The sequence below is a fragment of the Grampus griseus genome (assembly GCF_964374135.1).
Source record: "Grampus griseus genome assembly, chromosome: 8".
Lineage (NCBI taxonomy): Eukaryota > Metazoa > Chordata > Mammalia > Artiodactyla > Delphinidae > Grampus > Grampus griseus.
In genome coordinates, this window is record NC_139002.1 from 98,448,630 (window position 1) to 98,588,080 (window position 139,451).

General features: G+C 53.5%; 6 protein-coding genes across 9 annotated transcripts in view; 2 read left to right on the forward strand and 4 right to left on the reverse strand.

The window, feature by feature from the left end:
- Window positions 1-6,632: 6,632 nt before the first annotated feature.
- On the reverse strand, window positions 6,633-30,968 carry TNKS1BP1 (tankyrase 1 binding protein 1). Of its 3 annotated transcripts, none has more exons than XM_082659749.1 (12): window positions 30,882-30,968; window positions 27,643-27,750; window positions 25,939-26,572; window positions 24,382-24,451; window positions 19,029-20,375; window positions 14,870-16,992; window positions 9,317-9,683; window positions 8,952-9,102; window positions 8,713-8,840; window positions 7,859-8,016; window positions 7,551-7,623; window positions 6,633-7,065 (listed from the first exon to the last, which is right to left on the reverse strand). In XM_082659749.1, exons 2-11 carry the CDS (start codon window positions 27,734-27,736, stop codon window positions 7,563-7,565), a joined length of 5,133 nt encoding a protein of 1,710 aa, XP_082515875.1. In that variant the 5' UTR covers window positions 27,737-27,750; window positions 30,882-30,968; the 3' UTR covers window positions 6,633-7,065; window positions 7,551-7,562. The 3 variants fall into 3 exon arrangements, with proteins under 3 accessions (XP_082515875.1, XP_082515876.1, XP_082515877.1); XM_082659750.1 differs by lacking the exon at window positions 30,882-30,968 and adding an exon at window positions 28,070-28,160; XM_082659751.1 differs by lacking the exons at window positions 6,633-7,065; window positions 7,551-7,623 and adding an exon at window positions 8,134-8,224 and having other exon boundaries at window positions 7,863-8,016.
- A 1,046-nt stretch (window positions 30,969-32,014) lies between these two features.
- Window positions 32,015-41,472, reverse strand: SSRP1 (structure specific recognition protein 1). The gene is made up of 17 exons (XM_082660406.1): window positions 41,367-41,472; window positions 40,769-40,869; window positions 40,140-40,325; window positions 39,182-39,287; window positions 38,706-38,896; window positions 38,370-38,600; window positions 38,124-38,227; window positions 37,912-38,040; window positions 37,451-37,672; window positions 36,629-36,701; window positions 36,079-36,217; window positions 35,916-35,961; window positions 34,339-34,468; window positions 33,731-33,901; window positions 33,488-33,576; window positions 32,757-32,943; window positions 32,015-32,512 (listed from the first exon to the last, which is right to left on the reverse strand). Exons 2-17 carry the CDS (start codon window positions 40,820-40,822, stop codon window positions 32,441-32,443), a joined length of 2,130 nt encoding a protein of 709 aa, XP_082516532.1. The 5' UTR covers window positions 40,823-40,869; window positions 41,367-41,472; the 3' UTR covers window positions 32,015-32,440.
- A 1,929-nt stretch (window positions 41,473-43,401) lies between these two features.
- On the forward strand, window positions 43,402-69,709 carry P2RX3 (purinergic receptor P2X 3; the record flags this gene model as incomplete). The annotated part of the gene is made up of 12 exons (XM_082660822.1): window positions 43,402-43,520; window positions 50,105-50,240; window positions 50,680-50,751; window positions 50,921-50,984; window positions 51,694-51,787; window positions 52,007-52,084; window positions 52,686-52,827; window positions 53,381-53,517; window positions 68,124-68,217; window positions 68,489-68,554; window positions 69,123-69,200; window positions 69,596-69,709. 12 exons carry the CDS (start codon window positions 43,402-43,404, stop codon window positions 69,707-69,709), a joined length of 1,194 nt encoding a protein of 397 aa, XP_082516948.1.
- A 6,376-nt stretch (window positions 69,710-76,085) lies between these two features.
- Window positions 76,086-79,492, reverse strand: LOC309825597 (proteoglycan 3-like; the record flags this gene model as incomplete). The annotated part of the gene is made up of 5 exons (XM_082659252.1): window positions 76,086-76,144; window positions 76,943-77,057; window positions 77,873-78,001; window positions 78,689-79,002; window positions 79,432-79,492. The coding sequence occupies 5 exons, from the start codon at window positions 79,490-79,492 to the stop codon at window positions 76,086-76,088; spliced, it is 678 nt and encodes a 225-aa protein (XP_082515378.1).
- A 16,760-nt stretch (window positions 79,493-96,252) lies between these two features.
- Window positions 96,253-113,910, reverse strand: SLC43A3 (solute carrier family 43 member 3). Of its 2 annotated transcripts, XM_082660585.1 has the most exons (13): window positions 113,826-113,910; window positions 112,830-113,196; window positions 112,326-112,446; window positions 109,544-109,590; window positions 106,645-106,721; window positions 106,327-106,419; window positions 105,367-105,506; window positions 104,123-104,217; window positions 102,933-103,109; window positions 102,588-102,707; window positions 98,729-98,915; window positions 98,006-98,129; window positions 96,253-97,389 (listed from the first exon to the last, which is right to left on the reverse strand). In XM_082660585.1, the coding sequence occupies exons 2-13, from the start codon at window positions 113,011-113,013 to the stop codon at window positions 97,288-97,290; spliced, it is 1,467 nt and encodes a 488-aa protein (XP_082516711.1). In that variant the 5' UTR covers window positions 113,014-113,196; window positions 113,826-113,910; the 3' UTR covers window positions 96,253-97,287. The 2 variants fall into 2 exon arrangements, with proteins under 2 accessions (XP_082516711.1, XP_082516712.1); XM_082660586.1 differs by lacking the exon at window positions 113,826-113,910 and having other exon boundaries at window positions 112,830-113,303.
- A 22,335-nt stretch (window positions 113,911-136,245) lies between these two features.
- Window positions 136,246-139,451, forward strand: part of RTN4RL2 (reticulon 4 receptor like 2) — a gene marked incomplete at both ends in the record, with an annotated part of 13,934 nt that continues 10,728 nt past the window's right edge. Inside the window, one exon of the mRNA XM_082661264.1 lies at window positions 136,246-136,276. Within this exon, the coding sequence (XP_082517390.1) occupies window positions 136,246-136,276 (31 nt within the window). The remainder of the gene's footprint in view (window positions 136,277-139,451) is intronic.

Below are 139,451 nucleotides of genomic sequence, written 5' to 3' on the forward strand. Positions count from 1 at the left end.
GAGGTCATGTGGATGGGCCCTAATCCAATATGATTGGTGTCTTTATAAAGAAGAGGAGATTACAACACAGACACACACAGAGGGAAGCCCATGTGAAGACACAGGGAGGTGGCTGCTGCCTTCAACCCAAGGAGAGAGACCTCCGAGGACACCAGCCCTGCCAGCACCTTGGACTTCCAGCTTCCAGAAGAGTGAAAAAATAAGTTCCTGTTGTTTAAGCTGCCCAGCCTGTGGTATTTTGTTACAGCAGCCAGAGCAGACTAAGACAGCTCCTATCCAAATTGCTCTGCACTGTCTCACACTGTACATGTCACCATTATTATCTCTATGACACCATATTTTGGTTTGTCTCCTGTAGTTGTCTTCCTTGCCAGACTTTTTGACCCTGAGATGATGGCTGTACCTGACTCATCTCCACTTCCCCAGCATGAGTAACAGATGGTTCGATAAAATGTCTGTTGGATTGCATCGCATGGAGGAGTTTGCTGAGTGTCTCAGCATAGCCCCGGGCGGGGTCCCGGGCCCTTAGACGCCACGGCTTCCCCTTCCGTGCCTGTGCCCTGCTACCTGCACAAACACTAACAAAGGCTTTAAGGTCGGAAGAATTAGCATTGCCTTAGAGATTGTATTCTAATCCAAAGCCCCAGGGAGGGCAATGCTTAACCCAAAGATATGGGCTGCTTGTGATGAAAATGCTGGCTTCCAGGGGCTGAAAACTAGCAGACTTGGGGGCAGGGAGGGCCTTTCCCATCTTCCCAGCACCCCAAAGCTTCAGTCAATGGCTCCTTCTCATGCTGGGTGAAACCAACCCCGATCTGTCTGTGGATCTGAGAAAGTGTATGTGTGTGTGTGTGTGTGTGTGTGTGTGTGTGTGTGTGTGTGTGTGGTGGGAAGGGGGGTGGGGGGTGGTTATGTGTGTATCTTGGGGTGGAAAAGACCCCGAACTCACCTGTGTGGTGAAGAAAGGATAGAAGCTTCTGGAGCCCCGGAGAGAGCACAGCGTTTGAAGTTCAGACAGACCTGGGGTTTGAAGTCTAGCTCCTGTGCTGCCAGCAGATTCAATGAGCCAAGCACTTAGATAAGAGGGCCCAGCATAGCTCCTGGCCTTTGGTGGGCGCCCTTCATCCCAGATGTTAACCTTCTCCTGATGTCTGTCTTGCCCCGGGGCTGAGCCCGGAGCACAGAAAGCATCCTGATTGGGGCCAGGCCGGCAGGGGTTAACAAGAGAAAGGCAGGTTGCTTCTGGAAAACAAAGGGCTCTGGTCAATAGATGTGCGGCAGCAGCCATTCATCAGTGAGGGCAAAGTCTCCACGGGGAGCTGCCAGCCAGCTTCTCTGAAACATCTAGAACAGAGCAATCCGGGAAAGCCAGGCTGAGGCTTGAAAGGCCCCAAGGTATGTCTGTCCTGTGGTCAGTATCCTGGGAACACAGGGCTCCTCTCTCTCCGCCCCCCGGAAACCCTCGGGATCAGACTCGAATCACACATTGTAAGAGCTGGAAGGGACCCCGGGCATCCACCAGCTCCCTTCTTAACCTGGGGTCCATGTTAAGAATTCAGCCATCTGTGAACCTGGAGTGAGGGGATAAATGTTCGCTAAGCGTTCAGCAATGCTAACGGAAATTGAGTGTTTCTTTCTATTATGAACACAGGCACCAAGCCCCAGCAGAATTAGGAGGACCTAAGACTTTGTCACTAAGAATAATGACAAGTATCTTCATAGCTCATTACAGTCATGGCAGAATTCTCAAAACATTATTCATATGACTACCTCAAAATTGTAGTAGGGACCAGACCTACCACTAGATCGTTTAATGCATTAATAAATAAATGTATGTATTACTACGGCACAAATTCATTTTTCAATATTTTGATAACTGTTTGTTGATATAATTAGCTTCCTTTGTCATCCTATGTCTTTAACTTTACCAGACCACCTAAAGTGTCCAGTGGCACAAAAAAGGTTCAAAACACCCACTCTTGTTTAATGCCCACTGTAGATGGGGAAACCAAGGCCCAGAGCAAGCAATGCTTTTCATGGATGGATAGATGAAGGAAGGATGGTTAGTTGGATGGATGGATGTGAAAATGAGAAAACAGCATAGTAATAACAATAATAACCCTTGTTGATTTCCTACCCTGAGCCAAGCACTGTTTAAGTAATTTAATCCTCTGAGGAAGATAATGTTACTCTCCCAATGAACAGTTAAGAAAACTGAGGCTTAGAGACGTGAAGTGACTTACCCAAGGCCACACAGCTAGTAAATGGAAGAACTATGATCCAAACCCCTGAGCCTGTACTCTGACCGCCCTTCCCTACGACTGCTCTTCACCAGTCCAGTTAAGCATGGTTTAGGACTGAGCTCTGGCGTCACAGACCAAGGTTTGAATTCCAACTCTGTCACTTGCCCGCTGTGTGACTCTGGGCGACTTAATTCACTCCCACGAATCGCAGTTTTCTCACCCACAACATGAAGAGAACAGAAGTATCTCTACCACCAGGTGGTACGCGGACTAACAAGGCATGAAAGACACAGCACAGCGCCTGGCACGTCGTAAATGCTCGAAAACTACGTTTTAATCGATGAAACCAAAGCACAGACTCAGTTAAATTGGTCATATGTGCTTACATGCTAAGATCTCCAGAAAATAAAAACTGTCTAGGCTAGAACCCAGACCCCAGCTCCTGGTTAAGACCAACAGGTCAGGAATTAACAAGCGCCCACTGGAATTTTGCTTTCATTTTAGGAAGTGAGGGGGAAACGTTTGAGATTGGAAACAAATATATCAAAACACCAGAGTTAGTACTTCCTTCCAAAGAGTGCAGTATGGAAAGTGGGGAAGGAGTAACTTCACAGTGGAGAAATCTGACAAACACTGCCTTGGCCAGATGATCAAGGTTAAAATTAAGAGTAATAAGTCGTTTGGATATCAGCTACCTTTGATATGGTCTCATGAGAATGCTTTACTTCCACCTCCCAAAAACCTATAATCACTGTCTAATCAGGAGAAAAACATCAGAGAAACTCAAATTAAAGGACATTCTACAAGTACTCCTGAAAACTGTCAGGGTCATCAAAAATAAGGCAAGTCGGGCTTCCCTGATGGCGCAGTGGTTGAGAGTCCGTCTGCCGATGCGGGGGACACGGGTTCGTGCCCCGGTCCGGGAAGATCCCACATGCCGTGGAGTGGCTGGGCCCGTGAGCCATGGCCACTGAGCCTGCGCGTCCGGAGCCTGTGCTCCGCAACGGGAGAGACCACAACGGTGAGGGACCCGCAAAAAAAAAAAAAAATAAGGCAAGTCTCAGAAACTGTCACAGCCAAACGGAGCCTAAAGAAACATGACAACTACATGTAATGTGGGATCCTGGAACAGAAAAGGGCTATTAGGTAAAAACTAAGGAATGTGAATAAAGTCTGGACTTTAACAAAAATGTATCAATACCATTTCGTTTGTTGTAACCGAAGTACCATACCAATGTAAGATATTAACATTAAGGAAAACTGGGTGTGGGTTGAGAGGAACTCTCTGTACTATTTTCGCAATTTTTAACCTAAGTCTATTCTAAAATAGAAAGTAAACTTTTTAAAAAATGGTATATCTGGGTGGTGAAGTTACAAGCAATTTCTTTTCTTAATTGTACTTCTCTGTATTTTCTAAGTGGTCTTCAATGAATATGCTTTGCTTTTGTCATCAGAAAAAAAATTCAACAAGCTTTGTCTTTAAAAAAATGAATGAATGGGTGTTCGGCCCTTTGGAGACAGAGTGCTATATAAATGAAAGTATAATTAGAGTTGCTCCTTGGGCAGCGATTAAAACCTACTTGATCATTCTGCACCCAGGAGGCTCCAGCCACGAGGGCCTGGCACTCTCCCCAGGGTAGAGCCGTGTGCCTCTGGAACCTGCCAGCATGTGTCTGTGACGGGCTGTCTCTGGCAGGGGAGGGGCGGGGAGTCAGGGCAGTGGCTCAGTGGCCAAAGGCTTATCCCAGGTGAACCTACACTTCAGGCTCAGAGAGACCCCAGAGGCAAATCGTCCCCGAGAAAATCCCGTCCACCAGCTTCCAGGCCAAGTGTCAGCCTCCTCTGAGTCTAGGAGTCAAGAGATCCAAAAAAGGTCCTCTGTTCCCGCCATATAAACAAACAAAGGAAAGAACTAGCCAGGACCACTTGCTCTGTCCCAGGTATGTTCATTTGCCACCATTTAGACCTCAAAACAGTTCTGTAGAGGAGATCCTCTATTTTATACTTCTTTTAAAGCTGAGGGTCAGAAGCCACAGATAAACTCTGACCCGCTCACCCCTCCACCAGAACCGCCTGTCTCTAGCCCTCTCGGGGATGGGCTGTGCCCATCCATGGCAGACGGCTGGACCACATTTGGGGTACAGGATGCTGGAGGAAGGACAACGGGCGGGAACAGTGGGTAGAAGACTTCCCACAACACCCACCACTACCACCCAAATAGCAAAAGGCTTCCGTGGGCAACGGCCAGCTCGTTCACAGGCTTAACCCCAACCCAAACACCAATTCCAGCCTTGGATTGCAGGGAATGTGGGACTGCCCCGTGGACTCCACTCCCGTTCAGTTCCCAAAAGCTTCCTCTGTTATCTGGCATCAAATTCCCACGTGGACAGGCTCTGGGTGAGGGCCTCGGAAGCAAGGAATCAGGGAGGGACCGTGCTGAGACGTTTCTAATCATGACAGGATTGGGACCAGAGCCTCTGAGAGTTATCACAAAAATCCCGGGAAGGGACAGTTCAGCTTTCTGACGTGTAGGAAAGGGGTTGATTCGTTTATAAACACATGGACTTGGTGTCTTTAAAGTGGTACCCTCGAGGGCTGTACACTTATTCTAGAGTTCATTCAACTCTTCAGAAATCGCCTTCAGAGCCACCTTGGACCAAAAGTGATCAGCCCGCTTGACCGCCCAAAGAATTCCCCAATACAGACATCCAAGTGACTTTCAACCATTTCCAAAATCCAAAGCCATGTTCCAAAGACCAAGACCTGCCCCTCTGAGGCCACTCCCAAGAACCCCAGGCACAGTCTGAGAAATGACTACATGCTAAGAAGATCACCCTTTCCTAGTTGTTGTCAAACACTTTACAGGCGGTTCAAAGCTCATGTATGTTGCCCTCTTCTCTCCCTGACTCCCAGCAAGGCCCCCGAACCGGTCCTCAGACAGAGGGAGAGTGTGCTGTCCCCACCCACCAGACCTGGCTCTGGCCTTCTCTGGAAGCAGGGCCCCATCTCTTCCCCCTCCCAGCAGAGCCCGGGCACTGGGACCAGCCCAGGCTCCATTTTCCCCACTAATGAGTCTTAAGTGTTTGGCTTGGCCTGCTGCCTGTCCTACCCCTATGGGTAGGAGGGCGGTGCAGTGGGAAAGGAACCGGATGAAGCTTATGCCAGCTCGGCTCCGCTGGCTCCCAGGAGGGCCGGTGCAGGGGCTGTGTGGCACAGACCCACCCAGGGGCACAGCCAGGCACCCACTTGAGGGCCTCTGTCTTTCCCCTCCACTTCAGGGGGCCTCCCAAAATGCAGGTTCCTAGGCACACCGTCTAGATTGGAATCCGGGGGTGGGCCTAGGGATGTGCATTTCTAGTAAGCACCCCCAGGAGATCGTGATGCTGGGTGAAGGCTAACAACCGCTGCTCTAGTCAATGATGGGAATTCCAGCCTCATCTGAACATTTTTCTAAAGAGTCCACAGCTTTGGTCAAATTTTCAAATTAGGTCAATAGCCCCCATACTCCCTAAAAAAAAAAAAAAAACCCCAAAGGCTAAGAAGCTCTGGTGAATGGGATGATTTCTAAATTCAGCTATAGCTACAATTTAAGTGACTCTGTTTGGCCCCCATTAAGGTGAGTCCACAGGAGGCTCTCCTTTCCCCAAACCTCAGGGAAAGATGATGCCAGCCCTGAAAGAGGCTGGCCAGTCTGGGGAACCCAGGATGACAGAGGACTAGGCTGAGGGCCAAGAGGATGCCAGTGGTCAGGGGTTTAGGTGAGAAAGGCCAGAGCTCGTGGGACATTCTAGACCACATGGGTTCAAAGGACCCTTGGGGATCACAGAAACCAACACAACGCCCCCCCACCCCCTCTGTAAGAAGGGTGAATTTTTACCAATATCTGGTCCTCTCTCTCTCTCTCTCTCTCTCTCTCCGGCCACACATCTAAACTACATTTCTGTTTCCCTTGCAGTTAGCAGGGAGCATGAGTTGAATTTCGGACAGTGGACTATGGGTCTCCCATAGGATTCTGCCCTCTCTCCACTGGATGCTGCAGAGACTCCAGGGCCCCTGCAGATGGCTGAGCCACAACAGGGAAGGAGCCTGGGTTCTGAATGACTGTGAGGTGCAGAGTGTCCCTACCACTAATCCACCCCAGAAGGGGCCTTGAATGGAAGATAAACCTTTGTGTGTTAAGCTACGGAGATTTGGAGGTTGTGTGAATCGGCAATCAGCCTACCGTAACCAATACACCCTCCTCAGTGGGTGCCCAGCGAGTGCCAGGGAAGTGACGGGTTCAAGGTCAGAGCAAGCTCCTGGTCGGCCAGGGCTAGAACCAGCATCTCCCCAGGTACAGCCTCGGAGAAGGGATGAGGCGCCACGACCACACACCACAAGCTGGGCAGCACCAATTCCCAAAAAACTTTATTGTTTCAAGTGGCAAAATGGTATCAGTTTCTGTGGGGCACCTGGCATGGCGGAGGGAGACCGGGGGTGGGGCTGGGATCCGCCTGTTACAAAAATCAAAGGCTTTTATAAAAAATGCTATAAACCGGTATCAAAAGAAAACCCACGGGAGGCTGGAGGAGGAAGCAGAGAGGGAGGCGGGAAGACAGCGAAGGAGGGAGGGACCTAAACCTTCGACCGCTAACAACTGGTTGGGAGGGAGGTGTGAGGGGAGTTGGGATGGTGATACAAAGTGCATAACTGTGCCTCCCCAGACGGCCCCCGGAGGTGGAGGGGGCAGAGGCTGCAGCCTGGGGCGTGGGGGGCTCAGCAGTCTCCTTGCCGGGGACCCCACAGGGACAGGCACTGCCTGAGACTGCCAGATGGGAAGGACCTGCAGCAGGAGGAAAGAGAAGAGGTCAGGCAGAGACGTGGGAGTAGAGGAGGCGCTTCGGCCTCTCTCCCTCCGCTTTCCCCCACCCCGTCCACTGCGCACCCGCCTCCCCACACTGCAGCCTGGCTCCCCCAGCGGAGCCCGGCGCGATGGAGACCCTGCTGGGCACCTGGAGCCTAGTGAAGGCACCCCAGGGTCCCAGATTGGAAGGGCGGGCGGACCACGCTCAGGCCACCTACAGGGCACGGGGGACCCTCCTTGAACCCAAGAAGGAAGGTGGGGATGGACGTCCCCAAGCCAAGGGACCCGCCAGGTCTCTGGAACTTGGCCTCAGCTGCCTGCTTCCAGCCTCGCAGAGAAAGAGGGATGGAGAGCTCAGGTCTAGAAGAGGGTCCGGGGCCTCCTGAGTCCTCCAGGGCAGGCCCTCCTCAGCCCTGAACTCACTCCCAACCCCAGACAGGCCCAAGCCCAGCTCCTGCCCTCACCTCAGTGACTTCTCAGACCTTCTTCTTCTTCAACTTCAGGGCTTGCAGCCAGTTGGGCGATGACCCTTCTGACCTTGAAGGCAGAGGGCGAAGGTCAGAGGGAGTGGCAGGGACAGAAAGGCCGCTCCCACCGGGAGAGGTGACCTCGGGCCTGGTTAGAGACCAGCACTCGGGCACCGACTCAACAGAGCAGACTGGCCTCACGCCAACCGTCTCAAGGCCTCAGTTCTCCTCTCTTGTAAAGCAGGGTCTTCCTGGGAAGGCCAACGCAGTGAGGCCAGTGAATGCCCGGCGCTTAGGTCACCTACCCTGAGGATTTCTCTGGCTTGGGAGGTAACGCGAGGGGCTTCCCCAGCCCCGGGACCTTGCAGGACTTGGAGCGATGGATCACGGGCTCCTTCTGACTCGACTTGCCCTCTGTCGGTTCCCCCTCATCAGCCGAGCGGTTCCGGGAGCGCAGCTTGGCCTGAGAGACAAGCCAGGCGCAGACGGACGTCAGAGGCGCAGGAAGGAGCCGCCACAGGAGGCTAGGCCTTCTCCCCAGAGTACGCCGTCCCCAGAGGCAGGCTCAGACCCCCTTTACCTTTCACCCCAGTGGATGCGAAGTCGCTTAGAGATGAGCTTCCCCCGAGAGCTGAGCCATGCCTGGTACACAGCAGGCCCTCAGAGAGACACTGCTGAAATGAATCCAGACTAACTGGGCTGGACGAAGCCAGCCGTGACTTCCCGTCCCTGTGCCTCGGCTCCTCCCATTCCCTCTGTCTCCAACGTCTCCCCGCCTCACACCCTGCACGGCCACCTCCTCTGTGCACCTCGAAGCTACAGTCATCACATGAGGCCTTCCCCAATCTACCCTCCCACCCTGCACCCACTGTGTCTCCCTCTCTCTGAGCAGGCCCGCCTCTTACCTCTACCCCCGCAGTGACCCCTAAACTTCCCCCTTCACCAGGGCTAATGACGGCATGGCTCATGTCCCCCACTACCCCGGGAAGTTGTGGGACACAAACACGCCTTGTTCTTCCTTCCATCCCACTTAGCGCCCAGCACAGGGAGAGCAGAGTGAGAGGAGGAACACGAGGAAGGGGATAGGGAATGAGTAGATGGATGGAGGGAAGGCAGGCTGGATGCAAGGTGGTCAGATGGCCCCGTTATCAGATGGTACCTTCAGGGCTGATGGGCTCAGGCCGGGAAAGAGGTTGACTTTCAGCCCCTTGGTCACCCGTGTCCGGCGGTTCTGAGGCTCCTCCGCCACCTCCTCGTCTGAAGACGGTACCCGCGAAGCCCGCGGCTCTGCAAGGGCCCAGAGAAGGGCTCAGCACAGGCGGCAACCCCAGACCTCCCTGCCCCTGCACCACCCTCAGACATGGACACGGATGTCATCACACGACACCCCGGCCCCACCTGTAGAGTCCTGGAACAGCCTTGCGTCCGACTCTGCCACCTTCGACAGGCCCAGCGTCCCCCCAGGCCGGATGGCCGGGGCCCGGTGCCCACGCTTGCGCCCCAGGTTGGCACGGCTCCGATACATGGCACTGTCAAGGATCTCGGTGTCCTGCTTGGGACAAGGGCAACACCACTGCCATCCTCTTCGTGGTCCTGCCCCAGCCCAGGGGAGCCCCTAACAGCCTCGGGCTGGAGCTTCTCGCTTTCTGCCTCCCGGACTGAGACTGCTCGGGGCCCACACAGATGAGGGAGGCCCAAGGGACGAGCACCCCCCATACCCCCAACAACATCCCACCCACTGCCCTGGGCTCCCCTCCACTGACCTCGATGAAGGAGAAATCCTGACTGGTGGAGCTGGCGGGAGGGCCCTGGGGGGGCCACTGGGGGGTCGGCATCCGGTCCTGCTTGCTCTGCCCGGTCCCTGCAGGGCCCCAGGTGCCGTCCACCTCTTCTGTCTGTCTGGCTTCACCATCAGGCTGGGGCCTCCAGGAGGGCAGATGGTCCCAGCCAGGCTCCAGGGGCTCCCCTTGGTCAGCGCCTGCTGTGGCCCCTTCCTCCTCTGCCAGCTCCCTGAGGCCCGAGGCTGCCGACTCCCTCCGGGCCGCTGCCCTGGAGCAGCTGGCAGCCGGCGTCTCCTCCGGCGGGCCCTGGGAGCCGGAGGGCGGGGAGCGCGCCAGGCATCCGCCAGGGCTGCAGAGGACCAGAGGCCAAGGTCACGTGGGACTGCATCTCCCTCCCCGAAGGGCGCTTTCCCCAACCTCTCACTCTCCCTCTTGTCCACGCTTCTCCCGACAGGGGCCTCGTACAACACAGCACAGAGGGCAGGACCTGGGCCAGCCGGGCGGGTTCAAATCCCAGGTCCACCACTTTCTGAGACTTTGGATGAGTGCCTTCACCTATAACGCCTCGGGGTCTCCTAACTACAGAATCACTGGCGGACCGCAGTGAGACTCTCAAGCCCCCAGCACGGTGCAGAGCACGCGGTGTGTGCCCTATAAGTAAGTTACTATTACCACGACCGTCGCTGTTGTTGATGCTGTCAGTTGTGTCCCTCCCAAGGGCACCAGTTTAGGTGGTCACTCTCCTCGGGATAAGCCAGGCAGCGGTCCATCTGCCCATCCTGCCTCTTCGGTCCCCACCCTCCAGGTCGGCCGTCCCCGCGCCCCAGTCTCACTGAGCGCCCGGCCCTCACAGATGGCTATGTATCCAACTGTGTATCTGGACAAGATGTTCCAGCCTGGAAGGCTCTCCCACTGCCTCTGCTCACTCCCCGTGCACTTCAATTCCTCTTCTGAGCCGGCTGGCTCCCCTCCCCCAGCCAGCGGCTCCCCTCCCCCAGCCAGCGCTCTCCCCAGCCCTGCAAGCCCTGGGTTCTACCTGGCCCAGCCCCTGCCTCAGAGTCCGTGGTTCTTTGTCCGCACTGCCCAACTGTGAGCAACTCAAGGGCAAAGACAGGCCCCCTGCCACCTTTGTGCTCCCAGCCCTTGGCCCAGGGCCTGGCCAGGAGCGGGACTGAGCAAACATTTGCCGAGGGAACGAGAGGCTGGGTCACCTTGCACCTCGACATGGCATCTGTGTCTTCTGCCCGCCGCTCCCTCAAAGCATGACAAGAACACACCAGGCACAGCACACCACACTCTCACTAGCTCACGTTCCTCACACGAGGAGCCTGTGTTGCCCAGTTGCCCCCCTGAAACACACAGATACACCTGCACACTCTCATGGTCCATCTCCTGCAGGGAAGCGTGCACTATTCATCGGTCACTCCTTCCACACACACCTCGTACCCACCACACCACAAGCACAGCAGAGCCACACCCGACACACACACACCGTGCACACAGCCATGGGAGAGGCGGGCAGGACAGTACCCCGAAGCCAGGCCACGAGTCCCAGATTGGAGGGGAAGTGTGTGAGGCAGGTGAGTCAGTACCAGGCCAGAAGGGATAGGGCGGGAGAGAGCGTGTATCAGTCTGTCCTTCCACAAGCTGCTGACAGATGGAAATTAAAGCAGTCTCGGGAGGGAGGGAGGCGGAGGTAGCGGCAGAAGTGCAGCAAGGCAGCGGAGTCAGGAGCAGCCCTGGAGGGGGGCCAAAGCCAGCTTGCCCCCCTGCTTGAGATCAGGGAGGCCAGGGAGGGAGGGGGCAGTGGCAGCACCCCACCCAGCCTGAGGAGGCCCTGCCCAAAGCCTCTTCCGGGGTGAGGCAGGGAGGAGGCTGAGGGCAGGCCCCGAGAGCTAAGGGGACGAGGATGGGTGGATGGGAAGAGCCACCTCCAGAGCGAGCCCTGGCCCAGAGCCACGTGGGCAGAGGGCAGCGGAGGAGCTCGGTGGGCTCTGGGGGTGACCATGGGGTGGGGGAGGGAAGCATTCATCCCTGCTGACTTGTCTAAACCCCACTCACCCGTCACCCCATCCCGGGAGAAGCTTTCCTTCTCCTTGTGGGAGCACCCAGAACACCTATAACCTGAGCTGCTCCCCGGCAGGGAAGCAGGTCAGGAACCTGTCCTGAGCGCTGCCCACTCCAGCACACATATGGACTGCACCCCTTGCCTGTGGCCTCGGCCAAGTTACTTATCCACTCTGGGCCTCAGTTTCTTCATCTGTAAAATGGGGATAATATAAGTACCTATACTTCGCTGGGTCTGTTGGCAGAAATACGCACCAAGCACACAGTTAGCCCTTGAGGAATTTTTAGGATGATCGTCCTCGTGCTCAACACAGCTTCCCGGCCTGAGGACGTGTCTCATACCACGTCTGCCCCTCGCCCTCCTGGTCTTAGAGGCCCCTGAGGCCCGGGACTCTATCCAAGCCCAGCCCACAGCCACTCCAGGTGTAAACACGGGGATCGGCATGGAGCAGATGCACAAAAAATCAGTTTCCTCGTGTTCGAGGCTTCAAGACCGAAAAGGAGAGAGTGAGGACTGAAGCTGGAATGACGTGTCTGAAGGGGCAGCAGCTGACCTTGACCCCAGGGAGACAGGAAGAGCACCCCGAGAGATGGTTACAGGGCTGGGGCCCAAGGGAACGGGAAGGAGCCCACATTCACAAGCTGTGGGGCCTTGAGAAAGTCACACTGCCTCTCTGGGCCTGATTCACCACCCACGGAACGAAGGAGCTGGCCTCAGTATCTCTGAGGGTCCTCTCACATTCTGTGAAGACCCCCCACCCCCGCCAATGGCTGGAAGGCTTCTGCCTCGCTGCGGCCTGGGGGCAGGGGCAGGAGATGACCAGGAGGCCAGAGAGAGGAGAGGGCAGTGCAACAGCTCTCAGGAGACCCAGGAGCGCCACTCCCACCAGGACAAGGTGACCTAGACACAGAGGGGAGGGGCCTGAGCTCTCCCCAACGCCGCTCTTGTCCCAGTTATATGGACAGTGGTACAGCCAATGATCACCAGCAGGGGAACCTTTGTCCCACACAGGATGATGACCAAAATGTCTTCCAAGCCCTCACTTTTGGGACAGTTCCTCACGTCCATCCACACTTGCAAAACAGATACAAATACTGGTGGTGAGCATTCGGTCAGTGACGACCACGTGCCAGGCAGGTTTCTATCACTTCCTGTGTACGAACTCCTAGCCCAACTCCAGAAAGAGACATTGCTGACTCAGTGACCTTAGGTGGGTCACACCACTCCCCGACCTGCTAACTGGAGATGATAAAATCCCTTTCCCGCTTCACAGGGTAAGTGTGAAGATCAATGCTGTGGGTGTCCGGGGTCGATTACTCCCAATTACAGACAAGACACAGGAGGCCTGAGCAGAGACGGGACTTGCCCAAGGTCACAGGGGTGATGGCAGAATCAGGACCCAAACCTGGCACACCGGCCCAAAGCCAGCCGGCTCTGAACTGTCCTCGAGGACTTCTCGTTACCAGGAGAACCTCCAAAATTTCCTCTAAAGAGCAACTTTCCAGAGGGTAGAATTTCCCTAAGTCAGATGCTCAGAACACCAGCCCCTTGGATATTAGTCAAATAAGCTTGAGAAACACCACATTAGAGAAAGATATACAGGTTTCCTTACTCCTGTGCTTTCAGTGCTAATATCCATACTCCCTAAGTCTCCTGTACGCCCACTGAGTACACAGTGGCGTTTTCCACTGTGCGTTTTCCCAAGCGTTTTCTAGGTGTGATGGAGACCGGAGCTCAGAGAGCTGAACACTGAGGACTCCCAGCTTCTCTGCCGATCCCCTTCCCCTTCCCCAACCCAGTCCCCCAGCCAGCCTCTCCCTCCATCCTAAACAAGGGGAGATATTCTGGCTTTCCCCCTCCCAAGGCCCACCCCAGACTTCGGGGAAAGGTGGAGGGCTGTGGGTCCCACTGCGTGGTAGTGTAAGAGCCTTGAACGCAGTAAAGACGCAGAAGTCAGAAAGAGACATTGCTGACTCGGTGACCTAAAGCGGGTCACACCGCTCTGCGACCTGCTAACCGGAGATGATAAAATCCCTTTCCCGCTTCGGGAAGAGGAATCCGGGGCAACCGCGGGGAGCCTACACTCTCCTCCCCCCAGGAATGTTACAGCTCAGAGAGGTCCAGCAACTTGTGCAGGATCCCAGGAGCCTGTGGACTCCTAGTCTGGGACACTCAAGCCCTTCCTGCAGGCCTCACCTCTGCCCACACTCCGTCTCCCCCTCAGCAGCCTGAGCCCCCAGAATACGCCCCGGGGGCACGGTCCTGGCCCCAGGCTCTGTCCACCTTCCCCTCTCCCTTCTCCTCAACCCCAAACGCCTCTCCTGACCCCTCCAACACCCCACCGATTCCCTCTAGACACTTGCTGGTCCCTCCTGCCCCCCTCCCACTACCATCAGCCCCTTCCACTTCTAACACAGATCCCATCCAACACCCCCTTCCTTCTTCCCTTCACGCCAGGAGAGAAGCTCCAGGGTTGGAAAAGGTCGAACCTGCTACTCAGTTAAGAGAATTAACCCCAACCTCAGTGGATGGAAACGTTAGGGAAATGGAAACAATGCCTTTTTAGCACCCTCACCAGGTGCAACATCACCTCAGTTGGTTTTAGAACAGAAAAATCTCAGGGACAGACTGTGGTTGGCTCGGAAAACTATCGGTTTGGTTTTTTTTTGGAAAGTTCTTTATCAGAAACTCTGTGCATGGAGGCCAAGGTCATGGGGCCAGGAGCCAGGTCCCAATGCCCTTCAGGTTTTTGTTGTTTTCTTTTTAAACCAGGATTTATTCTCTGTTGTTGTTTTTATTTTATTTACTTATTTATTCATTGGCCGTGCCACGAGGCTTGTAGGATCTTAGTTCCCTGACCAGGGATTGAACCCGGGCCCGCAGCAGTGAAAGTGCAGAGTCCTAACCACTGGACCGCCAGGGATTCCTGCCTTTTAGGTTCTTAAACTGATGCTCTTCTGGGCCTTAAGACAAGGCAGGCAAGAAACACAGGGATCCTACCCATTGCAAGAAGCAAGGAGTGCCACTGCCCGCTCCACCCTGACCTGGAGTGCTCAGGCCAAGACGACACGGAGTCCTCCTCCCCCAAGCCTATGAAAGCATCCGTGTTCCCTGGTCCTGGAGAACCTGCGGCTTCAGGACCGAGAGGCCTGGGGAACAGCCACCAGAAACTAACCAAAGACAGGACGTATCTTCCAGCATACTCACAATCACCAAGGAAGCCTAAAGCACGAGTTGCAAAAGTCACACCTCAACCATCACATTCATCGTTCAAAAAAGGAACTCACCTGTGTGTGTGTCAGAGTTCAGTTTAAAAAATAAAGTAAAAATTCACAGTCCAAACCATCTCAATTTTCCAAACACTAGAAGTTCTTGGGGGAAAGCGGTTTCTATCCCCCTTAGAAAGGGTGCACTTTTCAGACAGCCATCACACCTTCCCTCCCCACCCTGGGATGGCGCTCCCTTACCTGGCTCCAAAGCCGGGGGATTCCCCTGCCTCTGATCCAGGTTCCTTGGGGCAGATGGCCACGGAAGGCAGGGGATCGTCTCCGCCCTGGGTCTCTGGCCCACTTGTCTTGCCAACTCCCAGCTCCCTGGCCTCCGAGGGGTCTCTGGCCTCCAGGCCAGGGGACAAGACGCCGTCGTTCCTCAGGCCTGGTTCAGGAGACTGGCTGACCTCCCCTACCCCATGCTCCCTGGCTTCACTCAGGGCCCCCAAGAGCTCCACATTCCGGAGCCCCAAGTCCTGGGTCCAGTCCGTCTGCCCCACTCCACATCCCCGCGGCCCCCGGGAACTCTCAGACTCCAGGTCGCAGGGCATCTCCAAATTCCTCAGGCCCAGATTGTCGCCCCAGTCCACTTGGCCCGCCCCGAGCTCCCTGTTTCTCAGCCCTGGGTCAGGTGTCCAGTCTGCCTGACCCACTCCACGCTCCCTTGATTTCAGGAACTCTCCTGCCTCCACACCTGACCAGTCGGTCTGCCCCACGCCACTCTCTCTGGCCTGGCTATGGTCTCCTACCTCCCCCACTGCCGCCAAATCTCTGCCCCTCAACCCGACCTCAGCAGTCCAGTCCTTCTCCCCGACTCCGATCCCCCTGGGCTCCACAGACCCTCCAGTCTCCAGACGGCCGGCCAGCTCCACGTCTCTCAAGCCCAGGTTGTCTGCCCAGCCCACCTGCCCCATAGCACCCTCCCTGGCTTCACTCAAGCCCCCAGAACGCACACAGCTGGACACTTCCAAGTTCCTAAGGCCCAGCTGGTCTCTCCAGTCCATGGTCCCGGCCAAGGTCTCCCCGGGAGCCACAAAGTGGCCGCCTCCTATCTTGCCAGAAGGGCTCAGGCCAGCGCCGCTCGCTCTGTCGTTGCCAATGATGCCAAACTGACGGCTCCTCTCGGCCGCCTCCACGCAGAAGTCGCCGCTCCAGTCCCGCTGCCCTGGGCTGAAGGCCGCCTCTGGCTGGGGGACCATGCTGAGGCTGAAGTCACCGGCCCAGCCTCGCTGCCCCACCTCCCTGTCTTCCCGGTCGGCATCACTGGGGCTCTGGCCCCCTGCCTGCTGTCTGCCCTGCAGCCCTCCGACCTCCTGGCTGGCACTACCGCCTTGCCAGCTGCTCTGGTCTCTCTGTCCCAGTGCCCCATCCTGTGATTGGGGGCTGCTGGGGCTGAACAAGCCCCCAGACTCAGCCTCTTCAGGCCAGCTTCCATCCCTGCTGGCCTCGCCCAGGCTCTCTCTGCCACTCAGAATCTTCTTCTCAAACTCCTCGTCCTGTTGTTGGGCTTCCTCGGGGCTGAACCCGGCACTCAGGGCTCTCATTCCGAAGCCTCTGTCCTGGGAGCCGAGGGCCGTGGAGCTGCCACCGCGGCTGTAGTCTCTCATCCAGGCGCTCTTCCCGAAATCCTGGTCCGGCTGCTCTGCGCCCCGGCTGCTGTAGGTGCTCAGTGAAGAACTGCTCTTCCCAAACTCCTGGTCCGGCTCACCTGCGTCCTGGCTGCCGTACCTGCCAAGCTGGTCCTTCTTCCCCAGTTCCTGGCTCTGCTCATCTTCATGCCGGCTGGCAGAAGCACCCAGAGAATCCCTCTTCCCAAATTCCCAGTCCTGAAAGCTTGCATCCTGACTGCAGTAAGTACCCAGAGAATCTCTCTTCCCAAATTCCTGGCCCTGGATTTCGACACCCTGGCTGGAGTAAGAGCCCTGGGAATCCCTCTCTCTGAACTCCCAGTCGCGAACATCTACCTCTTGGCCCTGCGGAGTGCCAGGCTGGGCTGCCTTTCCAATCACCTGGTCCTGGGCCGTGAGCCCCCCCGGGGCCGACACTCCACTCCCATCTTGGCTGCCGACCTCCATCCCCTCCTGGCCGATGCCACACCTGCTGGCCCACTCCCTGGAGCTCCCCTCCCCCACTCCGTGCCCGCACTTGTTGGTCCAGTCCCTCTCTCCAAGGCCTGGGCCCCCTCTAGGGCTCGCACTCCTAAGGCCATAGTCCTGAGAAGTGTCTTGGGACCAGCTGCAAGGACTAAAACTTCTGGGATGTGCGTCTGCTACAATCCCAAATTCACTCTGCAGATCTTTCTGGGCCCAGCCAAGGAGTCCCTGGGCATCAGGAAAAAGAGAGAAACAAAGAAACTATGCTTAGAGTCAATCAGGGCGAGAATCAGTCCAGAATGAGAGAGTCAGCACCGCCTAGTGCCCAAGAGCCCCACTTTGGCTACAGAAAGCCTGGGTTTGGATCCCAGCTGTGTGACCTTGGACAAACCACTTAACCACTCTGGGCCTCAGGGTCCTCATCCCTAAATGAGGTAATTCCTACTGTGGGGTGGTACAAGAGGATTAGACAAAATCATTTAAGCCAAGCACTCAGCACAGCGCCTGGCGCACCACGGACACTCAATCGATGATCCCATGGTCGTGTTTACAGCCCTTGGGCAACACTTGGCAAACCGCCAGGAGAGAGGCTGCCTGGCAGAATGGTCTTCACATGGGTATGGGGCTATACTTTCAGCAAGGAGAGATCAAGAACTCTTTAAGCCCCTCTATGATCTCCTTGCCAAGGCAAAATCCCAACACCCTTCTAGCCCTCGTGAGTTCCCAGCCACTTCCTCCCTAAGGAAAGCACCCTCCTGCCTAGGCCTCCCCGGGAAGACCTCTCAGTCCTCGCCCGCCTGCCCGCCTGCCCGCCTGCCCGCCTGGGAGGCAGAAGGGACAGCCTCCTCCTGCACCGGGGAAAAGACCCAGCCGGCTCCGGCACCCCGCCCCACCCCACACTCCCTGACTCACTCCTGCGGGTGGGGGAGCCCTGGGCTCAGGGCTGCGAAGCCAGCCAGCCTCATCCCGCAGCGCTGCGTTGGCCAGCAGCCTCTCCAAGACAGACAGGCTGGGCTCCCTGTCCCCAGGTCGGGCCATGGCCCCTGCCTCCTGCCCCCTGCCCGTCCCGGGCTACTGGGCGCGGCGGGTGCCAGGACAGGGCTGGGCCGCTCCCCTCGCCCAGACCTGTCCGATGGCTCCGGCTCTGGCTCTCGCTGGCCCTGGCCCCGCTCCCTCCAGAGCAGCTGCAGCTCCGGCAGCCCCGCCCAGAAGCCAGTTGAGTCACCCACATCCTGGGACAGACACACCTACTTCAGGAGCCAGCCTGGTCTTAACTCCTTCCTGCTGGTCCTCCTCCCCCCACCTCTGCCCCCAGAGGCCCCCAGGCTCCTCCCTCCTTCCAGCCCCACCCCTACCAGCCCAGGTTGGGCTTGAAAAATACATTTCAAAAGCCACTTGGACCCCAGCCCTGAGATTCTGGGGCAGCCTGGTAGGAGAAAGGGCACTGGCCCTGGAACTGGCGCTCTGGCCCTGGCCCAGCCACCAACTTGCTGGGTAACCTTTGCACAAGGCTCTGCCTCCTCTGGGCCTCAGCTGCCTGTCTACAGAGGCAAGTCTGAGCTTAATAGTAATAACGTTCATAAAAGGCAACACTCACCAAGCACCCGTGATGAGCCAGGCACTGTTCTTAGTACTTTACAGATACTGTAACCGTCACACTACAAGGTAGAGCTCATCACTGTTCTCCCCATTTTACAGATGCAGAAACCAAGGCACAGGTAGAAAAGTCACTTGCTCAAGGTCACACGTGGGCAAAGAGCAGGGCCAGGACACGAACCCAGGCAGTCTGCGTCCAGAGCTCACAGCTCTAACTGGCTGTGCTGGTGCCCTTCATAATGCCACCCGTCATAACGTACTGAACACTCAGTGTTTGCCAAGCATCGCACCCAGCGCTTTCCACGTCTATCTTACCCACAATACAAGCCTAAGAGGCAAACGTCATCACTGTGAAAGGACTCTGAAGCTTAGAGGTTGGGGTATGTTCCCAAGACCCGTCAGCCGGTGGATGCTGGAGTCAGATAAGGACTCACACTAAAGCCTAAGCCTGGTCTTAACTCCTTCCTGCTGGTCCTCCTCCCCCCACCTCTGCCCACACCCTCTGCTCTGCCAGCTCTGCCTGGCGGTACAGCTCCGAGGGGCACGTCCTAGGTGCCCTTGATCATGGCTGGATCCCAAGCTCTGATCACATAAAATCCACGTTGAAAGAACAAAACCCTCCGAAGGCCTGGCTTCCATCCAAGCCCCGCCCCGTGCCCTGTCCTCACCTCAGAGCAAGCACTTGGGGTCTGTGTGTCCTTCAGCTCAGATCCAGCTCCCCGCCGTGCACCTCCAGCACTGGGTGATGGCGAAGCCAGGAGGTCATCCAGCCAGTGGGAGCTGCTCTCGGGACCTGCAGGCTCGGGGGACGCCCTTCGCGGGTCTTGAACCTCTGTCCTGGGTTTGGTGGTCTCGGCCTGGGCAAGGGTCATGGCCTCCTCCTTGGCAGGCAGTGCCTGCCCGGGGTCGGGGATGGCGGCAAAGAGGACACAGGGCTGGTCAGGGGGTGCTGGCTGCCGCTGCCCCAGGACCGGCTCCAGGATGGGCAGGGCGGCCTCCCTGGTGGGCAGAGGAAGCAGGGATCCCTGTCCAGGCAGGGGCTCCTGCTCCTCGTACCTCTCCTCTGCCTGCAGCAAGGCTGGTCCAGGCTGGTCCCCCGCTGTTGGCAGGGGCTCGAGGGGGAGAGCTGCGGGCTGAGGATGGTTCTCCCCATCGCCCTTTTGGGTTGGGGAGGTGCCCAGATCATCCGCCTGCATCCAGGAACCAGGCCTTCCTGGGCCCTCTGGAGCTGGCGGGGCCCCTCGCGCCTGCTGGGACACTCCTTCCTCCCTGCTGGATGCAGCCCAGTCTCCAGCCTCTGCAGCCTCCGCGGCCTCAGGGGCTTCAGTGATGGGGGAGGGGGGTGGGGAGTCCAGCCGCCACACCCCCAGACCCGAAGGCCGCGTGGGGAAGGTCCATTCAAAGGACTGTGACAAGCTCCAGCTGGACTGTGTCCCACTTCCAAAGGGATGATCCAGGGCCGACTGGCTGCCCTGGGTTTGGGGCAGGGCAGCCAGCGAGCCCCCCAGCTTCTCCTGGTCTTGGCCGGGCGGCTGGAGCACACCTTCAGAAAATCGGCGCTGAGCCAGGCTGACGGGACGGAGGTCCTCACCCCCTATGGCCGCCATGTCCCCTGATGGCAACGTCCAAGGGAGGTCTAGCAACTCACCCCCGTCCGTTAGGGGCTGGGGCAAGGCAGCTGGGGACTGCTCCGGGCTGCGGCGCCCCGAGAGCTCCTGGAGGGGAGGGCTGCCAGGTCTGGAGGCCTCCAGGGCTCCCAGAGAGGGGAGCCCCGGAGTAGTGGGGTGGCAGGAGTCCTCATCAGGAGGGGCCGCAGATGGGGATGCCAGGGTCTTGGGGAGGCAGGGAGAAGCTCCGGAAGCTGCAGGGCTCTGGGCTTCTGGAAGCTGTGAGTGGCGGGGAGAGCTCTCATCGGGTGAGGAAGGACGTGGAGACTCAGGGGCTGAGCCCGAGGCTTCAACGGGGAGGCCTGGGCTGGTGGAGCCTGGACTGGAGGGGACCCAGGCCTTGGAAACCTGCAAGAGAAAGGTCCAGAGCCATCACTCACCACTCCGCTGGGTGGGGGGGCCCCTGCCAACCCCGCAGAGACCTCAGGTCAGCGGCTGCCTCACATGCTCACACTCCACAGAGGAAACCCGGGCGCAGAGGGGCAGCCACCCAAGACGGCCGCAAGAGGCTCCGAGATGACTTCGAGTGTCTTAAACTTCTCAGGGTCCACAGACCCCTCCTTTTGGCCCTCTCCCCACAAAATGCACGTCGCCTTATTCACACGGTATCACTCACGCCACTTCAGGTGGTTCAAACCCTCCCCCGCACACCCACCCACCCACCCAGAGCTCACCTAAGGATCTTCTAAAGGGTCCAGGGTTCCTGGGTCAAGAACACTGGCTTTACAAAGGGAAAAGGAGGACTGGGACTCCGGCTGTCTGGGGGTGGGGGAGGTCCGGCCTCAGAGCAGGACTCCAGGCCCCATGCAGCTCCAGACCAGCTCCCGGGAGCAGCTCCTACCTCCCAGGGGTGGCGTGGAGCTCTCCACCCGGCTCTGTGCATCACAGTACCGACTCAAGGAGGCAGGCAGGCCGGCCTCAGCGTTCAGGTGAAAGGCCCAGGGGACGGGAAAGCACCTGGCCCAGAGCTACCCCTGCCCCGGCCCTTGTAAGCTGTACGCCCTCCCGCACAGAAGTCACTCCGAGCCTCAGCTTCTCCATCTGTACCCTGGGGCTGGTGGCAACAATGTCCATCTCACAGTTAGGTGAGGATTAAGTAAGATTTGCGCACATGGCCTTTCAGGATAGGACTTAGAGAAAGAATGGATACTGTGGGACACTGGGGCCACCAAACACCTGGCACTCCTTTACCCCTCCACTCAGCCTGGCCCCAGACGAGTCTTGCCCTACCTGAGCTCTGCCCACCCCCAGAGATCACGATTCCCCTGCCGCCCTCTCGCCAATGGGGCTGTTGCTGCCCCATCATCACCTACCGGGTCTGGGCAGGGGGAGGCATCCTGCTTCCTTCTCAAGGCCAACTTCCATTCCCTCCACCCTGTCCCCTCTACAGATCTCTGGTTAATTTAAAGCTCATGCCCTTAAACTACACCATCCAGAACCCCTCCTGTTAGAGGCCCCTACAGACCCCTTCTTCCCTCAGAAGCAGAGCTCCTGGACCACTGCCACCCTCCCCAGCGCTACCCCTGTTATAACGCATAGTGATTCCAACAGTCACACCGTCAACCCATCCAGCATCCTGGCTCCAGTCCTTGCCCGCCTCTCTCCTATTCCTTTGTGACCCACCTGTCCCCAGGATCCTACCCTAGACCTTGTCCTTACCTGTAACGACTGCTCCTCCATAACCTCGTTTTCAGGTGTCCTGCTCACCCACTCCCACCCCCATCTGTCCACCTCCCTCTTTCCATCCCCCACCCGGCTTAATCCCTCAGCCCCTCTGAGAAGCACAGCGACTAACCCTCCTTGCTTCTGCCCGGCAGACTCCCTCCCTTCTCTCTTTATCGCCACTGATGTCATTTCTTTACACAGCTCCCTCCCTCACCCTACTGCTTAACCTGTTTAAATACACAGCTCTCCCCACCTCAAGGCTGCACCCAGACAGCCATTCTGGACGTGGCTGGAGAAAAGCGCGCAACCAGGACGGCTGGGCCCCTTGCGGCTCACCCCCCTGCCCTCAGAGGGCCCCCCTGCGGCCCAGCAATCCCACTACACACACACCCCACCCCCCAGGCAACGCTTTCCCATCTGGTCTCCTCAAAAGTCCACAGCTCCTCCCGGGCTCTCTCAGCTGACAGCCTTGCCCCCCTTCCCTGAGAACGCAGAGGCCACGGGCGGAGGACACCCACACCAGCACCCGCAGCCCCGCCGCCCGCACAGGAGCCCAAGCCCTCTGCTCCCTGCCGCGGCCATGAACTGTCCTTGCTCAGAGCTAAGGCCAACTCCTCCTCTCTCTGTCCTGCACCACTGATTTTTCCTACTCTACTGGATCATTTCCATCAGCACACAAACTGCTCTCGTTTCTTCTGGCTTAAAAAAAAAAACGACAACACAGTGCTGTTGACTCCTTCTCTCCCTCTGGCTACCACCCCTTTTTCTTAAACACAGGGCTCTCCATTCAGTATCCATCCCCACAGCTGCTCTCGCCCATCCTCTGCTGAACCCCCTCCAACTGGGCTTCTCTCCTCACCCGCCGTCCCACCGCTCTGGCCAAGGTCACCCATGACGCCCTGCAGCTAACTCCCATTTCTCAGTGCTCATCTTCCTTGCCCCATGGGTAGCATCTGACCACTAATCCGCCCTCCTCCAGTCACCCCCCAGCCCCCCGAGTCCTGCAAGCTACTAGCTTCACGTGGCTTCCGGAGCACTCCACGCTGCCTGGATTTTCTACCCCACCGCTGCTCCTTCCAGCTTCTCCCGCGCTCCTCCGCTAGGCCTCACCCACTCCCTTGGTGATCTCAGCTGTCTTTACTACCATCTCTACACTGACGAGGCCCTGCAGCTCCAGACTCAAATATCCCACGGCCCCCTCGACGTTTCCACCTGCATGTCTACAAGGCATCTCCCACTCAACAAATCCAAAAGCAAGCCCCTCTGATCTCCCCCTATCCTGCTTCACCCTAAGAAGTCCCCTCTTCCGTAAACAGTAACCTTCTGATCGCTCACATCAGAAGCCCTGGAGTCATCCTTGATTCTGCTCTCTCCTCACATCAATCTATCTGCAAGTCCCGTCCACGCCACCTTCAGATCCTAGACAGAGGCCACCACTGCTCGCCATCTCCACCACGGGCTATACCTCCAGAGTCCATGACACCATCATTTCTCACCTGGGTTATCCCAACAGCCCCCTAACTAGTCCCTGCTGCTGCCCTGGGCTCCCTGCAACCAAGAGGGCAGGGTGACTCTTTACAACTAAAACAGCAGAGGTCACTCCTCTCCTCCAGCCCCTCAATGGCATAATACCCTCACGCAAGCAAAGGTCCTCCTAGGGTCCTGCAAGGCTATCACCTCTGGGTCCTCCCTATGGCCCAACTCCTCCTCTCTCACTGCGATCCAGACATCCAGGCTTCCTTGCCAGGAAGGTACCAAATCCTTCATACTTGCACTTCCCTCTGCCAAAAATGCTGTTCCCCAACATCCACATAGCTCACTCCATCCCCCTCTTCGTAGCAAGGCCTCCCCCTGTTACCCTCACCCCAGAACCCTTCCAGGTGTCCCCAGCACCTGTCTGACACACTACACATCTGCTGGTTCGCAGGGATGTCTGTGTTGGCATCTGCCTCCCCGCATTGGAAGGTGAGCTCCCTGAGAGCAGGGGCGGTCTTTGTTTTGTTCTCTGCTGTTTCCCCAGTACCCAGGTCACAGTAGTTGCTCAATAAATACTTTTGGACAGACAAATGAATGGAGTCAGGTCTCCCTCATGGGGCAGATAGGACAGCCTCTGGCTAGCAAGGGCTCTATGAGTAAGAAGGACCATCCTTTACATCACTTACTCAGAAATTCAGGCTGTTCTGCCCTCTGAGCACACTGTCGGGAGAGGGGATGTAACAGGAAACCCCCAAGAAAGGACTCTTCCTCTCTTCTGAACCCTGAGAAGGCAATCCGGCCAGGGAGAGCCGTGGACTCAGACCCTTCAGATCCTGCCTCAGCTCCTGGGTAAGTTACTTAACCTTTCAAGCCCGGGTGTCCTCACCTCTCATATGGGACCAAAGGGGCCTGCTAGCTAGAGTTACCACAAGGATTAAGTCAGTCAACATTCCTGGGATGTGCCCAGCACACAGTAGATAATCAAGGACAGTTGTTCTGGACACTGTAAGAGCCTCAGGGCCTGAGCCACACTTAGCCAGGGTGGCCTGGAAGTTGAGAAACCTGAGTCCCGGGGCCAGCCCTTGGGCCAGTCACCTCCTCCACGGCCTCCGCTTCCCCATCTAAACTACAAGGAGGCGAAAGAGATGATCTTAGATGACTCTTCCAGCTCTAAAATACCACGGTTCTGATTGGTAACTGGAGGATAACTCACGTCAGTAGGTGGCTCAGAGCTGGCCAGCTGAGCCAGGTCCCCATTGAAGGCCAGGTCCGAAAGGGGGTTCCTGTGAGGGAGAAAGAGGGGAAATGGAGGCCTAGAATGGAAGAGCCTGTCACAGGGTAGACAAGGGAGAGCTGATCAAGGGTCTGCCTAAGTGACTGCACAGCATCCAATGTTAACTGCCTCCCACCTCCCACAGGCATTTCCTACTGGGGGACAGAGACGCTATGCAGTTTCCACAAAGTGCCCCAGAGACAGTGCCTGTTCCCCACCTGCACACCAAGGGTTAAGTTCCGTCAACTCCTTTGGGAAGAGGATGCAGCTTGCCCAGACCCCTCCATGGCTCCCAAAAAGATACCCGCCCCCCTTCCCTTAAGGGGTTAATGTTCTCCTGCCACCAGGGAGAATGCAGCTGGTCCTGCTGCCTTGCCAATACTTCTTGAGGAATTGCAGGGGGAGGGAAAGAGGGAAGAGGATTTTCCAAGGTTGAAGTTGTTCATTTTAAGCCTGGCTTGGAGCAAAGGAGGGGAAGATGAAGGGTGGAACCCAGCCAGGACAGGGTGTGACCTCCTGGGAGCCCAGGCCTGGGACAAAAGAGTTGATAGGAGGCCCTGCCTTCCAGGCACTTGAAGGTGAGAGAGGGGAAAGGCTGGAGGGCAGGGCAGCACAGGGTAGGGCAAGAATCTTACCTTCCAGCTCAGCTCAGACAACAGCGGCCCTGCCCTCCACAGCAGCAGGAGTGGGAAGGGGCCTGTGGGCCCAGCAGAGCTGCGAGGGGCCCAGCTGCCAAGTGCCTCAAGCAGCTCTCCCTGCCCTGAGGATGGCCTCCATGCAGCTGACAGCCCTCAGCCTCTTCCAGTGCCCAGGGGCACCTCCTGGTCAGCCTTCTTTTATATACTGGCACCAACTCTAGGCAAGTATACCATACGCAACAGTCTCCAACCTAGCTGTACTTCCTGTGCGTTGACACTAGCTGGCCTGGCATCAAGGTGTGTTCATGTCTTTCCTCTCCCATCAAACTCCTCCTCACAGCCAGACTGTGCCCTCCTCAAACTGACACACTCACACACACACACACACACACACACACAGCACCTGGCACACGGCTGCACCCACAGCACGAGCTAGCAGTTAAAGTTAAAAGCACACACTGGAAGAAAACAGACCCGAATTCAAACCCCAGCTCTGTCTCTCTCACTTGCTAAGGGACCAGGGGAAGTCACTTTTGAGCCTCAGTTTCCTCATCTCTAAAATGGGTCTAATATTCCCTTCACTAAACAGCATGGCTGTGGATTAAGTGAGGCAAAGATTGGCTCTCAGTAAAAAAAAAACCTGAAAATAAACTTCCATATAGTACATTTGAACTCTACTAAAAACATATACCAACTCTGTATAAAGAACTATCATTGTAAAAAGAACATAGTAGCACTGCCTGCTGGGGGAATGTTTTGTGACTCAGACCTAACCTATAAGCGAAGATCACAATCGCAGATGCAACTACCACTTTGTCCTCCAGGCTGCAACCAAACATACAGCCTCCCACCCCCTCACCTCTCCTCGGGGGTCTTGCTGGGCTCTTCAGGGCACTCTGTGGGAGACTCTGCCGGCCCCTCCTGGGCCCATTCCCTGGAGAGGGTCCCACCATCCTCATCCCTGGGACCTGCGGCCACACCATAGGTCCTGGGGCCATATCTTGAGCTCCCATCATGGTTGAAGGTGAGGCGGGAGCCCCAGAGGCGGTCAGGGCTGGCCGGGACCTCCTTCCTCGGCTGCTCCATCTTGGCCAGGATCGCTTCCACTGTGGTGGCTGCAAAGCGCTCCGAGGCTGGGCGGAAGGGGGCGGGCGCCTTCCGCACACCCATCGGGGCGGCACATCGAGCTGGAGGTGTCAAGGGGGATACCTCTTCTTTCCCACGTTCCTCTTTCACAGTCTCTCGGGTGGCTTCTCCTCCAGTAGGGGCCTCAGCCATAGGCCTGGGTGCAAACGGAAGGGGACGCTTGCTGCCACCATAGGGCTGGGGTCCCGCCAGCATGTTCATCTTCCGGGCAGAAGGCAGCTCGGCCAGAGGACCCCGGGGAGGCCGAGGTCCAATAGGCACCAGCAGGCTGGGCTTGGCAGGCAGGGCTGGCTTGGCGGCCAGGGCTCGGGGTTTGGGCTTGACAGGGGGTTTGGCCCGAGCGTCACCTACCAAAAGGAAAGGGTTGGTTGGGGGGATGTCAGAAGAACAGCAATCAGAACTTCATCTCCCACCGTACAAACTCAAAATGTTCACATCCTTCTAGGTACAAGTCAAATGTCACCTCTTCCATGAAGTCTTCCTTGATTTTCCATACACGTGCCAGAAACATCTCCCATCTCCAAATTCCCAAAATGTCTAGTCAGTCCCCCTTATAAGCTAAAGCTATTTAAGGGTCCAGCTGGCAGCTATTTCTCCCTGTACCCACTTTGCACCTAGTACACGTTCTTAACAAATGAATGAATAAATGAGCAACTGAGCTAATAAATGAGTACCTGCCTACCCACATCAGTTAGTCAGCCCACCATCTCCCCAAGGTAGTCCTTTCCTCTTACATGATACTCTGCAATACTACCATCCACAGTAAACCTGTTATCCCAGCTCAGCGTCCCTACTCTGCCACCCTGCTGCCCCCTCCCCCAGTGCACACTCAGGCCACCTCCCCACTGTCATCTGGTGTGTGATCAGGAATGCAAACTTACTATTGACCTAAGCCAAACAGAAGTAAACCTGGTACAGGCGGGGCGGGGGGGGGGGGGACCAGAAACCTACCTTCTACATAAGGCATTTCAATACCAAATAAAAGACCTTGAATTACTCATGGCCACAGCCCTTTTAATAGAATCCTTCATCGCCCACTCATTTGGCTCAGGGCAAGAAAGGCGTCTAGACAGGGAGCCAGGAGGCCTGGGTTCAAATCCAGAGGTGCATGCCATTTCCCCCCTAGGCCTCAGTTTCCTCCTCTGTCAAACATGTGGTTTGATCCACACCATCTCAAAGGTTAGTCTGCTCTCCTCTGCTGGAGAGCTGTGATCTCAAACAGTTCTGAAGGGTCCCAATGGAAGCTAAGAACCTTTCAGACTCATCCTGCCCGTCCTGAGTACTCCTCCCTCCCTCCCTCTCACTGCACAGAGTCATCGTTCGCCCAACCGCTCCAAGACAGGATGGGGGTTCAAGCCTCCGCCCCTCCCACCCTCCTCCCAGCCACCCCGCTGCTCCACCCTGCACCCATAGGTACCTGGTTCAGAGCCAGCAGATACCAGCTCCTCCTCTGGCTCCCGGGGCGGTAGGGAAGCCATGGCTGTGCCTTCCCTGAGAGTGGATACTTCCATCACATGCGGCGGACCTGCGTGAGAAGTGGGAAGCAGAGGGGTGCAAGCTGGGGTGGCTGAAGACCCAGGAAAAGAAAGTAAAAGGGTTGGGCGCTGGCAGCAGGCTCGGTGGCGAGGGACGTCTCCAACTTCTGGCAGAGGCAGAGTGCGGGACAGGAAGAGGGAACTTCAGGAGGGGGGCTGGGGGAGGTCAAGGGAGGTCCCCAGCCGCCACGCCCTCCACACTTCCCAGATCACTCTCCAACTCTTGTCTCCTAACCCTAAAGTCCTGGAGCTTCAGGGAGCCGCGCACTGCTGCATCCTGTGGCCAGCTCTCCGTGGCACCCCACTTACCTCTCCCAAGGTAACCCCCGGGGTCCGGTGGCCCCACTCGAGGTATCTACTCAGGGGCAGAGTAAGAGGTCCGCAAAGTCTGAAGTCTCTCTGTGAATCACCTCATGGGAGACGGGAAAAACCCGCTCCTCCCCAACCTGGGGCTCCGCCCACTGCCTGCCTGCCTGCTTCCCCCTTCCTGCTCCCCCTCCTTCTCTCCCTCCCTCCTGCAGCTGGGAGTGGTTCCCTCTCCCCCCACGTCCCCCCTCCTCCTTCCACATCCCTGCCCCACTCCCGCCTCCTTCAGAGCTGTCTCATCCAAACACGGAAAAATAAGGAATAAAAAGTAAACATCTGGAATACATTTTTTTCTTTAATTTCTCAATCGCTTTGGCTTCAGCTTGGAATTTGATGAGGTAAAGTCAGGGCCTAGTCCTGTTGCCATAGCAATGGCCTCCCACTGGATTTCCAGAGCCTCGCCAAGAGGAAGGAGGAGCCGGCCCAGGCCAGGGCTGGGAGAATGGGACAGGGCTTGAGAACACCCGGGGGGCGGGGTGGCTTGGGGGAAAACTCCCTAGGGTTCCCTTTCTTGGACAGTTACAGTGGGACAGCCACAGCCCAGGAATGTATGTGGGCATCACTCACCAGCCTAGACTTGACCTGAGGGGTTTTGAGCGGGGCTGAAGTAGAAATTTTAAACCTAATGACACAACCCTACGGTGGAAGCCGAACGGGTGCCCCTCCTCTAAGCTTGTAACAGCAGCTTCAGATCTGCTACACCAAATGGATTCGAATGCTGGGTGGACCTACCGCTTTCTAGCTCTGTGACCTTAGGCACATGGCTGATTTCTCTAAGCCTCAGTTTCCCTATGTGAAAAACACAGTTACTGAGACTGTTAAGAGGCCTACATGAGGGACTTCCCTGGCAGTCCAGTGGTTAAGACTCTGCGCTTTCACTGCACACGGCAGGGGGCACAGGTTCAAGCCCTGGTCAGGGAACTAAGATCCCACATGCCATGCAGTGCAGCAAAAAAAAAAAAAAAAAAAGAGAGAGAGAGAGGCTTACATGAGAGGATGCACACAACTGCTGAGCACAATGCCTAGCACGTAATAAGCGTCCAGTAAATGTTGGCCATTATTAGCATGACTCCATTTAGTGTCACCGACGAGCTAACACATTGGTGGCCACCTCCTCCTTTCCCCAAAGCACAGGTTTCCGTTGTTCCTGACCATCCCTTCTCTCCTGCAGGCCCCAGTCTTGTCACCTGCTCTTCAGACACTTCACCACCTCCTCAGTTCCCATCCTGGCTCCTGAAGCACCATCCCACCCTCAAGACCCCCACCCAGGTTGACAGAGCCCTGCCCCCCTTGTTCCAAAGGAAGAGGGGTATTTCCTATCACCTAGTGTGCCCACAGTCAGTGAGGACGACCCAACCTTCTCCAACCTGCAAGGGGCACTGCCTTCCTCAAAGTCACCCACTCCGGCTGGTCTGGCAAGACAGCACCAAATCCGAAGGGACCTCAGGTGCCCAACCTTTGCAAAACCCACCCACCTCTCACTTTTACCCTGCCCCATCTTGTTTCAAAGATGGGAGGGGATATGAAGGAGGTAGAGAGATACCCATGATTGTCAATCCCTCGGTCAGCCAGCTACCACACAGGATGCTCCCTGTGGGTGGGTGGGTGAGTAACTGTGCACAGCCGGTCCAAGTGTGCGTGGAGGAGGGGCACATGATGGGAAAAAAATAAAATTAAAAAAAACAAGACTGTTTCCTTGTCCCTGAACATTATTACCAGGGACATGCTGTGGGTGGTTAGAAATGGAGAGGAACTGGTCCAGAACCGAAAAACCCTTCAGCTGGGGGCCTGGTGGACACCTCAGCAGTGTGAGGAGCTGCAGCAAAGAAGCTGCAGCTCGCCTTTCCCAAGAGGAGGGGGTCGCAGCAGTTCAGGGGCCCCAGCCAGGAAAGCCAGGTGACCAAGGCCAGAGCCGAAAGCTGTAAAGTCTCAGAGGCTCTGAGCATTCCCAATCCGCAAGAGTCAGGAGACTAGCTGACCCCTGGGAGCACAGGCCGCCAGAAGGGCAGGGGAGAAGCCAGGCAGCTCCAGCCCCGGGAGCTGAGGCCCAGAGAAGCATCGCCGCAGGCGGGGTCGGCCCTATGGACCTGGGATCTCCGGCCGGATCTGGGGCCAGAGAGGTCGGAAGGGACAGCCTGTAAACTGCTGGAGGAGGGAGGGCCAACGGGAAGACGGAACAGCCCGGGGCGAGGGGCCGTCTGGAGGGGCCCAGTGGGGAGCTCTGGACACAGAGGGACGGCAGCAGCCTGAGAGAACAGGGTAGAAGAGGCGGAGGAGGGGGCGGCGGCGGCAGAAGCAGAGAACCTGTGCGCGGGATGTGGAGCAGCCGGCGAACAGACGAGGGACTGGGGACAAGGACCGGGTGGGGGCGGACTGGGGCGCTTGGGGGCGTGCCGAGGGAGCCGGGGGAGGGGGCTAGCGCAGGCCCGGGGGTAGGGAAAGGCGGGGGTCCCTCCAGCAGCTCCGCCCGCCCCCGGCTCCTCCTCAAGCCCTCGCCCCCTCCCCCCTTTCTTCTGGCTCGGTCAGCACGAGCTCCAGACCGTGCACCCACCGCCCCCGCGCACACGCGGCAGCTCCCCTGTGTCCCCCGCCTACCCCGCGCCCCCGGCCCCTGCAAACTTTCCTGGTGACCCCCCCCTCCAATCTCAACCGAGGTCCCGACTGAAAAGCGCCCACTCCTTCCATGCCTCTCCCCGGCCCCCAATGCCGGACCCCGCCCCCTCCTTCGCCCTCCCGCCCGCCCCCGCACACTCACGCGCTCCCCCAGGATCCGGCTCCGCTCTGCTCGGGCTCGGCAGCCCGATGCCAGTCTCCGCCGCCGCTACCGCCGCCGCCGCCACCACCGCGGGACCAAGCCAGTACGAGCTGTGGCAGGGCCCCGCCCCTAGCTCCGCCCAGGTCCACGCCCCCAAAGCGCCTCATGAATATCCATGAACCGGTGAAAACCGGGAGTGGATAGACCGTGCGGAATCCGCCGGGTCTTACGCGAACAGGCGCAGCCCAGGTACTCAATTATTAATGAGACTTGCAAATGAGGGGCCGGCCACAGGCTCAGACCCCGGCGAAACTGACGCAACTTAGCTGCTGAAGAGCGGTTGGGCAAAATGGCCACCGAGACGACTGCCTAGAGAGGAGACTGCCTTAGGACGGCCCAATTCTCAGGCCCAGCCGCCTGTACTGATTGCAGCACCAGAGTCACGGCTAGAGAAAAGGTAACCATTGGCCAACTAGAGAGGCTTCCTGTGCAAACACCTAAGGGCCTACGCAACGTGGCCACTCCACGTGTATAAATTCAGGTTTAGAGCCACCGCGGGGATGACTGGAAGCTCTATTTTCCTCGCTAATCCTCATTTATCTCCTGTTACGCTCCCTTCCCATATATAAACTCCCCCCAACCTAAAAATGCGGCACACTCATTTCCTCCCATAAGAAAAGCTTCACACATACTCCACACCTTTCCTGCATCTCCATCAGACTTACACCCCCCACCACACACACACCCACCCCACTCATCCTCCCCAATTCCCCTGGCTCAGGTTTCCATTACCCCTGCTACAGGGAAGCTGGTCAATCCCGATTCCATTATCTAAAGACTTGGAAAACCCTTGACTCATAGGTGATTAAGGATGGAGCCGGAGCTGCCCCCTCAGCTTGGCTAATGGAGTGCAACTATGAGAGACACTTCCTAATCAGATCAGCTCTCATTTCTAGACTCTCAGGTGGCCCATCCCAGCAGAACAGAGTGAAAAACGATGCTTGTCCAGTCGGGAACAGAACAGGATGTACCTGGAGACTTGCTTCCCAGATGAAGGGTCAGAAGAGTGCAGTAAACACAAAAGTGGCAGCAATACAACAGGGCTAGAGAGAAGGCATAAGGACATGGTTTCCAAAGTCAGTTCCCTTTATTAAATGTTGATTTTTCACAGACCAGAAATACAAAATAAAAGTAGAAATAGGCCCCGGTTAGGAGCTACAGACCTGACCTCACATGACCCCTGCTTGCAGCAACTTGACCAGGACAAGCAGCAGCTATATCCCAAAGGTAGGGAAAGCAAGACAAGGCTTTGGATCCTGCACTGCCCTGCCTCCCACCCAATCTCTCCCCTAATTATAAGGAGCCATCCTTGTGACGCAGCAGAGTAAGACACCTCCCCTGCTGCCCCAGGGAAGTGCATACGAGCAGGAGAGCTTGTTCAGATGGCATGGAATCCAAGGACTACATTTCACACGAGGAGAAACTGGTACCAAAACACGGGGCGCGGAGACTGGGGGTGTGACAGGGTAAAGCCCAAGAAGAGAGAATTTTCCTCCTCTCTACTCATCAGATCCTGACGCCGAGTCTTCGGAGCTGGGGGGAGTACTGGCTAGTTCCTCTTCTTCAGAGTCCTGAAAACCAAAGGTCTCTTAAAGGGAAAGGTGTCGAGTCCAGGTGTGCCCCCAGCCTTTTCAGTGAAGAGCCCCCAGTTCCCAAGCCCATCCCTAGACTCCAGCACTAGCCTTCAGAACCACAGAATTCCACCTCTCATTTCTCTCAAGGGCCAACCACAACCCTTGGTCCAGAAACACCTGCCCCACCAACTCAGACGCCCCTCACCCTCCCAGGCTCCAGAGCCCCCGACTCCTGCTGCACCTCACTCCGCCTCCTCTTCTTTTTGCTCTTATTCTCTCCTGAAGAGCTCTCATCGCTAGACACAAACTCTTTGCTCTTGAAGCTCTCACTCAGCTGCCTTGACGAAGACTTGGATGACGAGCCCCTAGAGGGTGTTGATTTCTTCTCCATCTTTACCTTTACTTTCTTCTTCTTCTTTGACTTATCCCTAGATTAGCAAGAGGGGAAAGGGGCTGGGCCCTCAAGTTCCCACCCATGGTCAAGGCCAAATCTCTCCTGGCTTTAACAGGGCCTTTCCCAATCCCAGCCACACTGCCCAGCTCACTCTGAATGTGCACAGCCAGCCACCTCAGCCCCAAGTGCCCCAAGGGAGCACGTCATAAATGAATAACCGGAAGAACCAAGAGCTACAGCCTGAAGCAGCCCTATATGCAAAAAGTACTTAAAACCTCTTACTTTCTCTTGAAAAATCCATGTGAATTATGCTCCATAATAACGAGTATTTTTCATTTCCCCATACCTTCAAATCAAACTGACCCTCTTAGGAAAATGAGCCATATTTATCCCAGTGACTTGGGCAATTCTCTAGCACATTACCCATACTTGGGCAACTGCCTACCCAGCTCTGAGGAGCACTGCCCACCACAGTCAGAAGCGTATCTATTATCTTTAACACCCCGATCCTCAACCTGGAATTGCAAACATACCTGCCAAGAAAGCGGTTACGGGGCCATTTTGTTCCCAAGACTCACCTTTTGGAAGACTCACCCCGGCCCCCTTCATATTCTTTCATGGCTTTTTCATATTCCCTCCTGGCATCCTCAGCCTTGCGATCCCACTCCTGTCTCACACACACACACACAGACACACACACACACACACAGACACACACACACACACAGGAAAAACACAGGGAAAAATGAGGCCTCTTCCCTGACATAGGCTAAACCAATACAACAAAGTCCCACCAACCCCTCATGTCTGCTGCTACATACCTCTTTCTTCTCTTTGGACATTCCCTTCCAGATCTCGCCCGCCTTCTTGGAAAGATCCGTGATACTGATGCCAGGATGGTCTGACTTGATCTTCTCTCGGCTGGCGTTGAGCCACAGCATGTAGGCAGACATGGGCCTTTTGGGGGCGTTAGGGTCTTTGCCTTTCTTTACCTACGTAAGAACCCAAATGCCTTCGGCCGTCTATTTCCACAAACCGCCCCGCCCCGTTTTCCCAAAGAACTTATCTGGACAATTTCTTAGGGGGATAAAATGGAGAGAAGACTAAGTAGCGTCAGGCCAGACTGAGAGCTCCCCAAGGGCAAAGACAATGTCTTCCTCCCCTCTGCACCCCAGGGTCAAGCTCACTAGGGGCCCCTTTCCTTGGGCTCCTGGCACAGAAGAAGCCTGCCCCCAATTCAAAGCTCCCAGAAGCTGATTATCTCAAGGGCCAGAGTGAAAAATTTCCAAGATATTCATTCCTCAAGGCCATCATCACTGACTATAAAAATCAGCCCCGGAGGACCGGTCAGCAGGCCCTACTGGTGGAGGACAGGAGAAGGTAAAGAGAACAGCTTCCCCAGCGCCCTCCCACTTAGCAGAGTCTCTACCTCCACGGGCTTCTTGCGACTCTTGCGATCCTTGGCCATCTTGGCCTTTTTAAGCTGCTTCCGTTTCTTCTCTTCCCGGTCACTGTCACCCTCATTACTGGAGGAGCTGGCAGAGGCGTTGCTGTCAAACCTGTCAAGGAGAGTGGGGCTTAGACTCGGGGAGAGAGGACAGCACCCTGCAAGCTCAGGACAGGAAGAAAATGAGCCCAAAGATACCTGCCCAGAAAGGAGAGAGGGAGGAGGACCACGGCCTCCCCCCACCAGGCCCCAACCCTGCCTCCTCCCCTGTGCTGAGGTGGCTTCAACCACATCCTCTCCAGACCCAGCCATGGCAATGGGTTACTTGCTAAATCAATCAGCGAGAAACAAATGAACCAATGCGCTCCAGGGGCTCTCCTTGGTCATGCCCTACCTAACCCAGGTCCTACACCGTCCCCACATTCCTGGGGACAAAACCACTGTCTGGCCTTGCCCAGAACATGCCCCAAGTCCATTTCACCGCTTCCTTTGATCTAATCGTTTTAATCTGCCCTGTAGTCTTTTCCGATGAAGAGATAATTAGTTACTATATAAAAAGCGGGGAAAACCAACTTCAGTCCAACCCAGTGTAACCCAGTACCTGTTGCACCTGGAGCTCCTCAGAAGGTGGAGCTGCTTTACACCTCAACGGTGCTGAGCCGTTTTCAAGGCATTTTCACAAGCATTTGCTCACTGACCTCATAAATATGTGGCAAGCACAACTAGTGAACTCCAGCAGATTTTTTTTTTTTCTTTTTGCCACCCAACATTCATTCCCAATTCTTCTGAATTAAGAGAGTTCCAATTTCCTGCTGGGAACCACCTTGCCCCATTCAGGAAGGGCCTACCCCAACCACAGGCTCTAAGGGCAGGTAAATGGCTTAGTTCTGGCCCATCAGAGCACATCCTAGTAACTCAGACTCAGGAAGGGGCAGTAACCACATTGTTTACCACTGCTCTGAGCAAACTGGCATTTCTGGGTGTTAAACCAGTAGGATTAAGCCTGTCCAAAGCTTCTCAGGATCATTTAACACCGCATGGGGCAAACCTATCTAAAAATAAGGAAATCAGAAGAAATAAAAAGATTCCCCACAGCTTATAAGCAGCTGGGTCCAAGTGCCTGAAGCCAATTCTATCACCAGACTCTCCAGTTACACGAGCTTGTAAAATTCCCTCCTACGCTAAAGTCAGTCTGAGTCTTTTCTGACATCAGCGATCAAGAGTCTCGATGGATACGGCACGGGGAGAACACTGCCATCTCACAGGTGGGGACACCACGATGCAACGCCTGACCCAGTGATTCCCAGCTGGGAAGCTGGCACGCACTGATCCTTACTCCCATTCTCTCTCCACTGTCATTTTCTGGCTCCACAATGTGCCTTGTACTTACAAAGCATCTTGACAACCTCCAAGACACTTCCACGTATCACTTCACGGGAGGTCACTTTTCCACCCTCGGTCCGTAGGTAACGCTGACACGTGGGAATGTCCAGAAATATTCTGGTCCCCTAAGTTTACAGGCCGCCACCTCACCCCCACGAGGGGGACCCAAAACTCACTCCTCTGCCACATCCTCCTCCTCTTCACCTGGGTTGAATGACTCATCTGAAAAAGAGCACAGGATACATCAACTCTGCCCCCATGGAAATCCCAGACGCCCAGCCCCCGCCCCACGGAAGAGCCGCCCCGCCCCCATGCACAGCACTGCCAAGGGGAGCCCACCGGTTTCTTCTCCTGAGTCATCACTGCTGTCGTTGGCATTCTCCTCCCGGATCTTGCCCTCCTCCTTCATCCGCTCCAAGTAGGCATCGTGCTGGTCTTCGTCGGAGTCGGCGTATTCATCATAGCTGGGGTTCATGCCCTAGTCAGGGCAGAGGTGAGAGTGAGGGCCAAACCACCCCGGTGCCTGTAGACTCAAAAAAGCGCTCCCCATGCCTGTGAGTAGATCAGAGCAGCGCCCAGAAGACCCTGGGGCTGGATTGTCCACACGCAGCCAACGTGCAGGGCCTTTGCCCCAGACTTCCTGCTGGCGGGGTTAGTCCAAGCCCCTCCCCCTCCCAGCCCCACTGGGGGCTCCTGAGGGGCTGCAGAGACTGCTCTAAGGTCATGCTGAGGAAACCTGCACCAGGAGGGGGAAGGGGTCACACGCACCTCTTTTTTCTATAAGAGTAAGAAGAGAAAAGAGAGTGAAAAAGAAGCCAGACGAACCCCTGCCCCTTCGCCCCGCAGAAAGAACAGGAGAGAGGCTCATCCTTTCCACACACACAGGTACCTCTTTCAATCCTCGGTTTTTGATGTTGAGTTTTTTTGCATTGACAAAATCAAACAGTTTTCCATACTCCTCCCTGTGAGGAGAGATGCACCACATTACTAGACAGGCAGGGCCAGCACAGGGGTGGACCCCATGCTGTCCTGACACCCATGGGCCAGGACAGACCGTGGGGCTTGGAGCTCTTGACCGCACTATTCCAACCCAACAGCTCAGAGACTCCCGGAAGACGGCAGGAAGAAAGAGTCAGGCACTAGCCTTGAAGGAAACCTACATGGTCTCAAGAGTTCTGGGAAATAAAAGGTGGGGAGGGAGGTGCACCTATTTACCAATATGCACAGAGCAAGGGGAGGATGCAGGTGGAGGGGACGTGTTCATCTTTTTACTGGTCTGTATCTCATACTTCTCAGGGTTGTTATGAGGATTAAATGTGAAGATGTTTGTAAAACGTTTAGCCCACGGCGAGCACTCAATAAACATTAGCTGCGTGTTCTCGGGCACAAAGCTCATTCCAGGAAAGAGGGAGATAGCATTTCCCTCACGGGGGCAGTGGAGGAGAAGGGCTAATACCAAACACATAGAGCTTTCGTAATACGGAGAACGACTTTTTTCTTAATTACAGAAAGAAAGCAATGGAGAGGCTGCCAAGGCCTGAGCACTCCAAGGAGGACCAAATTCCAGGAAGCAAAAGAAAAGTCCTGCTCGAGGCTTGGGGAGTCAGGGAAGAGTCCCAACCCTGGAGAGTACCCCAGGCCATGCCAGCCTTCCCGGTCGAGGCTGGGTCAGGACCAGGATGCCCAGGAAGTGACTGACAGAGACTCTCACCTCTCAATGCTACTGAAGGTATACTGAGTGCCCTGCTTGGTCTCAATTTCAAAGTCAAAGGAACGAGTGGTGGTGGTACCACGGGCAAAGTTGACAAAGGAGATCTCATCGAAGCGGATGTGCACAGGTGGCTTGTGGACGTAGATGAAGCCCCGCTCCAGTGGGTACAGCAGCCCCGAGCTGGCCTTGTAGGAGCAGGTGATGCACTGGGCCCCCGAGTGCCTGGTGGCAGGTGCAGGGAGCTCAGTCAGTGCCGCCTCAGTAGCAGGAGACGCACTGTGTGCTCAGGCCCTCAAGTGAGTAAACCTCACTACGCTGCTATGATGGGGGCAACTGACGCCATCAAGCCACAACCCAACCAGGCCTCCAACCAGCTGCATTCCCATCCCAGGACAGCTTTACCACGGAGACACGGCACAGCCCATCCCCAGCAGGCCACGGGCCCAGGCCTGTACTCTCACCCTTGGAAGTTGCCTGGGACTGTGATCTTGCGGTTCACCAGGGCTTTCATGACCCGGCTGACCATCTCATAGAGGGACCCTGACATGTTCTTGGTGAGCCGCCCCTCAAAGCGCTTCTCCACCTCTTCCCTGCAAACAGGAAGACGTGGTCACGAGCACTGCTGCCTTCTGCTGGCACACCTGCCTCCTGCCTGGGCCAGGGACACACTCACTCGTTCATGTTGAGAGTCAAGGAGATGTCCTCGTCCTTCGAGAAGAGGAGGATGAGGAAGTGGTAGCGGGTTTGGCCCTGCTTGATGGGGGGATCCAGGCTGATCTGGGAAGGAAGAGCCGACCAAGTTCAGCACCAGTCAGTGCTCCACAGGAACGTGCTGGTGAACTAAACACTGGTGAGATACGTCTACTAAAGACACGGGCAAAACCCAGGGCAATGCACCCCCAGCGGCTTCTGCTTTTACCACAAAAAACATCTGGCGCTGGTCCTTGTGGGGCAGCAGAAAGAGACGCAGCACTGTGGTGTAGGGGATCTTGTAGTCAAAGGTCTTGCCGTGCAGGTGCAGAAAGGTGGGGTAGATACGGATGTCGTAACGGCCTCGGGGAGTCAGACACTGCAGCTCCCGGAAGATGCAGATGGCGTCTCCAGTGGCCTGGATCACATCCGCCTTCGACAGCACGTTCTGGGCAAAGGCCTGCAAAAGCACACACTGGTAATCAAGCAGCAGAGACCCCACCCCTGGGCTGTCTGGGGCCTGCTCCACACCACCTGCTCCCAAGGCAACCGGGGAAGGCCTCACCTCAACGGGGTCCACGCCATCCTCCTGGGTGGGAGGCACATAGAAGCGCACCTCCATGAGAGAGACCTCTGCATCGTCATTCTGGTGGAATTCCAGGGTCACCTCATTCTTGCCTGTGGTGCACTGGGACACGTTGCTAAGAGGTATCTCGAAGACCGGCTGGTCGCCAATGTCGAAGGAAAGCAGCTGCCCTGGGGGAAAAGGCGTATCGAGCCACAAGCTCTCCCCTTGGCTCTGCATAAACTATGTCCCGCCAGACTATAGGTTCCCTAAGGACAGGGCACTGAGGCTATTTTGTTAATACTGTACCCCAGGGACTAGGCACAGTGCACCGCTGGTCCTCGATTCAAGTACATGATAAATTACAAACTGACAGGAAATCAGAAACAGTGGCAGTAAGAGAGTAGAACAAGCTAAAGGCTGAAACCCTTCATCCTTCCTTCTCCCCCCAGACCTCAATCTTCCGCAAGACTCACCACCAAACTTCACTGTTCCCCAGTTCCAACCCTTCACACAGAGGTCCTTCTCCATGAGCTCCAGGCGATAGTGAGTTTTGAAGAAATCAGAGAGTTTCTCAAACTCCTGTGAGTAGAAGGGAGAGAACAAGTCCAGTAAACCCCAGTGGCCTTAACACAAACTTGAACATTCTGGGATTATCTATTTCTGAGAAACTGTCCAATATACCTTTTATCAGAAATCCACACTGACTTAAAGTCTCAGCTATAAAGCTATTTAAAAGGCTTTTGAGGGCTTCCCTGGTCGCGCAGTGGTTGAGAGTCTGCCTGCCGATGCAGGGGACGTGGGTTCATGTCCCGGTCCGGGAAGATTCCACATGCTGCGGAGCGGCTGGGCCCGTGAGCCATGGCCGCTGAGCCTGCGCGTCCGGAGCCTGTGCTCCGCAACGGGGAGAGGCCGCAACAGTGAGAGGCCCGCGTACCGCAAAAAAAAAAAAAAAAAAAGGCTTTTGGAAAAGGTTGTTTCTGGAGACCGGCTCTCAGGCTGGGGGAGGAGTAAATGACTGACATTCCTGGCTATGCACCTCACAATGGTTTTCTGACTTTGTACAGGTATTGCTTTAGTGAAAGTGGAAACGAAGATGAAATGAAGTCTTTAACTCAAGCAGTTCAAAATGAAAAAACAAAACCCAAACTAAAGCATCAGGTAAGACCCTGAACCTGGAGAGAGGCCATAGGCAGAAACCACCAAAAAATCAAAACAGCAGAAACACTTCCGGAGTCAAGGCACAAAGAAACTCCCAAGACTGACACCCAAAGCTGAACACTGATTGCTTAATAGCTTCAATGGTCCTGCACTAAGGAGCCCAAACTAGCATTTACATGGTTATCAGAAAAAGGAGCCCCACTTCTCTCTAGAAGGTTAAAAATCAAGAAGACGGCACAGTAAAAAGGGGGCTATGGCAACAGGACACCTCACCGACTCCCGGAAGCCGTCGTACTTGTAGACATGTCCGTTCTTCGTGAGCAGTTTAAGTCCGTGGCCCAGAGCTACTCGGCGCCAGATACCTTCCGTCAACTCCCCAGCCTGGATGTTGTCCACTTTGCCGGTCTTACTATTCTTGAAGATGATGCCCTGGCGGCTCAACCTCAGCCGACCATCATTCTGTTGGAAAAACAGGTCCAAATGCACGGGAACAGCACACAATGCAGACCAGGGTCAGTCCCACCCAGCACCCCTTCTGGGCTGGCCAGATAGCAACGCAGGAACAACAGCTGAAGGGGTGAGGGCCAACAGGAGACAAGCAGCCAGAAAATGTGGATTCTAATCCTGGCCCTGATCCAGAACCCTTGCAGGTCCTCAGTTTCGGATTCAGGGCTGAGCAGCAGGTGTGGTCCCTTCAGATTCTAACATTGTATAATTTTTATACTCTCTCAGGATTGCTTCTTGTTGAGGAAACACCAAGTACATATCATACTCTGACTCCTTTTCCAAAGTCGCTACATTGATGATACTGCTACCTCATCAAGACAAGCTCTTGTTAGTAAACAAAACGTCTACTCCACCTCCCTCCCTCCACCTGTATTAAAAACCCAAACCCTTCTTACCATGGAGCCTTTCACCTCCTGATACACGTCGTTGAACTCCAGTGTTTCTGCCATGCTGACCTGCCGCTGTTAAGTGTGCAGATACACGGCAGACTGGGAATCTGAATTCGAGAGAGGGAGATAAATAAGTACAAAGGACAACACCTCATTCTGCCTACGGATGGAGCCAAGTGGCAACCCTTGCTGTGCCTGGGATGTCTCAAGATCTCCTCAGCCTGGGAACCTACAGGCCGGCTCTGCCGAACTCCAGGGGCCAGGCCCAGCCCGGGCTGAAAAACCAGGCCTGCCTGAAGTAGCGCTTACATCCCAACCAGACACCCACTCTGGGCACTCCACCGGGCGCCATGGCAACAAGCAGCGGAGCCCCAGGACCTGCCCGGGAGGCAGCACCTCGCCCGCGCCCCAACCCAGCTCAGAGTGCAGGGTTTCCCTCCCAGAGCCCCCGCCGCGACGCGGTCCCGGACCCACAGTTCTCCCCTCCCCCTAAAATGGATTCGCCCGCCGCCCGCGGATTCCAACGCGGAATGGTCCATCACGCGCATCCCGCGGGGGAGCAGGGCCCGCGCCCTCCTGGGGAACGGGGACGGCGACCACCCACCTTCTCAAGCTGTCGCCTCGCGACGGCCCGGGTACGGGCAGTGGGCGCGCTGGGGGACGCGGAGCGGGGGTGGGGACGCGGGGGATGGGGGGGACGCTGGGGAGGCTTTTCCCGCGTGCGCGGCCCAGCGTCCCGCCACCGGAAGCCCGGCGCAGACCATAGAGCAGACGAGCTGGCTAGAGAGATGCGAGCCCGGCCCGCCTTAGCGGCGGTCACATAGAGCGTCGTCGGCGCTGGAGGACCTGAGGGAAGAGGGGTGCGCTAAAGTCTCACCCGCTTGGCATCCGACTAGAAAGTGGGAGCGCGTTGGGCTCTTTAAAAATTACAGACACTTCAGGGGATGACTAGGTTTTAAAGAGAGATTGTGTAGTTGTATTTTATCAGACTTTACACAAATGCGTGTGTACGTGTTGGAATGATGTGTGTCCTCTCTCTCCTGCACAATAGTGGTTTCGTGGAGTAGAAAGGAGTCTGTGGGACCAAAAGGAAAATATTTCATGAGTTGTGGAGAGAAATGACCCCTCCCACTGCCTTCTCTGAGAATGCGGGTGTTGGTGTGTCTGTGACTGTACTGCCCTCCCCTGTCACATGGGATTGGATCCTTTTTGAAATGAGTTCACTGCATCCAAAAACTTCACATCAGTAACTGCAAGTTGTGAGTCGCCTGGAAGGGGCTGGCCAGCGGCAGTATCAAGTTAGAGTGTTGGTGTCAGATTCACCATGGAGCCGGAACTGATCTGAAATCACATCAGCCTGGGATTGCAGAAACCAGGCCCCGCCTTATATAGTGCTAGGGTGCGACTTGCAAAATCAGAGGAGGCCAGACCTGGAAGACATGTTTGGGTTCATCTGCTCCAACCTCCTTTTGCAGATGGGAAAGCTGAGGCCCTAAGAGGAGCGGCCCAGGGTCTCAGTTGGCAACAAGGCTGAAGACTAAGAATCCAGATCTACTTACCCCAGTCTAGTTCTCCTCTGTCGTCCTCACCGTGACCCTACATTCAGAATGACTGATAATATGTGTCGTGTATGAAGACATCAGGACAGAATATTTGAACTCAAGATTTCTCTGACAATCTGACCTACTGTTACACCAGCTTGCTAACTCGATCCTGGGACAAGAGACAACGGGAATGCCCTGTTGCTCCCTGAACTCATAACTTTAACCTCTGGGTAATGGCTGTTACCGCACTATCTAGCAACATAAATTCAACAAGATTCAATAAATATGTATTGAGCTCTGATGCAGTGATAAGATTTGAGGAAACTAATAAACAAGATGGAAACAGCACCAGCCTTCCAGGACCATGTAATCTAACAAATGATTCAGATAAGTAAACTGACAGTAAAACAAAACGCCCAGAAAAACCCAGTATGATAACGCTGTGTTAGACGTAGAGTTTCAGCCACTGCCAACATGAGTAGGAAATGGGAACTGTAGGACTCTTTAATCACCCCTTCCCAGGAGACCAAGAGACCCCCTCCCCATGACCCATGCTATTAGTGGCAACTCGAGAAAGGAGAGGATGGCTGTAGAATCGAGCAGCGTTAGGAAGACCCTCAGGAATGCAGGCTGTTAGGTGGCTGGGGGGTGGGATATTGCAAGGGGCTTTCAGGAGAGCATGAAGCAGCTGGTGAGCCAGGCTGAAGATGCAGCATAAGAGAATGGAACAGAAACGGTACACGGAGTGCAGATAAAACATGAGTCCCAGAGGGCCCTAGCCAGATGCATCCTGGGCAATCAGGAGCCTGGGATTGGAGACCCCACCCCTGCCATGACATCACAGGGGAGTGGGGTGGAGACGAACAAAAAGGGGGTCCCCCACCCTGGCCCTGGACTCTTGGCAGCCCAGAGTGTCAAGAGCAGAGGAAGGCTGAGCCCTGGGCTAGGGTTGCCCGACTTAAAGGAACAGGCTCCCCATTCCTCAAGACCCTCTAAGCTGCCCCCTCCAGGCCTCCATCTCTTGTCTCCCCATCCCTGTGACCTCTCCTCCTTGAGGCCACCATCGGGTCTCTTCTGAGGGGTCACTGTCTCAGCATGAACTGCATCTCAGATTTCTTCACCTACGAGACCACCAAGTCGGTGGTTGTGAAGAGCTGGACCATCGGGATCATCAACCGAGCCGTTCAGCTGCTGATCATCTCCTACTTCGTGGGGTGAGTCTGTGGCCCTCAGGTCCAAGAAGGAGGACTTCCCGGCCTCCGGTCCTCCCCGTCCTGCCCCTGGTGTTGCTGCCCAGCTGCCTGAGCTTCTCCCCGCTCGGGGCCCACCGTCTCTTCCATGGGGCCACATCCCAGAAACTGGCTTCTGCTGCCGCCATCGGGGATCTTGTCCCCAGATGCGTGCATTTTCCCAGTAAATCCTCCGGTGTTGGGCAGCGGCCTCTATGCACACACACCAAGGAGGGGAGCCCTTGCCCCTGCACCACCCTCCACCAGGAGAGGTCCCAAGTGACCAGCTCCCCTCCCCTCTCTCGTCTCCCCCCCCGCCCCAAGCAAGCCAGAGGACAGACAGACCCCACACACACACATCTTCCCATTCCCCTCAGTCCACTCTTCGGGGGTCTCGGAAAGACAGGGGAGCCAGGGAAGGGGAAGGGAAGGTGCCGAGACGAGGGAGATGGTGACGGGTTGACCAGGTGGATGGCAGAGGGGGAAGGAGGCAACGGACCCGCTGTGGAGTGAGGAACTCCTGTCTGGCGGGGGGAGATGCTGAGAGAACGTGGAAGGGGAGAAGCCTGGCTCTTGGAGGGCAGGACAAAGCGGGGCGTTGGGTGAGGGCCTCTGTCCCTGGGGAGGGGTGGGGAGAAACACAGGTGCAAATGCCACTCAAGGGGAGAGCTACTGTGGAGAGAAGTGGCTCTTCTGAACATGATGTAAGGACTCCCCTCAAGAATCCAGAAACACCCCCCTTTGTCAGAAGGCATAAATTCCCTACATCTATCTACCTGACTTTGTACCCTAGAACCCATCCTGGGAGCTGCTTAAGAGCCATCAAGGTCCGAACACCCCCTCTTGGCCCCCACCTCTTGGAGGCAACCCGCTGCACACACCCACACACACAGAGATATATATGCGCAGAGGTTCCTGGAGCAGACGATGGCCGGGGGGCAAACACAGGTTCTGTCCTTCTTGTGGTCATTTGCATTAGGAAAGCTGGGCAGAAACCTCGGGGGTTTTCTTTCCTGGCACGCGGGTCTAGGCTCGTGCTGTTCCCTGAGACAACAGTTCTGCGCGTGTGAGACAGGAAGCCACTGATGCGTGCCAGGAGTTAAGGCAAGGAGATCAAAGGCGGCCTGTGTGCGCGTGGGCGGGGCTGCGAGAGTGAGCCCGCTGGTCTGCGAGGCGCCGGCGTAGCGTGCGGGTGTGAGCCTGGAAAGGTGGGCAGGCGTGGATTAAGGGGTTTGTCTTGCACCACACGCTTGCTGAGAGGCAGTGGGCTCCGTTCACGTGGATGTTGGAGGCAAGGCTGCACAGCCAGTGCACCTCTCGGAGATATTAGAGGAGGGATTCAAGCTTTGGGGTAGGATTAAATGGCGTTAAATGAAGTTCCCTTCCAACTCGTGGTTTCACAAGATGTGATGTTTGCAAATGTTCCCCAGCTGCATGTCCAGCGCCTGGGGCAAAGTTGGTTCTTAAAGGCTCCATGTTCCCGTGTGTATGTGAGGCTGTGGTTGTTTATAGCCGCAAAATGGTACCTCGCTGGTCCAGGTGAGCGCAAAAGCTGCCTCAGCACATTCCGGCCTGGCCTGGCTCCGTGGGCTCCAGGCAGGAGATTGATGGAGGGGAGACACAGCAGGCTCCAGCCCCCCCACTGCCCTTGTCTCTCCCTCATGCTGATCCAGTCTGATGCTCCATCCTCAGTGCTGGAGCCCAGCCTGCTGGGGCGGGTGTGAGAGGCTCTTTGGCGTCTTGATATCCAACCCCATCGATCTCCCAGCCTGACAGCTCCCCGCAGAGCAGTGCCTGGCAGTTACATCAGTGCGGTCTTTGGCTCAGCCCCTGGCCTGAGCCCCATCTTTGTGCACATGAGCCCGTGCACTGTTAGGACTGCACGAATCCATTGTCATGAATGTAGAAAAAAAATGTATCAAGCATCTCTTCATGACAGGCATTAGGCACCGAGGAGAGAGCGGTCGGCAAAAGCAGGAAGGGTCATCACCCTTATGGAGCTGACAGTGCTAGAGACGGATATTAATCAAATCATCTCCACAAACAAATGTAAAATTCCAGCTGTGGCTTAGGGTTGAAGAAGGGCCGCACAGAGCTAGGAGGGCCACCAGTGCAGAGGTGTTTGAATTTGACCGGGGTCGGGGAAGTAAGGGAAGGCTTTCTGGAGACGTAACATTGAAGCCGGGAGCTGAAGGATGAGTAGAAGCAGCCCAGGTGAAGGAAGGGAAGGAAGGGGGTTCAAGGCAGGGAAACCCAGCTCTGCAAAGAGAAAGAGGCTGGCAAATGTGGGGAAGACAAGGTCTTTGTGGCTGGAGCAGAGAGAGCAAAGGCGAGGATGGTGTAAGATGGGGGTGCCGTCACAGGCAGAGGCCCTCAGATCAGACACCCTCAGATCTTTCGTTTTTACAGAAGAGTAATGGATGTGGATGGGAAGCTACTGATGCGTTTTAACCTGTGTGTGTGTGTGTGTGTGTGTGTGTGTGAGAGAGAGAGCGAGAGAGAGAGAGAGAGAGAGATGGGAAGATTGCCCTGGCTGGTACACCAAGGATTGCAGTGGGTAGAAGTGGATACAGGAGAACCTGCTAAGGGTCCATGCGGTCATGAGAAGAGAGATGATCACGGCTTAGACTCAAGAGAATCTGAAAGGATTTTTAGTGCTTTGATGTTAATGCTTAACTTGAATCTCTTCTGTATGAGCCCAGCCAGGTAGACCAGATGCACAGCTTTACCTAGGACGTATATGACATGAGCCAACTATTTCACACAGCGACACACCACCTACTCGACCACACACACACACACACACACACACACACACACACACACACACGAGAGGCCAGGACTTACAGGTGTTTCTCACGTTCTCTTTTCAGGCCCAGGTGGTAATGGCCAGTCTCCTCTGGGGGTGGGACTTCCTAAGAGGCAACCCCCTTCCTGTATCCTGTGGGCCCCTGAGGTGGAGGAAGAAGATCCCTGGGGCCTGAGTCCCCAGCAGCAGCGGGCAGCGCTTGGCCTGAGGTTGGTTTCCAGGGAAGCCACCTTCCTGGAAGCCAGCAGGGAGGGCATTCCTGGCCCTTTGATGCTCCATCCACGGGAAGGGCCTGTGGAGGTTGATGGCGCCCCTGACCCGTCCCAGCCCTGCTCTTCCCGCCCTGTTCCTCCCCCTACGAGGCCCATCTGCACAGCCACCCGCTCTGATTCATGACATTCAGCCTCGTTCAAAGAGCGGGACGTGGAATCCAGCCTTCTCGGCCCAAGGTAGCCCCTGAGCCACCTGGACGGCACACCAGGTGCCTTATGGTGGGAAGAAGTGTTGAAGCCCCTCCTGCAGGTCAGGAGAGAGGAGTGGTTTTCATTCTTGTGTCCCCTGCACCCTCACCGCAGCCCCGTGAGGGGGAGACCTGGTTAGAAGCCTGGCTCCGACACCAACAGGAGTGGAGCTTAGACAGCTCGCTTTACGTCTCTACGTCTCAGTCCCCATATCTGGAAAATGGGTGTCGGAATGCCCCCTCCGAGAGTCCTGGGAAGGGGAGGCGACATAAGCCCGTGCCTGCCTGGGACGGGTGACTCAGGAAGATGGTGACAGTTGTTATTTCTCAGATTCCCCTGCATGTCCCCCTTTCGCTCGGCCCAGCTCACACCTTCCTAAGAGACCCCTCTGCTCCCCACACACGCGCGCGCACGCGCACACACACACACACCCCTCCCCGGTCTCCTCCCTGACTCCCGGGGCGGGGTGGACAGGAGGGTGCTGGGACACTGCTCTGGCCTCCTTCCTGCACATCCCACCTGCCAAGGAGTTGCCACCCGCCTTCCGCTCTATAAATAATGAACCAGGAACACGAGAAAAAAACAAGTCAGAGCAGCAGAGTAAATGCCAAGAACTGAAGGCTCAGTCCTGCCCCATCTCCTCAGCCCTGGCCTCTGGAGACAGACTCAGTCCCTCTCTTCTGGAAATGCAGCATCCCCTTATCTTGAGCTGCCCTGATGATGCCTTTGGGCCCCACGGGGCCACTGAAACTCTTCCGCTTGTTATTTAACTCGGAGAGAGAATTCTGACGCGGCCGCACCTCCCGACCGGGTACAGGAGGAGCCATGAGGGTGGAGGACCAGAAGGAAAGAGGCTGGTTAATCGTCCCTCGAGCCCTGGACTCTTCCTCCTGAGACTCTCCTGAGCTAGGAGGTGCTGTCCCTAGCGATGGGGCAGGGCCAGCAGGACAAGGACCAGGGTCCAGCTCAGGGGGCCAGCTGTGGCCAGGCCCTGAGTGGAACACAGCTGGGGGCCCCCGGGGTGGCCGCGAGCGCTCTGGCTCTGCAGCCGTCTGCCGGGGTTGGAACCCGCAGGCCAGCTTGTCGGGTTAGCACAGTGCTCTGTGCCTTGGTTCCTTCGTTTGAAACGTGAGGATAATAACACAGGTGTCTCGTTGGGTTGTGAGTAAGGATTCAATGAATCCTCAGCACGTACAGCACTCCGTGTGCCGTGTTGATTATACGGTGATAAACAACCATCCGAACTCTGCTTCTCAGAGTTCTGAACGTGACCAGCCTTTAAGGACAGGGGAGGGGCTCCAGGAGACCATTTCACTGATCGACACTCAGAGGAGTGTCCGCTCCGTGGCCAGGCACACGGAGGTTCCAGAAGGGCGTGTGGCATCTGTGGCTCCCACCTGGGTGAGGGCACAGCAGCGGCAAAGGTGCTCCAGCTGCAATCTCCCTCCCTTCGCTCCAAGGGCCCCAGCCCGGGAGCTGGTGGCGCTCTTTTCAATGACTTCGCCGTTTTCCGTAATAGCGACGCTCCCTTCCCTTCTGCCAGGACATTAGACGGCAGGTGGGATGTTTATGGGAGCCATACTCCCTTCGGAGCCCTTGATGAAACCCCTCCCAGTTTAAAAACAGAAGAAAAGTGCTAGGGAAGTAAAGCACGGCGGACTTCCACGGAGGCGTGGCGTTCCCGGGAACGTTTTACAAGCAGGCAAATAACTCTTAATAGGGCATCACTCAGAATGCTGCCTGGGATACGGCAGCAACCGTAAAACAGGTGACAGGCTAGGAGCCCTCTGCCAGGCTGGCTGTGACCAGCCTTTCTCTCCCACTCGAGACAGCATTCAGAATTCAGGGGCCTGCGGGAAGCCCCAATGGGGGGATGACTCCGAACCCTCTCTCTGAAAACGGAACAAGGAGCCGCTTGCAAACGTCAGCCTGTGTTCCCATAAACAGGACCCCACAAATGGCCGTGACCCCGGCACGACCCGGGAGCTGCTCCCCTCTGCATCTCCCAACATCAGGGGGCCCCAGGGGTCAGAAAACTCCTGGGCTTGACGTCCTAACCCCTCCTCATAAACTCCTTGGGTCAGCCTGCGAGCTGCCCTCACCGCTTCCCAGCCTGGGAGCCCCCCAGCTTTGTCTCCTCTGTGCCACAGTCTCCGTTTCTGCCACTCAACTTCGTCTGATGGAGTTCTGCAGCCGGATACCACCCTGGTTAGCGTCAGAAAATGACCCTAACCCCCGCATTTCCAAAAGTACGCTCCTAGATTCCCTGAGACGTCACCAGTGTTCTCCAAAGCTGAGCACACGCAGCACTTTCCAAACATATTTGAAGAGGTTTTCTGGTCTGCACGGCGGGGACGGTGAACGTGCCTCCCCACGTGCTGTCAGGAACAAGTACTGAGGCCCCGCGTGGTATTGAGGCCGAGAGTGGCTCGAGCCTCGAGGGCTGGGATGGGTGATTTCACGTGGAAAGGTGGGCACCTCGCGGAAATGCAGAGGGAAACAAGTGATGTGTCGGCGGGCCCTTCTTGCTGCTGGGGGAGGCTTGGAGGGCAGAAGGGAAGGGGCCCCTCCCCGATCCACGTGGTCCCGCACTGGCTTGAAGCTGCAGGGAGAAGCCAGTACAGGTAAATGCCCACTGGGTGGCAGCAGAATCCAACGAATAAGATTACAGGCCCCTCCTCCCTTCCCGCCCGACTCCCTTTACCTGCCAGGTGAGGGCTTGGCAAGGCCCCTCCTTTCCTCCTCTGCCCCTTCTCACCGGACCCTTGCACAGACGGAGCCTCTGCGAAGCGCGCAGCTCCCAGGGCCTTCGCTGACTTGTTTGCTGAACACCTACTGTGTGTCAGCACCTAGGATACAGCCATGAGCAAAGCCTGGGATGCACAGAGTCAGAGGCCTGTGATCCTCTCCCTTCTCGGCCCACATGCCAGCCAGAGAGGGAAAGAAAGACAGTGTGTTCTCAACAGGGGTGAAAGTTGGTTCTTGGAGAATAAGAAAAAAACCTCACTCTTCTAATGTAGAAAGCACAAAAACACAAACAGGACATAAATGATATCTATGGTATTAAAATTTCCAGGCGGGTACAATTAGGGTAAAAGGGCTCTTTAAGGAGGAAGTGAGGGGAAAGGTAGAGAAACATGAGTTTAAGCCAAGCCAGGGCTCACTCGCAGGGCCATGCCTCCAGCACCCCTGCCAGGCACCCCATGTCCTCTTGATGTTGACAGGAAGGGGACCTCTCCCAGCCTCTGTCTGAAGGGTCTAGCCCCTCTTCTGCTCTCCGCCCCTGCTCTCCTGCCCAGGTGGGTTTTCCTGCACGAGAAGGCGTACCAGGTGCGGGACACAGCCATTGAGTCCTCGGTGGTGACCAAGGTGAAGGGCTTTGGACACTATGCCAACCGAGTCATGGACGTGTCTGATTATGTGACCCCACCCCAGGTAGGGTCCCCCTACCTACCCCAGGGTGCTTGGGTGCCCAGACACTGGGCAGGTTGAAGGGGAGAGGGCAAGACAAGGAGAGTGCCAATGGGATGCCCAAACCAGATTCTGTGGCATCGGTGAGCCAGAGAACTCCTTCCCCAGCATCTGGGAGGTGTTGGGGGCTTGGGTCTGCCTCTCCACTAGGCAGCGCTAGGTATGGGGGAAGCTGGGTTCCTCTGTAGTCCTGGCACAACTTGTCCTGAAATCAAGGACAACACGCGGAGCAAGAAGGGCCAGGTGGGTGGAAAGAGCCTGGCTTGGACCCCACCTCTGCCTTTTATTAGCCCCGTGACCTAGGCCAGATCTCTTAGTCCAAGCCTTGGTTTCCTTGTCTGTACAGTGGGGATAACAGAATTAGCACCGTTGCATTTTTCCTCTCCCTTCTCCTCCTCCCAAGGGCACCTCCGTGTTTGTCATAATCACAAAGATGATTGTAACCGAAAACCAGATGCAAGGATTCTGCCCAGAGGTGAGGGGAGGACAGCATGGTCAGGGGGTGGGGTGAGGGTGTGAGCAGAGGCCCAGGGCCCAGCCTTGGAGCTGTGTCCGGGGACCTCCACCCTCCAGAGGCCGCCGATGGGCAGGCCCCGCCCCCGCAGGGGCCAGTGCGGGTCCTGCACGCACCTGTCTCCCTGCAGAGCGAGGAGAAGTTCCGCTGTGTGTCAGACAGCCAGTGCCAGCCTGAGCGCTTCCCAGGGGTGGGTGAGTGCAGCTTCTTCCCCACCTCTCACTGCCCCGCACTGTCAGTGGGGCCCTGGGGGCAGCACGTCCCCCCCAGGGGAGAAGCCACCCTAAGGGAGGGGGTGGGAATGGGCCTGTTCCATGTCATGCTGCCAGCACTGATGGATGCCGGCTGTGGGCCAGCCCGGCGGGGCTGCCCCCAGAGTTCCCAGGCCAGGGGTGGTGCTGCAAACAGGTGTGCCATGAGGTGGCAAGTGCTGTCACGGAGGTACCGTGGGACCCCGGGGTGGGGGTGGGGGCGGGGAGGGAGAGAGATTGGTTCCTGGTGGGTGACCCCGAATGGCTTCCTAGAGATGGGCCCTAAAGGATGGGTAGGATTTGGCAGGAGAGAGAAGCTTCAAAAAGGGCATTCTAGGCAGAAGCAACAGAAGCAGCAAAGGCTCAGAGGCGAGAAAGAGCAAGCGGTGAAGGGGTCTTCAGGGAGCCTGGGGCTTGGAACGTGTGAGGGGAGGGCTGTCACCTCCCTCTGGCTTGTCTAGGGCTCAGGAAGTGAGGAGGGGAGAGCCCTGCAGGGCTAACAGACCCCCAGTCCCTGGCCCTGCCTGTCCTCTACCTCCACCTGAAGGGTCCCTGTGTGCGTTGTGGGGGGTGCGTCCCTGATGGAGGGGTGGGGGGAGGAAGGGGTGAAGGGCCAGGGGTGCACCTAGCAGTTCTGGCTCCACCCTCGCAGGGATCCTCACGGGCCGCTGCGTGAACTACAGCTCTGAGCTCCGGACCTGTGAGACCCAGGGCTGGTGCCCCGCCGAGGTGGACACGGTGGAGATGTAAGGACCCGAGGAGGGCAGGCGGGAAGAGGACCCAGCCCAGCTCTGCTCTGCCAGCAGGGGGAGCTCTGCATCTCTGGGCACCCCCAGGACTGTCCACTCCCAGGGCTGGCCGTGCCCACTGGGAGATGCTCCCAGGAAGGTGGTCCCTGGGGTGAAAGCTCCTCCTGTTTCCCCTCTTCTTCCCAAGGCGCTAAGACCTCCTGCTCTCGCCCACAGGCCTGTCATGATGGAAGCTGAGAACTTCACTATTTTCATCAAGAACAGCATCCGCTTCCCCCTCTTCAACTTTGAGAAGTGAGTTCAAGCTCCCTCCCTAAAACCTACAAGCAGTGCTGCCACCCCGCCCTTCCCCCCCCATCCCCCAGCTTCCCGGGGCTGCTATTCCCAACCTCCCCAGGGTGGACCCTGGGGCCAGTTTCTCTGCCAGCCTCCTGCCCCAGGGCTCGGGACCCACGGGGGCTTTTGCTCAGAGCAGGGGAGGGACAAGCTGAACCTGGGCCTGGAACTCGGATGCCTCCAAAGGTGGGGCCCGAGGCGCTCCTCCCATCTCTCTTCTCCCCACCTCAAGCCCAGTGTGCGTGTCCCCTTTCTCTTAGTTCAGCCCCTCTTCAGTGACTTCCCCATTTGGCGACTCCTGGGTGGGTGTCGGCCACATGCAAAGCACAAGGCGGGCACAACAGAGGGGCCATGGGTAAAGACTCCTGCCCTCTGGGAGCCCCAGCCCACAGAACCTTCTACGGGAGGGAGGGGTAATCGCCAGAAAGATGTAGGGACAGAGGTAAGGGAGAAGGCGAGTGGCCAAGAGAGCGGGGGCCCTGAGGCTCCGGACGGCTAGAGGAAAATCCGAGCGTGACTGTCCTCGCGTTAACCCTGCACCTTGCCCTCTCCTCCCCAGGGGAAACCTCCTTCCCAGCCTGACTGCCACCGACCTGAAGACATGCCGCTTCCACCCTGACAAGGCCCCCTTCTGCCCCATCTTGCGGGTGGGAGATGTGGTCAAGTTCGCGGGGCAGAATTTTGCCAAATTGGCCAGCACGGTGAGGAACGAGCCACTCTTCCCTTCCCTGGCCTGGGGGCCCTCGGGCAGGGGGAGCGACTACCGGGGAAGAGGAGCTGCCTGCGGCGCAGCGCCACCTGGTGGGGGCATCCCAGGCCTGCGACCGGCTTTGTGCCTGTCCTACCCACCCCTGCCCTGAGTGGTCTTGCCTCCCGCCCAGCCTCAGTTTCCCATTCCTGTCGTCATGCTTCACCTGCAGGCAGAAGCCTCAGATCTCCAAGAAGGTCTACACTGTGGGAAAGTGGATCTGTGGGCACTTTCCTGGGTTGTAGCTAAGGGACTAAAGACACCAAAAACAGGATTTAGAGGCTCAAGGGCAGTCACCCTTAACTACAGAACTTCTTTACGAAGCAGCGTGTGACAGACCACTCTTCTTTCTCCCGACCTCCATCCTCCACCTGGAGAATGAAAAGAAATCACTTGTCCATTTGTCGTGACATGCACCCCCCGCACCGGGACCCACTCCACTCCGACCGCGGACCGGGAGTCGGGGGCTGTGGGAGGGCTCACATCTGCCCCCTTTCTCCACCCAGGGGGGAGTTCTGGGCATTAAGATCGGCTGGGTGTGCGACCTGGACAAGGCTTGGGACCAGTGCATCCCCAAATATTCCTTCACCCGGCTCGACAGCGTTTCTGAGAAGAGCAGCGTCTCCCCAGGCTACAACTTCAGGTAACCCCCGTCCCCCTGAGACTTCGGGAGAAGGAGGCAGGGCTGTCCTAGAGAAGGACACTTCAGGCAGCAACGCATCCTGGGCAGAGACGGTCCCACTTCCTCCCCCTCAGATTTCAGCTCAAAATTAGGAAGGACTTTCCAGCAGTCGGCCACTCGGAGACGGACAGGCCATCCTGTGAGTTCCCCGTCACAGGGAGGGACCGTGTGGAGGATTCATGCTCCCAGCCGGCAGTTAGAGTACAAGACCAGGTCTCCTGAAATGCTGGGTCCTGTGATTCTGAGCCCATTCTTAGCTCCGGCTCTGAAGCTGTACGTAGTCCCACTCGTCTCCTGTCCCTGAATTTTCTGAGGTTTCTCACTTCACAAAGCAAGGGCGATAATTGGTATCATTTTACAAGGTGGAAATTTTGCATTTCTCTCCATAACCAGGAGATTTCATCTGAGTCACAAATAACAATTACAATGGCCGTTAGTTTTTCAGTGCCTTTCCAAACAAGAACTCATGCCAGTCTTTAAATATCATCTCAGTTATATTCCCAATGGCCTTGAGACATAAGGGATCCCTCTCCCCATTTTGAAGAAGGGGAAAGAGAAGAACTTGGGGTAAACTACTGGGAAACAGCTGAAAGCCCTTGAAAAGCCTTTGACCTTCTCCCATCCTCATTTCCTTATCTATGAAATGGTGATGGTATCCTTATTATCTTGAGCCTATCAGCCAGTGTGTGAAAAGCTTCAGCTCTCGGGAGGTTTTTTTCCTTAATTTTTTAAGATCCTAAAGTTTCTGGCAGGGCCCTGATTACGTACACAGTGTTATATACACTAAACAGGCTAAATTAGGTAAATAGGCAGGTATCAGGAAAAAATAGGTATAAGAATATATTTCAGTTATATATTCAAATTTCCTTTGTTATAGTGGTATTATCTAATATAATAGTAAACATAAGCAAAAAAAATCATTTCACCTTTTTTCCCACCTTTATTTGTAGTTTAAAAGAATAATTATCTGCCCCATTAAGCTTTATATTTAATAGTTTAAAATATATGTGTATTCTCTGGAAAGAAGAATTTTTTAAAATTGAAAGTGCTATCATAATCAACTCTAAACTTAAAAAAAAAAAACCCATAGGAAACAACACATATTTTAAAGTAGGTTAAAAATACTGTTCAGCTCCCTGGCAGAAACTGGCATATTTATTCAGTCAGTACATCACGCTGAAATCAATACAAAGGATATTTGTATGGTGGCTTAAAATAGTAACAAATTAATAAAATCCTCGTGATCTCAAATGCAAGTTTTCATCTTCATAACGTCTCTCTGGCCATTGGGAATTCTTCAACCTTCCAAATAACTCATTTGGCAGGAGAGCTTATGAAGAATATGGCTAGTTTGAAGACCCCGACTCTTGGTCTCATACAGCTTTAGAACAAAGTCTTTCATTTAAAGAAGAATTGGTTTGGACTTCCTTATTTCCAATTTGTGGTGGCTTGGCTGACACACACACACACACACACACACTCGCACACACACACACTCACACACACACACACTGCCCCCACCCTCTACCCTCTATCACCCCTAGGCACAGCAGGAGAGCAGGAGATGGATTTGGTCCTAAATAAGCTTGGGTTAAATTTGGAGAGACAGGGACTTTCCTGGTGGTCCAGTGGTTAAGACTCTGTGCTTCCGCTGCAGGGGGCACAGGTTCGATCCCTGGTCGGGGAGCTAAGATCCCACATGCCGCGCAGTGCGGGCAAAAAAAAAAGAGAGAGAGAAAATTTGGGGAGACAGGTCAGAGGGTCCCTAAGGACCCTGCAAGCTCAATTCCCGAGGGCCTAAAGGAAACCATCTGAGAGGTGTGGGCCCTGGATGACTGACCCCCCTCACCAAAAACCTCCAGGCCGGAGTATGAAGAGGCAAAGCTGCTGCGTTTGACCCTATGGTTTAAGAGTGTCCAGAGGGCCCGAGGAGTAGCCTGGGCGTGGGAGAATCTCTGTGGCCATGGCAAGCAGGGGGCTGTACCCAAGCTTCCTCAAATCCCTCCCCCGGGTGACCACCCACTACCTCATGTTGCCTTCAAGCTGCTGGTACCACACGGACACCCAAGACTAAGTTAAGATCCCCCGCTGGGGAGGCTCCAGGCCACCCATCTGAATCCTCTGTTAAGAGAAAAAGGGTCACGGCCAGGCTCAGCGCAGCCGCGGTGCGGTTCCTATGACGCGGTAGAATGTGTCTGCTCCGTAGAATCCCGCAAGGCTCCTTGCTAGAGGCCTGATACTGGCCGCCCCACGTACAAAGTGTTCCGTGTGCTCTGGCTCAAGGTTCCTCACCCCTGCCAAGGAGGAGCTTCCGTCCCCCCACTTCACAGATGAGAAAATGGAGGCATGCGAGTTAAGTCATTCTCTCAGGGTCACAGAACCAGCAAGCACGGGTGCCTGAACGCAAACCTATTTTCCTGGCTGTTTTCCACCCCATAGGAAGGCTACGGTCATTCGCTTTTGTTTATCCTCAGAAAAACACAGGCAGTGGGGTTGATACTTTCATCCCCAGTTAAAGACGAAGAATCTGAGGTCCCGGGAGGCTAAAAGACTAGCAGCTCCTGGAAGCACCATTCCTTGCCGGGCCTTTTGTCTCCCAAACAAATTCATCTGCCTCTCCCTCTCCAACCGAGGCCAGATTTTTTTTTTTCCCAACGTTCTGCTGTTGCCATTTGCTCTGGAGGGAATGGAATCATTCAGCCAAGATTCAGCCTTGTTTTAATCTGAAAACTCTGACATCCAGAGGCAGCTAGAGACTCACATTTCCATCACTAATTACGTCTGCAGCTCCTTTCCAAATGCCGCCCCCACCCCTGAGGATCTTTGCCTGCAGACTCAGAGACTCAGATAATTTAGAGCTGTTAAAGACCCCTGGAAGAGACCTAGACTAAGGCGGTCATTTAGCAGATAAGGAAGCAGACCCTCCAAAGGGGGAAATGATGAGCCCAAGGTCACGGGTGCACCTTAGAGTCTCCTTAGACGTCATTTGCTCCCAAGTCCTACATCATTCTTGGAGGTGCAGCCCCAGAAAAGGTCTGTCCATCATTGGCGGCTCCGGTTATTGGAGAGGTGACCTCGTATTGAACTAAAACGTGTCTCCTTTCAACTCCCACCCAACACCTGGTGCTGTCCATCTAAATTAACCTTTCCAAGTACCTTGAGGGTGTGCAGTTGGTGGGTTCGTCCACATTAGTCCCAGACAAAGTGCAGCATTCCTAAAAATAAGAACTGGCAAGAATCGCGAATTCCATGGTGCGCAGGGTGACGGGCCCCAGAGGCAGGGTTCCTGCATGGCTGGTGCACCCTTAGCTCACGAGAGCAGGACTTTAACCAGAACACTGCATTCCCCAAAGTGCTGGGAACAGGCAGTGTTGCTGAGGGAGTACTGAGTGTGCATTTGCCCATGAGTGGGTGTGTGTGTGTTTGTGAATGAGTATATGTGAGTGAGTGTGGACGTGTGGGTGTGAGTGTGTGCATCAGTTGTGTGAGTTGGTGAGTGTGTGTGAGTGTGTCAGTGAATACATGTGCGTCTGTGTGTGCGTCTATTAAAATACTGTATCGGGGGACTTCCCTGGCAGTCCAGTGGTTAAGGCTCTGCGCTTCCAATGCAGGGGACGCAGGTTCGATTCCTCTTCGGGGAACTAAGATCCCACGTGCCTCGCGGCCAAAAATAAATAAATAAATAAATACTGTATCAGTCAGGGTCCCAGCAGGGAACAGATGGCATATGCAAACTGGGTAATTTGAAGAGAGTTGAATACAGAGACTGTTTCAAAGGATATAGGGAAACCACAAAGGATAGTGCAGTGTCTGGGGGCAGTAACAGGACGTTGGTGACTGTCCAAGTGTGGGGTAGAGGGGAGGGAGCATGGTCAGAGGAGATACCCAGCACAAGTCTTTTTTTTTTTTTTTTTACATCTTTATTGGAGTATAATTGCTTTACAATGGTGTGTTAGTTTCTGCTTCATAACAAAGTGAATCAGTTACACATATACATATGTTCCCATATCTCTTCCCTCTTGCGTCTCCCTCCCCCCCACCCTCCCTATCCCACCCCTCTAGGTGCTCACAAAACTCCTAGCTGATCTCCCTGTGCTCTGCGCCCAGCACAGGTCTTGACGACTTTCCTTTGTGATATCACAGCCCTGCCCTAACTATTTGAGGTCTCTGAGCCCTTCATGCCCCTGGTGAAAGCACTGATTGCCCAAGAAAAATGCACATGTTCACACACGTGAGCAATTTTTCAGGCAATTTCATTTTTATGAAGGATACTTTATTTCTACAAATAAGATTAAATCCATTCTCTGAATAATACATCCAAGCCAAACAGAGTAACGACATGAAAACTCTCCTCCCTCCCCCAGTCCTACTCCTTTTGCAGGAAATTAACCACTTGGGCAGTTTGTCCATCTTTTTTCTCTGCATTTATATTCATGCAGCATAAAATTCCAGGACTCTGAAGGCCTTTGAAAGCTTATCCCTGGACCTCAGATTAAGAGCCCCTAGGGTTAAGTTTGCAAAGCCCTTTCACACCTATTTTCGACAGGATTTATAGCTCGTTGTCTACCCCTCACCCCCAAGGTAGGCTCAAAAAGATTTTGAGACTTGCCCAAGGTTACACGGCCTGATGAAGAGGAACGCTGGTCCTCAAAGCCAGGGACCTGATCTACCCATTGATCCTAGCACACCTTCCACCGACACATTGCTCGCAAAAAAGAAAACAAGAAAAGAAAAGCAGCTATGAGGGATATACCACCCCCCTCCCCTCCCCACCCCCATCCTGACTGCTGGAATGATAGGAGAGAAGAAAAAGGGTGCATTTAGCAATGTCTGATTTCTTGTTCCTCCCCTGAGAGTTCCTAAGACAGCTTTGCTACTAAAAGGCAACGCAGTTTTGGATTTCCTCTCTCGGTGTCTGGGACAAAAAACACTCGTTCAGCTGCTAGATGTTCCTCGTGCTGTAGGTGTTTCTAGTGATCGTTTCGTGTTGGAAATGTACCCACAGCAGCTTTCATGAAGCTCTGAAATCTGGCGTGTGTTCTGCTTCCATGTTGCAACAGGCAGATCAGCAAGATCTCAGGCCAACTGACAGAGACAGAATCGAGCTGCACCCTTCGCTTTGATCCTTCTTTCTCCAATCTGGATGTTTCTCCTTTCAAAAGCCATAGAATATGTGTTAAGTGCAGCCATTTCCATCATTTCCACAGAAACATGTGAAGGCCCTCTTGGATGGGGCATACTTGCTTGAATTCTCCCTGATCCATTTTCCCCTTCACTTTCTTTAGCTTACGGTGAGAGGCGAGGCAATTAGAGCAATCCTGAACTTATTCAGCCCTTGCTAACTTCCGTGTCTACCCTATCTTCACAACCACCAACCTTATGGGTAGAAGATATTGGCTAACACTCACTGAGCGCTTACCTGTGAGCCTGGGACTTAGCAAGTGCTCTTTGTGGATTATCCCATTGACTCTAAAGAGGGAGAATTTTAGAGCTGGAAATCTGAGGCTCAGAGGTTGCATTTATCTGCCCCAAACCACACAGCAAATGGTGCTGGAGCTGGAATTCAAACCCTGGCAGGCTAGCTCCAGAGCATGTGCTCACAGCCACAGGTATCCTGGCAGGACCAGTATGGTTCCTCCATTTTACAGATGAGGAAACTGAGGCCAAAAAAAAGATTGCTGCCAAGGATAAGACAGCTAGTAAACCAGGCTCTCAGGTATATCTTCTAGCTCTGTGTCCGTTGAACCTTCCCTGCCTCATTAAAGACAAATCGTAATATGTTCAATTTTTTAAAAAAGATCAAACAAGCCGTATTTTAAATGTCTTCCTTTGAGGCGGATTAGATTCCTAGAACATGAGTAAATCACTGTAGATTGGGACCCTTCTCGAAGGGGAAGAGTCCCGCCTGCTGGAAGGATGTTGCCTCAACCCCATGCAGTGAGCCTGCCAGGAGATATTTTCCCATCAGTATAAAATCAACTGTAAAAGTATTTTTCAGCTGGCAAAATTACTTCCTACCAGGCAAAAGCTTTGCTGAGAACACCACCTCCCTCACTTAGACGCCTGGATTCCAGGCCCAAGTTTTCCCTTGCAGGCCCAGCCCAGATCCCGCAAGTTTGTTGCTGTTGTAACAGTTACGTGTCGTCGCTGCTTTGGGAAGGAATTTCCACCACTTCTTGGGAGATGGATCGTTTCTAAACAGATGTCTGAGAGCTTCCAAGGGATTTGAATGTGGTGATAAAAACCCTTCTCCATTCAGCTTATTGACTGCCGACGATTACAAATGTCAGCTCAGCGTGGGGAAGCGCTGCTAAGGGTTGGAGCTGTCCATAGCTGAATTGGGCTGCTCCCACAGGTAATGGCTCCCTCTCACTGGAGGTGTGCAGGCAGCGGCAGGGAACCTCTCATGGCTAAAGTGGGGGAGGGCTTGGAGGATTTCTTTTAACATCTAATTATATCACGTGCTGGGCTTCGCGGCTGACCCGGAGATGAACGGGACCAGTTCCTGTGATCAAGGAATTTTTGATCTAGTGGAGATGGTAAACCTGAACCCAAATAACAAAAATGTTTATACAAAAAAACATTTGATGCTGGGGCGAGCCAAGAATAATTAAGATGAGGCAGAGGTGAAACAGCAGCGTCCAGGCTGCGGGTCAGGAGACACAGGCTATGGTTCAGGCCTTGCCACAAAAACTCAGTGTGATTTTTTTGACAAGTCTCATTCCCTCCATGGGCCTTAGTTTCCTCCTCTGTAAAATGGGTTGGTTACAGGTGATCATCTCTAAGCTCTAAAAGTCTGAATCAGTGCATGTGGGCATCTGGGGAAGGGCTCTGGAAACTTGGGCTGCTGAAGCATGCACTCTTATTTCTAGACCTGTGATATATATCACAGTGGGATGCAGCTTCCAAGCTGCCCTGCAGCGATGCCTCTGACAAGTGACTTACTATGGTAGTTGACTTTGTAACTTACTCATTCTTTATGTGTTGCTGCTTGAGGCAAGAGATAGCACACACACACACACACACACACACACACACAAGCTTCTCAGTACTGTCAGGCCTCAGAAGTGTTCGATTCAGTCCTGTGTTGGGGGCTTCCTGTCTGGTCACAGAACAGGTATCTCAGTGAGGGGCCTGGTAGGAAAGCAGGCTCAGCTGGGGTTTGTGAAGAAACTCACACACAGGGCCTAACAGCGTGGGAGCTGTTTCCACCCCTAGTCCCCCAGCCAGTGGAAAGGCTGGGAGCCTGGCCGAGAGCTGGGGTCCCTGGCAGGAGAAGCCACAGAGCAATACAGCCTCAGGCAGAACCGCAGGGAAGCAGCAGGTGGAATAAGTACCCCACCTCTCTCCTTCCCACCCTCTGATCCCCGGCCAGTGCCGGCCAGTGCTTCCCAGTAACCAACGCACCCCTCCAGAAACCCGAGGCAAAGAGGGGCAGGAATGTGGCCTGCAGAGGTCAGCCTTCAGGGGCCCACGATCAGAGACTGGGTGTTGGGATCGTGGAGGGTAGTCAGCGCACCAGATGACTGTCCCCACTTCACTCAAACACCCGGGCTCAGGGGGCCTCCCAACCCCAGTGGCCATCCCTGCCAGTGCCGCCCCGCCCCCAGGCTTCCTTCCCTTTCCTGGCTCAGCACTTCTTCCGTCAGCCACATAGCGCTTTTTATTGCAGCTATTCTTATCCAGACTCCTTGAAGTTCCACGGGAGCCACTGCTTTAATAATTGCCCAGGTGTCTGGGCGGTGTCTGGGCTCTGATCTCTCCCCAGATAGTTCTGGCATCATCACAGTCAGAGCCACACTCTGCTTTCCTCCACAGCTGAGGTGTTCTCTCAGGCACCAGCTGAACAAGCTCCCTGCCCGCCGCTGAGGCTGCAGTGAACTCTCTTTTCTGGATCTTCTCTCAGGGAAGCAGCAGTGGGTGAGCAGCGGGTGAACAGGATTCAGGAGGCCTGAGTTCAGATCCCAGCTGTGCCCCTGCAGGCCCAGTAGCCTGAGGAGAGCTGTGGTGCTTCCCTCCAGCCCGGAGAGTCTGGACAGTGTTGCCTCATGGTGATAGATAATATTCAGGGAAAACTGCGAGCCGGTGCTGTGCTCAGCCTTCCTCTCCAGCAGTTCATGGAATCCTCTCCAATAAGCCTGCAGCTGTTGCTATATTTCCATTTCATACCTGGGGGAAACTGAGATTCAGAGAAACAAAGCACTGTGCCCCAGGTTATGTAGCTCATTCAAGTGGCAAAGCCAGGATTCCAGCCCAGGACTGTCTCGTTTCAGAGCCCCTAAGCCAGCAAGTATGCCATGGAGCTGTTGTTACCAGGCCTCGGTGAAATAATGGGTGTGGAAGTCTCCGGCCTGGCGCTTAGCTGGAGTAAGCGCTGCACGTGTATTATCTCCCTACCCTTTTCCCCATTTCCCCTCCGCAGGGGCTATTCCCACCAAGAGCGCCTACTTTCCCACCCAGCCAGCTGCCAGACCTACATGTTTCTGCTGGGGAGAGAAACAGCCTTTGTTACCACCTTGTACTAGCTCTACCTGAAGAACAGCGAGGAATGCAGAAGCCCGAGTCACTAGGAGGAAACCTGGAGGCTGACATCGCTAAGCTCCATCTGCGAGATGTTGAGAATCTCCGAAATCCATTTATCCCTCCAGCAAGCATTTACCCCACTCCTTGCTGCGCTGGGTAGGCCCTTGGGCAAAGAGAGACAGTGAGATCTAGCTTGTAGTCAATAGTCCCAATTATTAACTACAGTCTGGTGTGGCAGGTACTGGAGTAGAGGCCTGGATCCCAGCAGAGACAGGAAAGGTAGCCTAGGAGGACTTTACAGCCCCAGTGCTACACTGGTAAGCCGGCTCTCCGGAGAAAAAGAAAACGGCGCTGATTTGTAGGGCCTGCCGATTTCCGTAGTGGAAATACTCCACCACGGTCAATTTCAAGCTAAAGCATGAAGTCCCTGAACGTGGAAGTGGGAAGAGAGACACACACTGGCTGCGGCAGCCAGGGCCAGGTGCACCCGCCACGGCCACTTCCATCTGGCTCTGTCCTCCACCCACCAGGGCTCTCTCTGAGCTTCTTCGAAACACCACATCCTTTCCCTTGACAGGGCTTGCAGATCCCTCAGCCGGGAAAGCTGCCCCCGCTCTGTCCTTCTTACCTTTCAGCTCTCCATCCTTCAAGTCTCAGCTTTCACGGCACTTCCACCAAAGCCTACCTTGACCCTCCAGCCTCCATCCAGCGTCTTGACTACCTGTGCTCTAGAATGGCGCTCTTCTCCTTCCTAGCCCTCATGTCCGAGTTTACCTATTTATGGGTTACTTCCAATTTTACGTATTTATGGGATTGCATGGTTCATTCGTATTTCTCTTCCTCGCGTGAGAGCAGAGCTTGCCAATGGATCAGCGGTGCCTAGCACCGTGCCTGGCATAGGGTAGGGTGCTCCAAAGATCTGCTGAATGTAGGAAAAAATGAGAGGCCATGGAGCTGGGTCCTAATGGATGAATAGGAGTTTGCACGGTGGAAGAGGGGAGGAGAGGGGAACAGAATGGGCAAAGGCACAGAAGTCTGTCTATGGGGTGTGTTTGGGGAGTACAGGAAGCAGATAGCATGGTGTGTGTGCAGTGAGAGGGGTTCTGCAGATGAGGCTGGGAAGGTGGACCCAGCCAGGTTGAGGGGAGGGTGGTATTCCAGGCCAAGGTGTTGAATGGAGGTATCATTCTCACCAACTCTACTTCCCAGACGAGAAGACCAAAGCCAGAGAGATAGAAATCGGAGGATTTGGGAGAAATCAGGGCCCAGGCATGGGGTAGCTCAGCCCTTTTATTTATTTATTTATTTGGCCATGCTGTGTGGCTTATGGGATCTTAGTTCCCCAACGAGGGATCGAACCCAGGCCCACGGCAGTGAAAGCACCGAGTCTTAACCACTGGACCACCAGGGAATTCCAAGCCCTTCCCCCCACCCCCCCTTTTTTTCCCCTGTTGCAAGAGAGTTCATTGACGATAAGGAGAGAACAGAGGGAACACGTCAAAAGAGAGGTGAGCCAGGCCAAGGAAGGCCCCTTCCCCTTTTTAGATGAGGAGGTTGGGGTCCTTCTTCGTACACTTCATGGCTCTCCTATGCTTTCTGTCCTACTCCCACCTGATGACTCTGGGTCATTTTGCAAATGCAAAAGGGGCTCCCAGCTGGGGAACTTGAAAGAAATTAGCCAGGACCTAACAGAAACCAGGCAACAACAACAACAAACAGTCTAGGATACTGGCTAAGAGTGTGGGCTCTAGAACTGGACTGCCCTGCTTTGAATCCCGTCTCCACTCACTGACTATTGGTGGTGTGACCTTAGACAAGTGGCATAACGTCTCTGATCCTGATTCTTCATCTGTAAAATGGGAATTGCAGCAGTACTGGATTTCATGGGGTGGTTGTGTGTATGAAATGGGTTAGTAGGTGTCGGGCACTTAGCACAGTGCCTTGCACACAGTAAGCACTCAATGTATGTTGGCCATTATTGTTACTAGTGTTATTATCTCAGGAGGCCAGAGAGTGTAATGGTTCAGACAAGTCTAGATACTATTATTTCACTTTGCCTTGATCTCAGGATGAGAAGGGAAAGGGACATGACTTGAGCACGTACTATATCTGGGCACGTACTATATCTCGTCTCATCCTTCCTGTAGCTCTTTTTACTCTCATTTATCAGTCGAGGTAAAAAGCTCAGAGAGGTTGAGTGACTTGCCAGGGGTCAGAAAGCTAGTTAAAGACAGCCATAGACCCACACACAGATCTCCTGGACTTTCTTAGAAGGTTTATTCCTAGGAATGTGGTATCCTTACCCTCTCTCTGTCTAATGTTGAATGACTCCCAATTTTAACTCATTCTTTGTCCTTTAGCAAATACTTCTTCTCCCTGAGCCTCAGTCTTCTCAGCAATAACATTATAAGAGTTTGTAATGGTCGGCGTAAATATTGCTAACTGCCGTAACAAACAGCCCCCCCATCTCAGTGGCTCAGCACAAAGGTTTGTGTCTTGCTCATGGCACAGTGCCCTGTGAGTCAGGGTGGGTGGGGAGTCCTCAGGGATCTGAGCTCCTGCCACCTGTGGATCAGTCTCCTCTAGGGCCTCAGTTCTCCCCTGGCTCTACAGCACCTGGCCACGAGGAAAGGGAGGATGAGGAAGGCACACAACTCTAACACACGTCAGCCCAGACGTAACAGACCTCACTTCCATTCACAGTCTATTGACAAGAACTAGTCACAGGGCCCAGGTTAGATGCGAGGCGGCTGGGAAATATGGTCCAGCCGGGTGCCAGGAGAGAAGATAACCCAGACCCTGGTGAATGCCAAGCCCATCTCTGCCACAGGGTTGGGCCAGATTCTGTGATCTCCACTGGCCACACTGAGTGCAGAAGTCAGGATGTCTGGGTCCTTCCCCTGTCTGCAGCGGGGGCCTCCCCCCACCCACCAAGAGCTGTCCCTCCTCCTGCCCTCCCGGGTAGAGAACCAGTCCCTGCCAAACCCCCTCCAACGGTGTGTGGGTGGTGAGATATGATCTTATCATGCTTATTGCCTCTTGGAAGGCAGGTGCTGGAGGAAAACCAAGTCTGCTTTGGGTTTTCTCCCTGTTCCCTTCACATTCCTTCCCAAGATAAATTTAGCCAGCCCTGCTTTGAACGGCAGTGCCCAGGATGCTGACTTTTTGTTCGGGTCCATGTCAGAGCATTTTCCATGGCTGCAGCCGTAGGCTGGGGATGTAGCCCTCAGGACCACAGTCCCAGGCTCTGCCCGGCCCTTAGCATCTGTGACCCACGTCTCACCCTTGCCTGGTCCCCATCTCTCAGTTGCCACACGTCTCAGACAAGGGCCCTGAATTCTCCCATGATGTGAGACAGAACACAGACTGCAGAAGGGCTTTGAGATCCAGCACGAGGGCTGCCTGTGTCCTTAATGGCCACTTAGAGCTCAGAGGCAGGACAGTTCTGGGTTAAGAGCACAGATTTTGGAGTTGTAAGGGTGGATCAAAATTCCAATTCAGGCAGTCGTCCCTTTTGAGACCACTGACTCTTTCCTCCCAGGACACTGACCCTTACCATCCCCATTTTACAGAACAGGAAGCTCAGGCCTGGAGAGGTTTAGCTGGGTCAGGAAGGAGTGCAGTGGGAGGGCGGCCCATCTTCTGTCTTGCCTGTGCCTGGGCAGGGCTGTAGCCGTGTGCCCAAGTAAAGCACCTGTTACCTGACTAAGGCCTTAAAAAGGCTGTAAGGGCTTCCCTGGTGGCGCAGTGGTTGAGAGTCCGCCTGCCGATGCAGGGGACGCGGGTTCGTGCCCCGGTCCGGGAAGATCCCACATGCCGCAGAGCGGCTGGGCCCGTGAGCCATGGCCGCTGAGCCTGTGAGTCTGGAGCCTGTGCTCCGCAACGGGAGAGGCCACAACAGTGAGAGGCCTGCATACCGGAGGAAAAAAAAAAAAAAAAAGGACGACTGTGTGCAAAGATGCAGGCAGTTTAAAGGAAGCTAGGAGCCTGGGGAAGGACCAGAGCGGCCACCACAGGAAGGCTGCTACCAGCTAAGCCGGCAGGGCAAGGGGAGGGAGCAGTCACAGGACTGGAGAGGGTGCACCCGACAGGCTCTGGGCCTCGGGAAGGAAGTCAGCAGAGGAACTGGGAGAGGAAAAGCCCTCGCCCTTCTTCCCTCCCACCGTCTGGTTTCCTGTGGGTGCCTCCCACTGGCTGAACCCAGCTGGAACCAGAGGGCAGGAAGGAAGCAGTCTTTGCAGACCAGGCTCCCAGGCCCCGCAGAGAAGGGCAGAGACTGGGTGTGGAGGGGCGGGCAAAATGTCCAACATGGGAATCAGGAGAGCACCTGCCTCGAAGGGCTGGTCTCAGGGGTCAACCCTTCTCGCTAACAGACCTGCAAAGGGGGCCTGAGCACCCCCATTTTATAGGCGTGGGAAGTCAAACTCTGAGGGCTAAGTCCCCTAAAAGGCCCCACACCGCCAGCAAGTGGTGCAGCCAGGATTTGAACTCATTTCTGCCTGACCCCAAAGTTCCCTGGCAGCCAGAGCAGACAGTGGCCGATACTTACAGTTTCAGGAGGCTCTTCCCCACCACAGATGACCTTCCTCCCCTGCCCGTGAGCTCTCCATTATTTATCCCCTTGGGCTCAGCACTTCATTCTCCCTGCCGGACAGTTTGGAAGGCAGACATCCCTGGGAGGGGCGTCACGTCAATCACGGAACACTTCCAGGGAAGGAGTTTCTCAGACTCCCTCTTTGTGCTGGGAGAGGCCTGGGACTGGCCTGGGATCTCTGGGGAGTGGAAACACTGAAAGGGAGGCACCGAATGAGACCGATGTCGACGCCACACAGTTGCAGAGGTTTCTGAGTTCGTTCTCGACCATCCTCTCACTTAATCCTCACCATTTTCCTGGGATGCTGGCATCAGTAGCCTGTGTTACAGCTTTGGGACAGTAGCCCAAAGAGATTGCACTTTGCTACCGTTAGAGTTTTGCCCGTGGTGGGCAGAGCCGTGTAAGGGGAAACGCACTGGCTTTAGAAGCCAAAAGCCAAATGCAATTCGAATCCTTACTGACTGTGAGACTACAGGTGGGTCCCTTCACCCCACAGGCATCTTCCAAATGGGGGTATGAACACCCACCTCACTGTGTTTGGTGAGAATTAAATGCGATCATTCTTATCAGTCTCCAGCACGGTTCCTGGCAGCCAGCAGCCCAGGCAGAGAAGGTACAGAGGACAAATTCTTGAACTGGAGGAAATCCAGCACCAGGTCTCAGCCAGTTGGGTAACCCTGGACCAGTCCCTTAACCCCTGGAGCCTCATGTGAAAAACAGAGCAGTCACATCCCTAACCCACAAGTTTGTGAGATGAGGTGTCTAAAGACACTTTTTAGCACTGCTCTGTAAACGGCTCTAGAAATCAGCGTAGTTTTTCAGCAGTATCGACACCAGCGAGCATTTCCTGGGTGCTTACTTTGTTCCAGACACTGTTCTAAAGCCCTGACACACGTGGTTTCATTCAATTTTCACGGCAACTCTTTGAAGCGGGACTTCTGTATTATTCCCACTCACAAATGAGGAAATCGAGTGTCAGAGAGGTTAAGCAACTGGCCCAAGTTGCACAGCTGACAAGTGGCAGAACCAGGCTTTGAACCCAAGTAGGCTGAGAAGCCTGTGGAGAGGGGAGCCCCTGCCGGCCCCTGGGATACCCAAACAAAGGAACTGAAGAAGCTTGGAGTCCAGCTGGGCTCCAACTTCCATACACCTCAGAATCATTTAGGGACGTTATTTAAAAGACAGAGTCCTGGGCTCCACCCACAGAGATGCTGATTCCACGGGTTCAGGGTGGGGCCTGGAAATCTGCCTTATTAACAAACCCCCAAGGTGACGCCTGTGCAGGGAGGGGTTCAGCTCACCACACAGGGAGGACCACGGCAGGTGTCCCACCAAACCGTCAGTAAGGGTTGCTCGGTAGGTGAGGGTCATAGGGCTCTAGAGGCCCCTGAATTTCAGGCAAGAGAGACAGGAGCCCACAGCGGGACCCACCTTCCCCTCTGGCCTCCAGGTTTGCCAAGTACTACAAGACAGAGAACGGCAGTGAGTACCGCACACTTCTGAAGGCTTTCGGCATCCGCTTCGACGTGCTGGTGTATGGAAACGTGAGTCCTTGGGCCAGGCAGACACGGGGGATAGGGGAGGAAACCTGGACCCCTCCCGGGCCCTAAAGAGGCTCCTCTGGGGGCAGGGCCCTGCCACTGGCCAGCTCTGAGACCCTCGCTGGTCACATGTCCACAGCAGGTGAGGCCTGCGGATGTACCAAGAGCCCTGCAGGCTCCAGGGTCTTCCCGGCTGGGGGTCCAAGCTCCACGTCGGGCCTCGCCCCGGCCCTGTTGGAGCTGTGCCCACCCACCTGGGTCTTTGCGCACACAGGCTGGCAAGTTTGACATCATTCCCACGATCATCAGCTCCGTGGCAGCCTTCACCTCTGTGGGAGTGGTGAGTGCAGCCCCTCTGGGTTCAGTCTGGAGGCCACTCAGTGTGCGGCCCAGGCTGGCAGGGTTTGGGCAAGCGGTGACCCTCTCCTTCCCAGACCGTGAGCCCAACCTCTTGCCCTCACCTCCCTGCTGGGCCAGCCCTTGCGTGAACATCTCCAGTTCTGGAGAGCTCACTCACTCCACGGCAGCCCCCCACCTGCTACAGAGTCCCCGTTCGCCACTGTGTAGGGGGGTGAGGAGACTCCAGGGTTCCCAGACCTGAGAGCCCGGTCGAGGAACAGAGCCCAGCTGGCAAGGTGGGGACAGAGCCCCTTCCCCAGGGACTTGGACCCCTGCGGTCCCTCTGCTTCTCCCACCAAGTCCTCCCTCTGCAGTCTGGTCTGGGCTCACCCCAGGAGCTGGGGAGGTGGGTTCTGGAGATATTCTGCAAGGCCCCTCGATGTTTTCCTAAGAGGAACCATCAGTCAGGTGTCTCTGGAGGACTCACCCCTACCCCAAGGGCAGTCCCGCCTGCCGCCCGTGCTTCCCGCCGCGCTGCCCCGCTGAGCCGCCCTGCTCTCCACCTCCAGGGGACTGTCCTCTGCGACATCATCCTGCTAAACTTCCTCAAGGGGGCCGACCAGTACAAAGCCAAGAAGTTTGAGGAGGTGAGTCGGGGAGGGTGGGGTGCGCCCACGAGAGGCAGAGGAACGGGGCAGGGAGGGGAGCCGGAGCCCAGACTCTCAGGGGCCCACCTCCTGGGGGCCTCAGTGCGTACTGGGGATCCCGACAAGAGGGGCTCCGGCCAAGAGTGGGCTCTGTGGTCATCGTCTGCATCCACTCACTGTCCCCTCTCTGCTTCGGGGAGGGACAAATCCTGCTACTGGTTGGCTCAGGTCTGTTTGCCCTTGAGGTGCATGGGAAGAGTCTTGGGGTCACAGACTCGCTCTAGCTCCCCTATGACCGGGCTGCGAGCCCCAAAGGCTGAGTCTGTCCCACGGGGGCCCATAGGAGGACCCTGCCCACAGTCAGAGCACGATCATGCCAGCCCTTCTGCCCGCAGGTGAATGAGACCACGCTGAAGGTCATGGCCTCGGCCAACCCCGTGTACCCCAGCGACCAGACCACAGAGGAGAAGCAGTCCACGGACTCAGGCGCCTACTCCATTGGCCACTAGGGCCTCTTCTGTGGGCCCCACTCTCACCCTTGGGCTCCAGGCCTCCCAACAGAGGGTCCCACCTGGGCAATGGGGATGGGAGAGGGGAGAGGCTCTCATTTTTGCTGCTCACCCCTTGAGGCCACAGCCGGGACCAGGTGTCTGGCCCTCCCACTGCTCTAAGACACGTCCTGTTCCCACTAAGACCTCAGTCTCACCTTCACCCCTCGCCTCACCCCTCTGTGCTTCCCAGAACCCCCAGGGCAGTGGTATGAGTCATCCCCTTCTGAAGAGTAGAGCTAATAATAGGAATAACTAGTGGCCACAAGGGCCTCCCAAATGCCAGACACTTTCACACACATTATCTCATTTAATCCTTAGAATAATCCTACGAGGTAGATATTAGCTTCCCTATTTTGAAGACACACTGAGGCTCAGAGAGACTGAGTCGTTTGCCCCAGGCCACCCAGCCAGGAAGCGAGAGAGCTGGGATTTGGACCCACGTCTGCCTAACTCCACCGCCCACACCCCACAAGAAAAGAATGAACCCCCGGGGAGCGTCTGCCCTGCTGCTTCAGTCTCCTCCACCTTGACCGTGATTAGTTTCAGCTTAGTCAAGAGTAAGCCCCATGCTGTCCCCAGGAACGCAGGCAGGCCCCGTTTTAGGGGAGACCAGTAGGATTGGGGTGTGGGGTCTCTCTCTGACTTGGGTGGGTCCCAAATTCAGAAGGGAATAGGAGGCGTAACTGTCAGTGAAGTCTTCCTTCCCTCTCCCCAGGCGAGAGAAGAGCCCATTCTCATTTCTCTGGGACCTCCACGTGCTCATGCATGTTCCAGGCCCCTCACTCCGGGAGCCCCATTAGGCTCCCCCAGGGCGGGCCGGGATTCCCCAACCTGGTGCCCTGTTCCAGGAGATCAGCAAGTCTCTTCCAACACGTTGACGGAAAGGTCCGGTGAGACCCAACGCCCGGCGAGCAGCCGGTCAGCAGGCCAGTCCCCGCGGGGCCCTAATGAGGTGGTCGGTCCTCTAATGGCAGAAACCAAAGGGGCTTTAGGAACCATCTCGTCTGATTCTCTTGTTTACAGATGAGCAAACTGAGGCCAGAGAGGGAAAATGACTCGTCCAGTGTCACACAGTTAGTGGCCCAAAGAGAACCAGGTGTCCCGCCACTCAGGGAAGGAGGAAGGAACAGGCAGCTGGGAAGGCTGCTGAGGGCACGCCAAGCCCACCCCGTCTTCCTTTGCCCCGACGCCCCCTCCCCTTCTGGGCTCTTCCACAGTGGAGGCCCAGAAATCTCACCAGGGCAGAGATCAGGAGCAGATCCAGGTTTTATGAAGCCTGAAGCATATGCAACGTGGGCCATCTTTTAGGATTAGAAGAGGCTCAGGCAGGTGAGTGGCCCTGGAGTGTAAGTTTCACTAGCTTCATGGTAAATGCCTTGGAAAGGTTGGCTCGCAGGCCTTAGCAGAGACCAGCTTAACTGTACATGGAGGGCTGGCCCCTCTACAGAAGGCGCAGGGCAGCTTGGGGGGTAGTTCAGGAAGGCCCAACCCCTCTGATCCCCCACCCCAGGGAGAGAAGCGGTGAGATGATGCCACATGAGGCCCATCACCCCTTTCTCCACTCTGCCTTCACCCCCAGCCCCATCCTCAAGAGGATGGGGTAACACCTCCCCATGGGTGGCCTAGGGAATCAGGCAGCATCCAGACATCTGACCAGCAGAGACATCAGTGAAGGCAGTGCTGAGCTCTCCCACCAGGAGCCCCAGTGAATCCAGCTCTCGGGAGGATGGGCTGAGGCTGGGGTCACAGGGATGCTCTCCGAGGAGGAGACAGAGGCAGCTCTGTCCCGCAGGGACCCTTTCCTCCAGACTGGGGTGGTCCTCGTACGGGCGCATCAGCCCGTCCTGAGACTGCCAGCCCATCCCCAGCCTGAGCTCCTGGACGTGTGAGCCCGATGTTGTCTTCCCCGCGGCTGAACTAGGTCACGGCTCCCTGTGCAAGACTTAGGGCTGATCTCAGTAGTAATACCAGTAACTAACTCACCTCCGCTGCGCCACGTGTACTCAGCACGATCACCAACACAATCACGTGACCCCTCACGCCAACCCCGGTAAGCTTGCTATGGTTTGTCGTTAATCCTAGAAATCGAAGAAGAAATTTGCGATGCGCGGACATTTGACCTGAAACCCACGCTCATTCCTAACAGCTCAGCATCAAAGCTAACGTTCGCCAAGCGATGAGTTAAATGTGTGACAGGCATTGTTTCATTCAACCCTCATTTTAGAGAAGAAACTGAGGCTGAGTAAGGTTTTAAAACTGAAGTGGTAGAGCTGGGACTTGAACCCAGACCGTTATGACTCCAGAGTCTGGGATCTTGACTGCTGGGCCGTATCTTGAGACAGGACGTTCTCCGATCCTGTCCTGCCTGGGAAAAACTAAGAAACCTGTCGGCACCCTCTTTTCTACATGTGTTAGGCCAAAGCAGATTTTGGTGCAGTAACAAGTTAATTGTGAAATCTCAGGATTTAATACAACAACGTAGGTCAGTCAGCCCCTTCCACCTGGCAGCTATGCCATCTGAGATACATGGACCCCCAGGTCACTGTGGCAAGGAAAGTGAGAACTGGAGGATCATGGATGATCATAGGGGATCATATAAAGGCCAGGTCTGGCGTTTATATCACATCCAACCACGTTGCACTGGCCAGACTCAGTATCATGCTGCAGAGCCCAGGTTTATTCCAGAGCAAGGAATACTGGGGAATATAGTCTTCCTAGGTCCCCAGGAAGAGAAAACTGTGAGCACAGCACTCTCTGCTTCATTATCTCCTTTTTAATAGCTTTTCTTCTCCACAACCCCCCGCCCATGCACACTAACAGTTACACACATTTTTCCCTTCTGTGTTCCTCCTCACAAAACCTTGTTCTCGGCAAGTTACCAATCAATCTTCCAGAGGTATTAATAGACAACACACTCAGGAGTTTCTTGTCCTAAGAATATTTGCTTTTTAATCAAGGGCTTCAAGTCTGAAAGGCCTTAAACAGCCAAAGGAAAGAATATATAATGGTTGAAGCTGAGGCCCACTAACAGACAGCACTGGATATTTGAAGGACATCTTTTCTACCCTGGCCTGCCTCAAGCAAGCTTCAGTCTGGAAGGGTCTGAGCACCACCCTACCCCACCCCTTTCTCCTCCCTCCCTCTACCTCTGGCCTTGGCTGGCAGTATATTTGGTTACTGGGATTAGCTAGAGCCCATTCCGCACCAAGGAGATAAGTGGAGGCTGATAAGAGGGGGCTTGCCATTCAGCAATTCCCAGAAATACCAGTCCCAGAGCTACCTGTGCAGAGCTCATCCTTCCCACCCCCCACTGCTTCTGCTTCTTTTAGAAGTACAGCATCAAGATTAGCTTGTTGCAGTACACAGTGCGGGGACGTGGGTAGGGGCCTGACCTCAAGGCAGCTCCCGTTCCATGCCCTTGGGGAGACTGACATGCTGTGATTAGGAGCTCCCTGACCCAATCTCTATCGAAGGCAGATGGATAGAGTCTACTGAGGACAGGCCTCACCTAGAGGCAGTTCCCGGGGCCCAGCACAGGTGAGGTTCATAGCAATGTCAAGGCCCCTCCTCCTGTTGCCAGAGCCCTGCTCATGTTCGAGGGGCTCAACCCTGCTGCTTCACCACCAGCCACTTCCCCTGGGGTTCTCCGATCCTGTCCTGCTCCATCAACTCCAGCATCTTTAGAAACAAAGCACATCTGGCAAAACTGGATTTTCTGTTCCCAAAACTCCACATCTGGTGGGAATGTAAATTGCTACAAGCACTATGGAGAACAGTATGGAGGTTCCTTAAAAAACTAAAAATAGAACTACCATATGACCCAGCAATCCCACTACTGGGCATATACCCTGAGAAAACCATAATTCAAAGACTCATGTACCACAGTGTTCATTGCGGCACTATACAATAGCCAGGACGTGGAAGCAACCTAAGTGTCCATTGACACATGAATGGATGAAGAAGATGTGGCACATATATACCATGGGATATTACTCGGCCATGAAAAGAAACGAAATTGAGTTATTTGTAGTGAGGTGGATGGACCTGGAGTCTGTCATACAGAGTGAAGTAAGTCAGAAAGAGAAAAACAAATACCATATGTTAACACATATATATGGAATCAAAAAAAAAAAAAAAAAGATGTAGACATAGAGAATGGACTTGATGACATGGGGTGGGAGGGGGAAGCTGGGGCTAAGTGAGAGTAGTAGCGACATATATACACTACCGAATGTAAAATAGTTAGCTAGTGGGAAGCAGCCGCATAGCACAGGGAGATCAGCTCAGTGCTTTACGATGACCTAGAGGGGTGGGATAGGGAGGGTGGGAGGGAGGCTCATGAGGAAGGGGATATGGGGACATATGTATGCATATGACTGAGTCACTTTGGTGTACAACAGAAACTAACGCAGTATTGTGAAGCAAGTAAACTCCAATAAAGATCTATTAAAAAAAAAAAACTCCACATTTCATCAGATAGCTGTACAGATACACACACACATACATGCACAAAGGTAGACCTGTACACAGATATGCTCAGACACACTGATATGTACACATACTCCCAAAGATACTGGCCAAAGACACAGCGGTACACACATATGTATGCATATACAGATTCAGGAGTATAAGGTACAAAGCTACACAGATACACACACTCAAAGATGGACACGGACATACAGGCATATCCATAAACAGAGATTATAAAACGTGCGCACAACACATAAACACACGCTGACTCACACACAGATTTATGCATATTTACAGATATAGATTCACATACACACAGGTATCCAAAGCCTGACTCTTGTGCACACCAAGATCCATATACACACGGGTATGTGTGCGCCCCCAGAAATACTTGTACATTCTCCCTGTGCCCCATGTAGAACTACACCCCCAAGAAGTCTCTCTTTCTATCCCTCTCTCTCTCTCACAACCCGGGGCTCTCTGTCCTCCGAATACCCAGTTTCCAGTCTGAGTTTCTCGCTTCATCAAGCCCAGATCCTTCCTGGAGCCCAGCCTGGAACAAAGTTAAGAGCAGCAACGGTGTTCTCTCTCAATGTCCCCAGGATCTGAGAAAATGGGAGAAGCAGAGGAGACCTGGGACTGTAGAACCAGCATTGGAGCCACACAGCTACAGATGCCCTGACTTTGGCCCCAAGGCCCTGGGATGAGGGGCTTCCCTGTTGGCGCAGTGGTTAAGAACCCGCCGGCCAATGCAGGGCACACGGGTTCGAGCCCTGGCCTGGGAAGATCCCACATGCCGCAGGGCAGCTAAGCCCGTGCGCCACAACTACTGAGCCTGCGTTCTAGAGCTCGTGTGCCACAACTACTGAAGCCCACGCGCCTAGAGCCTGAGAAGCCCGCGCACCGCAATGAAGAGTAGCCCCTGCTCGCTGCAACCAGAGAACGGCCTCGCGCAGCAACGAAGACCCAACTCAGCCAAAAATAAAAGTTAAAAAAAAATAATTGTTTCTTTAAAAAGGCCCTGGGATGAGAGGCAGCTCCCTCCTGAGAATGCGGCCCCTCTAGGGAGGGGGGATAGGCTGGGGACCGGGGAGGTGATGAAGGATTCGGGGCCCAGTGAGGAGGACAGCCACCCTCCTGGGAATGGGGTGGGGAACCATCTCAGAAGAAGTTGGGGCCTCTGAACTCACACACAGGTGGCTGGGAGAGTGGAAAATAGGGGCCATTATCATAAGTGAAAAAGACACAGGTCTCGAGAAGCCGGCTGCCCCGAGAGACCACTTTCTCTTCCCTCCTACGTGGTTACCCCAGGTGGGACCTCAATGGTCCATCCAATTCTTGAATCGGCCACAGAGCCTCCATTTTGGAAAGCCGCCAATCCCACCCCGCCCCGCACACCTTACAGAATCCAAACAGAGCAACAGGGTCAGTTCCCCACCCCCTCACCAAAGGAGTTCTTCCTCCCTGGACCTGGGGCAGGTGGGGCGCGCGGGGTGGGGTGGGGGGAATCCTCAGAGCCGGAACGAAAAGGACCGCCTCCCGGTACGCGCTCCGCCCCCAGGTGGCGCTGCAGACACACCCCGGCGCCCCGCACCCCCCCACACCCCCGCCCCGATCCGGCGCCCTACTCCAACATCTTTTACTTTCCTTAAAGTCCCACTCCACTCCCCACGAAACCGGAGTGAATGCTTCCAGGATTTTCCAACCCAGAGTCCAACTCCTCTGAAGTGCTCAATGAAGAAACAAGAGTCAGGAGATGCTGTTGGAAGTCTGACTTTATGATCCGGAGAGGCTGGGGACAAGTGCCAAGGGTAGGACAGAGGCCACCAGGAGGGCGTGGAGGGAGGATCTCCGTGCCTCTGGCTTAGAAGGCGCAGACGAAGGGCAGACGTCTTTTGCATGGAGCTCGTTGCCACCGACCCCCTAGCGGTAGAGAGCACAGTGATGTCAGCTGCCCACCTGAGTGTGGCCTGTGCTCCCTCGTCCCCTCCTCAGGCACCTCATATGTCATCTTTGCCTGCCGTAGTCATGATCCGATGGCCACAGATTTCCCACACGTCCGGACTAGCCATTGATCTCTTCCCTTGCAGAGGCAATGTGCTCAGTGCTTTACATGGGCTATCGTTTAATCCTCACGACTCTCCAAGAGGTCGGTGCTATCATCGCTCCCGTTTCACAGATGAGGAAACTGAGGCTTAGTGGGAGTGATAACTTGCCCATGTCTCAGCTGGCAAGTGGCAAAGCTGGGGTGTGAATCTCAGCCATCTTACTCTAACCCGTATGGTCCAGCCACTGTAATAAGTTCCCTCACATCTGGCAGCCGTGCTGTTCAAAGCAGGCAAAGTCAGCCATCCTTAATTCCCGCATCTTCACCTCATCCATCATCCACACCTTACATTCACATCTGTTCCTCCCATCTGTCCCATATTCACTCCTTGTCGCCATCATATCAGAGGAAGGAAAGGAGTCCCCAGGCCCTGAGCCTAGCTTTGCCTGGGAGGATGGGGAGTCCCCATCTAGCCCCTGGACCGGGAGCCTCATCACCTGGTTTTGCTCTGAGGCATCCCTACCTATCAGCCCTCCTCACAGACAGGGACATTGGTTCTCCAGTTGGAGGGAGGGTGTGGGTTTGGGGAGGTGTGTTCAGGCAGCTCAAAGGGACATGTGTGGGAGTCCACCTTGCCACCCCTTCCCCTTGTCCTGGTGCCCGGGCCCCCTCACCTTTGGTGCGCAGGGCCACACAACGGCCACTCCCATTCCAAGGTTGCTCTGAGGCCCAGTAACTAAAGTTCCAGCTACTGCCATTAGTCCAGCGAAAATTGTTGCCCCACGTGAACTAGAGAAGAGAGAGGCTGGGTCAGAGGGCGGAGGTCCAGAGAGACAGACAGATTCTGGGTCTCCGGAAAGCCCACTGAGTATCCCTTCCTGAACACTGTATATATAATCTCCTCTCACTGCCCACCTGGCTAGGATACCGTTGAGACCCATCCCTGAGGGTTCGCAGGCAATGGCAATGGAAGAGCAAGCATCACTTCCGGCTATCACACTTCTCAAACTTCACTGTGCACACAGATCTCCTAGGGATCTAGTGAAAAATGCAGATTCTGATTCAGGAGTTCTGGGACGGGGCCCAAGATCGTGCATGTCTAATGAGCTACCGGGTGATGTTGATGCTGCTTGTCCGTGAACCACACTTGAGTAGCAAATATAATGGCCCTTATTTGTCCACAATCCCAAGGCCACTCTGAGAGAAGGACCCCACTTTAGAGATGGGGAAACTGAAATTTGGAGGTAGTCATTCAGCTCGTAAGGGACCAAACTAGATATAGAATCTATCTCCTGACGCCAGGAGTGTGCTGGTAAACGTTTAACAACCAGCTTTGGGGGAAGGTGAGAGGCTAGAGGGAAGAAAGAAACCTGATTTGTAATAATTGTCAATTTCCTTGGTGTAAATACATCCACCATGGCAGCTTTCAAGCTACAAGCATGAAGCCACTGAACATGGAGTTAGGAAGAGAGGCACTCAATCATCAGTTCTCCTAAGCCGATATGAGCCAGCTTCAGCTGCTGGATGAGTCTTAATGCCAGCAGGTGGTCCCTTGAGGCAATCAGAAAGACCTTCGTGTACCTGGGAGTTGGCTCCTCGCTTACCCAGCACTTGTAGCCTCCAATCCAGACCTGTCCTTGGTTAATGCTACTGACCCCGCTCTGGATGCGATAGTTGAAACTGTAGTTGTGGATGGAGACGAGGTTGCCTCGGTAGCACCTCCTGCATGTATCCTGCAGAGAGAAGAGGTGGGGTAGAAAATCCACTGTTTTCTCTCAAGTCCCTGAGTCTCCAGGAGAGACCCCCTCATCCCTTTCCAAGTCAGAAATCAGGGATCTATTGCCCCCCTGAATCCCGTCTCTTGTTCCTTTATCTGGTGTCAGGAACTTCTTGCAGAAAAGAATAATAATACTCAGAATAACTACAGCCACCATTCCCTGAGAGTTTACAATGACCCAGGGACTATTCTAAATACTTTCCATGTATTATTTAAATCCTCACCACAACTCTAAGCGGTGGTACCATACACCTCCGTTTTACAAATGAAGATACAGGAGCCCTGAGAGGTGAAGCGACTTGCCCAAATAAAATGGCTGGCGACAAGCAAAGCCAGGATTTAGCACAGGCATATCTTATACCAAAGCTTTTTATCTAAACCAGTGGTTCTCAAAGTGCGGTCTCCCGACCGACAATATAACCACCTGTGAATTTGTTATAAATGCAAACTCTTAAGCCCCAGACTTGCTAAATCAGAAATTGAGGAGATGGGGCCCAGAAATCTGTGTTTTAACGAGGCTTCTAGGAGACTCTGATGCATACTCGGCCTGGAGAGCCATTAGTCCAAATGATAGGGAACAGAAGGTTGGCTCCACTCTTGTCTCCTCCACCTGGTCCCCCATAGTAGCCTCCCTGCCATTTACCTGAGCATCCCAAAACTTGCTCGGGGTCCGCACCACCAGGAAGCGGCTGGTCTTGCACCCAGGGCTGCCTGGAAGCTGAACTGTGTCCTCTTCCTTAGGGCACTGCAAATCCTTGTCCAGGGCAGCTGGGTCTGACTCCATGGCCCCCTCATCCTCAAACGCATCTTGATAGCTGGAAGCCACAGCGTCCTCTCCCTCTGACTCAAGCGCTCCATAATTCAGGGCCAGCTCTCCCTCCTGTTCCCCCGAACCTTCCAGATCCTGGCTCAGGTCAGCCTGTGTCTCTCTGCTGCCCAGATGGGAGGCAGCATTCTCTGGAAAGAAGAGGTAACCTGCCATCAGGCCGGGCTCTCTGTTCTTCCAGGACCACGGACAGCTCTGATGGCCCCACTCAGCCTTCCTAGGGACGCCATCTGGAACCAAGACGGGAAGGACCCCTTGGGGGTTGGGCAAGCCAGAATTCTTGCATCACACACCCAAAGGCATGAGAACTTGGCTGACACCGCATGTGGGGTATTTTGGGAGTGGGAGGCAGCACCTGTGAGAAGCCCTCATCTTCACAGGTGGGGGTTTTTCCTTCAGGAAAGTTCAGGTCACAGTTCTGAGTCCAGGAGAAATCTAACTAGAGGTGGGCTGGGTCAACTGAAGAGGAGAGGCTGTGGCCCTGGCCCACAAGAGCAAAAACGGATGCAGGAAAGAAGAGAAAAGAGAAAAATGGATGAGGAGGGAAGAGGAGGACTTACCCAGATAAAGAGCAGAAACTGTCCCCAGCAGGAGAAGGGGCAGAAGCAGGGAGCATTTCATATCCCTTCAGTCTTGTGACAGGCACACAACTTCACCTTCCCTCCTTGGGGACTTCTCACGTGTCTGCACGGCCCCTGGCACACAGTGGAGATGCAGTGTTTGCTTAACTGGTGGATTAAAGGGCAAACAAGAGCGCTTCCTTCTCCCCGACTGAACAGACCCTGAGCTGGAGAATCAAGAAAAGAACAGGGGGTTGTCCGCTCAAGTACAAAAGATGCTTTTTCCTGAGAGCTCCATCACTGTTCCCTGGGGCAGCACTCAGCTCAGATGCTAGCCGCCATGGGAACAGGTCTGCTCACACTGAGGGCCAATTTCACTCACACTGGGGGTAAAAGGGGAAGGATAGTGGCCATTATGGTCCTAAGGAGAGGCCTCCAGGATGTTTGCCATATAGGGTCCTGCTTCCCCCAGCCCTGGACCTCTCCTTCCCGGGCAGCCGAGCGGGCACTTACGTCCCCAGAGTCTGGAGCCCCCACTCTCAGTGCCTCTGGCTGCTGGGTGCCAGAGGCCACCCTTATACTGGGCTTTTGGGGAAGTGGGAAGAAGCCAGGACGATTGCCCCAGGCTTGGGCTGGGGGGCGGGAGAGTGGAGCTGATAAGAGGTTTGCTCAGTCCTCCCACCCTTGGGCCCTGCTCTCTGCTGGGACTTTAGGGACCTGCCTCTTGCCATAGGCAGGTGCCCAAACACCCTAGTATGCTCGAGAAAGCCCCAGATGACGACTGTCCTAGCATGGTTATCAGCACCCCTAAAGGGTCCCAGTCTGAACAATACTCTTTAGCCATAGGAGCAGCCTTCCTCTGGTCAATATTCCAGCAAATGAAGTGGAGAATCCCAGGGAGAGGGAGGCCACAGGAGCGGAGGTAGGAGATGAAGGTGAGCCTCAGTCCTTCTGAGCTCTTCTCTAGACCAAGTACTTTCTGTGCATTACATCCTTGAAACCTCACCTTCCTAACCTCAGTCCCATGAGAACGTATGATTAGCCCTACGGCACAGATGTGAAAAATGAGATTCAGAGAGGGCAAGTGACTTGCCAAGGTTATGCAGGAAGTGGGGGAACTGAGATTTCTAAGTCTTTGGGGCTCCCAACATGCTCTACCCACCCCATCTCTCTCTCTCTCTCTCTCTCTCTCTCTCACACCCTCCCTCCTTCACTCTCTCCCTCTCTCTCACTCCCCTTCTCCCTCTCCATCTCTTTCTTATCTTTAATATGTGAAAAACTTATGCTCCTTCCTTTATGCTGTGGCTCTAGATCAGCCCTTGCACTATTACTATTTGGAGTCAAATCATTCTTTGTTGAAGGCTGGGGGAGGGGCAGTCCTGTGTCTTGTAGAAAGTTCAGCAGCATCTCTGGATCTCTACCCACTAGATGTCAACCGTGCCTCCCCAGATCGTGTCACTCAGAAATGTCTCCACACATTTTCAAATGTCCTCTGGAAAGAAAAAGTACCCCTGTTGAGGATCACTGATCTAGAACATGCTATCTTGTCCAACCTTGAGGCATATCTTTCTGGCGGGGAGGCAGCAGCTGGAATGGAAACCTTCATGCAGAGTCGTTCAGATGCTCTGTGGGCCAGCCTCCCCGCACCACCCCGACTCCCCACCTCCCACCAGCCCTCTGTCACGACCAAGGTCAGGACTAAGGGGAAGGCGCTTGCCTCAGTTGCAAAATTTAAGGGGACAGTAAAGAACTCAGTGGTCAAGATAAATAAATATTTGATGCCATCTTTCTTAAAAATCAGAGTCTATGTAAAGCTACCATGATGAACAAAACGTCAAAATATGAATCAATCAGGTTCCAGCCACATTCACTGCAACCCAAGGACAGGCCAGCAAGTGCTGAGCCTTGATTTTGCCAGACATCACCGCCAAGAGCTTGTGGCCCTGTCAGGGTGGGTGACTCCACTCTGTGATATCCTAGCATATTTGTTCCTTGGATTCCAGCCCAGCCCTCCTGTGCTCAGGGCATCAGGGACAGGTCACCCAGAGGGTGAAAAGGCCTGGCTTCCTTCCATTCCTCTGCTCTCTCAGGGGACCTACAAATGGAGAAGTATCTGAGAGCTCACTTCTGGGCCCTGAATGCAGAGTAACGGTCTCGGCCGTTATCTCCCTGGCCCAACGGACGCAACCCTCAGCTTACCTACCTGACTTGGGGGTGGATTGACTAATTCCAGGGCCCAAAAACCTGGTCTCCAGAGTTCAAGCAGGAGACTTCCCTAGCTGGGGAGGGGTGGAAAGCTAGCCCCCCTCCCCCTTATTCTCCCCGGTCCTGGGGCCCAGGCCAGGGGCCTCATTTCACTCCGTGGTTGGGATGACCGAGAAGGTCGGCTACTCCCGTTAGCCAGCACCACGATAAGCTTTACAAGCGCTGTTTCATTTAAACGTCCCTGCATTACACATTAGGAAACGGCATCTCAGAGAGCTTAAATAAGTTACCCAAGATTACACAGCAAGTCAGAGGCAGACCTAAACCAAGACCTTTCAGCTCCTTAGTCACCCCACACCTGCATTCCCTCTACTTCCTCTCTCTGGCCTGCCCCTCCCTGGGGTTGACCTGGGGCAAAGACATCCCAGGGCCCTGCTCAGTCACCACGGTGATGTCTGATGTAAAACTGGAAATAACTCTTATTTTTTTTTTGGGCCGCGCCGTGCAGCATACAGGGTTTTAGTTCCCCGATCAGGGATTGAACCCACGCCCCTCACAGTGGAAGCACGGAGTCTTAACCACTGGGCCGCCAGGGAAGTCCGGAAATGACATTCTTGAAGGTCCACCATATTCCAAACACTATGCTTCATTAAGGCTTTCACATCCATTATCCTACTCACTTAACCTTTACAATCATCCTGCCAATTAGACACTGCCATCCCAGTGCGCAGACCTACCACACAAGCTCAGAGAGGTGAAATAACTCGCCCAAGCTCACACAGCTAGTTAGAAGTGGCATGTCTGACCCTAGTCTGTTTGACTCCTACATCCTCCTTTCTTTGATTCACCCAAATGCGTTACGCCCAGACTAGCCCACGGTGCCCACCTTTTCAGCATCCATGAAACGCCAACTCTCTGGCTTACTGTTTGCATCTATATTCATAGGGGTTTCAAACTCTGCCTCTCGTCTCAGATTTCCATCCAGCCCCACGTTATGCAGAGGGCAGCATAGTGTGATGTCTTGATAGAATGGAATCACCATTCTGGAGTCAGCCCCTCTGGGTCTCAATTTTCCCATCCCTAAACCGACGCTAATGACAGGACCCACCTCAAATGAGATCAGCTCCAGTAAAGACCTCAGAACAGTACCTGGCATGTGGAGCTGGGGGTAGCCCTTGTCAGGAAACTGAGACTGAACTGTGACCCTAATCAACAAGTGGGCACCGAGAGCTGCCTGAGCTCCTGCTCTGTGTCCTGCGTGATGATGCCAGGAACGCTAGGGATACCATCGTAAAGACACGAGCTGAGTTTCCCAGAGCCTACTTAGCATCATTCTGGACAGGAAAAATACCACACAAGCCCTCACCCGGGGACATAAGGCCAGTCCTCTTATTTCATGTAAAGCTTTTCTTGAGGGTATGCATCTTTAACATGTATCCTGTAATGTGCACTGTAGCGTGGACTGCTTCAGGCGTTGTCACGGAGGGAATGCACCCACGTAACCCAGGCCAGGTCAAGATACAGAATGCTACCAGGAGCCCAAATGCCTCCTTCGTGTCCCCTTCTTTTTTTAAAAACAAAAATATTTATTTATTAATTCATTATTTATTTATTTATTTTGGCCACACCAGGTCTTAGTTGTGGCGTGCGGGCTTCTTAGTTGTGACGTGCAGGCTCTTAGTTGCGGCCCGCATGTGGGATCTAGTTCCCCCGACCAGGGATCGAACTCGGGCCCCCTGCATTGGGAGCGCAGAGTCTTACCCACTGGACAACCAGGGAAGTCCCCATGCCCCCTTCTTGACATTAATCCCCCAAAGGAGACCTTTGTGGACTGGAAGTCACACTTGTGTCACAGACCACCGCCAACAGGAGAGGTTTGTGAGGAATAAAACAAGGTCCCACCTTAGCACAAAGTCTCTTGATACAGACCCTGGCACCTATTTAGTGCTTAATACATGAGGGGTTTTAAAAAAAGAGAGGATGGGGCTTCCCTGGTGGCGCAGTGGTTGGGAGTCCGCCTGCCGATGCAGGGGACACGGGTTCGTGCCCCGGTCCAGGAGGATCCCACATGCCGCGGAGCGGCTGGGCCCGTGAGCCATGGCCGCCGAGCCTGCGCGTCCGGAGCCCGTGCTCCGCAACGGGAGAGGCCACAGCAGTGAGAGGCCCGCGTACCGCAAAAAAAAAACCATGAGCAGGATTCCACCCAAGGGAGGCTCTCCGTTGCTGGCTTTGAGGACGGAGGGCAAGGAATGTGGAGCAGCCCCCATGTGACAGCCAGCCAGGAACAGCAGAAGGAACAGAATCTTACCACAACCACGTGAGCTTGGAAGAGGACCCTGAACTCTAGGTGAGAACACAGCTCAGCCAACACCTTGATTTTAGCCTTGAGAGACTCTGAGCAGAAAATCCAGCCATGCCATGCCCGGACTTCTGACCTACAGAACTGTGGGCTAATAAGTGTGTGCTGTTTGAAGTCACTACATCTGTGGCCTAGAAGACGCGCACAACCCTCGGGGCCCATTTCCCTCCCAGGATGAAATTTACAGTTGGTGCAATTCATGGTGGGGGATTGATTGGCACAGGGGAGTGTCCCACAGGAATGGGCTGGAGGGCCTTCTACAGAACCCAGGGACAGAAGGTCAGGAAATACGGACAGGGAGAAAGAGAGGTTCGATTCCAGCCAGAGGTCCCACCACCCTTCCTCTCAGACCATAAGAGGCCGGTTAGCCTCTTCTAGCTCCAAGTTCTGCCCTCAGAGAAGCAGTGAACTGCAGGAGACAGAACTTCAGAGCTAATCCACCGCCTGCTGCCTGGGCTTAGCCAACACCTCCCTGGGGGCAGATAAGAGGTGGTGAAAGGACTAACATCATTCCCGGGGTAAGCAGCCCAGGAGATAGAGACCTGGGCCGTTGCTCTGTGAAATCAACCTTGATTGACAGCTCCTTTGACACTTCCCCCTTTGGATGCCCCAACAATTGACATAGAACAAGGGCTGGGCTGCTAGGGCTGGAAGGGCCTTTAGAGGTGACCCAGGCCAGTCTCCATGCCTAAGATATGGAGGACTCAGACGTCCTGATTCCCAGTTCAGTGCTCTTCCTTCGCCCTTGGTGAGAGAACCCCTCTTGGCCTCCAGGCATCTCCTCTCCCAGGGGTTGTGTACACACAACAAAGTTAGAAGGAATATGTCTTTGCAGTCAGTGCCCATCCTCCACCCCACCTTCCACCTTCAATACTTCCCCAGACCATCTACTTCTCTCCATCTCTGCTGCCACCTCCCTAGCCCAAGCTGCCAACGTTTGATAACGTACACCCGAGCCCATCATCCCCATGCTTGCCATTCAGTGTCTTCCCTCTGTGGCAGCGATTCATCCAAACTCATTACCATTGCCTTCAAGGGCCTCCATGGTCTGGCTCTTGTCTACTTGCCCAACCTCACTGGTGTGTGTGACCCTTGTCATACTGGTTTCTGCTCCATTGGCCAAGCTAAAGTTTGGTACTGGCTCCGTCTCATCTAGTGGGTCTCGGCTCCAACGTCGCCTCCTCAGAGAAGTCTTCTCTGAGAACTCTTTCTAAAGAAGCCCACTCCAGGGACTTCCCTGGTGGCACAGTGGTTAAGAATTCACCTGCCAGTGCAGGGGATACGGGTTCGAGCCCTGGTCAGGAGAGATCCTACGTGCTGCAGAGCAACTAAGCCCCAGTGCTGCAACTACTGAGCCTGTGCTCTAGAGCCCACAAGCCACAACTACTGAAGCCCGTGCGCCTAGAGCCCGTGCTCCACAACTAGAGAAGCCACCACGATGAGAAGCCCGTGCACCTCAATGAAGAGTAGCCCCTGCCCACTGCAACTAGAGAAAGCCCGCGCGCAGCAACGAAGACCCAATGCAGCCAAAAGTAAAATTAATTAATTAATTAATTAATTAAATTAAGAAAAAAAAGCCCACCCAACCCATTCGCCTATCTAGTTACTCTGGTGCACATCATTCATTTACTTCCATCAGAACATTTGCCAAAGTGATACGACCTTGCTCCTTCACTGGTTTCTTGTCTACTGTCTGTCTCTCCCAGTAGGAAGTAAGTTCTAAGAAAACAGGGACCTGGTCTTTCTTGCTCACTGCCTAGAACTCTACCCAGATCATAGAAGGAGTTTTTCAATTAGTTTGAAATTAATCAACTTGAAATTTACTTCCTGGAGAAAGTCCAGCTGAGTTAAATTCAAAGTCCATTCATTTCAATTCCACAGGTGTCTTTCTGAGCCCCACCTGCCATGGACACAATCGTGGGCCAGGCTCTGTGCACTGGGTCATACATTCATTCATTCAGTAAATACTCAGAGGTGGTCTCTAATCTCAGGGAGGCTTCATGTAGCCGATAAAGCAAGACAAACAAAATGAACCTCTTAGTAAAACAAGGCACCGTATTGAGTGGACACTTAGAAGGATAAAACTTTCACTTGCTAGAAGATACCAATTGTCTGTGCTACCAGAGTCACATTAAGGGCAAGGGCAGGCAGAGAGGGCTTCCTTGTAAAGGTGTTCCTTGGACTGGGCTCTGAAGGATTGACAGACAGGAGAGGAGAGGCAGAAGAGAAGTAGGAGTCATTCTAGGAGCCAAACCATGGCCCTGAACTGCTGGAATCTGAGCCAGGATACAGATGATTGGTGTTTCCCGGAGGTTGAGTCAAAGAATGAGGTGGGTTCGTTTCTCGGCACCAAAGCCAAGCTCCTCCAGTGAGCAGTGCAGACTTGCTGGCCAGTTCTTCAACCCCCTCGACTCCTTACACGATAGTAATCTGGTTTCTGCCCACCCCGCGTCGCTCCATGGAAACTACTCTTGCCAACGTCCCCACAGACCACCTAATTGCCAAACCCAACAGACATTCTTCAGTTCTTGTCTTATTTGACCTCTGTAGTGCCTGATACCTCTTTACTTCCTCCTTCTTAAAAGCAGCCTCTTTTCTTAACAACTTCTCTAGCCATTCCTTCCCAGTTTCTGCTGGTGGGCTCCGCTTCCTCTTCTGGAATTTTAAATATTGGCCACCACCTGGTTTCTTGGTGCCCTTCTTTCCTAACTCTACACACGCTCCATGGGTTATCTCATCCACCCCCACGTCTCAAGCTATGAAATATATGCAGATCACTCCCAAGTCTTCATCTCCAGCCCCAGACCTGCTCCTCACCAGGTTTGGTCCACAACCACAGACTCACATATACAGCCACCAAATAAGCTTCCCAACTTGGATGTCCCATGTGCATTATGAATTCAACACGTCAGACTGACGCATCACACACACGCGTGCACACACACACACACACACCCCTACACTAAACTGCTCCTCTTCTTGTGGTCCCTTTCTCAGGAGAAATCATCACCTTGCACCCAAACCCCCAAGCCAGGACTCTGGGGCATCGTCCACAATCTTCTCATCACCACACATTCACAGTCATAGTGCGCGTTCTTCACCATCTCATCTACCCACCCACCCCACTCCCCTGCTGCTCTCCTACCAACTGCTGACTGTCTTTCACCTGGATCACTTCAGTGCCTCTCAAATCACTTTCCCTTCCTCCTCTTACCATAACCTCCCCATTTCTTTTTTTTTTAATTTATCTATTTATTTATTTGTTTTTTTAAATTTTTGGCTGCATTGGGTCTTCGTTGCTGTGCGCGGGCTTTCTCTAGTTGCAGCGAGCTGGGGGGGTGCTGCCCTTCATCGCGGTGCGCAGCCTTCTCATTGCGGTGGCTTCTCTTGTTGCAGAGCATGGGCTTTAGGCACGCAGGCTTCAGTACTTGTGGCACATGGGCTCAGTAGTTGTGGCTCGCAGGCTCTAGAGCGCAGGCTCAGTAGTTGTGGCACACGGGCTTAGTTGCTCCGCGGCATGTGGGATCTTCCCGGACCAGGGCTCGAACCCGTGTCCCCTGCATTGGCAGGCAGGTTCTTAACCACTGCGCCACCAGGAAAGTCCACCCCTCAACCCCACGTCTCTGATACATTGTCTGCTGCCAAAATGAGCTCCTAAAACCCCGAGCTCATCACACAAGCACTTTTCAATTATTTCTTCTTGCTCTTGGGCAAATACTTTCTTCCTGATCTGGTCCCTCCTTACCTCAACTTCAGCACTATTGACATTTGGAACTGGATACTTCTTTGTTGCAGGGGGATGTCCTGCGCAGTGTTGGGTGTTTAGCAGCAATGTCCTCACCCTCTAGATGCCAGTAGTACCTTCCCCCCAAGTTGCAACCATCCAAAATGTCTCCAGATATTGCCAAATGTCCCCTTGGGGGCAGACTTGCCCCCTAGTTGAGAGCCACTGGTCTACAACCTCAACTCTCCAAACACACACACACACACACACACACACACACACTCCACTCTGCTCCAATCATACTGAACACCCTGCTATTTCCCTAATGTTCTGTGAGCTCTCAGATACCATTTCATCTGCCCAGAAAGCCCTTTCCTCTCTAACCACTGTGCTAGCCCTCCTCTTCTACTAAGTCTCAGGCAAAGATCCACTCTTCCAGGAAGCCTGCCCTGATTCTCCCAGAGAGAAGTAGAAAGGAACCTCATGGCGCTTAACTCTAGCCCCGCCCCTATCCCATCTCACGGCAGCTGTCTTCTTGCTGTCTCCCCAGAAGACTGGCAGCGTTGCCTGTCTCACCTGTGTATCTCTGGTACCTGCAGTGTCCTGGAAACATGCCAAAGGCTCAATTCATGTTTGCTGAATAAGCGAATGAATGATGAAAAGAAATTTTTGTTTAAGATGAGTTGAGCAGGTGCTCCCTGAAATGAGATCTTAAGCAGGAATTTTAATAACAATAACAACAGCGGCATCTAACATTTAAGAAGCACTTTCTTTTATTTTTTAAATATTTTTGGCCACACTGCGTGGCATGTGGGATCTTAGTTCCCTGACAAGGGATGGAACCTGCCCCCCCTGCAGTGGAAGCGCAGTCTTAACCACTGGACCGCCAGGAAAGTCCTAAGAAGCACTTTCTATGTGCTAAGTGTTTTGAGTGTTCCGTATCATTTAATCTTCTAAACAACTGTATCAGACAAGTACCACTGTCATCTGTAAATTATAGACAAAAAGACTGATACTCAGGATGGTGAAGCTGCCTGCCAGGTAGGTAGGTGCCTCATCTCCCATTCTCTGTCTGCCCATCTGCAAGTTAAGGATGAGAACCTCACAGGGCTTGGGGAGGACTCACTGAGAAGGTGGTTGTACAATAATCTAATCTGACACATGGTAGGTTCTGAACAAACCGTCCTATTCTCCCCATTTTAGAAATAGAGAAAGCAAGGCTCAGAAAGGTTAAGTGATGGTCCAAATTCCATGTACTGGCAAATGACGGAACTTGAAAAAAAGAATTCTAGGGGCTTCCCTGGTGGCGCAGTGGTTGAGAATCTGCCTGCCAATGCAGGGGACACGGGTTCGAGCCCTGGTCCGGGAAGATCCCACATGCCGCGGAGCAACTGGGTCCGTGAGCCACAACTACTGAGCCTGCGCGTCTGGAGACTGTGCTCTGCAACAAGAGGCCGCGACAGTGAGAGGCCCGCGCACCGCGATGAAGAGTGGCCCCCGCTCGCCGCAACTAGAGAAAGCCCTCGCACAGAAACGAAGACCCAACACAGCCAAAAATAAATTTAAAAATTTATTTAAAAAAAAAAGAATTCTAACAAGCAGATATTTTCTGAGCATCTTCGACGTACTCAACACTGCGTGGGACCAGTCACAGACACCACCAAGAGGAGCCAGGTCCTGAGCACCTGGAAATATAGCTCTGCTCTCCCAGCTGGAAGCTCAGAGCCATGATGGAGGTTCAGTTGGTGGGAAGAGCTCAGAACTGGGGTCTCACAGAAACGGCAGGGGAGTTTGTGCCCGTGCGGTGAGGGCCTATGGATGCAAGCTGACTCGCTGATTGGGTAATGAGTGGGAAAGGCAGTTGGTCACGGTGATTGGCGTAATGGGCTTTCACGTTTGCTGGTCTAGCGCCAGGCTGGACACACACGGCAACCCTGAAGCAGCTTCTGTCAGGCCCCAGAAAGACTCCTGGGGATGACTGAGGGGTCCTGCGGTGGGGGGGGCTTTGCGTACCTCAGGGTCTTCCCCCCAGATAGACCTCTCTCTTGACCAGCTGTGGAGGGACAGCATTCTGATGCTAAGGATGGATGCATCCTTCCGTCCCCTTGTTGACAAAGAAATTAATCAATAGTCAATCTAAGAAAAAAATATAAATTTTTATTTTTTTATATTTATTTATTTGACTGCATTGGGTCTTAGTTATGGCACGCGGGATCTTTTTAGTTGCAGCATGCGGGATCTTTTTCTTAGTTGCAGCATGCGAACTCTTAGTTGTGGCATGTGGGATCTAGTTCCCTGACCAGGGGTCGAACCCAAGCCCCCTGCATTGGGAGCGTGGAGTCTTAGCCACCGGGACACCAGGGAAGTCCCAGAAATGGAAAATTTTATTCGAGCCAACCTGAGGGTTATAACCCAGGAGACAGTCTTTCGGAAAGTTCTGAGGACTGTTCCACCTGTTAGGGATCAAAGCAATGACATCAGTTTTTGAGACAAAGGGTCATATGTCAAATGACGTATTATTGACAGTTTACACAATCCAAGTCTACATGTACAGTGAGTAGTGGGTCGTGGGTCATTGTGACCCCTTACAAGATTAAGAAGGAAGGTTATCTCCTGAGGAATTGTGACGCTTTGTGAGATTAAGAAGGAATGTTATCTCCTACGGAGGTCTGATTAATGCAGACGCACGGCACACATCTTCATTAGGAGAGGGAGGAGGCCCAAACGGGCTGAGAAAATTTTTATGTTTAAATCTTTCTTGTCATAAAATATAAATTTTATTTTATCACCTCCCCCAACATGATACTCCCAGAAATACCCCAAATTTCTCCAGAGCCTCCTGGCTCAAGTCACCCTGAGGTTTCCACAGGCAAGTCCCTGCGGGTGGGGAACGGAAATCTCAGGGTGGTGGAAGGTTAAAGAGGCTCCTTCCTTCCTTCAAACATTCATTTATTCCTTCCTTCTTTCCTTCCCTTCTCTTCTCTCCCTTTCCTCTCCCCTTCCTCCCTCCCTCCTATCTTTCCTTCCTTCCTTCTATCTCTCTGCATTTGTCTCTATCTCTTTCTGTCTCTCTTTTCTTTTTTAAAAAATTTTTGGCTGTGTTGGGTCTTCGTTGCTGCGCGTGGGCTTTCTCTAGTTGAGGCTGCTCTTTGTTGCGGTGCGTGGGCGTCTCATTGTGGTGTCTTCTCTTGTTGGGGAGCACGGGCTCTAGGCGCATGGGCTTCAGTAGTTGCAGCACGGGGGCTCAGTAGTTGTGGCCCACGGGCTCTAGAGCGCAGGCTCAGTAGTTGTGGCGCACGGGCTTAGTTGCTCCACAGCATGTGGGATTTTCCCGGACCAGGGATCAAATCCGTGTCCCCTGCACTGGCAGGTGGATTTTAACCACTGTACCACCAGGGAAGTCCCTGTCTCTCTCTTACATTCAGTATTTCTTGAACCTCCATTCTGTGCCAGGTAGGGTGCAACGTCCTGAGGATACAGGGGGTAATAAAAGATACAGTTACTGCCCACATAGAGTTCCCAGCCTAATGGAAGTCTTACATCATCATTATTATTATTATTTAATCTGTATGTTGAACGGCAAATGTGACAAGCTCTATGCTAGAGAAGTACCTGGTGCAATGAAAATCTGTACTCAGTAACAGGCTGGAAAGGAAAGAAGGGAGACCTGAGCTGAGAGCTGAAGGAACTGTAGGAGTTAATGATGGGTTGGATGGGACGCATTCCAAGCAAGGAGAATAAAACCATTTTAAAATGTGCACTTGACCTTTAACATGATATTGTGTATGTAATAAAAATTACTACGGGACCTACTGTGTGCCAGGGCCAAGCGTTTTTCATGTGGAGCCTCATTTATCCTCACCTGAAGGGAGAGGCTACTACCGGTTCAAGGACACGAGACCCAGGGCTGTCTGTCCACGCTCCTCCCTGGGCCCCAGCCACCTCTGGGCCCTGGCTCCAGAAGGAATACACAGCCTTATCCCTGGTGATGGACAGTTCTCTGCTCACAGATTTTCTGCATTGACTACTGAAGAAACAAAAAAAAGTGCAAAAATTGAATATGAAGATTGAGTTTTCAATGACTTTGGCTTAAGATTTGGGATAATTAGAAAGCCATTTTTTCGTCTTGAAGTTTTCCCACTTGAAACAATGCAAGAGAATCTGTGCTGCTTTGTTAGACAGAAACAAGTTTGGGCAAATGCTTGCAGGGTGGTTTCTGCCCTGAACAAACGAAGTGACATTCCAGGCTCCGTCAGGTTTGGAGCCCCTCACTCTGCCCGTCCCCCAGGGAATCACAGATGTTACTGGTAACGGCAGGCACACACCACATGCCTGCTGCATCCCAGGCGGTTGATGTCATGTTTGAAGTGCTTTAAATTAATTCGCTTAATCCTTACAACTCCAAGATGTAGTTCTACTGTTATCCCCATTTTACAGATGGAGAAGCTAAGGTACCGTGAACCTAAGTCCCAGAGCTTGCATGGTAAAGAGCTGGCAGTTGGTCTGGGGCAGTCCACGGCCGAGCCCAAGGTACCTCTACCTTTTATTCCCCAAAGTCCTCTGTAGTCCTCCCAACCAGCTCCCATACTGCTTATTATCTTCGTACAGGTGAGGAAACTGAGGCTCCGTATGATTAAGGGCTTCTTCGAGGTCGCACAGCTGGTAAGTGTCTGAAGCCCAGAGCCTCTCCCCATGCACCTACTGCTTGAGTCCACCTTCAGGCCTGGGAGGTAACACCGGACTCAACAAACGGAATGCGGAGGGACCTGAGCAACGTCCTGGGTTTAATCACCCTGCCAGTGAGTCAGCCCCGCTGTGGGCAGCAGTGGACCCAGGAGTGGTCAGACATGGCCCATCTGTGAAGTCCTCATCGCCAACAAAGGACCGGAGCCTGGACCAGAGCCTGTGCCCTGGAGCCTGGATGAATTGTTCTTCCCAAAGAACGTTAAAGGAGGGACTCAATGCTGTGCCCCAGAGCCACGCCCAGTGCATTTGGGAAGCATCTATCCCCCAAGGGGCTGGAAGAAAAAGGCGCTCCGGGACATAACTGCTAGGACACCAAGCTTTGAATTAGGGGAAGAGGATCAACGCCCCTGGGAAGCGGGCAGCCAATTCCTTCAGACTGGAGAACAGTGAGCACGATTAAGGGAAGATTAAAGGATGTGATGCCATTCCCTAGAAACTCCCAAAGTGGCTCTTCTGGCTCTATTATTATTTACACTCTCGACCTGTCCTAGGCTGCTTTCACGGTTCACTGTCATCTGGGACCCCCTGCTCAGGCAGCAGAGGGGGGGACAGAAAGGGAGGGGGAACCGCAACGTCCAAGACGTGTGTGAGGGGAGACCCAGGATGGAGTGGGGGATCGAGTTGTGACACAACCATAAGATGGAGTTGTAAGCAGCCATTCAGTCACATTTTTGTTTTTTTAGTTTTTTAAAATTTTTATTTATTTATTTTTGGCTGTGTTGGGTCTTGCGCGCGGGCTTTCTCTAGTTGCGGCGAGCAGGGGCTACTCTTCATTGCGGTGTGCGGGCTTCTTATTGCGGTGGCTTCTCTTGTTGCAGAGCATGGCTCTAGGCGTGCGGGCTTCAGTAGCTGTGGCATGCAGGCTCAGTAGTTGTGGCTCATGGGTTTGTTGCTCCGCAGCATGTGGGATCTTCCCGGACCAGGGCTCGAACCCACGTCCCCTGCATTGGCAGGCAGGTTCTTAACCACTGTGCCACCAGGGAAGCCCCACAGTCACGTTTTTGACAACTATTTGATGACGTAAAGAAGAGCCTACGAGATGGTTTCCGTCACCACACACACAGTTGCACCACTGGGAGGACACAGTTGTTAGCCACGATGGTATCTCAGAGCGCTGCAATTAACAGCGGTATTTCTTTTTCACGCAGTTCTTTATTTTCTGATCTGCTTTACAACAACTACTTATTTCTTACATAAGAATGAATGTAAAGAAAAGGTAACGTCAGGAATTCCGTGGCGGTCCAGCGTTTAGGACTTTCACTGCCCTGCCGAGGGTCCACACGGCGCGGCCAAAAACACAAGAGGCAAAAGGTAATGTCTAAAATGAATGTGAATGTGACCTTAGGAGTCAGACAGACGTGGGTTTAAATACCAGCTCCACAGTGCGACAGTTGGATGATCTTGGATGTAACTTACACGCAGGGCCTAACTTTGATCCCCTGTAAATTGAGGCTGATTAAAGGAGATGGTCACACAATGTTTCTGATTCACGCTGTCGCCGTCCTTTGAAGAGCAGGCGCCCTCCTCCTCCTGGTGGACTGTCCCCTGCCCCAGGGAAGACGCCGCCCGGCACTGCCTGCAGCAGGGGCATATTTGCCCGAGTCCCTCTCTGCTGAGGTTGGTAGCAGAGGGTTGCACTGGGAGCCTGTTGCTGAGTGAAATCGGAAGTTGTGAAACCCCTGGGTTGCTTGCTTCCTTGTTTGAAAGAGTGGTTGATTCCATTTGAGGAAGAGGTTACAGGAGGGAGGCTCTTGGGACAGAAATGAGGGCTGTACACATGGGCTGCTTCTCTCACGCACCTATCTTCCCCAGAAATCATCCTTGACTCTCTCTGGATACAGCTGTTCTCTGCACTTCCTGAGGAATCCAGGCTTTTTTTAAAAATAACAGCTTTGTTCAGATATAATCCATATACCACACAACTCATCCACTTAAAGCGTACGACTCAGTGGTTTTTAGTATATTCAGAGTTGTACAACCATCACATTATCAAGTTTGGAAGATTTTTATCATCCTGGAAAGAAACCCCTTACTGTTAGCAGTCACTAATCTTCCCCGCAGCCCTACGCAATAGCTAATCCACTTTCTGCCTCTATAGATTTGCCTATTTTCTATCTGAATGGAATCCTACTATATTCTGTCTCTTCTGACTGGCTTCTTTCACTTAGCATAATGTTTTCAAGGTTCGTGCATATGGTAGCATGTATCAATACCTCATTCCTTTGTATCGCCAAATAACATTCCATCGTATGGACATACCACATTTTATTTATCCATGGTATTAGGCATCCTTTTGAATTTAATATATTAACTGTAATGATAGCTTTGATCTGTTAAGTACCTACCATGTGCTAGGCACTTGACCTAATTTCTAATCTAGTCCAGGGAGGCAGGTCTATCTCTCCAATCACACTGATAAATTAACTGAGATGTAGAGGAGAAGTGTTCCATCCAAGGTCACACTGGTGAGAGCTGGGATGCCAAAAGGGTTGGCCCGGCTCCCGATTCATACTGCCCCACCCCACCCCGTGTGCTATGCTCTCTCCTTGCAGTTCTTGTTCTGAAGCCCGAACGAGAAAGAATCCACTCATTCAGTGATCATTCTTCCAACAAGCCCTAACTGGTACCACATGCATGGCAACCAGGCACTAGTCCCTGAGTCTAGTGAGACCCAGATGCTGCTTCCTGGAGCTCCCTGTTGAAGGGAGGAGAGGTGGTCATGGCAGGGGCCAGTCTCCAGGAAGGGTGTGACCAAGGCCTAGGGACTCAGAGCTGCTGGAGAGCCCAAGGAAAGGTTTTTACAGGAGATGACATTTTGAGCAGGACCCCAGTGGACCAGGCAGATTTCCCTGGCAGACAGGGTGAGCCCCCAGTGCAGAACTGGTGTGCTCACAGATCCTAAACCAGAAACCTGGGTCCACAGGGATGAGCTCTGTGTCCCTGGAGGTGGGAGGTGAAGAGGGCAGGGGAGAGGTTGGCATCACATTGCTGACCGCCTGGATCGCCAGGCTGGACTCTAGGCTTTGTCCTATGCCTGTGCAGCAGCTCAAAAAACATTTATTGAATGAATGAATGAATCCGCCTGCCGGCCCCTCCCCCCAAGTCCTCTCCTGGCTAAAAGGAATAAAACAAATAAAACACCTGGTGTGTTCCAGATTCTCCCGTCTCGCCCACCCGGTCCCTCACCTATCCCCCTTTGCTACCTACCTCCTCTCCAGTCATCAGTAAACAAAGGAACAAATGCTCAAGTGCTCTCACCCCATGCTAGGCAGTAGAAATTACCTTAAATTCTCACAATCGCCCTCAGGGACGCAGGTGAGGATGTTGTGACTGAGAGTGGCTAAGGGACTTGCTTGGCTGCTGAAAGGCAGAACTGAAACTCACACCAGACCTTCTGATTCCATCTAGTGCTTCTAGTTTGCGGGGGGGTCGGGGGGCGGGGAGCATTGCAGTAGGGGTAGGGGCAGGGGAGACAGAAAGAGAAGGCAAGGGAAGGGATTGCTGGGGGTCCTCAAGCCCAGGGCACAGGACCAGGTGGCCAGTTCGCAGTCTGAGGGCTCCTGCCCCACCTCTGGGTCCAGCTGCCACATCAGGATTCCTCCACTCCACCCCTGCATCCGCTCCCCAAGGCTGGGGCTGGGACAGGAAAACGCAGGCACTCACGCATGCACATCACGACAGCCCCAAAGCCTGCAGAGGTGGAGCAGCTGTTGCCTTAGGCAGAAAGGCTTTATTTTTTAAATAAAATTATTTAATATATAATTCAATATATTATAAAACTATTCCCCAGAGGACGCTTTTATATAATACCGAAAGTAAATAATCATCTCCCTTCCTGAAGAGGAAAACATCCCCAAAAGGCTTCATCAGAAATCCTTTGGTCAAGCAGGCTAGCTGGTTCCCAAGGCCCTTCGGGTGGCCTGACTCTTTGTCACTGTTCTTAAAACCTTCTAGAACGTGAACTCCAGAAAGAACCTCCGACTCCAAGACCCTCTCCTTCTACAGGTGGGAAAACTGATGCTCGGCGGGGAGAAGGGTTTGCTCAAGGTCACTCGGCATCAGCGGCAGAGCTGGGGCTCAGCCCAGGGCCCCCACCCAACCCGGTCTGCCCCTCCTTCTCCCCAGGCTCATTCCCTAACAAGGCTAGGGCTCTGACGGAGAGCTGGGCGCCACTTCTGTTTGTTTGTTTTTGTTTTGGTTTTCTTTGTTGTTGGTGGTGGTTTTTGCAGTACGGGGTCTCTCACTGTTGTGGCCTCTCCCGTTGCGGAGCACAGGCTCCAGACACGCAGGCTCAGCGGCCATGGCTCACGGGCCCAGCCGCTCCGCGGCATGTGGGATCCTCCTGGATCGGGGCACGAACCCGTGTCCCCTGCATCGGCAGGCAGACTCTCAACCACTGAGCCACCAGGGAAGCCCTGGGCGCCACTTCTGAATGCCAGGTGGCAATGCGGCCATGACAACCTCACTCTTCACCTGGAAACTTACCCAGCAGCACAGGGCCCAGGCACACAGGGGCTTCAGGGACAAAGAGGCCTGGAGAAGCAGGGGACACACCCTCCCATCACATCACCCCACCTCGGGCCAAGCATCTGCCAGGGCCATGCGCTTCCTACCCTGAAACTAAGAACTTCCACGTGACTTTGCTTTTTGTCTTGCCGATAAGAAGGCTTGGTGGACAGTTAAATATGTCTTTTTGTTCTAAGAAAAAATAATGGCTACTTAATACAAGTAGCCTGGGTGGGCAAAGTCTTTCTGGACACGGGGTGCTCAAAGGTGAAGGAAGATGACACGTCCTCGGGGCTGAAAAGGGAGGGCTTCTGAACTAGGCAACCCCAGGGGGGCTTTCTTTCTGACAGCACTCCCGGTACACCAGGAAGGGGTGGACAAACGTCAGAAGAGTGACGAGCACCAGAATCACATTCACCTGGAGGGAGAGGAAGCAGTGAGGCGAAGTCCACTAGTGGAGGAACCAGAATCCTGCCTGGTTTATCCCCTACTTTCCACTCAGACCCAACGGTGCCCTCTGGGATGGACTCTTGGTTATTTTCCATTCTGCCCCATGGAGCAGGGTGGGTGGGGGGTAGGGGAATATTGTATTATGCCTTTTTTTTTTTGGCCTCACCCCATGGCATGTGGGATCTTAGCTCCCTGACCAGGGATTGAACCCTCGCCCCCTGCAGTGGAAGCGCAGAGTCTTAACCCTTGGACCGCCAGGGAAGTCCCTGTGCCCATTACACAGATGAAAAAACAGAGGCCTAGAGAGTATTCAGTGACCTGGGAAGAAGCTGTGTCACGTTAACCCTCTGGCTTCAGGGACCCCCACCCCCACCCCCAGCACAAGGCAGGGCACTCCCACTGACCCCAGTTTGAGAAGCAAGACCAAGGATGTACCCATGTGAAGAAATGCTCCTGCAGGGACCACACCCAGGCCACCCCAGCCAGGTGGGGGGCGCCCCCTGCTGGGGACCAACACAGTTGTCCCAATCTGGACATCCCTGCTGGTCTAAGGCCAGGGTCCCCCAACCCGCCACAGTACTCACGTAGAACGGGTCACTCTGGAGGGGACCTTTGATGAGGGTGAAGATTGGGAACTGGAGCAGAGACACGACAGCTGACAAGGCCATCACTAGCCCAAAAAGCTTCCCAAAGTGCTCTGAAGGGAACCTGGGCAGAGAGACAAATGAGGTTCCAGTGAGCTCTGGCTGTGGTGGGCCTTGGTCAGCCCCCTGCTCCCCTAGCCTAAGCCTGCCTTTATCCACCCACACCCACACAGCTCCCCTCCTTCACCTTTGCTTAGGCTTTCAAACGACAGAGCAAAGAGATGGCGCCGTGCTCGATCCCGGGGAAACAGCAGGGACCCAGACACAGGCTGTGCCCCGGGAGGTCTCAAGGAAAAGACACGTGAATAATTCCGCTACATGCTAGATGACGCATGCACTATCAGAGGAAGCAAGAATACAGAGGCACAAGGAAAGAAAGACGCTTTCTTTCTACTCTTCCCTGGGAGAGCTGGAACAGAAGTGGGCTTTGGAGGGTGAATAGGAGTTCACAGAGTAGACAACCGAGGCAGAGGGGAGCTTTCAGGTACATGAAGGCTCTAACCCTCCCACCAGCCTCCACCTCCTCTACACCTGCTCCCAGACGCTGTGTGCCTCCTCTGGCCACCTCTGGTCCTCACCTCCTGATTTCTTTGCCCCCAGCACGCCTCCCTTTGCCCCAAGGGTGCCCCCGTCACGTGACGCATACCAAGCCCACCTACGTACGCGAGGGTGAGGAAGGCAGCATTGCCCCCGTAGAGGAAGGAGCGGTTGATCACTTGCAGGGTGAAGGTGGCGTACTGCAGGGGGAGGACAGGGATGGAGGCGCAGAGGGCGAAGCCCAGGCACAGCACAGACGTCAGGACCAGCGAAGGCACTGTTGAGCGCAGGGCCGCCGCCGAGGCCGAGGAACCTGGGCCAAAGGGAAGAGCAGAGGCTGCGTGGATGCCCGCAGGGGGGTCATCCTGAACCCTCTCTCCACACATGCCCCATCTCCAGTCCATCAACAAGTGGTGATAATTCACTTCCTAAACATCATTCAAATGTATCCACTCGTTTCCAACCCCGGCGACTCATCCTAATTATAGGCAAGCATCACTAACTCATAGATTATCACAATGACCTCCTGACAGGGATGGCCCTCAACCCACAGCCAGATACTCTGGGTAGCACCATGGGTAATAGCAGAAGACTGGAAACCAACCAAATCAGCAGCAGTAGGGGAACGCAGCACCAACTACGCTGCAGTCACATAACAGAATGAGGCAGGGGTTAAAGGCAGAAGGAGGGAGCCTGGCTGTGGGGCAAACCCAGGACAGAGAGTTACATAAAGAAAGCTGCAGGGGGCTTCCCTGGTGGCGCAGTGGTTGAGAGTCTGCCTGCCGATGCAGGGGACATGGGTTCGTGCCCCGGTCCGGGAGGATCCCACATGCCGCGGAGCGGCTGGGCCCGTGAGCCATGGCCGCTGAGGCCGCAACAGTGAGAGCCCGCGTACCGGAAAAAAAAAAAAAGGAAGTGCAGGACAGGGTGTGCGATTCGCTGCCTTTTATCTAAGAAAGCAAAACTATACACACATACAGAGTCTGTCTTTAAGGAAAAGCAAAAACAAAAACAGTTACCTAACGAGGGAAGGAATGGAGGACAGGGAACAGAGAAGGAAACTAAACTTCTTTGACTGTATCTTGTTTCATAGTTCTGGCTTAGGAATGTCAATGTTTGATATGCAAATGTATTTAAAATAAAATAATAGGAAGAAAACAAGCAAAGCAATTCCAAAAGAAATCCAACAAGATGAAACCAATGAACATAACTTTATATCAAGTTGGCGACTCTTAAAATACTGTAATTTGACTGACAGCTCTTACGGGATGTATCCTCAGGATGAGAACGGAAAGAAGGAAAGAAAGGAGGGAGGACGGGAGAAACAGCATACAGCAATCGTACTATTATTAATAGTATTGATGATGCTAAACCAGTAATTATGCATAAAATATATTTGTAAAGTACTATATATATATAGTATATGTATATAGTATACACTGTATGTATATACAGTAAATATATTAATATAGCATATATTAGAGTATTTTAGGAACCAAGATTTTCAGACGAAAGGAGATACAAATGTAAAAGTCAAGGAAGTAAAATTTCAATTAAAATATCAGTACTGGATACTCATGATGTATTTTTTCATCCAAAAAATTATGTATATCTTACCTCAGAGGCCTAAAAGCAATGACAACCCAGGAGAATTAGAAACCTTAGCACCCAAATTGCACTCTTTAAATACCATTTCTCATTTAAAGGGACCCAGGGCTATTTGGAGAAATGGCTGGTTTCAGGTCTGGGCCAGGAAACATACCCAATGAAACGGACCTGAATATCTCCTTGTGACAGAAGGGAAAGACACTCTCTAAAGCTAATGGGACTATTTGTTAAGGACACAGATAGTGGATTGGTAAAGTTGCCGATAGTCAAAGATGAGATAATTTGAGAAGAATTGTGACAGAGGTGGATTGAAACATGTCAAATATATTTAAAATGAGATTTTAAAAGAGAAACTATGGGGCTTCCCTGGTGGCGCAGTGGTTGAGAGTCCGCCTGCCGATGCAGGGGACACGGGTTCGTGGCCCGGTCCGGGAGGATCCCGCGTGCTGCAGAGCGGCTGGGCCCGTGAGCCATGGCCGCTGAGTCTGCGCGTCCGGAGCCTGTGCTCCGCAACGGGAGAGGCCACAACGGTGAGAGGCCCGCGTACCGCAAAAAAAAAAAAAAAAAAGAGAAACTATGAGTGGTTACCCCTGGAAGTTTCTAGGGCACCAAATCATTTTTTAAAACTAGTAAATAGAGGAAAAAGCATGCATTTATTTCAGGGTAACGAAATACTTAATAAAGGAAAGGTTTTCTTTCTAGAGGAATTCTAGCTATTAAAAGCAGAAGGAAAGATAGAAATAGAAAATCTCCTTTTTGCGACCCTAATAAAATAATGGGTCTAGGCACTGGTCATCAATAGCTGTTAAAATCATTAGGCCTGCAGCTGATGGGAAACTTTTATAATGCGCAGATCAGACTGACAATGTCTGAACCCACTGATCAATCCTAACATCATAAGAACAAAACCACGGGTACTAAGGGCCTGATGACGAGAGCTTGTAGGTAGCCCACGGCTCCAGCTCTGAAGTATTCTTGCCAAAAAATATTAAATATTAGTATTAATAAAAATATTACTCTGCCTGTTTACAGGAAAGACCCAATCAAAGAAACGTTTTTAAATGACATGAAAAGGATGCCAAACCCAAAATGTGGGAAATCTGACAGGACAAACAACCTAGTTCCTTCGATAAATGAACAACAAAGGGAAAAAAGGGGGTGGGGGACACAGAGACTTAAAAACATCTAAAAGACACATCAGTACATTGTGTGGCCCCTGTAAGGATGCGAATCTGAACAAACCAACTATAAAAAGGCATAGGTGAGACCATTAAGGAAATCTGAACAGGTCTACATTATTAGATGATACTAAGAAATGATGCGGGGCTGTTTTACATATGATAATGATATTATGGTGATGTTTAATTTAAATAAAAGAGGTCCTATTTGCTGGAGCTACCAACTGATGTATTTACAGATGAAATGATCTGATGTCTGAGATTTGTTTTAAAATACTCCAGCAGGGTTAGGAGAAGCAGCTCAGGGAAGTGAGAAGTGGGAGAGATGAAACTATAGGGGTAAAGGGAATTCCCTGGTGGTCCAGTGGTTAGGATTCTGCGTTTTCACTGCGTATGCCCAAGTCCAATCCCTGGTCGGGGAACTAAGATCCCGCAAGCCGTGAGGTGCAAGGTCAAAAAAAAAAAAAAAGAGAGAGAGACCTCAGCATGCCTGCTCCTCCATTCTTGTCCAAGGATCATGTCCAAGCTCCTTGGCATAACACTGCCTGTCCCTTCTTGCCTCCGTCTTTCCAGCCCGCTCCCGACTACCTCTCTGTGCCCTGGCCAGCCCGAATCACTTTCTGGGATTCCTCAGATTCCTCAATGTTTCACTCTCCCCTTCACCACCCTGACTCCTCTGTACTCCTGGGCCACCCTCCCAAGGCCCTCCTCTTCAATTTCTCACGTCTTTACTCTTCCTTTAGGTCTTGGCTTAGATGCCACTTCCTCCAGGAAGACTTCCTTCCCTGACACCCATCCCATCCCCACCCAGAACAGGTTATGTGCCTTTCTTTCTGTTTCATAGCTCCCTGCAGGTTTACTTCATGGACTGTAAAGCTTGATTACTGGCATTTCTCCACTCTCTAGACTGAGAAGAGCTTCTTGAGAACAAGGACGTATCTGTCTTGTCCGTTACTGAATCTAGAACTGTGATTGGCACATAATTGGCACTCAGTGACTAGTGGTTGGATGATGGATGGATGGGTGATGAATGGACAGATGAGGGATGGATGGATGGATGGATGGATGGATGAGTGATGGATGGATGAACGGACAGATGCAAGTAGAAAAGGATTTAGAAGAAAAGAGAAGATGGGCATGGAGGAAAATAAAGATCTCTCCCCTCCTGGTTCCCTGATCCTCTGGAGCCCAGGTCTCACCTGTCCTTCTTGCTTCCTCCTGGTACTTGCATTTCAGCCGATCCATGAGCAGCCCATTCCAGGGGGCGCACAGCACTCCAAAGAACTGAGTGATGGCAAAGGCATTTGTGTACGTGCTGACTGCAGAGGGCAGAGAGGGGTTGGGCGGTAAGAACTTTCCAGGAGTGCCTTACGGAAGAGGACCCTCCCACTCGGCCCTTGCCCTGCCTGACCCTCCTCGCCACACCCCTGCTCAGACCTTTCTCTGGAGCACAGAGCCCTGCTGAGCTCAGCGCCCCGCCGCTCGAGGTTCCAAGTCCCCAGCTGTGGTGCTCAGATGCGCTGCCTCCCAGCCCCGTCACATACCTAGCACCCTGTCCCCACTGGCCAAGTTGCTCAGCAGAGAGTTGAGGGTGCCGATGAAGAGGTAGTGCCACAGCTGTATCACAGACAGCCACACCAGGTGCCAGGCAAAGCGCCGAGAGAAGACGTAGCTCCAGAGAGAGCGGGCTTCCTGCTGCTGCTGCCCTGGTCTGGGGATCTCTGGTGGGAAGAGGAAGATTTGGGCAAGAGTTACACTTAAAGTTGGGGGGCAGGGATGGGCAAGAGTGCAGGGGTCTTGAAAGGACAGCCTGAGGTCTGAGCTCACCCGCTCTTCTTGCTTTCCTGGGCACACCGCCACCTCCACGCGTCATCCTGTCCCCACCACCCTGAATGAGCCTCCCACGTGCTCCGCCTGCCGAAATCTGATCTATCGCAGCTTGGACTCAATGATGCTTCTTGCACTAACACTTTCCTAATCTTTCTCAGCCAGGATGATGAAAAGAAAGACGAGAGGAGAAAGTTAAAGACAGCTAGTGTTTCAGCTGATCCACAGCCCCTTCTTTTCCTTCCGTACCAGGATCCTGAGTCTTCTCTGGAAATCTCCCCCCGCCCTATTCTTCATGGTCCAGATGGGACTGCGAATTAAGCATTCCATTCCTCACCCAAGGCTGACCAAGTTGATCATTCTCCTCGAGAGGCAGACTGGCTGTGATTTCAGACTGGGGTCCCCAGAGGCAGGTCCCCTGGTTCTGCTCTTCCTGGATGGAGCCTGGCAAGTTCACTTTGCCCTTGCTTTTGTGAACTTCTCAGAATCCTGTTCTCATTTCTACCTTAACCAGCCGTGGTTTGTGATGTTTATAACCAAAGACCCAAAACAGACAGAGGAGAGAAAGGAGACAGTGATGGAGACGGGACAGATCCAGCGGACCTGCAGAAATGGGGACAAATAAGGCAGACTTAGGAGTGGGGGGAAGGGAAGGCAAATGATGGAAGACTGGCTGCGAGGGGAAGGGGTATGATGAGATGAGAAAGAAAAGGGGGACAAAGAGGAGAGATGAGACAAAAATGTTGCCCCTCTCTGGACCGCCTGTAAACTGAGGGGGTTGAGAAGATCCTGCAGGTCTTTTCCCTACCTGTCCTTTCCTGATTCTGAGTCCCTGGGAAAGCTTTGGAGGTGGCTGTGGGGAGAGGTCAGGTTCCGGAGGGGAAATGGGTTAACCAGTAGGGCTCACCTTCCTTGGGTGAAGGGAACTTCTCTGAAAGCTCCAGCTTTTGGGACTCAGCCGTTTTCTTCTCTTCCTCTCTGGGGCCATCCCCAGAGCACAGGCTGTGGAAACAGAAGTCCCATCAGCCTGACCCAAGAATTGTGAGCCGAGCCTCAGATTCAGGCCGTGTGTGTGTGTGTGTGTGTGTGTGTGTGTGTGTGTGTGTGTGCGCGGCGGGAGGGGGGATAGTACCTTTCGCTATACACTGGAATCACCTTTTCACAACCCCAATGCCCAAGTCACAGCCTAGACCGATTAAATCAGAATGTCTGGGCGTGGGAGTCAGGCTCCCACATTTTTTAAAGATCTCCAAGTGACCCCAGCAATTCTAATACGCAGCAATGTTTGGGAACCACTAAAGTGCAGGAAGAACAGGACAGGCCCGGGTTCAAACCCCAGCTCTGCCTCTTCCTGAGGCTGTGCAACGCGGCTCAGACCTAACTCTTCTGAGCCTCCTTGTTCTCATTTGGAAAATGGAGAGAAGTATGCGTATCTCAGGACTGCTGTGAGATGAAATCAGAGCGCATGGGGCTGCTGAACAGCAAACAAATGCCCTCTCTCTACTGCTTGGATGACTGGCGGCACAAACGGTCCCATGTCTTCCCCGCCTCTGCTCTCCACCCTCTGCAGTACAGCTCTGACCACTTCCCCGTCCCCTCCCTCTGGGCTGGCCTTGGGAGCTGCCCGGCCGAGACAACCCAGCAGAAGTGATGCTGCGACAATTCTCAGCTTAAAAGTGAAAAAACCTTGTGCATTTTGGCATTTATCTTGGAACCCTGAGACCACCATGTGAAGAAGCCCAAGCTAGCCTGTGGGAGGATAAGAGCCACGTGACCCAGAAATCCCTGCCACTCCCTATGGCCAGACAAACCCCATGTGAGTAAGGCCATCCTAGACCAGCCAGCCCCCAGCTAGCCCACCAGGTGATCAGAGGCATGAGAAGCCTTGTCAAGGTCATCCAAGCAGCTCCCTGATCAGCAGAACTAGCCAGCTACACACAGACCTGTGGAAATAATAAATGCTTCATGTTTTAGGCCATTAAGTTTTGGGGTAGTTTGTTATGCAGCAGTAGCTAACTAATACATCCCTGGTCTAGTCCTCCTCTCCTGGGACAGGTTTCCTCTGCCTTACCATGTCTGTCCCATCCCTGCTTCCTACTCCAGGTGAGATGAGGGGCTCTGGGCACACCATCACCAGCTCATAGTCCTTACCCATAGCTGTAGTTGGGGGGCAGTGGGTAGGGGATGTGTCCCCTGGGCATCAGAAGGAAAGTACGCCCAACATGCCAGGCACTGCAGACAGAGATGAAGATGAAGGAGGCCCTGAGACTGATGCCCTGTTCATAAAGGAGCTGCAGACAAAGGAGAGGAGAGGTCAGTGTAACAGCCACGTTCACAGCAGCATTATTCACAACGTCTGAAAGGTGGAAGCAAATCAAGTATCCATCCGCGGATGAATGGATAAAGGAAATGTGGCACATACATACGATGGAACATTATTCAGCCTTCAAAAGGAAGGAAATTCTGACACCTGCTACAACATTGATAAACCCTGAAGACATTAGGCTAAATGGAATAACCCAGTCACAGAAGGACAAATACTATATGATTCCACTTAGGAGGTACCTACAGTAGTCAAATTCACAGAAATAGACAATAAGACAGTGGTTGCCAGTGGCAAGGAGGAGACGGGGGGGTACCCACAATGGGCGTTATTGTTTAATGGGCACAGAGTTTCAGTTTTACAGGGTGGAGAAGAGTTCTAGAGATGGATGGCGGTGATGGTCGTAAAACAACACGAATGAACTTAATGCCATCGGACTGTACACTTAAAAATGGTTCACATGGAAAACTTTATGTTAGGTGGGGTTTTTTTGCCACGCAGCAAGCAGCATCCTAGTTCCCTGACCACGGATTGAACCCGCGTCCCCTGCAGTAGAAGTGCAGAGTCTTTTTTTTTTTGGCAGTGCGCAGTCTTAACCACTGGACCACCAGGGAAGTCCCTGGGTGTATTTCATCATACAAAAAGTCAGTGTAAGAATTAGGGGCTGAAACCTGCTTCTAAGAAGGAGGCTTGGCCCAGGCTCTTGCCTTCCACCCTGGCGGCTGTTTACGGATGCCTGGTGCTCCCCAGCAGCGGGGAGATAAACACGGGCCATTGCTATCTTTTACCTTAATGATAAGGAAGACTGCCGAGGAAGAGTCAAATGCTCCGTTGTACATGGTGATGATGGTTGAACGGTGTTTGCCAAATAGGTTCCCGATCTGGAGGACACACGATCAGCCTGAATCACCTATTTATTCGTGAAATCTTTCCTGTGCACCCGGCAAGTGTCAGGCCCTCATACCCAGACCTACCCTCCACCCCAGGAGCTACCACCCTGGCTTGGGCCAACCCCATCAGAGGCAGCCAATGTAGCAAAGTGCTTCTCCCTCCTTCCACCCGCCCCAACCTCCAGCCAGGGGCCCGTGATTAGGGCAGGCTCACACCTGCAGGTTGGTGATCAGAAACAGGATTCCTCCTACGGTGAGCATGGGCATGGCCAGGAAGAGCAGCACAGCTGAGTCTGGAACAATCCAAGACAGAGATGGGGAGGTGTCACAGTGCAGCCCAAACATGCAACCCGAACTCTGGCCCCCCTGCTCCCTACAATCCTGGGCTTAGGGCCCCAATTCTAGGCAGCCTCCCAGCATCCTCCAAGGACCTTAGGGTCCTGGTCACGGCTCCTTCACGTGCCCCTGTGGAGGGACCCTGCAGAGGTCTCCTGAGACACCCTCTTCCTCACCAAAGATGACCCTTGGTCTCTGGCAGGGTGGATGTCTACAGAGAGAGGCACAACTCAACCCACCACCCCCTTCCCTCACTAAACCACAAGCAGCCCCCCTATGCATCCTTGACACTGTGGGGAAGAGAAGCCTGGATTCAGTCCCTGAGCCCAGCCTCTAATTCACTGCTTTGAGCTAGATTCTGAATTTGTGACTCAGTCATTTCATCTGATAAATGGGAATAACATTCCCTGCTCTTCCCACCTCACCAGGCGCTGTGAGATCTGAGTGTCTCTCTTTTGTTCATTAAACTTTGAGCATTTCCTTTGTGCCAGGTGTTGTGCTTGGCACTGGAAATGCAGGATGAATAAATACTTCTTGCCCTTGGAAAGACTGACATGCAAAAAAATCATTCTAATAGGTCTGGCAAGTGTTGGGTAAGAAGAGCAGAACTAAAAACAACTGAAGTGCCAAGGACTAGGGAGCCCTCCGTAAGTTAGTCTTTCCCAAGTCACAGCCTTCTTTCTGCCCACCTTCATGATTTGGGCCATAACCCACACCTGTCTTATTTGCCAAAAAAAATTTTTTTTTAAGTTGACTCACTTTTATCCAAAAGAAATCTATTATTTTTAAAGGAAACTTTATATTGGGAGTTCCCTGGTGGCCTACTGGTTAGGATTCTGGGCTTTCACTGCCGTGGCCCAGGTTCAATCCTTGGTCGGGGAACTGAGATCCCACAAGCCACTATGGCACGGCCAAAACAAGAGAAAACTTTATATCGTTAGTATAAATGAAAAGCAACTTGTGCTGCTTGTTGTGAATAGGAGGTAACTGTAAAAATAAATACAATGAAAACACTGTTATTCAACTGTAACTGAACGCAGTGGCCTTCAGAATGTTCAAAGCCTGATACCTGCTCTTGTCATAGTGTTAAAATCATCCCAGCCCAAACCAAGACTTCCGTGCATGAAATCAGAGGGCTAGTGAGAAATAAAAAGGGAGTAACTCTCCCACCAGGTGATTCAATGTTAATGCAGCATGTGTGCTTCCTAATAATATTCTCCAAAGTAACTATTATCCGAGCAACTTTTGTTCCATACCTTGAGAAGCGCTGTACACTTGCTCATTTTAGATCATTCACACTGTTTACCATTCAATTTCTGTCTCTATAAAAGGTACGTCTTCAAATGCACTAAAGGTTGGTTGAGATTCCTTTCACAATAGCATGCTTTTTCCAAAACCAAAAAGCCCTATTTTAGGGGGGAAGGGAATATTGTGACTCCAGTGATTCACACACGTGAGTCAAACATACCCAGCCATCACCTCCACATTCGGCCACTTGAAAACCATGCTTAGGCTTTTAGGTAAGAAGACAGTATGATGAGCAGAGTGGTTTTTTTTTTTTTTTTTTTTAAATATTTATTTATTTATTTGGTTGTGCCGGGTCTTAGTTGCTGCATGTGGGCTCCTTAGTTGGGGCATGTGAACTCTTAGTTGCAGCACGCACGTGGGATCTAGTTCCCTGGCCAGGGATCAAACTCCGGCCCCCTGCATTGGGCACACGGGGTCTTAGCCGCTGCGCCACCAGGGAAGTCCCGAGCAGAGTGGTTTTTAAATAACCAGGCTACCTCATGAGATCTGCTCAGACAGAGACCCTCAGTCAGCTTTGCGTTCACTGAACACAAATGAAGTAACAGATTCAGCACAGGTACTAGACACAGGAGAGTTAGGTACTTTTTATTTCCTAACCCCAAAACTGAGCCACGTAATCTGGCACTGGGGAGGAATACTGGAAAGCATCTCTTGGCCTCTATAACTGAGATGCTAGCAAAGAGCATAGCCAGGGTCCCAGGACCCCTTCCCACTAACTTGCTCTGGGGCCTCTGGCTAGTCTCTGCAAAGGGTCTCTCTCTGACCTCAGTTTTCTCCTCTACGTAATGGAGGAAGTGGGGAATACACCAGACTGGAATTCCCAGACTTTGGGAACTGTATACACTTATAGACCAGTAAAATTTGAAAAGAAAACTTCTGACTACACTGGGGTTATCAGTTTGTACCCGGCTAAGTCAGGATATTTTCGAAAACTGCCATTCCTATTATCATTTCATTAAAAAAAAGAGAGAGAGGACATTTAATACATAACGAAAGGATGTAATCTTTTTGTTTTTTTTGTTTTTTTGCGGTAGCGGGCCTCTCACTGCTGTGGCCTCTCCCGTGGCGGAGCCCAGGCTCCGGACGCGCAGGCTCGGCGGCCATGGCCCACGGGCACAGCCGCTCCACGGCATGTGGGATCCTCCTGGACCGGGGCACGAACCCGTGTCCCCTGCATCGGCGGGTGGACTCTCAACCACTGCACCACCAGGGAAGCCCGGAAGGATGTAATCTTTTGAATAAGTTCTTCTCTCTGAAGCAGTCCCTCCACTGTCCTTATTTTTTTGCATGTCTCACTAGACTGAACTGTTTTTATAGACCAGCAATAACTCTCTCAAGGACTCTTTCCAGCTGAAAGTCTGTGGATCTCTGAATACCTGTGGGGGTCAGTGCATCTTGCCCATCCATCACCTTCTGCACCTGCCCATTCACCAGCTGCCCCTGAGGTTGTGTCCCTCCCGACAGCACTCACCTGCAGAGATGAAGGCTATCGTAAGCGTGGCACTGGTGTAGAGAAATCTGGAACACAGAACGGCAGATGGAGAATGCGGTCAACGAGAGAGAAAGCTGGAGGGGCAGAGGGTGCGTGGAGCCAAGGTCCTCCCAGCTAGAAGTCCCAACCAGCCAAGCCCTTGAAGAAAGGGGTTAGTGCCTCGTTTACAAATCATAATCTTGAGTTCTAATTCCTCTTGCTGTGTGACCTTGGGCAAGGCACTGCCCTTCTCTGGGCCTCAGCAGCCTCCTCTATGAAGAGATGTTTGTGGATGGACCTAGAGACTGTCATACAGAGTGAAGTCAGAAAGAGAAAAACAAATATCGCTTATTAACGCATATATGTGGAATCCAGAAAAATGGTACAGATGAACCTGTTTGTAAGGCCGAAATAGAGACACAGACGCAGAGAACAAATGTATGGACACCAAGTGGGGGAAGTGGGGGGGGGTGAACTGGGAGATTGGGATTGACATATATACACTAATATGTATAAAACAGATACCTAATGAGAACCTACTGTATAGCACAGGGAACTCCACTTCGCCGTATAGTAGAAACTAACACAACATTATAAAACAACTATACCCCAATTTAAAAAAATTAAAAAAAAAACAGAATCTAACCATTAAAAAAAAAAAAAGAGAGAGATGATTGGACTGACTGATCTAGGTCCTAAGCTTAAAGTTCCAGGATGTTATTGTTTAAGGATCACAACCCCAAGGTTATGGGACTCTCTTAAAAGCAAGGGGTAATAAAAGCAGTGCTTAAGTGTGATACTCCGATTGATAATAAGAAATACATATTTGGTCCAGGTCCCCAGTCCCTGACACAGGGCTCCTAAGACCCTTGTAAATTCCCACATAAGAGCCCTAGGAGCATCTTTTATTCTAATGAGGTGACCCCGGATGGGTCCTGGAGGGGGGCTGCTCACCAGAAAGACTAGCCATAATTAGATGCTTGGAATTTTCAGCCCTGCCCCCGACTTCTCCAGAGAGGGGAGACGGGCTGGAAGTGGAGTTAATAACTGATCATGCCTACATGAGGAAGCCTCCATAAAATCCCAAGAGTATGGAGTTTGGGGAGCTCCCAGGTTGGTGAACACAGCCATGGACCAGGAGGGTGCTGCACCCCAACTCCACAGGGACAGAAGAGATCCTGGGCTCCGGACCCTCCCTGACCTCGCCCTATGCGTCTCTTCATCTGGCTGTTCATCTGTATCCTTTATCATATCCTTTAATAAACTGGTATAGGGCTTCCCTGGTGGCGCAGTGGTTGAGAGTCCGCCTGTCGATGCAGGGGACACGGGTTTGTGCCCTGGTCCGGGAAGATCCCACATGCCGCGGAGCGGCTAGGCCCGTGAGCCATGGCCGCTGAGCCTGCGCGTCCGGAGCCTGTGCTCCACAACGGGAGAGGCCACAACAGTGAGAGGCCCGCGTACCGCAATAAATAAATAAACTGGTATATGTGTTTCCCTGAGTTCAGTGAGCCCTTTAGCAAATAACTGAATCCAAGGGGGAGGAGGTCACAGGAATCCCAGGTTTGCAGCCGAGTCAGACGGAAGTTGTGGGTAAACTGGGGACCTACCACTTGCAATTGGCATCTGAGGTAGAGGGCAGTCTGGTGGGACTGAGCCCTTAACCTGTGGGATCTGATGCTGTATCTCCAGGTAGACAGTGTCAGAACTGAGTTAAATGATAGGACACCCAGCTGGTGCCACAGAATTGCCTGGTGTGGGAAAGGCTCCCACACATTTGGTGACCAGAAGTGCAGAGTTCTGTGTAAAAGTAAAGGAGAAACACAGGTGGGAAGACTGGGTTTTTCTTAACACACTAAAGGCTGGAGAAGAGGGAGTGGGCACAGAAGGACGGGAAAGAGGAGGAGACAGGTGACCAAATTCCAAGAGCGACTGACAGCGTCATCGTGCACCCAAAGGCTTAGAGAGCCAAGGGCTTGCTTTCCTTCCAGGCTGTTTCCTGGTCCAGCCACCCTCCGGTCCCTCTGACAACTAGCCTCTCACGTGCCTCCTGGGAGGCGCCGGCTCTGGGTCCTATCAGCTCCCCCGCAGGCCCGCCGCTTAGCTCCGAACCTGGCCAGCTGCAGTGGCACCCCGTGGAGCCAGCAAGTCCCCCACCCGCCGTGACCTCCCCTCCCGTCAGAGGGAAACTGAAATCCCACCACTGGAGACACCCAGGACACCTTACTACCTAAGCTTCTGGGGAGTGATGGTGGTGGTGACGAGCATGAGGATTAGTCACTCAGGTATGATGAGGACAAAGGTCCCCGGCATGAAGGCGAGAGTGGTAATTCTATTTTTATTTTTATTTATTTATTGGCCACACCGCACAGCATGTGGGATCTCAGTTCCCCAACAGGGATCAAACTGACGCCCCCTGCACTGGAAGCGCAGAGTCTTAACCGCTGGACCACCACCAGGGAAGCCCCGAGAGTGACAATCCTAGGCTTTGCTAATTGCATAACCTGTCCCAGGCCAGCCCTCACAGGAAGTAGGCCTGGGCTCCTGCTCTATTCAGCACATCGTACAGCATGCAGTTCCACATGCAACAGAGGAAGGAGGTGAAGAAAGGGAAGCAGGGGTGTGGGGAATAGGGAAGGTCGAGACACAGTCCACACCCTGTGCAGTTTCTAGCAGGGCTGCCGGGGCAGGGATACCCAGTTGCCTGGCCTGGGTCTCCCTCCAAACAAAGCTGCTGCCAGAATTCCTCTTGCCCCACCCCTGTTCAGATCCCCTTGGGACTTACATGGCTATGAGGCGGGCCACGGTAGTCTTGAAACGGTCAAAGATGTAGCCAGCGGGGAACGTCATGAAGTTGTTCATGAAGGATGCCAGGGTGAAGATGAGTGAGAAGCGCTCGTCCTGGGCTTTGCAGTTTGGAGGAGAGAAAGGCAGATCTCAAGAGCCCAGGGTGGATGGGCCAACCTCCCATCCATCCCAGCCTGCCTGCCAGGCCGGCACCCAGCCTGGCTCCCGTCCAGGGCTGCCTCTTCCATCTTGGACAGCTTGCCCGGTAGGATAAGTTCTCCCTTAGATAAGTGGAGACGTGACTGCCCCTAATTATCTCTTGGGAGCCGATACTTCCCTCCCCAGGGACCTCTGAGACCAAGGTTGAGGGCGGGGGCAGCTGACACTCCCTTCCTCTCACCATAGACATGCTGGCAGAGGAGGCAGGGGGTGGAGTCCTTCCGACCCCTTCCCACCACCTGGGAACCAGACTCAGCTTCCTAGAGAAGCCCTCCTCCCTTACCATCCAGCCCCGTGGCATTGCCCATCAGCCTGGCATTCGGTTCACACAGCTCCTCAAAGTAATGCTCTGTTTTGAAGACAAACACCAGGGAAGCCCAGCCGAAGAGGACGCCCGCAAAGCCGAGGCATTCCAGCAGCCCCGTCAGCAGGGTGGCTACACGAAGGGGCAGGCTCTGGCCCTGCATGGTCCGAGGTGGAGCTGATCCTCAAATCCCGCTGGTGGCCTCCTGCGCTGACCACAGGAGCTGCAAAGCCCGCTTTTCAAGCACTTGGAAAATTGCTTTGGCAGGCGCTTCTGTTCAGGTGGCTCTCTGGTGCCGGCTGTTTCGGGCCTGGGTAAAAACCATCAGTGGGCGACTCCCTGGATCCTGTAAGATAAGGCAGAGGCTGCTTGGTACACAGGCCTGTGGGAAAGGTAGAGGTGGACAAAGGTTCTTTGTGGGATAGACAAAGAAGCCAGGTGTTAGAAACAGCTGCAAATGCCTCTGCATCCCACATCTGGCAACAGGTGGGGAAGCTGGAACTGAGCCCCAGCTCTGGAGACGGTCCAGTAAAATACAGCAGCAATTGAAAGCCAGGAACAGGGGGTAAGGGACTTCACACAGGTCCTCACAGAGCCTCACAATAACTTGGCAAAGAGGGTGTTTTCTTATCTTCAGTTCACTGACAAAAGCTCAGAGGACTCTGTCAACTTCCCAAGGTCACATGGTCCGGTTAGTCACGTCGCAGGCCAGTCTAAGGGCAAAAACATCCCCACCTCCACACGATCCTCCGTGACCCTCGGCCAGGGCTCCCAATAACCCCCTTCCCAACGCCCCTCCTCACATCACCATCTGCCAGGAAAGCGCCCAGAAGCCGCTCCCCACCCCCACCCGCTCCCCCTCTAGCACGTGGTCAGCAGAAGCGCCCCGAGGTCTGCCCAGCCACAGAGCCCCTGGCCTAGTCCCCGCGGCCCCGCTGCCAGTACCCCCGGCCCCGGCCCCGAGCCGCGTCCTACCCGCCGGCCTCCGCGCGGAGCTCTCGGGTTTGGCGGCGGCGTACCTTGCGACGTTTAGATTCGCGCCTCCACTCGCCCCTCTCAGTCCCTCCACGCCCCTCCCAGTCCCTCCACGCCCCCAGACATCCCGGAAGGGCCGGGATGGGCGGGGCCAGAGAGGTCCACCGCGACCCGCTCTCCATCACTTCCTTGTTCTCCAGCTCTTACAATACCGTGCTCTTTTTGACCACGCCCTGAGACCGTCCCTCCTTTCACTCTAACCCCAGCAGCATCTGTTGCCCTCTCTTGATCCTCTGGCAGCCTCTCAGCTCCTTTGCCCCTCCTCCCTCCCCTGACCGAGATAGTTTTAGTTCTGTTGCGCACGGACAGGCAGCCCCACGGAAAAGATCACACAGTCGCAGCACACACACAGACGGCTTACCTGCAGACACACACACACACACACACACACACACACTTACCTGCAGACACACACACACACACACACACACACACACACACACACACACACACACTCTTCCTTGTGCTCTACCGGCACCACGCGGGTGGGCACAGAATACGTTTCTCTCCATTTGCCCAGGAGCTCAATCCTTTCTCCTGATCTCATGCTCCTAGTGCTGCCAGCAAATCCCAACACAGAGTCAGAGAACCAAGAGCCGGAACTAGACAGTGCAGACAGGAAAAAAAAAAAAAAAAAAATGGTGCCTGGCCTTTCAGTGACTGTTGCCTGCCATTCCACTACCTGCGGCCGACCAGACGGTGCACCCTGAGGGGAATTCAGGATGGAGAAAACGAGATTCTGGCCCTAGATAGTTAAGATCTTTTTTTGTTGTTTGTTTTTTTGTTGTTTTTTTGTTGTTGTTGTTGTTTGTTTTTAATTTTTGGCTGCGCTGGGTCTTCGTTGCTGCGGCGGGGCTTTTCTCTAGTTGCAGCGAGCAGGGGCTACTCTTCGTTGTGATGCACGGGCTTCTCTTGTTGCAGAGCACGGGCTCTAGGCGCTCAGGCTTCAGTAGTTGTGGCATGAAGCCTTCAGCAGTTGTGGCACAGGGGCTCAGTAGTTGTGGCGCATGGGCTTAGTTGCTCCGCGGCACGTGGGATCTTCCCGGACCAGGGCTTCAACCCTTGTCCCCTGCATGGGCAGGCAGACTCTTAACCACTGTACCACCAGGGAAGTCCCAGTTAAGATCTTATGCAGGAATAACTTCAATGAGCCAACATGCTTTCCTCTTCCCATACTTAGAAAAACGCTAAAATCATGAACTTGAGATGTCTGTTTTTGTGATCGGTAGTAATCTTTTCCTGTCTGACTACATGGGCTGTTGTTGTTATTGTTGTTGTTGTTGTTTCTCCAGCAAAAACGTTTAGATATCTGACTCCTCCCTGACCTCTTTGGAACAGTTTCTCAGAGCCGAGAGGCTGCCTCCCAGGCTATAGTCCTCAGTAAGGTCACTGAATAAAACATAGCTCACAACTTTTAGGTTGTGCTTTTTTTTTTCCAGTCCACAACAGCCTTCCAGAAACCACCCCCTGGAGTGGTGCACTGCCTTTTCACCACCAAGGACCCCTTTGATTACTCCCTGCCTCCCCCTCCAGCCCAGGTTCTGAAAGAGTCAACCTGCCAGACCTTGTTGATTAAATATTCATTCATTGCTCCATTTTTTATTAATCAAAGACATATATAATTGCCCGTCGGAGCTCGTGATCAGCATGAGCTAGCCAGCTGAACCAGCGGGCGCTGCTCTCATTCTGGCCCAGAGCGAGTGAACTAATGGCTTCCGTGGCCATTTCCCCGTATAGAAAGCTGAATCTGGGGGAGAGCTGCTTGTATATTCAGTGCAGTCTACAGCCCCCCGAGCCCAGCCTCCTGGATTCCTCCTGGGGCCCAGGGACTCAAGGTATTCCAAGCCCACCTTTCTTTTCTACTGCAGAAGAATTAAGAGATTAGGACAGTGGAAAACCAGAACCAGGGAGTATCTTCCAGATTGCTACCCAAACACAAAGGATCAAGTGTAACCACCCAAGCACGCGCTGTGTAGGATAGGGGTGGCTCTGATCCTATACCCCGGCACTCACGAGTTACCTAACCCCAAGCCAGCCCTTTGGAAGCCCCACCTGTAAGATGAGGCTGATTAATTACATGAATTGTCACAAAAGAAGTATGAGATGGGTTGATGAAGGTATGGTAGTCAGTAGCCAGACTGCCTAGGGATAGTACTGGGTTCTCCGGGGTCCAGGTATGCAAACAGAGCCAGAGAAGCAGGCTTGGGAGCGGTCTTCAGGGGAACTTGCCCAAAGTCACTCTGTGAGTGCTTTAACTCTCCCAGGCTTCACATTGGCTAATGGGACATTAGAGAAAATAAGTCTTTTCTTAAAAAAAATTAATTGGTGGGGAAAAAAAAGAAAATATAGCAGCCCTGGACAAACAGGACTTAAGATGCAAGATTTTCTATTTTACTGTGAGATACAAAGACACTGAAATTAATTCAAGGCCTATCTCCTGCTCCGGCTTACATTTTGGTCTCCTGAGGACCTGGGGGATCAGTGAGTGTGGAAGCAGCAAGGGAGGAACACAAAAAGTCAAAGCAAAGAGACAGAGATTTTAGAATGTAAATCTGCAGGAACCCTCAGAAAGGCCCAGCTCCCGGGCTATCCGTACATCCAGGACTGGAGCTCAGGACCCGGACGAGTTGTCCAGGCTCTGTCCACCTTATCCTGTTATCTCTCTCTGGCTCTCAGTGGCCGCCACCCGCATCTAAGTCTGCAAGGCGCTCCCTCTGGTAATGTGACCGTCTTACTGAAACCGTTGGGACGGAATAATAGAATATTCTTTGAACCATTCCCGTTTTATTTGGTTCGAGTTCCAGCATCTAGCAGAGACAGATGCTATTTAGATCACTCTCAAGCCTCACTCCGATGAGGATTAGTGTGTAACATCAGAGAGAGGAGTGATTATAATAAGATCTGACGGTGCGCCTGGGGATGTCTTCATTCCTTCCCTCTTCATTTCTTTCTTTCCGCTCCACCCTGCAACTTTTGGAAGTGATTGATTCGCTCAACAAATATACGTGGCGCTCTAGGCTTTGTGCCAGGTGCTGGGATTCAGAGCTAAGAGACTCAGCCCCTTCCCTCAAGGAGCTCATTCTCTAGTGGGGGAAACAGACAAAGGAATCCAAGATTTCTGGAGGGAGGGGATGGTCTTCCAGGCAGAAGCCGGCACACTCCGTTCAGAGGCATGGAGCCCAAGTACAGCAAGAACATTCAGCAACCAGCTAGAGCAAGGGCAGTGGCAGCACTGGAGGCTGGAGTGGCCGCCTAAGTGAAGGTCTTTGGATGTCAGCCCATATCAATCAATCAGGTCCTATTGATTCTACCCCTTAATATCTCTCCTCTCCATCCTTGGCCATTGCCCTATTCAGACACTCATCATCTCTCACCTGGACATTACCTGCTTCCAAACCGTCGCCACTCTGCTGCAAGAGTTGACGTCCATCGTTCGCATTTGATGACACTACTTACCTGCTCAAAACCCCTCCCAGGCCAGAGAGCCAGTCAACGAGCCAGTGAAGGCCAGTCCAGGCTCTGGGGATACCAGCCATGGGACAGTATTGCACTGGGGAAAAGAGGGAACTTTACCACTGGGTATCTTGCTTCCCACCCAAGTACTGGTGCTGGGGGGGGGGGGATTTTCCTTCCCATTATGAGCATGTCTGGCTGCCCAGGCTCCACCCTATGACAAGGGGGTGGGGAGGTGGGTATATTTATTTAGATCAGGGAAGAATGGTTTGCCAAACTGGGCAATAGGAATGAGCTGCACTAAGTCACCCCCCACTCCCCACCCCCATCTCCCCCCACCCCCACCCCATCCCCCACCCCACTCCCTACCCCCCACCCCCTCACCCCCACCCCACTCCGCACAAGCCCTGGCCCACCTTCCAATGCCGCCGCTGCCTCTGCACTGACCTCTCTCCTCAAGCCTCCTCCAAATAACCTCAGACAAGACCGACCGCCCCGCCACTCTCGGGGCAAGTTCCACATACTCTTTCCTGCCCCTCATCCCCTTCCAAATTTTTATATGCGGATACATTGTCAACCATTCCTGTAAAGGGCTTTGATTTCTGACATGTCAAGCAAACAAACAAAACAAGACAGAAACTTTTAGTTCCTTCAAAATCTGGGCTCGCTGCAAATCAAACTGGTTTTTCCCAGCTATGGTCTTAAATGAGGTTTCAGGACCCTGTTTGGGGAGACAAAGGTAAATGCACATATTTTCTGTTTCATTTCAACTGGGGAGAAAAATACGAATCATCTTGAGGCAACGCCAAAAAAAAAAAAAAAAAAAAAAGACTCATTGGGCCAATTACTGATCTTACTGATCCCTCTGGGCTCCAGTGTCCTCATCTATAAAACTGGAATCAGGTTGCTGTATGGATTAAAGATGTAAGAAAAGTACCCAATTAGCACACTAGCTAATTAATAAATAACAGCTATTGTTGTTAAGAAAAATTAATTACTGAAAAACGGAGAGGAAATCATGGAATCATATTTGAGGAGGATAGGAAAGTGCTCCTAACCTAAAAAAGAAATGAGAAAATAATCACTGTAGAATGGGTGAGCTCTGTCATCTGCTCCAAAAACTCCACCCCCGAGAAACGATCCCTAGTTGCTCTCAAACGCACATCTGTGTAACCCAGGGTGACTGGTTTCCATCATTGACTGGACTTGTCCAAAGCAGGGGTGCAGTTCGATTGTACTGTGAGCTGGGGAAGGAAGTCTGTTCCGGAACCGGAATGGATAGGAAAGGGCACAGACTCTTAGAGCTGGACCCTTCAGCATGTCTCCTGCTGTGTTCAAAGCCGTCTGACAGGGTGGGGAGCCGCTGCAGAGCCCTGAATGAAGATGAGGCCCCCTGCCCTGGGAAAACCTTTCTTTTCAACCTAGAGTGAATCTAGAAGGACCCCCAAAGAGGCATTGAGGAGAGGGGGCTGCTCTGGCCAATCAGGTCAGCCCTGGTGGATGCTGGAGTCAGCAGATGTTGCAACCAGATCAGCTTCCTTTCTGCGGTATAGAGAACAGGGCCCCTTACCAGCCACAGGGAGCTTTGGGACCAGTGTCAGTGATAGAAATGGGAGTCACAGACCCCAGCACACTAGCCTTGTGAGCCTCCTGCTGCCCACCCCACTCCACCCAGCTCTAATTCGGTGCTCATCAAGCAACTGCTTATTGGTAACTTGACCTCCCGTGTAGACTCTGCTAGAACAGAGTGCCCTGGGTGCACTGTTGATTTCTGAATCTCCAAAGCTAAGGACCAGGCTGGGGGATGCTGCCAATACTGAGACATCCCCGGCCCTGAGGAAAAGAATAACAAGTATCAATAGTACCTAGTCTTCACCGAGCGCTGACCACCTGTCGGGCATTCTTCTAAGTGCTTTGAGTTTATTCTCTCTCTGCAACTCACGACAGTCCTGTGGGGATAGGTGTCATTATTAACATCCATTATCTGGGCCAACTGAGGCCCAGAGGGATTAAGCAACTCCCCCAAGATCACACAGTACATGGCAGGGCTTGGCTGTACACGCTGATGTGCTAACTACGGCAGACGTTCTTAACCTGTACCCTACCCATCCCTTCTGAGGGTGCTCCCACAAGTGCTGGACAGAACAAGAGCTGGAATTAGGTTGATAGGTATCAATTATTAGTAATAGGAATGGGGGTGGGTACCCCTTTCAGAAGGCATCATTGATTAAAAAGAGAGAGAAGCATTGCCTCTCCATTCAACCACGGATCTGTGTCTCCCAGCCCTACTTACCCAGCCACCCATACCCATCCCCCGTGCACTCTCACGAAAAGAGGAAATGGGCCCCGGAGAGAAGACAGGATTCCTGAGTGACAATAACAGGATTTTTCAGATGCCCAGCTCCCCCAGGATAAGAAGGACAGGAAAGAGCTAGGACCAATGAAAGACTTTTGTTTTGTGGAAAGGCAAAGGGAAGCAGGAAGAAACTAGAACAGTTTCCATGGTGCTGGAGGGATGGGGGTAGGGGTATCAGGAATTAACCGGGAGGAGGGGGGATCTCCACTTGCCTGGAGAGCACGTATATGATGGAAACCCTGGCGCTCCCCTAACGTGCTGACCTGTCCCTCTCTACCTGTCTTCCCTGAATCGACCAGAATCAAGTTTGTGGTGAAACTAGGGAAGGCCCCACCAGGATCTGTAGACAAAACACTGGGTAAAGAAGCAGTAGGCCTGGGGTCCGGGCCCAGCCCTGGAGAACCCTAGCTAGGTGACCTGGAGCATCCTTTCCTTTGGGAAAGCTGTGAAGCCAGTGCTGAACATCGCTCAGCCCTGACTCTCTGTGATGCTGGGACTCTGTGCAGAGGCTGAACGTAAACAGGGATCGGTTGGGGGCAGCAGGCAACACCGGATGCAGCCCTCCCCTTCCGTACACACAGGAGGCCAGAAAAACACCTAGATGGTAAGTCTGCCCTGGGAGTTTCTGCTTGGAAGCTGAAATGGCCTGACGGTGACGCAGAAACCACGGAAGTTCTCGAGGCTGATGGGTTCTTATAGATTGTACAGGCAGCTCTCCTGGGGGCTGCAAAACCACAGGACAGGCTGTGACCACTCTTAAGGAAAGAGCCGTATACTGCAAAGAGCTTTCTGTCCTCTGGGTCTTAAAGCAAACTCAGACTCAACTCTCCCTCCTTTTGAGACAAAATCGCCTCTGGGGATACAGCAAGCCTCAATGTGTCTCCTTCTCCTAGAATTCTCCTCGATGAAAATATCCTTTTGGGTATTAACAATGGCAACAGTAATGACAGCCATTCTGAGTGTTGCCTGTGGGCCCAGCACTGTGCTAAGAGCTATATATATTATATATAATCATTTCATCCTTACAGCCACCCCATAATGTGGCTACTATTTTTATGCCCACTTTAAAGATGAAGAACCTGAGGCCTAGAGAGATAGAGTAACTTGGCTAAGTCACATAGCCAATAAGGGGATAGAGATAGACTTCCAACCCGGGTAGGCAGACTCCAGAGCCTGTTTCAACCTCTATGCATAATATCCCTCTTCCTGTACCAACGTCATCCTTCTCCAGGAAGCCTTCCTTGATGCTCCTTTCCCCCACAGAGAAGCCCTCTCTCTGTCCTCTACATTCTCACAGGGTACATTTTTATACCATTCTTCGGACATCTTTCTTATACTACCCTGATGGTGTTTCCCCTCCAGCCTCTCCCTGGGAACTTAACTGCTGTGATTAGGCGGGGGGCGGGGTGGGGGTTGCGGCGGGGTAGGATGACCCACACTAAACAAACTCACAAGAGACTGATTGTTAAACCTGAAGTGCAATTTATTAATTTACACTGAGAAATGAAACCACCTAGGAGACAGGAATCCTGAGGTTGATTGGTCAGCACAATCTCTTTCAGGAAGGACAGACTTTTGGGAAAGGAAATCAATACCAGAAGGTTCTTTGTTCAGTACAAAATCAGAGTGAAGGGGATTGATGGATTGACACTTAGATGAAGGCTGACGTACTCCTCTGAAGCCTCCTACCTGCCAAGGGACCAGAATATCCAAGGCAGGGAGCCATATGGGTGTCCTTTTCTCTGGACAGTGCTGGATTTTTTCTGGCTTCTGTGAAGATCCTACCTTTCCGGCTGCATTTATCATCATCGTGGCTGGCTTTTTTGTTCACTTGTTTGCTTAGCTTAAATTCTGCATATTTGATAGAACTGAAAGGCAATTTCCCATTGAGACCCACTGAAGAATTAGCAATACGTACCAGCCGTTCTGCCCTTCGAAGAACCTTCACATCCATGTTATCATTTCATCTCCACACTGCCTTGCAATGGAGGGATGGCAAATGGTACAAAATCTGAAGCCAGACTGCCTGGGTTTGAATCCTGGTAAAGTGTTTCCCCATCTCTAAGTTGGAAATAATAATAACACCCACCTCATCATTTGTTGAGAGAATTCAATGAGTTGATACACATAAAGTGCTTTGAACAGTGTCTGGCATCTGGTAAGCACTCAATACTTGTTAGCAATGATTAATAATTCATTTTATAGATGAAAAAACTGAAGCCCAGAGAGATAAAAAGTCACTAATATCATACAGCCAGTAAGTGGCGGAGAAGCTCACAGAGCTTCTCTGTTTTCATAACAATTTCCCACACCCCAAACTCAGCCTCCCTCTCCTGGTGTGAACAGACCCAGTGCAGCTCCTCCATCTTCGGAGGCTGAGTCTTTCAGAGACTGGAAGGTCTCACTCCCTGAGGGGAGGGGCATTCTCCCTGGGGAAAGCTCTAGAAAGTCCTCAGAGTCCTGGATGCAAGTGGCCCAAGTTTCCGCACAGTTCAAAATGAGCATAATCTGGGATTTCCCTGGCGGTCCAGCGGTTAAGACTCCGAGCTTCTACCTCAGGGGGCACGGGTTTGATCCCTGCTTGAGGAACTAAAATCCCGCATGCTGTGTGGTGAGGCCAAAAAATAATAATAAAATGAACATAATCCTCTTTCCTCCCACTTAGAGCACAGATCTGCCTGTGGAGGAGATGCACCAGTATGCACTGACGTTCCTGTCCGGTCCTCCCCGTATCCCCTCCTCAAGCCTGAGTTTCCATTCTTCAGAGCTGAACGTGGGATGCTGCTTCCCGCTGCACAACAGGGAAGAGACAGGATAACATTCGGATTTAAACAGCTCTCTACAACTTGTCAAACAGAGCACGTCCCCAGGCTCCCCCTGAGCAACCGTCCCACCAGTCAGAGGGATGCAGTAGAGTGTTTGCAGACAGGTCTGGTTTCAGAGTCCCCAGTGAGAAGCAGATACCTCCCAGAGGTAACGCAGAGATGTTATCAGCTGTTCATTAGCCCACACCTAATAGGTATCTGGGATCAGGGGAAGTGACACCACGAGGTGCCACTGACAAATTAAGTGATTAGGCTCTGAACCAGCACCTGAGTAAGGTGAGAGAGGCGGGGGTAGAGTGGTGATACCTAGATTCTATTTTGCAGTCGGAAGCCTGCGGCTTCTGGAAGAGCTGACATGGTTAAGTGTACTTTCTGTGCAATCTTACCCTGCCACCAGGTGACGAGTCAGCCACAGAACCCCTCTTCCATCTTTCAAAGCCAGGCAGTCAGGGCAGCCAGAGAGCCTGGACTGAGGGAGGAAGGATGCCTTCCTGCCCTCTCCACCTCAGTCACCAAACTCACGCTGCCCTCTGTACCTTGAAGTTTGGGCAGGTTGTAGCCCACCTGCCTCATCCTACAAGTTGTGCACTCAACGTTAGGGCTCATCAGAGTTTCTACTCAACCCACACCCGCACATACGGTCAGTCTTTAAGCTATATTAAGGTGCAAAGGAGAGACCTGAAGTCAAACCTGGAAGCAAAGAGGTCCAAAGCAAGTGATGGGACTGGAGGGACGCTGACACAGGGCTCCTGGCAGATTGATCCAGAAAGGGCAACGGGAGTGAACTGACCCCCACTGAGCTCTGTGCAGGGCTTGGTCTATACATGGTGGTGCTGAGGGTCTGGGTCCAAGGAGGATCCTGGATGTCTACGGTTCCCTGGGATTGGAGACCGGGAGGGCCCAGAGCTGTGAAGGATCCAGGTCAGGCTATAGGACTCAGGAGTTAAGACAACCTAAAAGGAGGCGGGGGGTGGGGGGAGGGTCGGGGAGGAATTCCCTGTAGGCCAATGGTTAGGACTCTGCACTTCCACTGCTGGGGGTCTGGGTTCGATCCCTAGTCGGGGGAACTAAGATCCTGCAAGCAGCGCAGCATGGTTAAAAAAAAAAAAAGAAAAAGAAAATAAGAAAAGGAGGCGGGACTAAGGCTGCTCACACCTGAGGGGAGTGCCCAGGGAGGCTGGAATCTGACCCTGAGGCACGACTAGGAGGGCTTGGGGCCACTCCTGGGAGCTCTGGCTTGACAAACGCCCTTGAGAAAGATGCAGCCTGGGCTGGTTTTTGACTTGGCCCCAAGTCACTTGTCCAGATTCCTCAAAACAGGAGACTCCCAGGAAACAGAAGGAACCAAACTGCCTTGGGACTTTCACTAAATAGCTTCAGCGTCGGGACTTCCCTGGTGGCGCAGTGGAGAAGACTCCGCACTCCCAGTGCAGGGGGTCCAGGTTTGATCCTGGTCAGGGAACTAGAACCCACATGCATGCTGCTACTAAGAGTTCACATGCCGCAACTCAGGAGCTCATGTGCCGCAACTAAGGAGCCCGCCTTCTGCAGCTAAGACCTGGTGCAACCAAATAAATAAATAAATATTTTTTTGAAATTAAAAACCTTCCAAAAATAATAAATAAATAAATAGCATCAGTAAGAAAGGAGCCCTCCCTCACTCAGCCAGGATGGGAGAGAGGGGCTGCAGGCCCCACCCTGGAGGGAAGGGGCAGTGAGGGGCAGCAGGAGTCAAAGGTCATTATGATCCTTGTCCAAGCCTGGGGTGGCCACCCCTGGTCCGTCCACAGCCTCCCTCCAGCTCTGAAACACGCTCCTGGGTGTCCTTGAATAAGTCCCTTCTCCTCTGAGCCACTTCTTGAACCAGAAAAGAGGAAGGCAACGGCACTGGGCTCCCTCCAGGAACTCCACGAGCATCGCGTGAGATTTGGACACCCTTGCCCCGAACCCACGCATGCTGTTCTCCGTGTCGTCTCCGTCATCAGCATTGTAGAATGCAGGCCACAGAAAGAACTCTGGTGCTGAATGAGGGCCTCTGGCTGGGAGCAGCTTGGGTGCTGAGACCCTGGGGCACACAGAGGGCCAGGAAGTAGCCAAGGCAGGGGTAAGAGGCATCTGTCACCCCTGAGGCCGGCTACCTGGGCCCAGCACCTCATGGCACCTGTGCGTCAGTACTGAGCTCCCACGGCCCTGGGAAGAGCTGCTGCTCTCCCTCTATTAAAGTGATCTGAAACCTGGGACAGGCTGCGGTCCTCCTGGACCTCAATTCTCCTCGTGGCTCTGTGGGAGAATCCACCAGGCCCAGCCCAGCTCCTGCAGAAAGCCTCCTACTCTGTTTCTCACCCCCCAGCCAATTCCTACTCGTCCTCCAGAGCCCAGCTCGAATATGACTTCCTGAAGGACACTGTCCCCCAGCACCAGTGCTCTCACTGGCACACGTGCTCTCACTGTGGCCCATATTCTCTCACCATAGAATTTATCCCCGCTTATAATTACTTATTTGTGTTCAGGATTATTTGATTTCTGAGTTCTCCCCCATCACAGGCACAGGTAAACACCCATGGGTACACAGTGGGGGCAAGGACCTTTAGTCACTTATTCAACGACCACTTATTAAGTGACTGCTGATACCAGGATGGCTCCAAGGGCTGCCGTTACATCAGTTGGATAAAAAGACAAAAACCCCTGCTCTCATGGAGCTTACTTTTTTGGGGGGGGGCTGTGCTGTGTGGCTTGTGGGATCTTAGTTCCCCAACTAGGGATTGAACTCCTGGCAGTGAGAGCACCGAGTCCTAACCACTGGACCGCCAGGGAACTCCCGGAGCTTACATTCTAGTAGGAAGAGACAGACAATAAACAATAAACCCAGTAAGTAACTAACTTACATTCTGTTGGAAGGTTATGGAAATAAAAGAAAAAGTAGAGCAGGGTATGGGAAGACCTGTGTGCCAGGTGAGAGCCAGAGGTGCAGGACTAAGCAGGGAGATCAGGGAGGCCTCACTGAGAAGGGGAAGCAGGGGCAAAGGCTTGAAGAAAGCAAGGACTTGGCAGACGGTGGCTGTTCGCTGCTACATTTCCAGCCCCTGGTCCCATGGTTGGCCCCCAGTAGTCATGTCGTAAATGATTAAACAGATGAATGAGTGGGTGAATGGATGCATTGTCTTTATTTAGCTCAATGTCCAGCCAAGACACTGTCACCTGGACCTGGGGGGTTGTGGTGGTCCTTGGAGTTGACCCCCTTTTGAGTATCTCTTCCCCCCTCTCCGCTGTTCAGCAATAATGTGGCTCTGGGTTTCATCTAGTCTGTAAGACGGCCCTGGTGCAGCCAGGATAATCATAGCAGTGTCACACTCCCTGCCAGGGACTGATTCAGGAACCCCAACCCAAGTCAGTCAGTACATCATACCCTCCAGGTGACCATTGTCTCAAGTGAGTTTTGACCTAAGATATCCCAGAGAGAAGGGAAAGATTTTTGTCCCGTGATGGGGGAAGGCCTGATTTCTCCTCCCAAAGAAGGACAAGGAGGCCAGATTAAGCCAGTTTGGGTTGGGTTTTCTATAACCTGCACCCCCAAAGTACGCTGGCTGATGAGGGGCATCCCTTCCACTCCCCCTGTGTGCTGGTTCGACCCCCTCATGGGTCAACATTACCCTTTTTGCCAAAGTAAGAGATAAAGCGGTCTGTCCCATCTCTGGGTACCACCCAGTACCAGCTCCTGTCCTCTCAAACCCCCCTGTGAAGTATACATTATTCTCACCTAAATTTTTTTTTTTTTTTTTTTTTTTTAGTTTTTTAAATCATCCCCATCTTAGAATAAAGCCCTTGGACTCAGAGAAGCTACTGAAATATGTCTTGACCAAAAACCCATCTCTGAAGCCATCCAGCTGCTGGTCAGAGAAGGGAGAGGATAAAATCTTGAGCTGAAAAAAGAGAGGGTGCCCGGGTCCAGCATGTGCTGAGGAGAGGCTCCAGCTGCAGCCTGGAGAGCCCCCACTTCTTAGGTGCAGTCTTGCCTCAGGCAGGAAATTCCTCTTTTTCAAAAATTTTAAATTATAAAAGAGGTAATACAGGCACAGGGTTTTAAAAAACAAACAGCACAAAAGATTACATAGTAAAACCTAAGTCTCCCAGGATCTGGGCAGTGCCTAGGGGCGGCTGTGGTGGGCGTGGAGGTGGGGAGATCTCTATTACTTGAATCCACAAGCCCCTCAAATTACCCTGAGACTCAATACAGTCTGCTGGCTAGACAAGCATTGCCCTTCCCTCCCTCTCAACCAGAGTCTTTCCAATACAAAATTCTGGGCAGTTACTCTCACCGATTTTACTTATGCTCTTCCAGAGATTGTCTATGCGTGTATCATATATGTGTGTATAATTATATATATATATATACACACATATATATATATGTATTTCATCCCACAGGGTTTTGATAGAAATGATAAATATTATTACACTCTTCTGCACTTTGCTTTGTTAACTTAGTATCTTTGATACTGTTCCATATAAAAACATATAGACCTCGTTCATTCTTTTTGATGGCTGTATATGGACGTACTAAAATTTATGTAACCAACCCCTATTAATGATACTTAGGTTGTTTCCTACATCATATGCTACCACAAACAAGGCTACATTGGCTATTGAGCTACACATATCTTCGTGTACATTTCAAGAGTAACTGCAGAAGGGACTTCCCTGGCGGTCCAGTGGTTAAGACTCTGTGATCCCAATGCAGGGGGCACAAGTTCCATCCCTGGCTGGGGAACTAAGATCCCACATGCCATGCAGTGCTGCTAAATAAATAAATAAATAAATAAGTAGAAGAGGGCTTCCCTGGTGGCGCAGTGGTTAAGAATCCGCCTGCCAATGCAGGGAACACGGGTTCGAGCCCTGGTCTGGGAAGATCCCACATGCTGTGGAGCAACTAAGCCTGTGCGCCACAACTACTGAGCCTGCACTCTAGAGCCCGTGAGCCACAACTACTGAAGCCCATGCGCCTAGAGGCCGTGCTCCACAACAAGAGAAGCCACTGCAATGAGAAGCCCGTGCACCGCAATGAAGAGTAGCCCCCGCTCACCACAACTAGAGAAAGCCCACACGCAGCAACGAAGACCCAATGTAGCCAAAAATAATAAATAAATTTATAAAAAATAAAATAAATTCGTAGAGGAAAATTAACTTAAATAAACAAATAGATGCACTCTTTGGAGGAAAAAAAAAAAGAATAACTGCAGGATAATTTCCTAAACAGTGAATTTTGAGATCCATGAGCACGTGCATTTTATTTTTATTTTTCTAAGCGTTTTTTTTGTTTGTTTGCTTGTTTGTTTTTTTGGCTGTGTTGGGTCTTTGTTGCTGCGCGCGGGCTTTCTCTAGCTGCGGCGAGTGGAGGATACTTTTTATTGTGGTGCACGGGCTTCTCATTGTGGTGGCTTGCCTTTGTTGTGGAGCACAGGCTCTAGGCTCACGGGCTTCAGTAGTTGCGGTGCGTGGGCTCAGTAGTTGTGGCTCGTGGGCTTAGTTGCTCTGCAGCATGTGGGAACTTCCTGGATCAGGGCTCAAACCCGTATCCCCTGCACTGGCAGGTGGATTCTTAACCACTGCGCCACCAGGGAAGTCCCAAAAAAGAAGATTCTTAAACAAAAAGGAAAACCACTCATCAATTCCCCAACCTTCAATAATTTTCATTTTTGCATATTCTCCTCCAGACTTTGTCAACATGAATACTTACTATTTGTGGTTGCAATCACAGTGTTCATGCAAATTGTGTATCCTGCTTTTTCTCAACAAACATGATGTTATAAACAGTTTCCATGCTTCTGCATATCCTTTATAATTATCATTTTTGTGGCAGCATAATATTGTATTGACTAGATTAGGTATGGTTTTCTTAACCATCTCACTGCCTGGAGAAATACAGGAGAATAATGCCAGTGGCATGCCTGGAGCTTTTTTCTTCTGCTGAATTATGGTCTTAAGATCAATTCCCAGGAGTGAGATTAATGAGTCAAAAGGTAATAATATTTTCAAGGCTCTTGTTACATTGTACTAGATTGTTTTCCAGAGTTTTGCACACTGCTTCCAGAGACCGAGGAGCACAGACTTCATCCAATCTGGCTGGCAGCGGGTAATGGTGTTTGTAAATTCTGCTCCTTTAATAAGTAGGAAATGCTATCTCCATACTGCTCTCATCTGCATCTCTTTGGTCACTAACCAGTTGAACTATTTTCCAAGCATTTGTTTATTCTCTGCTTATCCTCTTGGGTGAAGCAGTGGGTCCACATCCTTCACCTGTTTATATGTTGGAGTCTTGAGGCCTTTCTTATCAATTTGAATGAGCATTTTAGAGTCGATAAATATTAATCATTTGCCAGCCAGATTTGGCCATTGGAGGCTTCTGAGCAGGTGAGTGCATGAGCAAACTACAGCTTGGGAAGATTAATAGTTAGGTTGATTGAGGAAACTGGGCTGAGAGACAGAGAAATCTGTCGGTAGGCTGCCGGGCTCGATCCCACAGCGGGGACCTGAACAACACAGTAGGAGTGGAAATGGGCAGGAGGGTCCGTGGCCCCCATACTGGAGCTTGTGGTTCTCTGCATTGCCTCCAGCAATGCCCCCTCATGCTCCCTTGCAAGTTCAGTGGCCTCAGCCCACAGAATTGGAGGGGAAAGGGATTGTTGTGTCCTGTTCATTCACTCTGCAGATAAGAAATGTTGTGTGTGGGGCTTCCCTGGTGGCGCAGTGGTTGAGAGTCCGCCTGCCGATGCAGGGGACACGGGTTCGTGCCCCGGTCCGGGAAGATCCCACATGCCGCGGAGCAGCTGGGCCCGTGAGCCATGGCCGCTGAGCCTGCGCGTCCGGAGTCTGTGCTCCGCAACGGGGAGAGGCCACAACGGTGAGAGGCCCGCGTACTGCCAAAAAAAAAAGAAAAAGAAGTGTCGTGTGTGGAGGACCACACAGCGAGGGGATGCTTCAAGCGCCTTCCTCATCTTGGGTCTCCAAGGGGGTGGAGGAGGGGTTGGAGCGTTAGTGCAACTGGGAAGGGGGAATCACCAGAGTCTTTTGCCCTATTATTTGGGCTCCCAGACTAATGGAGTCTAAGGCAACTCATCCCATAGCCACCCACAGGCAGAGCTTCCCAGTACTTCCCCATACCCACCTCCACCCCAGACTTTTTTTTTCCATTTGATTATTTTATTACATTTCACAACTAGTTTATCTCTGTGAGTTCACCATGGTATCACAAGATTCAAAGTCTGGTGTTATTAAAATGTGCTATCGAGGTGGGGTTTTTTTGTTTTTTTGTTTTTCGGAGTATAGCTGCTTTACAATGTTGTGTTAGTTTCTGCTGTACAGCAAAGTGAATCAGCCACGTGTATACATATACCCCCTCTTCCTTGGACTTCCTTCCCATTTAGGTCACCACAGAGCATTGATAGAGTTCTCTGTGCTATACAGTCTGTCCTCAGTAGTTATCTATGTTATACATAGTCGTGTATATATGTCGATCCCAGGCTCCCAGTCCATCCCCCCCCCGACCCCAGACTCTTCACGCACTGCTGGATACCAGCGTGACCAGCAGCACCTTGCACCAAGATTGTCTGATTAGCGTCTTCCCACTGGTCGGTGGGTCCAATAGGTCAGCCACACTTGTGCTGAGTGCCTACTCTGGACCGGGCTGTACCAGGCACACGAAATAAAGCAAAGTCAAAAAAGATATGGACCCTGCACTCAGTGAATTCATGGTCTCGCGAGAAAGGGAGGCTCTCTGCACCGGGAAGGGCACTCCAGCAGACACAACGGGGCCTCACTTTCTAACCAAGAGGCCTCCAGGGCGCCAAAATTCTGACTTACGGTCAAGACTGGCATGGAGCCTCGTGAAAGAAGGAGAGGGTCACGCAGACCTGGATTCAGAACCTGCCTCCACAGCTTCCTCGCCCTACCCCCCTCTGATGAAGCCATGTGACTTCTCGGTCCAGCTGCCCTTAATATTTGCAGGGGCCAGGGCGGGATGCAAACAGAGGCTCTGGGACCCTAGGTTGAGAGGTTCCTGCTCGCCCCACCAGTCCACGCCGGGCAACCCGTGCCCACAAGGTACCCCAGCCTCCAGCACAGAGCTTTGCTCTTTTGTGTTCTTCAAAGGGACTCAACATTGGAAGGCTAGGTTCAAATTTCAAATGATCCAACTCCTCGGAGTGCTGTACAGAAATCCAGCCATCTCTTCTTCTCTTCCCAAACCCAGCTCCACCGCAAACCAGGGGCCTCGTGGACGTGCACGGGAATATCGCACCCACATGTCCAAGCTCCACCCACACCTCCTCCAAACAGCTGCCCCTCAGCCACCCTAGGGGCACACATACTGGCACAAAGGTAGAGGGGAGATGATGCCTACACAGGTGCTAGAAGTAGACCTGGGCCATTTGAGCAAGAGATTCCAGGGTTCTGGATACCCAAAGCGTGGCCTCAAAGGGGGAATGCAGGGAATTCCCTGGTGCCCTAGTGGTTAGGATCCCGGGCTTTCCCTGCCATGGCCCAGGTTCAATCCCCAGTCGGGGAACTGAGATCCCGCAAGCGGCGCGGCACAGCCAAATAAATAATAAAAAATAAAAGGGGAATTCAGGCTCTCAGAGGACACGTCCCTTTGGTCTCAAGGCCTTTTTCCCCCACGGAAGGATGCTGGCTGGAGGAGGACCAGAGCAAAACCCTCTAAATCATGGGACCCAGGGCAAGACCCTTCTCGCCCAGATCTAAAAGTACTTCTACCACTCTGAGTTTGTATCTCCATCTGTAAAAAGGGGATAGTAGTAGACTTCCCTCCCACAGAGCTGCTCTGAATGTTAAATGAGCCAGTACACATACCTTCATGACATGACGTGAGTAGTTAGCAAAGGTCAGTTATCATTATAAATAATGCAGAGGGACAGAAACTCGAGAAACCAAGCAGGGAAGGAGAAAGTACATCCTGACACCGCTGCCCTTTAAACGCATCTAGTTTAGGTTTTCTCTCCTGTTTAAGAGAGGACCCGAAAAGGAACCCCGTCCCCACCAGGCCAGGCAGAATAGGATGTGGAACTCACAGGCAAGGGTTCTGGGAGGCAAGTGCAGGCCCAGCTTTTTCCCCTCCCTCCCTAGTATACGATCACTCCGACAGGTTCGGGGGCAGGCCTGGTGGCCAGTGGGAGTCCTGAGGGACCCAGAGTGGGGTCTGGGGGAATCCCTAGATATTCTGATCTTCCTCTGGGGCGCACATCACAACCCCAGAGCTGGGAAGTTGGGGACAGCATGGCCGAGAGGCTTCACTGTAGCTTCTGATTCCAGAGTCACACAGAAAGAAGGATGTCACCGAGTCATGGCTTTTTGAGACTTCAGAAGTTTGGGGTCCAAGATGTACCTTTTGATAATGGGGAACCTGAAGTCCAGAGAGGAGAGAGGTCGTTCCCACATTACACAGCCATTCGGAGGCAGAGTCCAGGCTAGAACCCAAGACTTCTAACTTCCAGGTCTGGATTGCTTTCATCACACTGGGCAGACATCCCTGGTCTGTGGCAGGTGGAGATGTGGAGGTCAGACACACACACAGGGTGGGAAGTTCTAACTAAGAACCGACTCCCGGACCCAGCTCTGCCACTTAGGACTACTGAGACCTCAGGCCATAACTTTACTTTCTGCCCCTAAACTGCAACATCTATTTCCTCAGGTTGCTGTTAGGCTAAACAAGAAAATTAATATGAATATTGTTAGCGTTTATGGAGCACAAGGTCAGGCTCTCTGTCAGGTTCTTTCATGCTTTATTTCCTTTCATCCTTAAACAACCTGAGAAGCTGGGAGCTACCGTTGCCCCCCGAGCCCCGCTTCGTTTTCTGGATGAGAAAACTGAAGCTTAGAAAACTTTAACACCTTGCCCAAGGTCATCCAGCTATGAGAGCAGCGGGGGCAGGGCGTGAACCCAGCAATGCCTCTGCTCTTGACCATCGAGCCACCCCATCTTGTACGCCAACTGCCAAGCGTCCTGCGGTGAAGTTGCCACGTAGGTGCAGAAAAGAACCAGGGAAGTTCTGCAGACTCACTAAAGCGGCCCCCAAGAAGGAAGAGCGGCCCCAGGTGTCACACTGAGAGTAGGGGTGCTATTAATAAGCGGGACCTGGTAGACGAAGCCAACACTCATCTAGTTTGTGTCAATGTCCTGCTTCTTCGACATGACCTCCTTTCCAAGCTCGCAGTTCTCCACACAACGAATCTGCCTTCTCAGGGAAAATCCATCCATCAGCCCATTTCCCCGAGATCCTTGGCTTCCCTTGGGACTGCAGGTCCACCTACAGCCACCAGAGGGTGGGCCAGCTCTGCGGCAAGTCCTGAGGACACAGTAAGCTGCCCACCAGCCCCCTCCCCCGAGTGTCCAGCCAGGAATGGACCTAGATGCCCTGCGGCACAGCTCTCGGTTACACTTTGCCTCGGGTACATCAGTTTACTCCCTTAGATCTCAAAAAGTCCAACTGCAGAAGTTCAGTTCGATCAGACGTGGTGTCTGATTCTACTGAGATAAAGATCTTAAGAATCACCGGCAAAACGGTAATGACAACAGCTGCCACTCCAGACACTGGTTAGAACCTCATTTTATGAAGCATTTTCTCATACCCCGACTGGCTGGAGATTTACTGGGTAAGCGGAAGCTTACGCGTGAGTGGTACATTCCATTGTACAGATGAGGAAACTTGAGGCAAACAGGAAAGGAAGTAACTCGCTTCGGGTCACCTAGAGGACTCTGGTCTTCGGGGAGAGCTGTTTCCAATTCCCTGCCTGTCTGAAGGAGGGGATAGGGGTTGGGGGGACTGCAAATGTGGATAGGGAGAGGAGGAACAAGGGGTCAGGATGCTCTACTGGGAATATCAAATGCATTGTGGTATTTCCTGTAAACTGAGACCCTGGGCCATCCACCCACGCGCCATTCATCCATCCAACAGTGTTCATTGAGCACATGCTGGGGACACAAAGATGGATGAGAGGAATTTCCTGCCCTCAAGAAGCTGTCAGTCTAGTAGGGGAAAGTAGTGAGTCAGCAGATAACTAGAGGAAACCGACGCCTGTACAGCGGGGTATAAGCAGGGGAATGTTTGACCGTCTGGAGCACACCCAAGTTCGGGGCGTCTCTTGGGGCTCCCAGGGCTGAAGGACAGGACTGGAGCCAAGGATCGTTGGCGGGGACGCCCCCTTTCCTGCAGCTCACCCCGGGGTGGGGGCTCCCCTCCCAGCTTCGGGTCCCCACCTGTGTTGGGGGCCTGGGGTCCCAGCCCCCCCCACCCAGAAGAGCGCCAGCCCAGGGAACGGATGACAGCACACACCTGAGTCAGCCCGCCGCCCACCCGCCCCTCAGCGTCTGTCTCCGCATCTTGTGATATTTCGCTCCCCGGGAGCCAGCCCCACTGCGCTCCGGAGGCAGCTCGGCAAACAAACCCAGCGACAGATTGTGCCGCGGCTCATTCCGGGGAAGGACGCCAAATCCCACCCTACTACCCCCAACACTCCCTCCCCACCGCCCCCTCCAGGCCTTCCTCCCAGGCGCGGGCCCTCGGCAGGGTGGGTCCCGGGAAACGCAGGGCCCCTGCTTTCTAGAGATGGAAGAGGGACAGGGGAGCCCCAGAGACGCCCCTTTTCACTCCCACCTCACCCAAACGTAAGACGGGCCGGAAGAGGAAATTTAGTTGCTGGGAGGGCCTGGGAGCCCGAGAAGGGCAGAGGATGTAACCAGCAGGGGGCGCCCGAGCGTCGAGGTGCAAGGGGGCTGGGAGCCCGCTACTGAAACCCGGTGGAAAGGGAGACAAGAGACAGACATCCGACCCAGAGATGGAAAGACAGGGAGGGAAGGAGGCACAAGAGCAGAAGGGAAGCGACAGAGACACGGACAGAAAGCGAGAGAGACAGAGAAGACAGTGACACAAAGAGATAAATCATAAAGGAAGGAAGTGGCAGGGAGAGAGTAAGGAGGGGAGGGAGGGAACAGAGAGACGGAGACCATAAAATATGAATAAGAGAGGGAGGAGAAAATGAGAGAAATCGAACGAGAACGAGGGAAGAATGAGATTATGGATGGAACAGAAAATGAATGGGAAAATGAGATCAGCATTTATAAAGCGCCGACTGTATGCCAGGCGCTGCGTTGGGCCCTGGCACCGACGGGAGAGAAGGAGCCAGAGAGCCAGGTGGAGGAGCGAGGGGGGTTCTTTTTCTTTGCTCGCGGGAGCGGCCGCCCGGGACTCCCGCGCTTCCTCGGGCCGGCTTCGCGCAGATTTCCCTGGCTCTGGCCGTCGGCGCCGCTCCAGCAGCCCCAACCCGGCCTGCGCCGCTTGGCCACTGTCCCCGAAGCGGCTACCCCGAGGGTCCGCGACTGCCCCGCGCCGGGGCGGCTCCCAAGGTCCGGATGCCCGACGCCCTGGACCAGGTCAAGGCCAGGGTGATCCGCATTTTCCCCTTTATAAGGAGACGCTTAGGTCGCGGGCCTGCAGGTATCGCCCTGAACGAGGCCACGAGGGGCGCAAGGGGTCCCGAAGAGACCAGAATGCCTCCCTCTTTAAAAGGAAGCAGAAGAAGCTCCCGTGAAGCCAACGCTCTCCTCCCACCTTGGAGTCTTCTATCCCGCTCACGGGCACCCAAACTTGCACCCGCTTGCAGATGCGTTAAGGGGCACACACACACCACTGTACACATACCCCGGCCACCCAGCCCCAAGTTTGCTTGCGCCAAACCCTCACACGTTTCCCATCCGCGCAGACACGCGCGCTGGCTGACAGCGGCTCATCCATTCGCACACTCACGAGCCCCTGCTTCCCCCGGCCCGTATAAAAGATAACGTGTAAGCACTCAGTCACACCTGCACAAGCGTCCTTGCGCGCGCGTGCACGCTCATATGCAATCGATCTCGCACCCACAAACTCTTGCATATACTATTCTTAGAGTCGCACACACTCAGGGCTTGGGGTCTGGGAACGAAAGGGAAAGTGGAATCTTGGAGGTCTCCCAGAGGAGAGGAACGTTGGAGACCTGGGCAAAGGGGCCTGGGGTCCGGCAAGGAGGGGGAGGTGACCCAGGAGCCCGGCTCCTCCCAGAAAGTTGGGAGGGGGGAACTGGGCAAGTCCACGGGGTTCCCTTACACTACCGCACACCCCCCCCCCCGGAAGGGATTTCTCTAGAAGCGTGGCGCCGTGAAGGCGATCGAACACAGTCCTCCGGATCCCCCAAGAAAGAGAGGGGGCCTGGATGGAGGGGGCTAGAAAGCGGCTCCCGCCTCCTAGTGGCCAGGAAGCAGTTAAATCGGCAAAGCTAGGAAGCGAGGGAGGAGCCAGCGAGTGCGTGAAGGAGGGGGGTGGCTGGGAAGAGCATCCTCGCTGTCCCCACTCTCCCTCGGCGAGCAGCCGGCGCGCACGGACCGACGGACTGACGGACACCACTTGCTGCCTGCGGTGCTGGGGGGCGCGGGCACCGGGCATCGACGGCCAGCTCGAACCCCGTCCCGCCGCGCCCCACCCCGTCCCGTCGGGGCCGATGGCTCCTCACGAGGTTCGCAGCCCAGGTGGCGCAGGGTAGAGCGCCGCGGCCCGGCCACACAGCCCGGGGACTCCCGGGCCCTCCCGGAGCCCCGCGGAGTCCCCGCCGTCCGTCTGGCCGGCTCAGGGAGCGAGTGGGAGCGCCCTCCCTCCCCGCCGCCCCCTCCCCCGAGCGTCGAGACAAGATGCTGCCCGGGCTCAGGAGCCTGCTGCAAGGTAGGGACCCCAGCCTGCGGGAAGGCAGAGAGCATCCTGCCGAGGCAAGCGGGGCGCCCCCTCCGCCAGGGCGCGAGGGTGGGGCAGTGGTGGGGGTGGGGGTAGCCTGGGAGGAAAAACGCTTAGCCCCGGGCCCCGCCCCCGCCCCCAGAGCTGCCGGCAGGAGCCGCGCACCCGACTCGGAGCCTGCTGGGCTGTGCGGGGAACTCGTGACCGAGGGGGGACGCAGGGGGCAGGCGGACCGGCCCCGGGGGGTGGGGAGGGAGGCTCAGGTTCTGCTGTCCCGGCTCCACCTGCTCTGGGGGACGCCGAGGACTCGGGCCGGCTGGGGAAGCGCCGACTCAGCAACTTCTCGTGCCCCGTGCCTCAGCACTTTCCAGTCACCAGGGAGGACGAGGGATGAGGGTAGGGGGCTGTCCGGGAGGATGGGGGAGCAGAGGGAGATCCAAATGGCCCTCCGCGGTAGGACAGATGGAGGGCGCTAGAAAAGGGATAGTTCCACGAACTGAGTGACGGACAGACAAGGGTGTGGGCCAGAGATTGGGGGTGGGGTGGGGAAGGGGTAAGAAGGAAGAGAGCGGAAGATGGAGAGAGCGGTCAGGGGAGGGCGATAGGAAGGCGGGGGAGGAGGAGGAATAAAGGTTAGACGGGAAAAGCTTGGAGGGAAGTGAGACCCTGGCGAGGACACAGGAAGAGGGAAAGAGAGGGGAGACCAGATTAGGGGAGGGGTGGGGAGAAGACCAGGGCCAGGGACCCAGAACCTGGCAGTGGGAGAAATAGGAAAGAGAATGAGGGCTGGGACCCTAGGGATGGGGAAGGAACGGGGAGTGAGATCAGAAAGCCAGAAACCAGAGGAGGATGGGGATGGTGGACAGAGATGGGGTGTCAGGACCAGGGAAAGACAACTGGGATGAGCTCTAGGGTTGGGGATGGGAAACCAGAGATAGGAGAGGGCCTGGGGTTGATCAGGATGGGGATGGGGGCTGGAAAGGGAGGAAAGGAGGAAGGAAGAGAAAGGGGAGAGGGAGAGAGAGAGAGAGAGAGACTGGGGGGGGCGGCCTAGGGATGAGACAAAGAGACTTCTGGTAACCACTTCCACGTGGGAAGCCCTCCATTTCCAAAGCGCCTGCCTGTCACTTCCCTTCTTTCAGGGAGTGGCCAGTGGGCCAGACCCTGGGCTCTGAGCTCAGGGCCTTGTGGGTGGCTGTGAGGGGGAGAGGGGGAAGACATTCAAGTGGGGTGGCAGCCTCCGAGGGTGGGCGCCCTGGCTGGCTCCGTGCTGCCATTTATATCTCTGGGCCCCGTCGTGGGATCCTGCCGCCGCCGCCACGGTGGCTGCTTATTTTGGGGTGTTACATTCTGGCAGAGTGAGAAGCTGTTTGCAGCAGCTCTAAACCTCCATCACCCGCGTCAGTGCCTCCCCAGGCCCCTGCGTCACTGGTATCATCACCACCTCCGTTCTGTTCCGCGGCTCCCACCTCCTCAAGCCCCTTCCACCTCAGCATCTGCCCGGCAGGCCCAGCCCTTTTGGGTGTGGAGCTGTTGCTTCTTGTCTGGGACCCTGTGCCCCTCCTTCAAAACCAGAGGCCTTGACTCTCTTTCCAGGGAGCACTTTTCCTGGGGCCACTCTGCCCTGAGGGTTGGCACCCTGTTTCCTGCCTCTACACCGGGTCCATCTGCTTCCTTCTGAAGTTTCTTCTTTCACAGGGATCTCTGGACTTAATGGTGGTTCCCGGGCTGAGAACTTTGTGAGCCTTGGTGCTCCAGGGTGACAGCCCAGAGTCCTTGACAGTGGGCCCTCAGTGAGCGGATACTTTTTGGCTCTGGGCACCTCAGTCTTCTGGGATCAATACCATGTTCTGGCCTCTCTCCGTTCCCTCCCCTGGTCAGTTCTGGCCACATCTTCTGGACACTGGTCATCTCTTCCTGACTCCCAGATGGGCCATCCCCTAGAACAACCACAGCCTGGAGCCCAGGAGGGGAAAGTTGGAGAGAACCTGGGTCCTTAACCTTGCCTTGACCCTGAATAGCCAAACAGAGCCGGTGTCGTTGCTGGCCCAGCCCTGTGCACCTGGGTGCAATTTCTGTCCTCCCTTTACCCCACCCCGAGCGCAGTAACTCTCACACTCGGGGGTGGTGTCTGTGGATGACGTGGGGTCTCCCAAAGAAAGGTCAGAGAGTCCCTTTTGACATGCACTTGTCCAATCCGGGTTCCACCTTGTACTAGCTGCATGACCTGAGGCAACTCATTTCATGTTTGTGAACCTCCCTGCCTTCATCTGCAGATTGGGAGCCGTAAGATTGATCTCACTGGGGCTATGTTATGTTGTATTCTACGCATAAAGGCATATGTACAAATACAGTGGCTGGCACACAGTAGGTGTTTAATAACAGATGGTTTCTGCCCATCCTCGCTCTATGCTCCCCTGCAACTCTAGCCATCACTTGCTGACTTGAGGAAAAAAAAAAGAGGATGGATGGAATGAGCAGAGAGGGTGGGGAGGCTGTTAGAATCGGCCCAGATAGTAGAGGGGGCATAAAATGAAGCCTTCGAGAAAGATAACCCAAGGTGCATTGACAGAGATTCGGTCAGGGCCTGGGCTGCGCCCTGCGAAATGAACTCTTCCCCTCTCCAGTTCTCAGTGGTGTGGCCTGTGCAATAAGGGGTTTGCTCTTGATGGCCGATGAGGTGTCCCCCACCTTCCTGCTCTGACACTCTGTGCATCTGGACCCCGTCTTTGCCAGGGATTCACAAAATGGGGGCCGGGAGTGGAACCGTGGTCCTCGGGGAGAGAGGGAAGACCCGGGCCTGGGGGGAAGGCGTGATGGTGAAGAGCCAGGAGGAGCAGGGAGTGGGGAGGCGACGGTGGTGGGAAGGAAAAGGGCACAGGCTGGGCAGGGGCTGAGGGCGGAGGAGGGAGAGAAAGGCACAGCTCACCGGGCCCTGCTGCCTCTGCCCAGGAGCACTCCAGCCAGGCCCGGGGGCAGAGCCCTCCGGAGCCCCACCTGCCCCTCCTCCGCTCGCTTCCAGTGCGAGCCGCAGCCTGAATTATGGATGAGGCTCCTCGGGTTACAGCTGCTTTGCTTTGGCAGCAGCGAGGACCAGAAATGGCAACAGAGTCACTGTTACGCAGCAGCTGTCACGGAGGGGCCCCCTGCTCAGGGTCCCCCCCTC

Bases quoted from the DNA above. Each gene is read 5' to 3' on its own strand.
- TNKS1BP1 (XM_082659749.1), bottom strand. From the start codon at position 27,736: ATGGAAGTATCCACTCTCAGGGAAGGCACAGCCATGGCTTCCCTACCG. The intron at 26,573-27,642 runs GTACCTATGGGT...TCCTTTTGGTAG, and splicing joins ATCTGCTGGCTCTGAACCAG to GTGACGCTCGGGCCAAACCC. The intron at 16,993-19,028 runs GTGAGGACAGGG...CCTGATGCCCAG, and splicing joins CCCCAAGTGCTTGCTCTGAG to GGACTCCTTGGCTGGGCCCA.
- SSRP1 (XM_082660406.1), bottom strand. From the start codon at position 40,822: ATGGCAGAAACACTGGAGTTCAACGACGTGTATCAGGAGGTGAAAGGC. The intron at 38,041-38,123 runs GTGAGTGTGTCC...TCCTGTTTGCAG, and splicing joins TTGACTCTCAACATGAACGA to GGAAGAGGTGGAGAAGCGCT. The intron at 36,702-37,450 runs GTGAGAGTCTCT...CTCTCCTCACAG, and splicing joins ACCTTCAGTAGCATTGAGAG to GGAGGAGTATGGAAAACTGT.
- SLC43A3 (XM_082660585.1), bottom strand. From the start codon at position 113,013: ATGCAGGGCCAGAGCCTGCCCCTTCGTGTAGCCACCCTGCTGACGGGG. The intron at 106,420-106,644 runs GTGTGAGCCTGC...TGTGTCCTCCAG, and splicing joins TTCTGATCACCAACCTGCAG to ATCGGGAACCTATTTGGCAA. The intron at 102,708-102,932 runs GTATGTGACGGG...TGCCCTCTGCAG, and splicing joins CAGTGGGGACAGGGTGCTAG to TCAGCACGTACACAAATGCC.